Below are 144,179 nucleotides of genomic sequence, written 5' to 3'. Positions count from 1 at the left end.
CGGTGAACTGTCCGACATCTAACAGCATCAGGAGAGCAGGATCATTTATTTATATGCCGTATTAGCCAATATAAATGCCATTAAAAACGTTTTTTTAATGGATGAAATGTTAATAAATACACAGAAGTAAATATAGCTATGGAGAAATGTTGATTTTTTAAATATATCCATTTCCTACATTAAAATGTTTAGAGCTTTGTGTTTTTTTTACATAAATTTTGTTTAAGAAATCTGTGTTCAGCGATCATTCAATAAATTATTTTATACATACAAATACAGTCCAATATTTAAGGATTAAACAGCAAGGAGGCCAGTTCCTGCAGCATCCCACCATGGTCCTACATGGTAAACATTTTATAACAAATGTTGCTTTTTTTTTTTATACAAAACCTGCTAAATATGCTTAAGTTAGGAACTATATTATGTTGGCTTCAATAGTTGGCCTCCGCCTACTGCGAGTTTCTCTCATTCACCTGTCAAAAGTCATTGATTAACGCGTTGTTATGGTAACGTCTGTAACGTAATGATAAGACAGTAATTTAACTTGCCCAACTATTAGTGACTCTTACCTAAAGACTGTTGGGATAGGCACCAGCTCCCCGTGACCCTTTATCGAACTAAATCGTACGGAGAATAAATTAATGAACTATTATAATCGTTCATTCATTCATTAACAAATGCGTAAGTATTTCATGTATGAATACTCATGCCTTTGTTGACTGCTATGAGTAATGTTTTTCTGCTTTAGGACTGCAAGTACCCAGGGACTGGAGAAGGTGTGTCAGGGAAGCCCACTGCTGCAACATGGCCCTGGTTTGTCCTCATGGGCAAAGTTTTGGGACAGAAGCCTTCCACCAAGCCCCTTGTTGTAATTGCTTAAATTGATGATGACAGGCCAGGGTCAAGTTCAGCAGTGGACAGCCAGTTGGTGGAGGAGGAAAATCCCCAAGCAGAGACAGAGAGCAGCCCAAGGAAGAGGAAGGCCAGTGAGGAGCTGGTGGACCTCATTCAGGAGGACATGAGGCTGCAGAGAGAGGCAGAAGAGAGGAAAGCGGCAGAGAGACGATGGACAGCCTTTTCTCCCTCCTGGAGAAAATTGCAGCAAAAAAAAAAAAAAAATTCTGTTGAAAATGTTTATGAATGTTTTATTTACATAAATATAAAAAAAATCCAAACAGACAACTATTTACAATAACCCATCAGGGAGGTCCTGGCAGTGTTTGTGGATTGGGATGCCACAATTGAAATCCTGGCTTTGGGGTGCTATACCGCATCATCCACTGGTTGGGTTTGCAGGGTGGCAAAGTCAATGGCTGCCATGTCACTATTTTCATAAAGGGACATTATCATATGGGAACTGTCATTAGGCCTTTGCAACACCTGTTCTTTAATTTACCTCTATAAACACTGGTGGTCCAGGAGCACTTCCTCCAGGGCAGACACCTCAGCTAACAGTTGGTCCCGCCAGGCTGCACCACTGTCTACGTCCAACTCCATCTCCCCTGCATCCTCTGAATCCATAACAAATCCTTGTATAGTTTATTGGAAAAACAATCATCCGGTGTGCAATTAACTCACGTATGGTGCAAAGTGTGGTGTACTTCCAGCGCATGCAGAAAGATGGCACGGAACCTGCTCTTCATCCCAAAAGCACCCCCACTATTTGAGCGTGCTTTTGGGAATGGTGGTGATTGAAGCTCTGGGCTCCCACACCTCACAGTGGTCTTTTCTAGGGGGTGATGAGGGGGAGTGACTGCTAAAGGCAAGGGTACCCACTGCCAGCCAAGATTAAGTGCCCTGGAGAAGGGTACACTGATATTCCATACAGTGGGCTGCGCCCTGATGGTCACAGAGAGCTAGCAGAATAATGGATGGAAATAGCTTGCCGTTTCTATTACAGTAACCATCAGGGCCACTCTGTGCCTTTATAATGACATGGCAGCAGTCCATGGCACCTGCAGCTTTTGTAAAAGGTTGGTGTCTTGCCAGCCCTGCAAATCCTTGAAACACTGCTTCCAGATCTTCTTGGGATGTTGGGAAACAGATGACCTGATGACAAAGGGCCACCACCTCCTTAGTGACTCTGTGGATGCAGTAGACAGTGGAAAGAAGTATTCCAAAACCCTGGAGACCACCCTGTATGATGCCATAGAGGCCATCAAAAAAAAAAAAAAAAAAAGAAAAACCAGGGTTTCAATTGTGGCATCCTATCTGTGTCTTCTTTCTTGTTGGAGGAGACCAAGCAGTACTCCCAGGGCCTCCCTGCTGAGACGGAAATCCAGCCTGGTGTCCTCACCACTGAAATACCTGTCCAACACAGGCACTGAAAGGTTTATGTCACAGTATGGTGGCCAGTCCTGGGTTAGGAAGTAACAGAGGGAAAATTCTTATTTTATATATATATATATATATATATATATATATATATATATATATATATATATATATATATATATCAAGAATACCTCATTTATCCCTGAGGGGAAATTCAAAATTAAAGTTCAACCTGTCCAAGCTTTATCCAGTACCGCCTTTCAACAGATAAGAACAGAGGAACAATAGGAATCAGGGTAGAGGGCCAAAAACAGGTACCACCACACTGTGCCTCGTGGGGGTGCAGTCTGGAGGCTCCGAGACAGACAGGACAAAGTAGCAGGACAGAAATGGAGGGAGGGAGAGAAAGGAAATAGCGTCCACCTCCGCTGAGAGCAAGCATATTATATATATATATATATATATATGTATATATCATTTCATATATACATATATGACATTCCATATGCATCAAAACTTGGAACAACACTTTGTAGCCTACGCAGTCATCCCACTACAGAGTGTGCATACCCTGAATTGAGGCACATAGTTTGGACCATGACAACCTCAAACAAAATGGAAATTTGATGTTTTAAGGACTGCAAAATCAAACGGAATGGAACTGTATCGTTTAAAACATAGCAACAAAAATGGAACTGTGTCTTTGTCATGTTCTCTGCTCTGCTCTGCCTGGGCTAATCAGTGGATTCAGTTCACCTGTAATCATCTGATTGCCACTCTGTTTCTTGCCATGGTTTCCAGTCTGACAATCAGAAAACTCATTCCGCCTGGATTTCCCAAATTGCCACCTGGTCTCCACACAATATAACCTGACCTCATTATCAGCCAGGTTATCAGCACAGCTTCCTACCTAGTTGAAATCCTGCATTCTCTGACTGACTTCAAGATTGCCAACCAGTTTTGATTATCAGATTTCCCCTCTTGCCTTGCTCTAATTAGATTTTTTATGCCTGTACTGGACTTCTGGATGTTGACCAATGCCTTGCCTCTGGACCTCGAACCATGCCTGTCGCCTTGGTAAGTACTGTTTGCCTCTGGACACCAACAATTGCCTGATTCTCATGACATTGCCATTACTCATCCCCTGGCTCCAATAATGCTGTGTCTTTTCTACTATTATTCCTGTGTAGTTGAATTTCCAGGTCCTCAGTCACTTATTACAGTCTTTTGAACATTTCTTCCAGAAATGTGGCATTGATGATGCAAATCCAGTTGCAGCCCCTGCTGATGTCAAGTTACAAGAGTGATGGTGTCAGTAAGCCAGTCAACCCAAGTACCTATTAACCAGCCTGTTGTCATGATGAAGTACCCAGAAACGGAAAACCTTGGTTGTGGAAAAACTGGGATGCATAAAAGCAAAACAAAAAACAGATCTTTACTGATTCCAGGGTAACCATATATACTGGTGTCTTATTTTTGACAGGTTCAATATAAGTTCAACTGGAATGTAAAATTCTGCCGGAATGTTGCTCTACATCAGCCGCACCCAAATGTGTAGTAAAACAGTAACTGTTTACACTGCATACTGAAAATTAGTGAGCATTGATGGTCTCTAAACAGGTCAAAATAGATCAATGAATTGGAGACATGACGCAATTGAGACGACGAGCAATTCGAGCGACGAGAAACTAAAGATAGCCTACTTAATTTTTAATTTTATTGGATATATATGCAACACAGAAATAATAAAATGCAATACAGAGAAATAAACATATTTTAAGGGATTAGTGTACGTATCACAGTTGAGACAATGATTGGTAAAACTAAAATAAACTATAATTTTATTTTTAACTGTCTGTGTTTTATTTACTTCTCAGACTTTTTTAAACGATATCGCGCTAATAATCTGTAAGGACTTAAATTGGCTGACCCACCGTGATGTTACGTATGTCACTGCTCACTTCAGATGTAAGTTCCATCAAGGTGGTCCTGAGAAAAAGGGGGGGGAAAGAAGAAGGAAAAAGAAATATCACTTCGGTTGTGGCTTAATGTGTTGTGTTGTGGCTTTTGTTTTGCTGTGACACTCCAGGGCCACCATAAATATCACAGTGAATGGAACTGTATAATTTAGACCAGGGGTCCCCAACCATGGTCCTCAAGGACCGGTGTCCTGCAGGTTTTCCAAGTGTTCCTGCTGGAACACACCTGACTCAGACAAGCTCTGCTCATGTCTGCTAAATACACATTGATTTGAATCAGGTGTAGTGCAGCGGGACACTTGGAAAACCTGCAGGACACCGGTCCTTGAGGACCAGGATTGGGGATCCCAGATTTAGACCATAGCAAAATCTAATAGAATGGAACTTTTACGTTTTGGGAATGGAACAATCTTATTTGAACCAGATCAACATCAAAAGGAATGGAACAAATAGCTTAAAGCTATTTGTAAAAAAAAAACAAACAAAAAAAAAAACAAAACTTGGCAACACAAGTTCACGGCACACCAAATCAGTAGTGTGCTACTGCTGATTTTGCACTGGTCCATCTGTTGCTGATTATGCAAGGTTGATCATGACAGACGATTGAACTCAGATCAGATGAAACTCTCCCCCTGGAATTCTGAGATCAGCATAGACAATCCCTCTGGTTTAACTCAATATTCCAGTATAGTGTTATGATATAAGCCACAAAGGCAAATACCTGTAGACTTACGGAAGAACCCATGTCTTGATGTTCGGCTTATCCCCAGAACAATATATCAGGATCATTCAGCAAATAAGGAATTAAGGAAAATCATACTTAATGATTATGATTTTGCAGTATTAATCCTTTCATAAATATGCTTGTGTAAAGGAAAGTAATTGGGCACCATGAGCGTGGTCTCCAACAGATGTGCATTTCATTAGGTTTGATGCATTTGTATTTATGCTCATTGCATTTATTGTTCTTTCCAGATAAGTTTTTTTTTTCTATTCTCTCCTATCCTGAAAACACTCATACCATCCAGATGGTATGAGAGAAACCGCAATAATTCAAAAGAAGTTTTTTTAAAAAACAAAAAAATCAAACAACCTTAAAAATGTTTGTTTTTTCTGAAAGATGGATGAGTGTGTGAGGTACACACTTTTTGAAGGGAATCTGAGTGACTTCATCCCCGCTTTTGAGGGTGTAGATTTTAGAGAAATCAGTTAAACAGCTTTGACTAAATAAGAGAATTCCTAAAGTAAATAAAGCATAGTTTGCATTTTGGTACATTGATGGTGTTTCGTATTGGGAATTAATGCCATTTCTATTTCATATTGCAATCCCACATTTTTAAGGGAGTGTGAAAGCTGGAGTGGCAAAGGTTTGTGAGGATAATCTTGGACTAAATGGCATCCTGGGTTACATGGAAAGCTTTGTAGGCAATAGTGTGTGTCAGTGGTGGTGGTGGTGGTGTCGGGTTTACAGAGAAGCTTTGAGGGTACAAACAGCTGGGGATCCTTTATCCATGCGCAATAAGGCTAACTACCACTCAGACTCACTTCTACACAACCCAACTGGAATGAAGAGGGAGTATTCGCTTAACAAGTTACAGCTTTACCATGTAACTGACAATGCTGCACCTGATGTCATGCATGATATCCTTGAAGGGGTTGGGGGTTATGAAATTAAACTTGTGTTCAATTTGTTGATAGAGCAAAAACTTTTAACTCTGAAACACTTGAACTACAGGTTGACAAACTTTGATTTTGGCTTTTATGATGGCCACAACAAGCCATCTGTCATCAAAGTTCAGGATTTAAAAAATCCTGATGCTGCACTTGGGTAATCAGCAACTCAAATATGGTGCCTTCTAACGGTGTGTTCACACCAGACACGTTTTGAGCATCCAAAACGCTGAATGCTCGCCGCTGGTCACTAAACTGTCACTTTTGTGTCCAACACTCAAAACGCGGCGGAAAATAAACGGGGGGAGGGAAGCGGAGCTTTCCTTCAGGTCAGTTTGAATGATGGCGGATGCAGTAAAGAGAGTGACATGACTTTATTTAATAAATGGAGAACGTTGTCGTAGGATATCTCAGCCTCGTGTTTGGATTCACCAGATGAATTGTAGGCGAGTTTCACCATTTACTCCAGGCAACCATTTACTGTGTGCTGATGAGGTTCGCTTCCAGCATTGTTTCTGTCTCACCCTGGCCCAATTTTGACAACCTGTTGAGCCGAATTATATATCGCTCTGATTGGTTGATGCCCCGCCTCAAGCGACAAAAGTTCGGATTTTCCATCACTGGTGTTTGCGGCGCGCATCACCCTTATAAAACTTTTTAAAAATTTTCAGCGCGTTACGCCGCCACGGCAAACGCTGAAAATGTGCTGCGAGAAAGCTTGACGTCTCCTTGATGTGCTTCCACATAGACTTTACATGTAAACCTGACGCTCAAAACACGTCTGGTGTGAACACATCATCAGAATGCTCTCTACTCCATCCGCCATCTTTCAAACTGACTGGAAGGAAAGCTCTGCCTCCGCCCCCTCTCTTTTTTGTTTTTTTTCTCTTTTTTTTCTTGCTTGCTCCAGACAAGCGGCAAACGCAGCAGGAGCGTCAGGATTGTTTTGGGCGTTGGACACAAGTAACAGTTTAGTGACCAGCTTTGAGCGATCAGCGTCAAAAACGCTTAAAACACATTTGGTCTGAATACACCGTTGTCGGAAAGTTCACCAAGGGCGACTGAACAGTCTTAGACACATTGTACAATTTGACTTCTTCGCTGACGCTGCAGCCGTGCCTCTTTGCGTCTGTTTTACGTGTGCTTTATATTTTGAGACATTTTTTAAAAGGCCAGGGTCTTCTGAGAGCGTGCAATACTCAGGAGAGTCTTTCTTGTCACCTGTGAATGATTCTTTTAAAGGGGTTAGGAGTGGTTAAAAGAGAAACACATTTAGTGAACTGAATGCAATATTTACATAACTCAATACAGCAAAAGGTTTGCATTCTCTGCAGTGACTGACTGAACCCTTTCTTTCCTTCTACAAACCTTCACTTGTGCTGATCCTCATTTCTGCCTCAAATGCCCTATCATATTTTACTTTGGCAATTGCACAAAGCTCCTCAAGAGAGAAACATTTCTACCCTGAAAACAAGAAACCGAACATGCATCAGACCTTGAATACATCTCAGAAATCTAGTGTACAAATAAACAACACTCATCCATTCAATGATTAAATATGAAAGTATAAAGTCTGATCGCGAGGACCAGCCAAGTCTTATCTGACTCATCCCCTGGCACCAATAAAGCTGTCTTTTGAACAACAGCAACATTAAGTGGAATTGAACTGTATCGCTTGAACCAAAAAAATCATAAAACGGAATGAAACTGTAACGTTTGAAACATAGCAATATCACAGGGAATGGAGCTGTATCATTTGCACCATAGCAACATCTAATATAATGAAACTGTATCGTTTGAAACCTAGCAACATTAACTGGAATGGAACTGTCTCATTTTAACCAGATCAACATCAAAAGAAATGGAACTGTCGTTTTGGTAACAGCAACATCAAACAGAATGGAACTGTATAGTTTAAACCATGGTAACCTCAAACGGAGTGGAAGTTTGACGTTTTGGACACCTGGAAGAAGAAATCTACATGGAACAACCAGAGGGATATGTAAAACCAGGGAGGAACACCTAGTGTGCTACTAAAAAAAACAAAAAAACAATCGATCTATGGACTATATCAGCCTCCTTGCTGTTGGAGCAAAACACACAGACTTCATGAGGGAACTTGGATTTAAACAGAGCACATCAGTTTGTGAGATCGTTAGAGGAGCTAGAGTTACTAGCTGTTTATGCGGATTATCTGATCTTGATTACTTAATCAACTGAAGCAAGAACAAGTTAAAGCTGGCTCTCATAGAGCACTACAAGATGAAAGACATGAGTGAGCTACCCTAAATACCGGGCATCTCTTATCTCAGACAAAGCAAAGAACTGTATCTTTCTTCACCAGAAAAGTACATTGAAGCAATCCTCCAGAAATATGGCATTGATAATGCAAATCCTTTTTCAACCCCTGCTGATGCTAACGTCAAGTTACAAAAGAGTGATGGTGTCAGTAAGCCAGTCAACCCAAGTCCCTTACAGTCTGTAGTCTCTCCAAGTAACCTAATCAGTATTAACTTCCCTTTTCTTGCCTAATGTCTGATTTGTGTTTCCTTTTGTTTTCAGAATTTAATGATGGCACTTGCAGAAATCTTGGACACAAAGGCTGTGTCTCAGTCAGCGCACTAACACTACTTCGCGCACTATGTTTCAGTGTTTAGTGCGTTTACACTGACTTTTGTGCAAAAAACTCCGTGCACTGAAAGTACCCGGATGCTGCCCTAAACCCGCCCATAAATGCAGTGTGGAACGATGGACACTTCGCGCACTAAATCGATGCCATTTTGCTGACGTAGCGGAAGAGGATGGACTTTCCTTCAGTTTTCCAGAGGTGGGGGGGGAAAAAAAAAAATTGTACAGATGTATGGAAGTTATTATGACTTAATAAATCCATAATCATTTTAATGTGTACTGCAGCTTGCTGCCTATTTAATGTCACTGACGACAGCTATGAATGGGATCATTTCTGTGAGGCTGCGGTCACCAACTCAGTAAAGTTAGCACACGTATTCATTAGCGTGTAGTACACGTAGATGTACGTGTGATATATTATGACTGTCAATTGTTCTGGATGTTCATTCATCATTCATGAACATCCAGATTAAGCATTGCGGTGTATATGACATAAATGTGATACTTAATATGAAAAGTGTTTTCAATATGCCGCCAACTTGGAGGGAACCAACTCGTTTCCATGGTAACGCTGACGCCATATATCTGCATAACTTATATCGTTGAAAAAAAAATGGGAGAATAACGAGACCACATATATGTATTATTGTACTTGATATGCCTATACAAGAAGGCCTACACGATCGGGCCGATTTGAACCATCGACATTGATTGGGAAGGCAAAATCTGATATGTAGACCTGAATGTGCAAACACACTTGGTGTGTAATACTCCTCTAACTGGCTTCATTTATCTATCTATATATATATGTGTGTGTGTGTGTGTATATAAATATATATGTGTGTGTGTGTGTGTGTCTGTAATAAACACACATATAATGCATTAATGAACTTTTGTTTGTTATTGTTGCAGGAACAGATGAGGACACCAGGGCCATGATTATCTGGAGGGTGGCAAATCCGTCCTTGTTTACTGGCAAGAGGCATGCCTCTTTGGAGGTGTGCAAGTAAGTATAATTCTTTTCATAGTTGTCAACATCAGGTGCCGAATAATATAAAATGACTGTGAGCAGATCATAATTAATAAACCATAACAATAGGGTGAACACAACTGGAAAAAAAGTAATATACTGTTAACCACATTGTTTTCTTCCTTTACATGGGCAGATGTCATGTACTGTCAGAGAAGAGAATAGGACATTGTGAGCTGAGGTGAGCACAGACTAGCACAGCACAGCCTTTCAAGTAAAAATCTTAACAGTGATAAATGCAGACTTGTGATACAGAGGATACAGTGAGGTATTCTGTCATACCTCAGTCGTTGTTCTGTAATATGCTGTAATAAACTTTAAGCTAGGGCTAGCTTTAACAAACGTGGAGGTTTGGGGCAACTTGTCTCAATCATTTGGGGGTAAGTTGTCACATGTGACATCTTACCCCAAAATAACAAGTTTCAAAAAGGATTTACATGAATACAGACAATATGATTGTCGGCAGTTTTCAGAATTAAAATTTGACTTTATTTTTACAGAAAAAGAATTGCAGTTTCAAGGAAAAGGTGAGACAAAATGGTCAGGAATTACAAAAAAAAAAAAAAAAAAACAGAACATGGCAATACAGCACCTGACGTGATACTGAGGGCAGTCAGGCAGGTGACCCTGTTGAGTAGTCAATCAAGAGTACAGCAAAGGACTTTAATGTCAACTACCGTACCTTGGCTCGTTATTGCAAGACATTCACCCCAGCCAAAATACAGTCAGACAGCTGTCCCAACTACAGTTGTTGGGTACAGATCACCACGGCAGGTTTTTAGCACCGAGATGGAAGTGCAGCTTGAGAAATATGTGAAAAGGTCAGCTGATATCTATTTTGGTTTGTCTCCAACTGAGGTGAGAAAGCCTGCATACGACTTTGCTGTGGCACAGGACCTGCCATTCCCACAAGCTTGGTCTGACAAAGAAAAAGCCAGCGCTGACTGGTGTACAGGCTTCTTAAAGCAGCATTCTTCACTCTCTCTCAGAAAACCAGAGGCTACTAGCCTTGTCGGAGCTAGTGCATTTAACAAGGACAATGTGAAGTCTTTTTTCGACAGTCTGGAGAAGGTGTTAGTAAGACGTTCCCCAGGACCAGGAGATAAATGGAACATGGATGAAACCGGTGGGACTGCGGTACAGAAACCAGAGCGATTGGTGGCCAGGCGTGGGTTCAAGCAGGTGGGGTCACATCTGGTGAAAGGGGTTCCCTGGTTGCACTTGCTTGCGCAGTCTCAGCCACAGGGAACAGCATCCCTCCCTACTTCATATTTCCTCGGGTGCACATTTCCGTGATCACTTCCTCAACAATGGGCCACCTGGCAGCAAAGGAGGGGCAAATCCCTTAGGGCGGATGAAAGAACCACACTTTGTTGATTTCCTCCAGCATTCTGTGGAACAATGTGGAACAATGGAGAAGCCCTGTTTGCTTCTTCTGGATAACCACTGCTCACATCTTTCTATTGATGGGCTGAACTTTGCCAAAGCAAATGGCATCATTTTCTCATCCTTCCCACCACACTGCTCACACAGGCTGCAGCCTTTGGACAGAAGTGTTTATGGGCCACTTAAAAGGCATGTGAATTCTGTCTCTGATTCCTGGATGAGGAACAACCCAGGTAAAACACTAACCATCTATGACATCCCTGGGATTGTGGCAATTGCTTATCCTCTGGCTGCAACTCCACTAAATATTCTGGCTGTTGGGTGACAGGGGTTCACCCTTACTACAGGGATGTGTTTTTGGAGACAGAATTTGCACCATCCTATGTCTCAGATCGTCCCTATCAGAACCCAGAACTATCAAGCCCAAGCACCAACCCAGTCGTTCAAGGTCCCAGCATTGAACCAGCTACTCCAGGCCCAAGCAGGCAAGCCATCTTTTTATCATTTGGGAATGACGCCACCGCCAACAGCACATTAACTCCCGAGGATATTAGGCCTTACCCAAAAGCTGGTCCAAGAAAAAAGTAAACAGAGGAAAAGGGGAAAAACTGCTATTCTCACTGACACACCTATGAAGGAAGCGCTTGCAGTAGAAAAGCGGCTACAAGGGAAAATAAAAAGTCTATTTAAAAAGAAATGCAAGGCAATCAAATCCATAGTTTATGATAGGTAAAACAAGCATTTGAGGCAGTCTGGACTTTAATCCTGAGCCTCTTAGGTCTTATTTTGTGTTAAAGTTTGTTCAATGGCCATGTTAAATGACTTCCTCAGTTAATGACAGACACAATCTCTGCCTGATTTCAATGTTCAGTTTCACGTAAAATAAAAAGAATAAAAATAGTATCTTTGTTTTATTTGTTGCAGTTTTATCCAGTTTGACATCTTACCCCATATAATGAGACAACTTACCCCATGGTGGGGCAACATGTCACATGTTCACACTCTTCACTTGATTGCCTGTAACTCTGCACTGACAAAAGATATGAAAATAACATGAATACAAAATATATACCTGAGATGTTGTTCTTTCATCTGGTACACATCTTTATCTGATATGACGTATCGACTCCAAGAAATATGTGTGAGTGTAAAAAGTGTGACAACAAGCCCCGGTCTCCCGTATTATTTATGTATACATTTAGATTTCAACAATCAAGAATATTAGTTTCAACACACAAGTCATCCCTGCACAGAAAAAATGAAGAATAATGGGCGTAATGAGAGGAACCAAGCAAAAAGAAGACCTGCCTAATACAAAGGCTCACTACATGTGTTGGACAGTCTTCAGGTCAAAGTGGGGATGTGGAGGAGTGCGGCCATTCTCCCACTAAATATCGGGGCAACTGTTCAAGTCGCACATGTGAGGAGTGCCTTAGGAGTTGTCCTACAGTCCACAAACCACATACAGTTACAGGTAACAAGTCTGTCAAGACTCTCTCTGTCTCTCTCATGTCTTCCAGGTCTGTCTCTCACTGTCTCTCTACACCTCTCGCCTCCATATTTCCTGAAGCTTCGTGACAACGGTCTCCGAAAGTTGGAGTTGTTGTTTTATTCAATAACCCAAAACAACATTAAATGGAATCGCATCACTTGAACCACAGCAACATCAAACAGAACAGTAATGTAATGTTTTAAACAAAACATTGTTATTATCTGCTGCTTTTATGAGGTGTTCCTGTTATTAGCTCTTTCTGTTATTAGTTGTTCTTAGTATCGGCTGTTCCTCTTATCAACTGTTCTTGTTATCAGTTGTTCCTCGTATTAGCTTTTATAATTATTAGCTGTTTAAGGTATTAGTTGTTCCTCTTAGCTGTTCATGTTATTAGCTATTCCTTTTATCAGCTGATCCTTTTATCAACAGTTTATTAGCTGTCCCTTGTTTTCCTGTTATTAGCTGTTCCTGTTATTATTTCTTGCTGTTATTAGCTGCTCCTAATATTTGCTTTTCATATTATTAGCTGTTCCTCAAATCAGCTGTTCTTCTTATTAGCTTTTTCTTGTGATGAGCTGTTTTATGTTATTAGCTATTCTTGTTAGTAGCTGTTCTTTTATTTTTCTTGTTTCTCTTCCAGGTTTTGTATTTTGTGGATTTCTGTATTTTGTTTGTTTAAATGCATGTTTAATTGTTGCCTGTGGTCCAGGTCGCCATTGCAAATGAGAACTGGTTCTCAATGGATTTTTCTTGTATAATAACGTTTTTTTTTATTACTATTATTATAAGTAGAAAATCCAATATTTCCTATTAGCATCAGAGTAACTTTTCCCAACTTAGAAGTTATTTTAAATGTACATACGTGAACATTTCCACGTGTGCAGTAATCTGAACCTGAACTTACTCACCTCATCATACAAACTGTAGTCACATTTATTAAGTCTGAAAGATAAAAGAAAGTTAGTTCTCTTTGTTTACTTTCCTGTGTACCTACCTACTCCCAGTGACACAGGTACCCCCATTTCAATAAAACTGGACTAAGTGATAATGATTGACTGATCCAGAGTAAAAGTCATGTCAGAATCAGACAACAGAAAACAAACAATAAAAACATATTTAGAGCAAGCAATAACAAATGTAAACAACATACCTTACAGAAGACAGGTATAGCAGTGCCTCTGCAATTGAGACTGGTAGCGTGTAGCACTGAGACTTGTATCAGTCAGGTGAACTATGATGGAGTTACAACACTCATTGACAAAACAAATAAATGTATACATTAAATTACTTAAAACAGCCTGAAATGTTTTAAGCCCTTGTCTGTTGGCCGTCGGTCAACTGATTAATGTAAAAAGACAAGAGCCTGATTCATCATCCAAAAAATTAGTCCCACTCCTTATTTCCATGCAGACACTGACTGTTATCACATTTCCCAAAGTAACAGCCGACCTTTATACCCTCCTGCTGCCAAACCAGCCCATTGAGGTGGGGCTACAATAACAAACCCCACAAAATATGAGCTCATGTTTAAAAGCATCAAACACAACAAAGCATATTTACATATACAGATATATATATATATATATATATACACTACTCACAAAAAGTTAGGGATATTTGGCTTTCAGGTGAAATTTATGGAAAATGCAATATGTTCATGCTACAGTGATATAATATCATAAAAGTAAGACATTTAAGTAGAAGGATGCACTACTGATTTCCTCATCTCAAAAAATTCATTCGACACAAAAGGTAACAACAATGGTAGTTACACCACAACAAAAAATTTGAACGTCTCAATATCTCGTCATGTGACCTTGAGCATCAATTACAGCTTGACAACGACGTCTCATGCTGTTCACAAGGCAACTTATTGCCTGCTGAGGCATGGCATCCCACTCTTCTTGAAGGGCAGCCCTCAGGTCATTGAGGTTCTGGGGTGCAGGGTCTCGAGCCTCTACACGACGGCTCAGCTGATCCCACAGATTTTCAATGGGATTCAGGTCTGGAGAGAGTGCAGGCCGTTCCATTTGAGGTACACCAGTCTCCAACAGCCGTTCCCTGATGATGCGGCCTCGATGAGCAGGAGCTTTGTCGTCCATGAAGATGAAATTAGGCCTGTGCTGTTCATGTAGGGGCACAATCACTGGATTAATGATGTTATTCAGGTAGTATGGGCTTGTCACTGTACCATTCACAAAGTGTAGGGCAGTTCTGTACCAAGTGGACACCCCTGCCCACACTGTAACACCGCCACCACCAAAAGCTGGCCTGGTGACAACAGTGGCTGATGCATAGCGCTCTCCCTGACGTCTCCAACATCGTTGCCGGCCATCATTTCTGCTCAGTGTGAATCGACTTTCATCAGAGAACAGCACTGAGGCCCACTGGTTCCTCGTCCAGCGTAAATGCTCCCTGGCCCATGCAAGACGATGATGCCTGTGCCTGGTGGTGTGGTCAGGTACCCATGCAGGTCGTCTAGCACGCAGACCACGCTGATGGAAACGGTTTCGAATGGTCTGACGTGACACTTGGGTGCCTCTCACCTCTCTTAAACGTGCCTGGAGTTGAGTGGCATCATCATCCGGTTTCTCAGGGCAGTGTTCACAATGTAGCGGTCATCAGCACGGGATGTGGCCAAAGGACGTCCACTTCTAGGCCTTTCTGTGACTCTTCCAGTCTCTCCATATCTCTGTTGCAACCTGCTGATGACACTCTGTGACACTCCAAGCTCAGTGGCCACTTCTGTCTGAGAACGTCCTGTTTGAAGCATCGCAATGGCAAGGGACTGTTGTTCCATTGTTAGGTGTCGTCTTGGTCTCATGATGTCAAAATGTGAACAGCATGATGAGGACAACTGTTTAAACACCAGCTCTAATTGAACCAGGACATTTATTGGTCAATTCAAGGATCACACACCTGCCGTGATTTTTGCCGTTAAGCTCCTTGTTAGAGAACAGCAACTTGTGCAAAATTTATTGAAACATTTAACAGTTGGACATGTGCATTTAAAAGCTTAGAGAAGATCACATTAAGTTCACCTGTACAGGTTTGAATGCATTTTAGGCTTGTTGTGAAATTTCACCCAAAAAGCTGAATATCCCTAACTTTTTGTGAATAGTGTATATATATATATATATATATATATATATATATATATATATATATATATATATATGTATATATAAACATAATTCAATAACTATTTAGTCTCATTCTATGCATAAAACTAATTTATCTTTGCTTTACATCCTTCTCCTCGTTAGCATGGTATGTTTCTGTAGCTGTTAAGCAGATTGTTGGGCCTATACTTCCCTCTTTTAGCTCCTGTGCTCTGCCAAGAAGACCAGAGGTAAGTAACATTAGCCGTTGAGCATTTAAATTTACACACTTGAAACTATAACAAAGAACAAATGTAGAGGAAGTTTCCAATATACCAATGCTAATTAAAATTCTCTTCACAGAGGAAGGATAGCCAGTCCCCCTATCAACCACCTATCAACATTTGTCTTTGCACAATAAACAGTTAATCAGTGTTCTTACCTATAGTCATAATTTATTTAACTTCTGCACGAACTATAAGGCAATATATGGAAAGCAATACTTGGTGCTGTCACGAACAACTGACTTGCACGTTCCCATCTCTGTTTCTTCAGTAACAGTCTGAGACAGTCATTGTTCGCCACATTTAATATGTTGCGTGCTTGCTCTTTTGTAATTTGACAACAAATGTGCAGTGTATAAAGGTGTACAGTAAGCCTTGAGCAATGACTTTTTCACCTCATCTGTACTTGCACCAAACCTCTGGACAAGCATGTTAGCCTGTGCACTCATCAGGCGACACTGTCTGTAGGTGTCCACATCATCTCTCAGATGATCAGTAATAAAATGTCCAAGATATTTACATTTACTACACACAGACAGAGTATTTCCATGTAATGAAAACTGAGGAAATTTCAACCTTTTATAATCTTTGGTTTTGCAGATTATAATGACACTGGCATTACATTTTCTGTCATGTTCCATGCCATACTCAGAGCAGATGTTGAGACGTTCTTGGAGACCAGCCCTACTAGGACTGAATACAACAAGGTAATCTGCATACATTAAATGATTTACAGGAGTCAAACCAATAGTCCATCCAGTTTTACATGCACTTAGTCTCTGTGACAGTTCATTCATAGATTTAAGAGACCTGGGAATAAAATCACTCCCTTACTAACCCCAAATGGAGCTGACAGATTATTCCCACAGCTTACCTGCATAACCTGGTGAGTGTACCAATAAACTAGTATTCTCAGTATGTACTGGGGGACACCTCGTTGACTCATTTTAATAAACAGCTTCTTATGAGTGACACGATCAAACTCTTTAGACGGATCAGTAATACACATGAGCACAGTATAGTAAGTATAGAGCATAGTAGACTCCTATAGTTTCTCACAATTTCTTTCAAACCAAGTACACATAAATCTGTAACATGTTTAGTTTTAAATCCAAATTGGTTGTCTGATGTGTTAATTAGGGCCTTGGACTCAACTTAACAAAATCTTTTCCAATGCTTTGGAAAAAATACTAGCCACTCGACCAGCTTTGTCCTTAATAACTGGGGCCAGAATGATAGAAAGCAGGAAGTCAGGCGACACGCCATGTACCATACATCGTACCCAGCCACACACAATGCACACAAACACACACATGAATGACCAGGAGATGCAGAAACGGCGAGTACAGAGAACAGAAGTTTAAACTGAAATCAGACATGTGCTTTCCCTCAGCGATGACAGTCAAGGACGTCATGACAAATGTTCATTCATTCATTCATTACTATCCTAACCGCTTAGTCCGATGGAGCCCATCTTTGGGCGAAGGCGGGGTACACCCTGGACAGCTCGCCGGGCCATCAGAGGGACACATGTTCATAATGAGCTGAAACCAAACATTTCTTCGTGTTGGCTGGAAACAGAAGCATGTCAAGTTTTTGTTCTGAGAAGCAGATGGAGACACGACTTCCAACAGCTTGATTAGCGTTGATTATTTTTTCATTCCATAACTAGTCAGATCCAATATTCATTTTTATTATGAAGAAATGAACATGCCAATGGATTACAGTTTCATTTAGGTTGAATATATTTGAACATTTCATTTTAAGCATTAATTGAGTACTTATTTACCCTTAGAACACTGTAACTTGTGTGTAACACTGTTAGTTTGCGACTCTAATTAAACAATTTTTTAAAGTATTGTGTTCAGCCCTGTACAGCACTAACCACAGGTCAGTTCAGGCAGGCTAGCTTTTATTCCTATCCTGGTATTTATTGAAAAACAAACCAACCAACCAAAAATATTTAACAGATTTCTATCTGTAATCTGTTTCTATCATGTTATAAGACACAAACAACATGTTTCACATCTGAATAAACAAATATCATAGAGATCATATTTCTCCAGTTTAATCATCTCATCATCGGCTTCCTGTTAAATCCAGAATATAATACAAAGTTCTTGAGTGAGCAAGCTCCATATGATCTTAAAGGTCTCAAGAGTTCCAGATTTTCCCATCGGATCACTTCACTCTCAGACCGCAGGTTAACTGGTGGTTCCTGTAGGTTCTAAAAGCAGAACCTTCACTTATCAGACCCTTTTGGTCGAAGCAGTTCCCAGTTTGGTTTCAAGAAGCAGGCATCCTCTCTACCTTCATGCCATCTTCAAACTTTCCTTTCTGGTAAATCACATTGTTTGCGCCTTCTGTGCAACACCTAATGGATGGATGGATCCTCGCTACATTAACTCGAGGGACGCCTCCTGGACCAATTGAGTATTTTGCAAATGGCTCTTACATTGTTGTTGTCATAAATGTGTGTTTCTCGTCTTCTTTCTCAGCCGGTATCCCTGGTTTACAGCATCAGGGGACACACTCTCAGGTATCTAAAAGCCTGTTCCTCAGCTCTTTGTCCTGTAGTCCCTTAGCTGTGTAGACAATCCACAACCATCTCCAAGAGGGCTGGAACCAACAAAGCTCCAAACGACCTCCACCCTGTGGCCATCTCACAAGCAATGAAGGAAAAACAGTAATCAAATCATACACAATTAGAAAGACAGGCCTGCTGATGAACCTCTGCAGTTCCCATAGTGGACAGGCAGGGGTGGATGACGCCAAGGCATTTATCATAGACGCCATTCATCAAACCTGGCACTTCCTACACAGTCTGACTTCTGTTTGCTGACGTCTCATTAGCGTTAAACCCACTGCAGCCCCATATTCTGCCCCATCAACTCTCCAGACACTCACAATTTCCTCACTAGCCGGTTGCAGAAGGTTCCCTGGACTTCACACCTCAACCGGCTCCTTACAGGGTGGTGTCCATACACTGCTGCTCTTCACAGATGACTGTGGAGTCTCCCAGCCAAACTGCTGCCTGCTGAAGTTTCCAGATGACACAGTTGTCCTGCCTCTGCTCTCTGGACCAGCACAGCACCATGGCTTAGTGCTGCAGGACTTCTGTCTGGAGCTGAACGTGGACAAGACCAAGGTGATGGTCATTCTCCATCTAACGGCAGTATGTAGCAGCAGCAGTCACCAGCATCACCCATAGGAGGCCTGTGGAAATTATGGAGGACTACGGACCAGTTGCTGAGCTTTTCCTCCAACATTGAGGCCATCGTCAGGAGATGCCAGCATACACAAGCCCAGACTTTCAACCACGCCTATCTCAAGAGTGTCCTCAGCTTCTCTTTCATCTGCTGGTTTCACGTTGTTGGCTTCCAGAAAACGGTCCAGGCAAGTTACAAGATCATCGGCTCAGTACCCAGAGTCCTCTCCACCTTCTGAGCAGCACGCTATAAGCAGCTAGCAGGTTTATGTGAATTGAATTCACCCGACTTTCCTGCCCTCCCACCTCCACACTGGTCCAAAAAGATTTGTTGTTCTTCCTGGTTCTGGTTCTGATGGAGGTTTTCTTCTTCTCTTTCTCCTCATGCAGTTCAGGATGGAGGCAAGGCTGGATTATTCAATGGGCATCATGGGCACAGGCCCAGGGGCCCACGTCCACTTGAGACGCATGTGTGGCCCAAGTCGGGAAAACACCAGCAGTTTGGACATAAAATGAAATGTATACAAAAGCCAGATAGTTACACCACAGTGTGTAGTGTATTGCCATTAGTACCATTGGCTGAGAGATGTTAGAAATGTTGTTTCACAGTGTATCATTCACAATGTTCTGGTGGGGAAGGGGGGCCCCTGGAACACTCTGGGCCCAGGGACCTCTGCACTTTTAATCCGGTCCTGGACGGAGGAATAAATCAAAGGGAGCAACATAGCATATCAGATTCATTTTAATAAAAAATAAATCAGGCTGATTTGTATGAAATGAGAAATGGACAAATGTGTTTTTTCTTCATTTTTCTGAAAATCAAACAGCTGAAATAAAATGAGAGAGAAACATCCTCCCTATGTAATGAAATAAGAAATAAACTTTAAAGTGATTAGCTTTTTTTTTTGCAACATCCAGAGATAAGTGGTAAAATAATAAATCGAGAATATTGTCTGTCCTGTTCAGTTTTCATGTAAAACATGTTGGTTTAGGGTGACAGTCTCAACAGCATGGTGTTTTTGCTGTTTTCCCCCTCCATGGGTTTATGGGGTTTGACAGATTAAAGATGGAGTCCAGTGATGTGATTGACTTTTCTCTTCCTCTTCATGTTCAGTCACCCTTTCACTTCCTGCCACACTAAAGGTGAACAGTTTGAACTAAACAAAAGACATCGATTTTATTTGTAGGACTCTTTTGTTTATTTATTGTTATAATTAAGCGGAATGTGATTTCTTCACACAAGCGGCCACCTTTACCTTTGCAGGGAGGATTTTCCCCGCTGGAGCCATGTTCAGGGGGCGTTTTCACTGAATTTTTTCCCTTTGCAGCATCAGTAGCTCTGATCCAGCCTCCAACCAGACGACGCTGTTCCTGCCGCTGTTTTTATTTTTTATTTTTTTTATTTTTTCAAAGGTTAGGAGGCAAGATTAGCAAGGACAGCAAATACAGAGACTAAACTAAAGCCAGCGGACTTCACCGTGCAGGGGCATCTCGTGCTGCGTCGCGCGGACGAAGAAAACAGGTAAAAGAAAAGAAGGGGAAAAAAACGTGGATATTTTTTATTTCATTTTATTTATATTTTCTTTGGATTTTTTTTTTCACGTCTCGGCGCACATCCGGGTTGACGGTGAAGGTTTACTTTGTGTCTGATTATAAATCCAGGCGGAGGACTACATGGAAAAATGAAGAAAGGTGGAGGGCGGGGACTGGTCCAGAGAAATGGGTCATTCGGGTTCTGGTTCTGTTCAGGAATAACATACCGAAGTGTCGGGGGGGGGGGGACCGAGCACTCGGTCATTTTAAGTCGCAGCGGACATTTGGTCACATCTCCGCCTTTAATCCGTCGATAAATAAGCGGAGTTCTGCATGTGAGCTCGCTAAACCGCGTCAAGTTTTCCACTGTTTAAATAACCGGACAGTCCATGTTAACGTCTGCGTAGCGACGTCGTCGCGAGCTGCTGCTCGCCGAGCCGCGCGTGGAGTAACCGTTAGCTTTCAGAGCTACGGTTATATATTCCCGTCGTTTCCCCCCCCAGTCCATGTTAACGTCTGCGTAGCGACGTTGTCGCGAGCTGCTGCTCGCCGAGCCGTTTGGAGTAACGTTAGCTTTTACGGCTACGGTCATATATGTTCCCGTCGTCCAGCGCCCCACGGCCTCATTACATCCACGAACCGTGAATTCACGGTGTGTCAGACATGTGTGGTCATCCATGGCAATGACGTGTGAGCTCCAGAGGCGCTGCTGAAAGGCCGCAGCCCGGCACCGCGCTCGCGGCTTCAGCCTGCACTCACGGAAAGCTCCGGGGGGAGCGCTGGAAGCCTGTTCCATAACATCCCGGCTCAACGCGTGGATGAAAGGAAAAGAAAGACGAAAACATTTTGTTTATTTGTTTATTGTTTATTTCCAACAGTAAGTAGATTATAACTCAGACATTAATATAAAACGACCAAGCAAACAAGATTAAGAGGTCACACATGCAGGGCCGGATTAAAAGTGTACAGACCCCTGGGCCCAGAGTGTTCAAGGGACCCCGTTTCACAACATAACATTGTAAAAAAATTGTGAATGATAAAATGTGAAACATTTTCAACATCTCTCAGCCAGTGGTACCAATAGCAGTTCACTAAACACTGGTGTAACTATCTGGCTTTTATGTACATTTTGTTTCATGTTCAAACTGCTGATGGATGCCCGACATGGGCCCCTGGGCCCGTGCCCATAATGCCCATTGGGTAATCCGGCCTTGCACACATGAGACACCAAAAAAAAAAAAAAAAAAGTGTATATATATATATATATATATATATGTATATGTATAAAAACACACACACACACAAGGGAACAATCTGTTCGAAAAGGAGTAGGAAGAAGTGTAAAACTTAATAAATCCTACCCCTTTTTCTGATTATCAGTGTTGCACATCATGTAATCACACTAACTACACAGCATGAATACAGAATTACAGCTTCAGACCATCAGACAGTATAATCATAACAATCCTCTGTAAGTGGAGGTGGTGTATGTTTGCTTTCACATTTATATTTAGTCATCTATTTGTGGTTTTTGTTTTGGTTATTGATTGATTGATGGATATATCATATAGTTGATCAACAGGTTTCATGTGAAAACCTTTAAATAGGCTTCAAGTATGCCTTTAATTTCTAATTGTCTGCTGATGCTCACGAATGATTAAAAACTTGACAGTTTTACTTTGATGTGGTTGGTTGAAATAATCATTATCTTTTTCTTTCTGATAAATGAAATAAATTAAGCTGAAACTGTTTTGTGAGTATTTTGATATATTTTCTCATAATTTTTTTTACTAAATTTTTCAGTGGATGCTTTAGATTAATTGGAGTGATAAGGACACTTTTCTGGAAAATGGATGCTAGTTAAATAAATAATTGAAACTTGCTGACTTCTACATTTTATGAGTGGTTGGTACTGATGTTTATTCCCCTCTTCATTGTTTATTCTAATATGAACGTTAACACTTTTTGAGGTGTGTTAGTGGTATTTTTCTGTTCAGATGAACGGGTATCAGTTTTTGTGTCTAGAAACAGGAGGAAATATTGATCAGTTGGGGAACTGATCCATTCCTCTTTTCTGTGAGTGATTTGAATTTTATCTGTTTTCAGAACAAGATGTCAGCCAGAGGAGGAAAGAAGAAGGCCACTAAGCTGTCCCGATCATCCAGGGCAGGAGTGATCTTCCCCGTTGGGAGGATGATGAGGTACCTTCGCACCGGAACACACAAATACCGCATCGGCATGGGGGCGCCCGTCTACATGGCAGCTGTCATCGAGTACCTGGCAGGTAGGTCGGCATCACATGGAGCAGTTTATGACTGCTGTTTAACAATACCTTTGTGTAAAAGGAGGAGATGGACAGACATCCAGACAGGGCAGAGGGTGAAGCGTCCACTGTATCCGTGCATACGAGGCTGGTTAAACAGGCTGCAAGGCGTTGCTTTGACCTGAATCTCATAACTATTGATTATAGATCTATTGTAGCCAAGCAGTAAACACAGATGTCCCTTGAGGTCTGGAAACACGTCGGAATCTCCCGGAAGGAGCCGGAGAGTGTAGATAGGAAGACGTCTGGTTCTGCCTCCAAACCTTTTGCTCCAGTAAGGGGGAGAAAGTAGATGGATGGTATCATATAATAATGTGTTTTTGTTTGCGCCGCCCGGCCTGGAGCCTCAGGTCTGGGTTTTTCTTCTGTTCCACTCGGGGGTTTTCAGTGTCCAGGCGTCGTGAGGCGACTCACAGCTGAGAAGATACGTTTGTTTTTTTTCTGTATTTCTGTGGAACGTCATGTGGTCCTGGACAGACCTGTTCCCGTGGGAGTGGTGGGTTCGTGGAGAGATTTAGTCACTGTGTCGCCGTCAGAACCCGAGTGGAACTTTAACGTTGTGAAGACGGAGCTCTTATGAATGATATAGATCATGAAGTGCTGAGGATGTGAAAGCATCATGCAGCGTGTGGTTGGTGTGAAAGAAAATGTTTATCCTGTATTTATGTCACTGCTGCAAGAACAGAGGTTAATCTCATTTTTAAGGTTTGTTTTTGTCCATCCGGCGCTGATGGGATGTTTAAAGCGGGAAAAAACGCTCCTGAGTTGTGCTTGTTGTCCGCTTGTTGTTCCTCTCCTTTAGCCGAGATCTTGGAGCTGGCAGGAAACGCCGCAAGAGACAACAAGAAAGGCAGAATAACTCCCAGACACATCAAGCTGGCGGTGGCCAACGACGAGGAGCTCAACCAGGTAACGCGGCGCTCTGCAGAGGATTCTGGGAAAAGCTTCATCTCGGTCGGCTGGTTAGATGTCCAGCTGAACGGCTGCTTTGTACCGGAGCTGGAAAACATCCATGTAGTTATTGATTTCATCCTGTTGATGACTGTCTTATCATAATGAGAAACAGATAAACTGGTGGGAAACATCAGAAAAACGTAGCAAATATTTACTTTATTCTGCTTTTATTCGTTAAAAAATCATTAAAAAATAAAACTGTCAATTAAATCTCCGTTATTCGTCATTCTGTTGCTCAGATTGAACTTCAGCCAGTTGCTGTCACAGTGTCTACGTTAGTAAAGGTATCTAGCTGCTGGCGTGTGATTGGCCAGGTACATATGTGTGTTAAGCAGGTGGAGCCGATAGGGGCGTCCAATCACATCATCCCAGTTATTAGGTTTATCGGATCTCAGTCTTTTAGTCAATCAATCAATCAAAATGTTATTTATTTAACAATCTGAATACAGAAGAGCAGCACAAAGTTCTTTACACAACAACAACAAATAAATATCAACAAGACAAAAAGCCTTTACATATAACACGACCAAATTATTAACAAAAATACACATCCAGTCATCGTCTTTCACACACTCACACAGGTAAACCACACAACACCCCCACCTACCAACCAGCCACTCATCAGGGTTGATCAGACCCCCACCCATGACCACGTAGGTCACCACCACATCCACCTAAATAATGGCCGGCCAGGTCCCACACCACAACCATTAGGACGTAGCGCAGGACAACAAGGGCGATCACCGCAGGGAGTCTGCAGACTGAGCCGCCATCAGCCCACATGTGGAGGATCCCAGTAAGGTTGCGTTTTAAACCTCCAGTTTGGGTTAGACTAGCAATGCAGTTGTTTCTGGCATCGTGTGTTTCTGTGGGGGATAACCGCTCGTCTCTTCCTCTGTGCTGTCAGACTCAGTCTGACGTAGGGTTAGACCTTCCAAGAAGACCGTGATCATAAACACAAAACAGACGCACATCTTAGACTAGTCTGGAGCTGAATCCCACCAGGAACCTGAAATAAAAACCATCCCACATTGAAGGTCTCTGCAGAAGAGAATTGATCCAGAAATAAAAAAGTTTGTCCATCTGCAGGTGGACCAGGAGGTCTGGTTCCCCTTTAACCTCATCTTCTCTCCCAGAAGTAGCAGCATTTAGAGCAGGGGGACCAAAGTCAAGCTTTTTACATCCTCCATGGGAAGCAGGTGTGCAGCAGGGAGGGGTCACTGCGGGGGCCATGTCTGCTTCTCTGTGCCATAAACATGTTGTTACCTCCGCCAAGGAGGTTATGTTTTCCTGGCGTCTTTTTGCTCAAGATAACTTAAAAGGTTACGGACGGATGTTTATAAAAATTTCAAGAGTTGTTGGAAATGAAGAACTGATTAAATTCTGGTGGTGATCCGGATCACCGTTTGGATCCAGGAATGTTTTACAAGGATTCTTTAACATTGTGCTTGGCGGAGGTTTCCGCTCTCTTTGAGTGCTTTTCTAGTTTCATATTTAACGTGCACGCGGCAGGGCGGGTCGTGCACGCGGCTGGGTCCGAGTGTTTTAATGCCACATGTAAAAATGTTCGTACTTTCTCACCACCTCGATCAGCTGTTTTATCAAAACAATCCGTTTTACGAGCAACAGCGAAAACGCGGAAGCAGCAACTCTGCTTCATGCTTTCTCCGTGTTGACCACGCCCACCTCAAATATCCGACCAATCATATACTTCTCGGATCCCCGCAAGAAAAAAGTTCTGCCAGCCCGTAGGTCTGGGTGATTAATTGGATTTTAATGTCAACTACGATCTGGGTTTTCAACGATGATAAAAATAAAAGGGTGTGATTATTTTTCTCTCTGCAGTTTCCTCTCCTGCTGTCTTCAGCTGCTAATCGAGCGTCTCTGGCGTTGCAGCGCTGTGCTGTAAACTCCTCCCACAGGCGCTTTGCTTTCATTCAGACACTGTTGCCAACTTGGCGACTTTCTCGCTAAATCTGGAGACTTTTTTTGTTAAAAGTGACAAATCTAGCAGCTTTTACTGGAGTTATTAGAGACTTTTCTGGTGTTTTGGCGACTGACTTGAAGACACATATTGTTCTGCAGTTACTGTAAGGAAGGAGCAGCGGGAGCCTCTCCCGTCCTAAAGCACTCCCAGGCGGCCAGTCTCAGTCGGCTCCGGCTGCAGGTCAATGTAGAATAACTGCAGTAGGTTGTGGAAGTTCACCTAAACATAGTTTATACCATTGTCAGTGACAACTGGCTGCATTATTTTCCTATACATAGTTCGGCGAGTTAAACACTGTAATATCCCTCCGTTACGGGGCGTTACCATAGCAACGCGTTAACCAGCTGGTTCAGATCAGCCGTCTTTTAACAGGTGAATGAGAGAAACGCGCTGCAGCCTGACAGCGGTTGTTTGGCATAAAACGTACATCCAGGCCAACGTAAAATAGTTCCTATATAAGCCGTAAAAGCAGATTAAACAACTCGGAAGCGTACATTAGACGGTTATAATGCACGACACAGAGTCTAGAACACCACGACGCGGAGCGTTGTTTATAAATACTGGATAATTGTGTTAAATAATCAAAATCTCAATTTCAGTCAAAATAATCGAGATTATAATTTTTGTCATAATCAAGCAGCCCTACTACTAACAAAATACGTCATTTTCTTCTCAGAGCCTCGACAACAAGAAAAAAGTTCTCACTTCTCGTGGAGGATGTAAGGAGCTTCAGTCCTATCCTGCAGGTCGTTGTTTCCTGCAGCAGCGCTTGAATCAGATTAAGGGTCATCATGCTCGGGGGCAACTTTAACAAGCTGCAGGACTTCAACGATCAGATCTGGAGGATGTAGACCTGATTACAGCTGGTCAGTCTCAGAACCATCCACAGCTTTCAGAGCGAACATAAAGGCTTGTTGAACCAGGAAACGTGAGTGGAGGGAGAACCTGCACTAAGTCCGGTTCCATCTGCTCAACCTGGACCAGACCCGGCTGCTGTTAGGAGCAGGTAAAACCAGTCCGCTTCCTTTGGTTCTGACATGTTCTCTCTGCCAGCTTCTCAGAGGGGTGACCATTTCAAACGGAGGAGTTCTTCCACGGATCCATCCAGAACTTCTGTCCAAGAAGAGAGGAGGGCGGGTAAAAGTGGACAGCCAGGCGTCCATCCCCGACAAGCAGGAGGAGCGCTTGAAAAGCAAGAAGCCCGTCAAGTCCTTCAAAAAGGTCAAAGGCAAACGAGGCCGCAAGCCAAAGGTCAGTAGGTCGGCAGCAGACTTCAGGTCCACGTCGCGGTTTTCTGATCCTTGTTTTTAACCGGTCTCTCCTCCTCCTTCTGACACAGAGCACAGACAACGATAAAGAGTCCGCACCCAGTTCCTCTGTGGAGGACGGACCTGGAGATGGCTTCACCATCCTGTCGGCCAAGAGCCTGTTTCTCGGACAAAAGGTGACATGTTGCTGCGACCAGTAAACGTGTTCATACTGGAATTGTGACCAGTAAACATGTTAATATTGGAGCTTATGTTACTGGAAAGGTGACCAGTAAACATGTTAATATTGGAGCTTATGTTACTGGAAATGTGACCAGTAAACATGTTAATATTGGAGCTTATGTTACTGGAAATGTGACCAGTAAACATGTTAATATTGGAGCTTATGTTACTGGAAATGTGACCAGTAAACATGTTAATATTGGAGCTTATGTTACTGGAAATGTGACCAGTAAACATGTTAATATTGGAGCTTATGTTACTGGAAATGTCACCAGTAAACATGTTAATAATGGAGCTTATGTTACTGGAAATGTGACCAGTAAACATGTTAATATTGGAGCTTATGTTACTGGAAATGTGACCAGTAAACATGTTAATAATGGAGCTTATGTTACTGGAAATGTGACCAGTAAACATGTTAATATTGGAGCTTATGTTACTGGAAATGTGACCAGTAAACATGTTAATATTGGAGCTTATGTTACTGGAAATGTGACCAGTAAACATGTTAATATTGGAGCTTATGTTACTGGAAATGTGACCAGTAAACATGTTAATATTGGAGCTTATGTTACTGGAAATGTGACCAGTAAACATGTTAATATTGGAGCTTATGTTAATGGAAATGTGACCAGTAAACATGTTAATATTGGAGCTTATGTTACTGGAAATGTCACCAGTAAACATGTTAATATTGGAGCTTATGTTACTGGAAATGTGACCAGTAAACATGTTAATATTGGAGCTTATGTTACTGGAAATGTGACCAGTAAACATGTTAATATTGGAGCTTATGTTACTGGAAATGTGACCAGTAAACATGTTAATATTGGAGCTTATGTTACTGGAAATGTGACCAGTAAACATGTTAATATTGGAGCTTATGTTACTGGAAATGTGACCAGTAAACATGTTAATATTGGAGCTTATGTTACTGGAAATGTGACCAGTAAACGTGTTCATACTGGAACTCGTACTGGAAAGGTGACCAGTAAACGTGTTCGTACTGGAACTCGTACTGGAAAGGTGACCAGTAAACGTGTTCGTACTGGAACTCGTACTGGAAATGTGACCAGTAAACGTGTTCGTACTGGAACTCGTACTGGAAATGTGACCAGTAAACGTGTTCGTACTGGAACTCGTACTGGAAATGTGACCAGTAAACGTGTTCATACTGGAACTCGTACTGGAAAGGTGACCAGTAAACGTGTTCATACTGGAACTCGTACTGGAAATGTGACCAGTAAACGTGTTCGTACTGGAACTCGTACTGGAAATGTGACCAGTAAACGTGTTCGTACTGGAACTCGTACTGGAAATGTGACCAGTAAACGTGTTCGTACTGGAACTCGTACTGGAAATGTGACCAGTAAACGTGTTCGTACTGGAACTCGTACTGGAAATGTGACCAGTAAACGTGTTCGTACTGGAACTCGTACTGGAAATGTGACCAGTAAACGTGTTCGTACTGGAACTCGTACTGGAAATGTGACCAGTAAACGTGTTCGTACTGGAACTCGTACTGGAAATGTGACCAGTAAACGTGTTCGTACTGGAACTCGTACTGGAAAGGTGACCAGTAAACGTGTTCGTACTGGAACTCGTACTGGAAAGGTGACCAGTAAACGTGTTCGTACTGGAACTCGTACTGGAAAGGTGACCAGTAAACGTGTTCGTACTGGAACTCGTACTGGAAAGGTGACCAGTAAACGTGTTCGTACTGGAACTCGTACTGGAAAGGTGACCAGTAAACGTGTTCTTACTGGAACTCGTACTGGAAAGGTGACCAGTAAACGTGTTCGTACTGGAACTCATGCGACGATGTTTGTGAATCCACAGCTTTCACTAACAGAAAGTGAAGTCAGTAAGATCGGATCCATCAAGGTGGAGGGAATCATCAACCCGACAAATGCAGAGATGGACCTGAAAGACGGAGTGGGTAAGCAGGAGGTTTTCAGGATTTCTCCTCGTATCGGTAAGTCAGACGTCCGTCATGTCTCTGCCTCGCTGCTTTCAGGCAACGCGCTGGAGAAAGCCGGAGGAAGGGAATTCCTGGAGGGAGTCAAGGAGCTGCGGAAAGCTCAGGGGCCTCTGGATGTGGCATCAGGTACAGAAACCTGGATGAGCTTTGGACTACTGCCATGTTTCTATTGTTAAAATGAGCGGATTGGATGTCAGGTAACACGAGCCGGTGTTTTTCTGTGTCCTGCAGTGGCCGTGAGCCAGGCCAGCGGGATGCCGGCACGCTTCGTCATCCACTGTAACATCCCACAGTGGGGTTCCGACAAGTGTGAGGACCAGCTGGAGAAGACTGTGAAGAACTGTCTCACAGCAGCCGAGGACAAGAAGCTCAAGTCTGTGGCGTTCCCGTCACTACCAGCGGGCCGGTGAGCTGCCCTCCGACTCGGATGGGGTTGATGGTTAGACACTACTGGTTGGAGAACCAGCCGCTTCTCACAGCTGCAGGTTCCTCAGGGAACCTCAGTACTCCGTTAGTTTCTTATTTTACCATGAAGCAAAACGTCACGTTGCGTCCCGGGTGTAAATGTTGTGTCTGTATCTCAGCCTTGGGACGCTGCTGGTTAGCAGCAGCTGCAGAAACGCACATGATAGATGTCACTGTGTGATCAAACACGTCTGGGACGCAGAGTTTTAAGTTACGAAACGCGTCTTTTACATGCAGTAATAGGAGGTAAAATGATTGTATGAAAAATTCTTCTTCCACTTTTCTCTATTCTACTTGTGCTTCCTTTATGTCTCACTCTTCTTCTGCTTCTACCTATTCTACTTTTTTTTTTTTTACTTCTTTGACATGTTTTCGCTTCTACTTCCTTTGCTACCTTTATTTCCACCTGCTAGTACGGACTTGAGAAGTGAAAAATGGAAGTTCAAACTTCCGTGGATGGAAGTGCGTTTGGACTGGCAGTAGGACTGCAACTAATGATTATTTTAATAGTCGACTAATCTGTAAATAATTTTTTTGATTAGTCACGATTATTTCTGTCCCGCCCACCATCTGTGCTTCCAGTTGACGCAGCTCTTTTTACTGGTTCCAGTATGTTTTACCCCACTCTCTTCATCTGTATCATATGAATGTCAGCCTGATTCCCAGTCAGTCACAACATAATGTCCTTTAGTAAGTTAAAAGAACGACTCCTGAACCTGTTACATATTAAATTTAAGCTTAACAGCTTCCTACTAATTTCTTTTTAAACATTCAGACTTAGCTATAGTGTCTCATCCAAGCTGTACAGAAAAAATATTTTAACATCTTAATCTTTGTAGAATTGCATTAAAATGATTTACATCTTGAAAAGCCTGTTTTGTAGGTAAACAAGGGCCAGAATCCTTTAAAAAGTTCCTGAATCCAAACAGTGAACCGGATCACCACCAACATTAAATCACGTCTTCCTTTTCACATTTCTAACGACTCCTGGAAACTCCATGAAAATCTATCCATAACTTTCCGAGTTATCTTGAACACAAACAGATAAACGGCGGTAAAAACAGAAGCTCTTTGGCAGAGGTAACAACAGCACATCGCTACTCGCTAATGCTAACTTTGCCATCCAGAACGCTGGAAACCATGACTCAGGTGCTTTCCTTCCAGATGCTCCTGCATGACTGTCGTGTTGCCGTGGTTACGCCAACTCTGCGTGGCAGACGACACATTTCACCTGTTTGACACTTTGTTTAGCGTGAAATATCCCCAAACTTTGGAAAAAGGTTGCACCGCCGGCAGTTTCTTCTTCGTTGTTTAAACAAAGACGCTGCACAAAATAACAACACTGCCCCCAGCACTTCCTGTGGTGCTTTGCCTCATTTGTTTGGTGTTTAGAGTTCTTATACTGTCTGAAAAGCCGTGGTTGGTAAACGGCGTTAAGTTGCCTGGCGCAGCGTTTTATCAGCAAAGCCGTTACGGTCGTTTATAACGCGACACGTCAATGAATTTTCATTGTCAACAAATCGTTCCAGCCTTACCTGGCAGTGTATCGATGACGTCAAAAAAAAAAAAAAAAAAATTGTGCAAAAGACACAAAAGTAAACTGTCAAAAGGCAAGGCAGGTTTATTTGTACAGCACCTTTCATGTACAAGACAATTCAAAGTGCTTTACATGAAACATTAAAAGCATTACAAAAAAAAAATATATATATACAAAATCACAATAAAATCATAAATTATATAAAAATAATTAAAAGGAGAATTAGTTAAAAGTTACTGTGCAGATGTCATGCGCATGAGAAAAGAAATGTTTTTAACCTGGATTTAAAATTTTCTACATTTGGGTAAAATTAAAACAGAAGTAAAAGTTTGGTGCTTTTTCCGAAGCTAAAGAGAAACGGCCCTCCCACTCCCACTTGGCTTTAGATCCACCAGCTGCCTCTGGACCAGTGGGCCAGTGAAAAGTCCAGCGTCAGTACTTCAGGCCTTAAACTCCCACATCGCCACTCTGGTTAAATCCTGCGTCTTTCACTGGAGGCAGATGTGAGAAATCTGTCCCCGTGGTCCAGACCTGGAGAAGGTGATCCATCATGTCGTCCTGCCAGGCTTCCGTCTCGCGCCCAAAGCTGCTACTAAACAAAACGCAGCTGCAGGATCATTAACTGGTCCGCTCCAGTTTAGCATCCCTTCACACCTCCTTCCATCTGTGTTTAAGTCTCTGGTGTTTCTGCCTCCTTTTCATCTGCCTGAGCTGCTTCTGATGCCATCACGTCCTCAGAGGTGGGACATTTTATAAACCCAGCTGGAGAATAAGCTGCTGCTGCTGCTGCTGCAGGTCAGACTGGATCTTGCGCTAAATGTTTCCAAATCTCACGTTTGACACTTTTATTATAAACTTCTGTAGGGGTTACTATGTATCTGTTTTATTTCTCTTTTTAAAGTTTGCATATTAAACCCTGCTCTTTGGTTAAAGAACATGTTAATTATGTGGCGCTTTTCTCAGCTGGCGTGTCGTTTTTAAAGCCCTTCAGAATAAAAGACATAAGTAGGAAACATCTGGGAAAACATATTTTATTCTTTTTCTGATTTAATAATAAAACTAAAGTCTTTTTTTCTTCTTCTGGTGAAAACAACTCACTTTAGTTTGAAGATGAAACTAAGTAGATAAAAAAAATCCTGCTGATGTTCTGCAAACAGCCAGCAGGGGGCAGCAGATAGGATCCCACTTGGAGGGGGAACACAGAGGAAGTGGGACTGGTTCTTAGTCCTGTTAGAGGTGTTTAACCTTTTAAAACTATTAAAAACAGTACAAACTAAATTCTTTTTGATAATAATAATACTGTGTGTGATCATTTTGGTTAAATTGTCATAATTTGAGACAATAATGGAATAAAACATGTAGTTTTGGTAGTTCTTTCTCTGACAACTCTGTACGAAACGTAACGTCTTTCTGCGTTTCCCTCTCTGTCAGGAACGGCTTTCCGAAGCAGACGGCCGCTCAGCTCATCCTCAAGGCCATCTCCAACCACTTTGTGTCGTCCACCAGCTCGTCTCTGAAGAACATTTACTTCGTGCTGTTTGACAGTGAGAGCATTGGGATTTACCTTCAGGAAATGGCCAAGCTGGACAGCAAATGAGGATTCCTGCGTTGTGGGAGGTTGTTTTTTTAAGCGTTGCTGGCGTCGGTAGGCGATCCAGCTGTAGGGCTTACGTTGTGGAGTCTGTCTTTGATAAAGAGGGAAACTGTGTTTGTGAGTGGAGTGCTGTTCACATCTGTGTGTCGCTGTCCCTTCAACAAACTGCTTTCCTTTCGTTCCAGATTAGATAATTTAAGTTCTTCCAGTTTTGCTCTGATTGTTCTCATTTTAATGTTTTTACATTTCATGTATGGAAACAGTAGAATTTTTTTTTCTTGTTCTCTGTAGTTTGATAGTTTACTAAAAAATGTGGTTCTCATTCTGCTTTGAAATAAAACTCTGATGTTTTAGACTCGGCTGCTCTGATTTTTAACACATTAAATCCGTTCAGTAGTTCTTCTGCCATGAAAGTCCCACTGGTGGGCGCGCACCTAACTGGTGGGCGCGCACCTAACTGGTGGGCGCGCACCTAACTGGTGGGCGCGCACCTAACTGGTGGGCGCGCACCTAACTGGTGGGCGCGCACCTAACTGGTGGGCGCGCACCTAACTGGTGGGCGCGCACCTAACTGGTGGGCGCGCACCTAACTGGTGGGCGCGCACCTAACTGGTGGGCGCGCACCTAACTGGTGGGCGCGCACCTAACTGGTGGGCGCGCACCTAACTGGTGGGCGCGCACCTAACTGGTGGGCGCGCACCTAACTGGTAGGCGCGCACCTAACTGGTGGGCGCGCGTCTAACTGGTGGGCGCGCGTCTAACTGGTGGGCGCGCGTCTAACTGGTGGGCGCGCGTCTAACTGGTGGGCGCGCATCTAACTGGTAGGCGCGCACCTAACTGGTGGGCGCGCATCTAACTGGTAGGCGCGCACCTAACTGGTGGGCGCGCGTCTAACTGGTGGGCGCGCATCTAACTGGTAGGCGCGCACCTAACTGGTGGGCGCGCACCTAACTGGTGGGCGCGCACCTAACTGGTGGGCGCGCACCTAACTGGTGGGCGCGCATCTAACTGGTGGGCGCGCACCTAACTGGTGGGCGCGCATCTAACTGGTGGGCGCGCACCTAACTGGTGGGCGCGCATCTAACTGGTGGGCGCGCATCTAACTGGTGGGCGCGCACCTAACTGGTGGGCGCGCATCTAACTGGTGGCTGCAGCCGTCCAGCTCAGGGTCATCAGAACAACTTCCTGCTTCTTCGAGACCTTCACCTGAAAGTTTTCCTCTGCACTGAAGCGGCTGTTTCGCTCCAGACATCGAGGTTTGCACTACGAGGGAAACTCTGGCTTTTCCTTTACCGAGGAAGGTATGTTACCATGGTAACTGACTCTGCTGGCAGGTTTCCAATCAGAAACCAGGAATTTCTACTTGGATCCTCCACCTGAAGCCGCTGTCGGACAGGTTGTCATAACAACACAGTCACAGAGTTTTAGTAATGATTAAAAGATGATCAATAGTGGTTTTACAGTCACGTGACACACCGTTTACATGAGATGATGTCATCGACGGTTGATCGGTTGTTTCTTACTACATTTTAAATAAACGACGTTTTGGCCTCTGGATCCCAGCTGATGAAGACTCCTGGCCATCCTCCTCCTCGTCCTGCGATGAAGGTCCGTCTGCTTGAGGAAACTTGAACGCGGTGAAGAACGAGAACTAGAAAGTTATCGACCCAACGGAAACGGGACATGTGGTTCCAACCCAGCAGAGCAACAAAACCACTGGACCAGAACCAGAACCCACCTCCTAAACCACAGGACCTGGACAAGGACCAGAACCCACCTCCTAAACCACAGGACCTGGACTAGAACAAACCCCCAAAACCACAGGACCTGGACCAGACCTGACTGGCTGGACAAACTGTGACATCATCAGTGTGACTCTGGATGTTTTATATTTAGCAGTTTTATCCGTTTTCAGACGTGGCTTATAAAATGTTCTGGCTCCCAGAATGTTCCTTCCACATGGACAAAATGTCCAGGAGATAAAATCTAAAGCAGAGTCAGCTGGACTCGTTCAGTCCAAACCTCACAGACGTCGCCTTCTCCAGCTGGGAACCACTGGTCTGGAACAATCTTCTGGAAGACATTTGTATGTTTCTTCTCCACGTGTGTTTCCACCCAAATAAAACTCAGATTTTATTCCAGCTTTACTCAGGCTGAATATCCAGCCAGTAGATTCCACCAGTTTTCTCCCAAGATGCATCTCTCCTTCCCATCAGCAGCATTCCCTTTTCCCCAGAATTCCTCTTCATGCTCCTTGTAGTACAACTTCTTGCTCCTGTGAGTCAAATAACTAGCCGCTTTGTGTCAGCGGTTGCCATGGCGACTCCAGGTATCAGACCTCCTTTGATGGTGGGATTTTATTGGGGTTCCTACCTGGACAGATACTCAGTTCGCTGCTCCCACTCCATGAACGGGACCCTGCGGAGCTCTAAAAGTGGACGGTGACTTTACATAAATCACAAAATAAAAAACAAGTAAATAAATCCAACATCAGGATGAGCACTTTTCATATTTATTACATAGTAAAAAGTACATTACTTTTAATTTATATATTTATATATATAGATATGTACACACATTATTTTCATGTCATTTACTGTTCAAGCACAAGTGGGCTTTTAAATCTAAGAGTCCCGAACAACAAATAAACAGCCGGCTTACGTGTTGGTGGCTCCATAAGGCTGTAGTGTTACCTGACTGACATAAACACGGAGCTTCTACGTCGACTGAAGAGCAGCACGAACATCCGCCTCCTTTTCCCCGCTTCAATAAATAACATTAAATATGAGCAAAGCATCTCCAAGCAGAGCTGCTGCCTTCAGACAGGTTTGGCGGTAAAACGGTGAATTAGTCACATTTCATCTTCGTGTACACAAGGCACAGTCAGCATGCAACACGGTCCAGACACGCCTGGAACACAACTGGGATTAAAGACCACAATCTGAGCAGAGTTGCACTCTTCTGGTTGAACTCTGGGTGTTTTAGTCCCCGTCTGCGGCCGGATTTCCCGTCACGGCTCAGGCGGTGGGGTTATGTAGCGAGGATGAGTCACTTCGCACAGACGAGGCTGGGTCGGAGAAAAACAGCTAACATGGAGGAAGCTGAACATGCGCGGTCATAAAAACAAAGATTAGTGAAGGATTCTAATCACATGATAGTTCAGATCAGCACTAAAGCAGAACCAGGACTCTCTACGCGCTCAGAGTTACATCAGCGTTGATTGTTCTTCTGGACCACGTCCGCAGACGGCTGGAACGGTGGACGAGTCGTCTCCGGCCGCTAGCACCTTCTTCATGACGTAGAATCGGTCAAGTACCGCAGCTCAAAGACCTGAAAGTCCTCAGAACACGTGGATCAGAGGGTGTTTCTGCCGCAGGACACCCAGTTAGGACCGGTCCCGGTTAGGACCGTGTCATGGTCCCGGTTAGGACCGGTCCCGGTTCAGACCGTGTCATGGTCCCAGTTAGGACCGGTCCCGGTTCAGACCGTGTCATGGTCCCAGTTAGGACCGGTCCCGGTTAGGACCGTGTCATGGTCCCAGTTAGGACCGGTCCCGGTTAGGACCAAGTCATGGTCCCAGTTAGGACCGGTCCCGGTTAGGACCAAGTCATGGTCCCAGTTAGGACCGGTCCCGGTTAGGACCAAGTCATGGTCCCAGTTAGGACCGGTCCCGGTTAGGACCGTGTCATGGTCCCAGTTAGGACCGGTCCCGGTTAGGACCGTGTCATGGTCCCAGTTAGGACCGGTCCCGGTTAGGACCAAGTCATGGTCCCAGTTAGGACCGGTCCCGGTTAGGACCAAGTCATGGTCCCAGTTAGGACCGGTCCCGGTTAGGACCAAGTTATGGTCCCAGTTAGGACCGGTCCCGGTTAGGACCAAGTCATGGTCCCAGTTAGGATCGGTCCCGGTTCGGACCGTGTCATGGTCCCAGCAAACCACCGCCCTGAAGCTGGGAGGAAGAAGTCCCCAGTCTCTCCAGCTGGGAGCCGAGTTCACGGCGAGCGCTTGCGTTGACGACCGATTGGACCTTTTGGGCTCCAACTGGCCTGCAGAGTTTCTCAGTCCGGTCCAGTTCTCAGGCTGCTTGTCAGGATTCTGTTTGGATTAAAATCAGTCAGGAGACGGGTCTTTCTGTGACATGTCCACAGGGGGGGGGGAATTACAGCCACCTTCCCGTTTCCACGGCGACTGGCGGGAAGCGATCAATATATTCTAAAACGATACGAAACATGTTGGAGGTCTGAAGCGAACGGAGCGACGGCACGTCCACCTTACCGCCTCCCTTCCTCGGGGATCCCATCGGAACAAAGTAATGAGACGGGTTGTCCTGCTGTAGGCCGGGGGGGGGGCGTGGTGGTGGTGGTGGGGGGGGGCGTGGCATCGACGTGAAGATGGACACTTTGCACATTTCTTATTTGACCTCGTCAGAAGGACTGGCGGGTTTGGGTCCAGGTAGCAGTGGTACCGGGGAGGTGGCCTCGATGAGGGCGGGGTTCAGGATGATGGGGAGGGACATGGGCGGGACCCCCACCTGCAGGGGGGAGGCGAGGGGCTGCAGGATGAGCGGAGACGCAGCCGGAGCAGGAGATGTGGTTAACGGCGCTGGGACGGGAGGAACGCTGGGGGCGCCTGGAGACGGCTGGTCCAGTCCTGCAGAACCAAACACACACTTTAACCTCTGCAGGACATCACGCGCACAGCTTTATGATGTCACACACAGGAAACCATGGTTACCGTTGGCACTGGCTGCCAGAGGCTCCAGCGGTGAGTCGGGTCTGCTGCAGGTCTGGGTCTCTACTGGGACCGGTGAATGGGACTGGGTCGGAGGTGGAGACACCTGAGGGGACGGAGGCCGGCCTGCTGCAGGCTGTACTGGTTCTGCTGGAGAACTGGGAACTGGATCTGATAAAACAAGTTTGGACCATTACAAACAGCAACTGGGTCGAGCTCTGTGCTGCTTGGTAACTGTCACCGTGGTGACGGGTACCTGCAATGACCGTCTGTTTGAAGAGCTCCTCTCTCAGGTGAGGCAGGAAGCAGACGATGCGCTCCCAGGTTATCTCCCACAGGTCCGAGTAGCCGGTCCTGGAGTCGGCGCTGTGGAAGATCCCCGCCGTGTCCATCACCAGCAGCATGTTCTTCAGAGACTCTGGGATGGCCTCCAGCTGGAAACACAACCACGTTCAGGAGTCTCTCCAGCCACAACACCACACTTACCGAGAGCCACGAGACCGCCATCCTCACCAGCAGGTCACTGGAGCCGGCGTGCATGTACTTGTCCATGAAGTCCAGGATGGTGAGCCAGAGGGCAGCGAAGGTGGGCAGGGACAGCAGGGGGGACAGGTGCTGGAGGAAGACCTGGAGCAGCACAGACAAGAAGCTGAACTCTATTCAGAGAAAAAAACCAACCTTTTGGTGCACCGCGGGAAAAGTTCTGGTGGGAGACCATCCAGGCACCACCCTTCCCATTTATCACTGGGCTTATCAGACCACTGCATTACTGGCTACTTTAAGAGAAGTCTTGATCAGATAATCACTTTTTGTGCTGGGAAACATTTTCTTTTGAGCTGGATCAGAGATAAAGTTCCCTCAAAGCAAAGAGTAAAATGTTGCAGTGGAACGTATAAACTTACAAATTACACAGCAAAGATCATATTTTTCATAAAACAAACACGGGTTTGGACATTTCTACTGTTCTTGTAAGAGGGTTAACGTTGTTACTGAGATAAAGCGAGTTACAATGATGTGATGTTCATGGTTATGTACAGCTGTGCTCATATGTCTTCATCCCCTTTCATTAAAGAAAAGGCTGAATTTACAGCAGTCACTCAAATAACTGGAGACTTAAAAAAGGAACGATAAATGAAAATTTATAAATATATAATTTAGTAATTTAAGACACTGTTTTTTCATTTAATTGCATCAAAGAAAGAAAAACAAACAAACAAACAAATGTGTCCTGGACAAATGAGAGACTTTTCTGTTGAACAGTGGGACAAAATACCTGTCAACAGGTGCAGAAGTCTGACTGAGAGGAACAGAAAACACCTGACTGGAGCGGAAACATTAAAGGATTGTTCAACTAAATATTACTTTATGACTGATGGAATATGTAATAAATTATCTTATTTGTTTGCTTTTTAAAAATAATATTTCTATTGAACCAGAATTAGAAAATAATGTCATGATTTTCATAAAATTTTCATTTATTCTTACTTTAGTCAATTTCAGCTTATTTTATAGGCAGCTGTTTTTTTCCTTTTTTAATGAAAGGGGATGAATAAATATGAGCACAACTGTGTGTATACACACACACACACACATATATCTATATATATATATAGATATATGTGTGAATGCAAGCCCTTTTCTGTGTTTTTTTAATTATACTTTATTGTAATTTATGTTTTTGTTAATAAAGAAGTAAAAAGGGGAGAAAAGCAACCTTTGACAGCAGCGTGCAGGCTCTCATCCTGGTCTCCTCCATCCCACCCACATCGGCAGGGCTGATGTTGTCCAGCAGTTTGGTCAGAAGAGGGAAAAGTACCTGCAGACACACTTTATCTGTGAGCTCCACGCCAGCTTTATCAGGAAGACATTTCCCAGAGGCTGAATGGAGGATTCCACACCTTGTTGAAGCAGGACTCCCACTCGGTGGCGTCCAGCGTCTGCAGGTCGTGTACGAGCAGCGCTCGCTGGAGGTAGGTGAGGGCCTGCATGCGAACCTGTCGCCGAGCGTCGCAGCACAGCCAAGCGATGCCTGCAGAGGGAAGGCAACACCGTGTCAGCTGCCGGCAGCAGATACTCCACACAGATAAAAGCTTTTCTAGTTGTTTTCAGCTCATTTCAACAAAGGTTTTCTCTTCAATTATTTCTTTCTTTATGTTCACTGTGAATGATGATCAACATTAAAACATGAAAGCTTCACGTCTTCCTCCTTTATAAACATCTTACATCTTCATAAATTGTACAATTTCTACCTGGTGGCACACAATAAATAACTTCTACTAAAATAAGAAAGAGCTAAACAAAACAAATAAATAAATATTAACAAAATAAAAAAAAAAGTAATAAAATTAAACAAAAAAAAAAAATCAAACAATAAAAATATAAATAAATTAAAAAAAGAAAATGTAATTTATTTAAACTAAGCAAAGAATATTACAAATTAAAATAAATTTTAAAAAAATCAAATATAACTAAATGTAATTCTGATTAAATAAAAAAAATTGTAATAAAACAATAGAACAAAATTAAACTAAATGTAATTCTGATTAAATTAAACAAATTTTTAACAAAAATAGAACAAAAAAATAAAACTAAATGTAATTCTGATTAAATAAAAAAAACTGTAATAAAACAATAGAACAAAAATAAATAAAACCTAATGTAATTCTGATTAAACTAAACAAATTTTTAACAAAAACAATAGAACAAAAAAAAAACAAAAAAAAAACCAACTAAATGTAAGTAAACCAAAAATAATAATTAAATGAAATGAAATTAAATTAAATTAAATTAAATTAAACAAAATAAGATAAAATAAAACAACATGACATGGTCCAACCTTGCAGCAGAGGACACCAGCAGCTGGTCCACAGAGTCTGGGAGTCGGCCTCGATCTTCTTGCCTGAAGCCTCTAGGTGGCGCTGTTCCTCTGCCCAGGAGCTGTAGATGCTGGCTGCCCGGGTGTGCAGCGTGTGCATCAGGTCCAACAGCTGGAAACAGCAACATGTCAGCAGATACATGAATAAATCACTGCTCAGACTGTGGAAATCATTCAGCGTTTAGAATAAAATAATAAATCTGATTATTTTCATTTAATAATTAATTATCAGCGACGGACATGAAGCTTTCAAACTGATCTCAACATTAACTCTTCATGTGGACCTCGATACAAACTTTCATTTCGTCTAATAAATGCGAAGCGGAGAGAAAAAAGGATAAAACTCTGAAACACGCGAGTCTGAAATGAACCCAGGAAAACTGCAAAGTCGAGAAGCGAGTCCAGAGTCTGACGTCGGAACTAAACACGAAAACTCCGGTAAATAACGAAGATAAAAACCTCCCGGTGGCTCAGAGCCTGGAGGAGTCCAGAAAGTGGGAGGGAACCAGGAGGGGTGGAAGCTTGGCTTCTAACAGACGGAGTGACGGAGATGGGCTAACTTACACCCGTCCTGGAAGTCCCTCTGCTACTTAAAGCCTCATCTGCTCCCAAACGTCTTGGCGCCGCGGTGTTAGCGGGTGAGAAGTGGACATTAAGGAGCCGGCGGGACGGAAATCAACAGAAGGAAGGAGGGGAAAGTTGTACTTACGTCCTGACTAACCTGTAATGACACCGTGTGATAGCTGGCCGGGACGCCCTCATCTTCTTCGTCATCGCTATGGGAACGGGATGGCCGCTGGCTGGATGCCCGACCGCCTCCCCGCCTCGCGCTGACCCCGCCGTCCTTGTCCCTCCCGCCTGCCTTCTTCCTCAGTCTGGACTTGGAGGAGTCGTACTTGTGGCTCTTCTTCTTGTCGTGGTTCCTGTAGCCTGTAGAGGCAGACAACCAGGTGAATACGACCAGTATGTTACTGGTTTCAGATCCAGTCCAGACGCTCCGCGGGGTCTGGGACATGGGTCCTATAAAACGGCTCAGGATCAGACAGAACTGGAACATTTTTATCTAGAACAACTAGTTTCGCTTTTATTTAACGTTTCCAGATATTTAACTGAGGTCAGAAGTTTTCCAAACACACACACACACACATACACAATCACACAGACACACACACGCACGCACACACACACAATCACACACACGCACACACACGTCCTCACAATGCAAAAAGTCCTCACAATGCTGGTCAAATGTCAAGAGTTGGTCCACACAACGATGCCAAGACAAGTGCACGCACACGCACGCACGCACACACACACACACACACACACACACACACACACACACACACACACACACACCGTCTACGTCATCAGCTGCACCTGTTCCACTCCCTGTTAGCGCTGCTTTCTAACCAGCCAATCACGTGGCAGCATGGAGTCACGTCGACGTTCAAACTGAGCGTCAGAACGATGAAGAAAGGAGATTTACGTGACTTTGAACGCAGCACGGTTGTTGCTGTGAGTGTTTACTGGGATTTTCTGATTGTTTACTGGGATTTTGTCTGGACCAGAATGTCTTGTTGAGGTCAGAGGAGACTGGGCAGACTGGTTGGAGGTGATGGAAAGACGACAGGAAGTCAAACCAGCACTGGTTAGGTCTGTGCGGTCTACTGGTGAAAACAAACTAGGGATACATCGATCCACTTTCTGGGAGTTCTGATCCGATACGATATCTGAAACTTGAATATCTGCAGATACCAGATGTGTTTATGTGAACATTATTGTGACTATGGTTTTTATTGCTGTTATAACTGTGTAATAACAGGTTGTAATAAGTTTCTGAAGTTACCTCACCAATACAAATATAATAAAATTACAGATCGAACAATTTCAACAAGTTTTATTCTGATTCGGCACATTTTACCTAAATACAACTGTAGGAGCCTAAATACAATTTTTTGTTAATTAAGAATATAAGTTGTGAATATCAGCACTTTGTTTTCAATATATTTAAAATGTATGTCATTTAATTTTTATTGGAACCAAAGATAACTTGTTTAGACTAATTTAATGTAAGAATGGCCTGCAGCTTCAGAGAGGATGCTGTGGATCGACGTTGATTAGATTGGTTTGTCACGTAGACAGACAAGTGTGGAGGAGAGCCGCACACTTTTTTGACCTCTCATTCTCTCATTTTATTTCTTCTCGTTTCATTTTTTTTAAATTTTGTTTTTCATACTTTGGAGAACTGCTGAACAAAATTTTGTCTAAGTTTTAAGTAAAACTATTCAACTGAATCCCGTGGATACTGTGGAGTTTTTTACGCGGGACTAGAGCGTCAGACTAAGGCTTTCTGAAGAACTATAAATGTGTGATTTTGAAAAAAAGATCTCACTTTTATGTAACAAAAAATGTCACATTTTAACATTTAAGGCGTTTATTTCTTTTAAAACATGTCCGAAGCATGTCATCAAACACACCTGCGCTGGCTGGACTAGTGTGGTATCGGTATACTTTTATTAATACCAAGTACGAGTACACACACGTGGTATTCAGAATCGGCTCAATACCAAGCGTGTGCATCCCTACTGAAGATACGTGTTTCTTATTGTTATGATATTAATTATTCATATAAGCGGCTTAACGTGCGCAGTGAGAAACTGTTCCAGCGGCGACTGATTTCACTGCTGAACAGGAAACTGGTGTCAACCTGAAGTGAAGCTGACAACATAAACCTTCTGAACATCAATCAGAGTCTGTAAAAAGGTAAAAAGCTGACAGCAGTTAGGTGTGAGCACATCCATCTGCAGCTGCCAGGCTTCCAGCGCATCACCAGGAAATCACCGCGCACCGTGCAGACGTGCAGTCATCACCTGCCGCCTGCTTCCGTCCAAACACAGCCTGTCGCCAAATAATTACACCACAGATCAAGCCGTGCTCAAAGAAACGGGACGTTTCCAGAACTTTCCATTCATCCTCCAAGCTCCTTTCACAACAACACCTGAAGCTGAATGGAGTAAAAGCAGGTTGTGCTCTGCGGCTGGGCGGAGGCGCGCCGCTTTCATCGCCGTGCCCTTTTGTTCCGTCTCTGCTGTTGATCTGATGGCCTGAAGCGCCATCATAAAAGCCCCGCCTCCACTTCTCAGCGGTAATCCCGTCTTACTGCAGGGCACCAACGGCGCACAGAGGGCTGAATGGGAGGAGGGGGAACACCTCTGAGGGGAGGATGAGGATGAAAGGTAGAATAATGCGGGGCAGGACACCGAGGAGGAAGCAGGAACGGTTCAGACAAAAGCCGCTGAAAGCTTCAGGGACGGCGTGGTGTCTGCAGCGTTACAGAAAGCAGCCGGCGCTTTTCCACAAAACCGTCTAGACATCGCCATTTTTATTAAAGATGGCAGTGAGGAGCCCTGCGATGGACTGGCGAGCTGTCCAGTGTCCCCGCCTCGCGCCTGATGAGGGCTGGGTGAGGCGCCAGCTTCCCTGCAGCCCTGAACCGGACTGAAGCCGAGGAGGAGATGGAGGAAAGCCTGAACGAAAGGCGGGGAGAAGTTCAAGCCTTTCAGACGGGACATGTATGAAACGATGTCCGTTCACAACGTTTACATCCTCGCTTCCACACCAACACCGTCTCCGTGTTCTTCGCTTTGCACCGTTTCGTTCACATTGAAACGCTGTAGTTCTATTTCTAACGATCATGTTGGCTTTATTTCCAACTCGGTTCCAGTCCTGCGATGGACTGGCGAGCTGTCCAGGGTGTATCCTGCCTTTCGCCGATAGACGGCTGGGATAGGCTCCAGCTTCCCGCCATCGGACTGAGCGGTTCGGATGATGAATGAAGGAACTCGGTTACGTTCAGCTGAATACAAGTCGCTTGATTTCCGCCACATCCGTCGCCTTTACCTTGAAGGCGTCGTCATGTGCATGAAGCAGAAAATGACCCGTTAGCCAGAAGGAATCTGTACATTAGCCGCATCGCTGTTCAAGCTGCAGGAATCAATCCTGGTTTTCATACGCTGCTCAACAGGAAGCAGTACGGCTGTAACGCCCCATAAGCTAAAGGCTAAAGCTGCGTTTTCAGCACTAAAGGTTTCTGGCATTTTTTTACTGCTTCATATGATCCTCACAATGACCATTTATTTATGATATTTTAGGGCAGTTTCTGCTTTGTTATGAGTGGAGATGATGGCGGTTTACATTTGTGACAACAGTGTTGTGTGGTCCGTAGGGAGTTGCAGGTTTAGCGCCCCCAGTGGTCAAACGTTACATGGTATCCCTTTAAAACCAAGGTCTGCCTCCTGCCAGTACCACTGGCGTCATTTACAGACAGATGGATGTTGTTCATAAAAGTTTTCCTCTCTCTTAGTCTGAATTCAGACTAAAATCGCAGCATCTGTTTACTGATCTCCATGCTGAGCCTCCAGCAGCTCCTCTGGAGGAGATCCTCCGGAGGGTGGAAACTGGTGACCAGTACAGCTGACCAGATGTCTCACCTCCATTCAGACTGGCCTCCACAAACACTCGTATGGCTCGGACACACAGCTCAAAGTTGTCGGGGGTGACGTGGGCAGCGTCGCGCACGATGAAGGACAGCGTCTCCACGCACTTGATCAGAGACTTTGTGTCATGCTGACCCACGTCCTGACCCAGAGTCAGACTGTACTGGTTGACCAGCGGGTGATTGAGCTGAGCTTTGGAGTTTACTGGAGGCGTCTTACTGGTCTCCAGATCATCTTTCCCAACCTGGGAGAGAAGGAAGACAGAAAAAGGAAAGAAAAGAGAAAAATGAAAGAGTTTAAATCTCTTTAAGAGGAAATTAAAACACGCTGGTTTACTTTTCAGGATACTTTAATGACATCAGAACCCTGTACAGATGTGCAGCCGTAGGTCTGTTAACCCTTTAGATGTTTCTTATTGCATGTCTGTGTGTGTGTGTGTGTGTTTTTCTGCAAGAAAAAAACCCCCAGAAAACCACAGTCAACATGTGGAGGTATCCTGGTCCACGATTCCAGATGTTCCAGATGTTTTACAACAATGCCAATGACGTTGGGACGTACAACGATTTAAAAATCCTTTTTAATCTAAACTCATATTTACGACAAAGATATTTAGTGTTCAAATTTATTTATTCATTTAGCAAATATTCACTCAGTTTTTAATTTTCCAGCAACATGATGCAAAAAAGTTGGAAAATGGGGCAAAAAAAACCACTGGGAAAGCTGAGGAATGCTAAAAAAAAAAAAAGTAAATAAATAAATGCAAAAAGAATGATGTTTCGATCGCTGCACAGGAGGACAGCTTTAGGACAGAAAGGTCGAGTCGTTTCCAGGCAAGGATGTCGAGAGGTTCGCCACTTTGTGAACGACGGCATCAGCAGACGCTCCAACAGTTCAGCAGCAACTTTTCTCACCGTACAACTGCAGGCGATTTCATCACCTACAGTCCATTACATCTAAATCTGGCGACTCTACATGGAAGTGGCGAAGCCAAAAACCACAGATGGTGATGTCATCGTGTAAAGGTTATCGCCATGCAGGCTCGGGAACATTTTAGAAATCCATCGTCTGTTCACGCAGTTCGGCGTCACTTCTACAAGTTAAAACTCCAGATATCACCACCCAGAAACGCTGCTGGCTTCTCCAGATCTGTGGTGGACTGATGCAAAGTGGAACCCATTTCACTTTGCCTTGGTGAGTCGAGGAGGTTCTAGTCCGACAGACTATCTGGATTGTTATCAGTGCAAAGCCAAAAGCCGGTATCTGTGATGGTATGTGGATCTGTTGGAGCCCACGGCGGGGCTAACTGGCACATCTGTGAACGCATCATGAATACTGAAAGGTACATGCAAGTTTGGCAGCAACATATGCTGCATCCACACAGAGAGGCCAGAGGCCGTGAGACAGATAAACGCAGAAAAAGCACGCTAATATTAACTTCCTCTTATTTGCATGTGCTGAATAACTTTATATATAATTTTTATAAATTGAAGGGGAGGGGGGATTTGTTGTGTATTTACTGTAGATTGTAGAATTTTAGAATTTCTGCTGACATTTGGGACTTGAGGCCATCTTTCGTTCTTTTTATTTATATGCTGGAATGACGATAAACTTGAAATGAACTGAGAGACATCGCTGCTTAGTTCAGTGAAACAAACAGCTGCATTCTGCAGGCGTCCCAACAGCGCAGCTTCGTAGTAAAGGTGGAGGTAGCAGACTGACATTCAGGAGGAAAGGTGGTGTAACAGCAGTAAACATGACTCTGTAACGGCCTGTTGACATGCTGCGGGCATCAAATGAAAAAAAAAAAAACAAACAAACATCAAAAATAAACCCAGACAATCCAGGCATAAATATGCGGCGAACAGAGCTGTGAAACAGGAAGTTACCCCGCTCAACCCGCTACAGTAGCGTCAGGGTGTGAGGGGTTAAAGTCTGGTGTTGGACCACTCATTTGGTAAGAAAAGTTTAAATCTCAGAAGAAATGCGGTCGTCGTGTCCAGGAACAGAGTGTGTGTGTGTGTGTGCGGACTGACCACGAGCCATCCACTGCTTGCTACATCCACATCCGTTGTGGATCGAGGGATCCTGATCTTGCTGTGGTCTGTGTAGACCTCTGAGTCCGACGTGTAGCCGCGATCTGAAGTCACCTCGCTGGGATGATGAGACGGCACCTCGCTGTCTGACTGTGCGCCTGCAGACACCGAACCAACACACACACACTGTCAGCTGTGTGTGTACGTGAATCTCATTCCTGTTTCAGACTTTTCACTGGTTACAACGGTCTTTCTTCCAGTTTGGGAATGGAATAAACAGAAATATCAACACTGATGATGATGAAAACATGGTGAACCTGTGTCGATGTCAGGAGTGGTGGAGGCCACCTGGAAGGTGGCGGGGGGTCGGACTCCCGCTCCGATGCACTCCAGCAGGGAGAAAAGTGTGTACCAGTCATCTGTGCAGTGGATGTTGGCAGCGTTGGTCTTCAGCAGCTCATGAAGGCCAAAGGCGACCTCCCTGCTGACCCGAGACAGGACATGAGGCTTCATCATGAGCAGGAGACGCAGAGACAGGAGAACCTGGGGGTGGAGTACATCACAGTGATGAGGACACCACAACCGATACCACGGCAACAGTAGAAGATGTAGACCACACTGGTGTGTAGCTCATACAATCTCTTGAGTGATTGACAGTAAACAGACATGTTTTTGATTAACATTTTATTGTTTTAATTCCTTTTTTAAAAAAATATGTTTTTTAACACAGATACAGGAGCAGCTTATTAATAATGCTTTCATTTTACTTCATATAGTACAACAGATACCAGCATCTCCTTTAACCACTTTTTACAATGCTCTTTATCTGCCTGTTTCTTTCATACAAACATGTAGAAATCTGACCTTTTTAATCCCAGTTAACGTGCAGAAATCAGGGTTTTATGACAGCCTCGTTTGTCAGATTATCAGGATAAAATAATGGTTTAAAGCCTGGTTCAGAGGTTTAAGCCTGCATGGACAGACAGTAGGATGGACGGATGGATGGATGGATTGACGGAGAGTAGGATGGATGGACGGATGGATGAGTAGATTGAATGGATGGATAGATGGATGGAAGAAAGGAAAGATGGATGGATGGACGGACGGATTGGATGGATTGGTGGATGGATGAGTAGATTGAATGGATGGATGGAGGGATAGACGGATGGAAGGATGGATGGATGAATTGACGGACAGTAGGACGGATGGATGGATGGATTGACAGATGGATGGAAGGACAGACGGATGGATGGGTTGGTGGATGGATAGATGGATGATGGATGGAAGGATGGATTGGTGGATGGATGAGTAGATTGAATGGATGGATGGATGGATGGACGGACGGACGGATCGATGGTTTGGTGGAAGGAAGGATGGATGGATGGATGGATGGATGGGTTGGTGGATGGATGAGTAGACTGAATGGATGGATGGATAGACGGATGGAAGAAAGGAAAGATGGATGGATGGATGGTTTGGTGGATGGATGGATTGGTGGATGGATGAGTAGACTGAATGGATGGATGGATAGATGGATGGAAGAAAGGAAAGATGGATGGATGGATGGACGGATGGATGGTTTGGTGGATGGATGGATGGGTTGGTGGATGGATGGATGGGTTGGTGGATGGATGGATGGATGGATGGATAGACGGATGGAAGAAAGGAAAGATGGATGGATGGATGGACGGATGGATGGATGGGTTGGTGGATGGATGGATGGATGGATGGATGGATGGGTTGGTGGATGGATGGATGGATGGATGGATGGGTTGGTGGATGGATGGATGGATGGATGGATGGTTTGGTGGATGGATGGATGGGTTGGTGGATGGATGGATGGATGGATGGATGGATGGATGGATGGGTTGGTGGATGGATGGATGGATGGGTTGGTGGATGGATGGATGGATGGATGGATGGATGGATGGATGGATGGATGGATGGGTTGGTGGATGGATGGATGGATGGACGGACGGACGGACGGACGGACAGTTCATGTGTGTTGTTAACTGTTTGGTGTGTGTACCTGAGAACTGATGTCTTCTCGGCGCAGCAGGCGGATCGCGAGGCGAAGCAGCCCCACCACAGCCCTCTCCACCAGGAAGCAGCTCTCCGCAGCGTGAACACAGAGTTGGCAGAGATGGTCTCGCATCGTCTGCCAAACACACGACACCCGGTCCCTGCAGACACAGGCAGAACACGGAGGTAAAACCACAGCAGAGACCTCTACAGACCCCATGAAGAGATATTCTTACCGGTTCTCCAGAACGATGCGCAGCAGCATCTCCAAGCAGAAGGCAGCGTCCTCCTCATCATACGTCTCTTCATCAGGGGTGACCGAGATCAACGCCTGAAGAGGAGAAGACGGGGAAATCAGGTTCTGTTAGTTTACCAACAACCCGGCTGCTGTTTAATGGATGCATTCATCTTCTTCGCCTGACCTTCATCAGCTCCTGCAGAGACTCGAGCTGGAGGAATTTACTCTCCGTGATCAACTTCTCAGGGTCACATTGCTGCGAAAAGCAAACAGAAAAGCAAAGCTGATCAGAAATGGTGGAGGGAGAGGCAACAGGGCAGTTAAAAAAAAAAGAAAAGAGGAAAATCTCATTTCTCCAAACGTCCGATGACGATTTCTGTCTCAGTTAGTCACTCCGTTACAAAACATCCACTCCAGAAAAGTTGGGATGGGGTGAGAAATAAAAATAGTGTGAATCTCATCAAACTGTATTTTATTCCCAGTAAAACAAACATCAGAGGATGAAATCTGCTTTTCAGCCAGTTTGTCTCAGATGGGAGAAGTTCTGTCCATCTTTCCATCTGAGAGACTCTGAAATGCTCCTTTTATACCCGTCATGTTGTCAATTAACCAAAATATTTACCAAAAGCTCCTCCGGTTGTTTATGATTTCCTTTTGTTGCTCCGGTTCCAACTTTTTACAGATGTGTTGCTGCATCAGATTCACCATCAGCTCCTATTTGCTCTGAACTCAGTTTGCTGTTTGTGTTCTACTGGGAGTAAATTCTGCGGACAGACCCGACTGTTTTGGACCTGGAGTCGCATCCGCTGCAGACTGAGGCAGAAAACATTCATCCAGCAGATCGGTTCTGTCAGATCATCTGGTGAAATCTAGTCTGGCTGCAGTCTAATGGCCCTTTTCCATCAGTATCAGTTCGTCTCAACTTAACTCGACTCGGCTCGGTTTGTTGGGTTTTCCACTCTGCTTCTGTACCCGTTTCCCGGAACTTTTTCTGTAACTCCTCAGCCCAGGATCTAAGCGAGCTGAGTCGGGTTATGTGTGACATCGCCAGACTGCATGCTGCTATTGGTCAGAGGCACATCCAATCGGGCCAATCAGAGGTCAGGATCAGAGAGTGACATCACTGGAAAAGCGACTCCAACTCGCAAGTTGCTAACATTACGTGACAAGCAATGGCGCGACAAAAGTCTGTTCCGTGGTCCAACATTGAGGTGGAGACATTTCCTTGCTTGGTTGCTGAGGAAAGGATACAGAGGGAACTAGATGGAGCGACATGAAATGATAAAATCTATCAAGAGCTTTCTGACCCAATGGCTACGGGTACTAAAGGAGTTTTCAGTAGTGTCAAAAGTGACAATCGGTGGGTTAAGGACCACAATGGTCAGAGTGAATGAAACAGACGAGACTGGAAGTGGTTCCAACAAATGGATGCTATTTATGGTCAGCGACCGGCAACCAATGGGAAGACATTGGTGTTGATTCGGCCACTATCGTGTTGGAGAGTGTATTGGTGGATGGTGAGTGGATTTCCATTGTTTCCATTGGTTATTATTTGGTGTTGAGGAGATAATACATAAATTGAAGTAAAAATAACAATAATAACAGCTAGTTACTGATGGATGATGGCTTCATACTCTTTGCATTTTGTGTGACCGTCAATGTCGGCTTATATTAGTTAATATCAGTTAGCGCTAACCACTAGCATAGCTGAAAGCTATAATTGCCAAGCAAACACAAGCTTTTTTTATTTTGTTGCTGGAAACTAGCCACAGACCAAGTAGCAGATATATTGCCTCCAGGTCCTCCATCTTGTTTGTCACATCGTTTTTCTTTTTTTTCCCGTGCACAATACTGACGACACGGCGATTTCACACAAACTCCGCCCATTTTAGAGCTGGTACTAAACTGTAATGGAAAACAAACAAGACCAAGCTGAGACGAGTTGAGGCGAGTTAATTTGAGACAAGCTGATACTAATGGAAAAGAGGCATAACTGAGACAGTTAGAAGAGAGTCTAACAAAGACATTACCAGCTAAAAATGTGATTTCGGTTCATGTTCAGAAAGTCCCGTTTCACTTCCATGTGGGACTGATCAGGTAGAAGTTTTAAAGTGAAAACAGAAACAGTGAAAGACTCTAAATGCTTTTATTCTATGAAACATTAAACAATCCAAAGTTTCTCATAAACATCTGGAATCTGAGCATCTGCGGACATCATGGTGTGTATTTGGTACCTTTATGCAGAGGATGGCAGTCTGCTTGGCCTCCTGGTTTTCTGTGGACGGTCCTCTGAGTCCTGACTGCTCGGCTCCACTCAGCGTCAGCCAGTTAACGAAGCTTAGCACGGCCGACTCCCCGCTGAGAGATAACAGAGGAAAAAAATGTTCATTTCAGTCGGGATTCTTAAAACTTCCAGGCATTTTTCATGGTTTTGATCTGCTTGTTTTTTTTTCCCCAGTGTAAACATGCTGAACGGTTTTAATCCCAATCAACATGCAGAAGTGATGTTTTCAGCCAGATAATGTGGCTAAAATGATGCAAAATTAATTTATTCATAAAAAAAAAAAGCAGCTTTAAAGACAAACCAGAAGAAGGAAACAGTATTTATTACTAACAATAGTTTGTAAAAATAACACAGAGATCAACAACAAGTAAGATTTTTCCCATCTGCACATAATCTCTGCTTTCAGGAGAAAAATTACTGACATTAAAACAAACATAACAGAAACTATTTACATATTTACACTTTTTCCTCACTGACAGTTGTTTCCGCCGCCAAGGAACTTGTTTTTACCGCCGTTTGCCTGTTTGTGTTAAAGATAACTCAAAACGTTCTGGACGGGTTTTCAGGAAATTTCATAAAAGTTGTTGGAAACGTGAAAATAAAGAACTGATGACATTTTGGTGGTGATCCGGATCACCGTTTGGATCCAAGAACTTTTTAAATGATTCTTTTACATGGTGCTTGGCGGAGGTTTGCGTTCTCTGAGTGCTTTTCTAGTTTATGCTACTGCTGTCCTCACTACACCACCTCCAGCTCTGCTGCTTTCTGGCACCAAAAATACCTTCAGTTTGAGCTGGTTGGTGGGAAGTCTGACAGGAAGTTGCTTCATCATCATCCAGGTGGAAATAGAGGTCATTTTTTATGATGAAAATGTGATAAATAATGATGTTATCATGAATTATTGGGGCTTTACCATAAACAGTCTCTGAATAAACACTACATACAGTTGTGCTCATATAGAAGGAAGAAGGAAAAAAACAGCTGCCTGTAAAATAAGCTGAAATTGACTCAAGTAATAATAAATGAAAATTTTATTAAAATCATGACATTATTTTCTAATTCTGGTTCAATAGAAATATTTTTTTTAAAAAGCAAACAAATAAGATAATTTATTACATATTCCATCAGTCATAAAGTAATATTTAGTAGAACAATCCTTTAATGTTTCCGCTCCAGTCAGGTGTTTTCTGTTCCTCTCAGTCAGACTTCTGCACCTGCTGACAGGTATTTTGTTCCACTGTTCAACAGAAAAGTCTCTAATTTGTCCAGGACACATTTGTTTGTTTGTTTGTTTTTTCTTTCTTCAACTCAATTAAATAAAAAAACAGTGTCTTATATTACTAAATTATATTTTTGCAAATTTATATTTATTGTTCCTTTTTTATGTCTCCAGTTATTTGAGTGACTGTTGTAAATTCAGCCTTTTCTTTAATGAAAGGGGATGAAGACATATGAGCACAACTGTGTTGTGGCTGGATGTAAATTTCCTGGACGTGACATAAATGCCTGGAAAACTTCCGTACATCACCTAAAGCGTAAACTATCCATCATAATTTACCCGGCGGAGTTACAGATCCAGAGACACTGCTGGGGATGTGAGAGATGGTGCTTGGTGGGGTTTTAAGTTTAAATCATCAGGAACATGTCTGGGGTGACAGAAACACTGCATAGGGTGTTAGAAGATCATTTTAACTCGTCAGTGATGGTGGACGAGCTATTTTACCGATTGGAAGGTGTTTCCTCTCTCTGAAGAGAAAGTTTCCCATTTGGCTCCACAAAATCCTCCACCTGAGGAGACAAGAATGTGAGGAGTGAACAGCAGGGGGCAGCAGAGCCACAAACACAACAGGAGTCTCATGCAGGATGGAAAGAGTGTGACGAGTCCCGACCTCCACCATGGCTTTGGGCAGCAGCTCGGCTCTGAACAGCTGCAGCATGGACTCCATGATGTTCTTCCAGCCCTCCCGCAGGATGTTGCCATGCCGATGGGCCAGGTCAAACACGGTCTTCGCTGCCGTCTGAGCCTTATTGTTGCTGCCGAACACCGTCGGAAGGTTTTCCACAGACTGCCGGGAGAGAAGACGTCCTCACACTCACACACTTATCTGGACTTGCACCTATCTGTTCCTCCAGCAGCTGCTTGCCTCACTCTCCACGCTTCTATCAGTCACATTGTACTGAATGAGAAACAGCAGATTTCAGCATCAGTGGGAGGGGTTTCTCCTCTGACGGACTCACCTCGCTGCTCAGGGTTGTGAACTTGCAGAGGGAGATGATCAAGTTGTCAAAAACATCACTGAAGCCGTAGTGAGCTGCTATCATGGCACATTTTCTGTAAAGAAACAGACGGATGATCATTTAAAAGGCTGGAAGTTCAGCTGCTTGTCTAAATGTTTGGCTTGAAGAGGGTCCTGGGAAGACATCGGATTCTGTCGGCTGAAACTTGTCTCAGGGATGAAGATGAAATAAATCTGAACATGGTGGACTGCACGCGTGTGCTCTCTGATTCCCCATCAGGTCTGCTGCTGGTTAATGTCCCTGAAGGTTTGTCGTCCAGTCAGCAAACTGGTTTTCCCCCTCGCATGCTGGGCCACAGCATCCGCAGTGGATCTAACCCGAATTAGCTTTTAAATGAGCCGTCATGAAGCTCATGATCCTTTATCTGAAAACCTGTTTTAGACCAACGATCTGCTGACAGAGAATAATGATCCGTTTGAGGAATTTCCATCTCCTCACTGAATCTAGTTTCCTGTTGAACATGTATCGTAGGGATGTGTCGATATGCTTTTGTCCAGAGTCCATTAACTTCCAATTTTTTGGGTGCCAATTTGATTTAAATTGCGATTCTCAAATTCTTTGATATTGCTTATTTTTGTAGATTTAAAAAAACAAACAAAAAACGTATAAAACTCTTTTTGCTCGTCATTTTTCTTGATTTTAACGAGGAAAAAAACAACCCAGTAGCCAGACCATCATTCTGCTGCTATGATGCCCAAGAAGACGAGTAAAAAGATCAATAAAAATGACAAAACTTTTACAGTGGATTATTTTTATTTATTTGAAGTAAAAATCAATTTTTTAACCAAAAATTTTTAAAATTGAGAATAAAAAAAATCCCGATATTTGATATTTCAATTCGATTCCCCCCTAATAGATAAAATGTTGGACTACTGCTTTTGGTGTAAATCGTACGGTAATATGGCAGGAAATGACAAGATAAAAGAGTGAAAACAGACTCAGTTGACAAGATAATTATAATAAATAAATATTGCGTTATTTTGCACATGATGAAAGACCATTTAGGCCAAGAATATCCAGTTTTTATTGCCAATCTGCATCCACACCACTAGTAAATATATTAATGTTCTTTTATTTTATTATTGAAATGAAGAGTAATGTAACAAGGTTGCTACATTTTTAACTAATATTTAATTATTTATGACATCACTGCTATTTTAAACGCTAAAGGCATGTTTTATCATTAATGACACTAAGAGTGTATGTAAAATAATGCAGGACTGTAAAACAGGGTTGAAATGAGCTGCTTGCAAGTCTATTGTTTCTACCTGCTTTATTGATTTAACCGTTTTATTTGTTTAAATCTGTTTAATCCAGAAAGCATTTTGGGTGTCCCCTATGTGGTTTACAAATAAAGTTTAATAATTCAAGGTTTGAATGAAGTGATGGTAAATGGATGAGCTCTCTGTCAACTTGCCGTCACTCATGGATCCAGTAACGTCCATCAGATGTTCATGAATATTTTCCATCTTCCTTCTTTTAGAAAGTAAAACGTATAAATTAATCAGGAAGACAGGAGATTTTTATCAGCTGATCTGATTGGCCCATCAGAACCCAACATGACGTATAAGATACAAACAGTTTCCACATGGAAACAGTTCCATGTGGAACACAAAGTGGTTTTTGTCTTGATGGACACCAGAAAGCAGAAAATAAAACATTTAAAATGATGACATATCATGTGGTGAGAAAAGTTTTAACTTTACATTTCGTTAAAGGGACACATAAAGACTTCATATTGAAAAAACTCCACTTATCGTATGGGTTGGGCCCTAATGGGTTAACGTGATAAATCAGCTTCGTCTCGTATCAACGGATGGATCCTGAACCCGACACAAATCGCCGCAGGATCCTTCTCCTCCTGTCAGATGGTGAAGGTTGTGATTTGAAACTTGTGTTTACCTGAAGCCAGTGATGGCCTTCTGGATGATGCCGTCATCAAGGCTCTTGTCAAAGACGTAGGACAGAGCAGCAATGGTGGGACCCCAGGTCATGGTGAACAGGTCATGGTCGTAGCTGCCGGGCGGAACGTGGAGGAAGACCCCCTCAGGCGTGGCACCGCGGTGCAGCAACACACTCCACACATAATTCTCCTTCACTAGACCCGTCTGCTCATCCGGCATCACGATCTCCTCGTTCCTACACAGAAAAAACCAAACATCTTAACGCTGGTGGGCTTGGCTTGGTCATCCGTCAGGAATTTCCTGGTTTTCCACACCAGGAACGAGCTGCCTGACTTCATGGTCACATGACTTCCCATTACGATATCAACCATACTGATATTTTTGGAGTGAGTTGTGCCAAACCTGGAAAACCACACATGACATCTCCGATATGTCGTCATTCTGAGAGATGTAGCTGAAGAGTTTGATATACAATATGTGGATACTGCGTAAATGTGTTCATAAAATAGTAAAAACTGATACCGATAACTTCTGATATTACCTTTTAATGTCAATATTGGCCGATAATATCGGTATGCCAATGATATCAAACACCTCTACATGAAACATTTTGGTTTATAAGATCTAATTGCTCAACATAGAACAGTTTTGTCATTTTTAGTTTAGTTTATTTCAGTCATATATTACATGTACACATGAACAAAATGAACGAAGCTTATTATCGCCCGCCTATATGACATAGAACGTTTTAACATTACAAGTAATTAAACAGAGGAGTTTAACAAGTAAAAGAAAATGCTGTAACAACTTCCATTTACAATTAAAGTTTCATTTGTAGCCATATTTAATCACTCAAGGACTTATGCAATACTTCTAAAAAATAAAACATGAAAGAACTGCATGATTTAATTAATTTAATGAGTTAGACTTTTTCCAAACTTGGACTCCTGCAAATCAGATGCTTCTAGTTTGAATATTTTTCTTAGTTCTTGGTAAAGTAAATTTACTTTGGTCATGAAAATAATATTTGCTTTTAGGAATTGAAAGGAACTTTTAGATGCAATTATGAATGGCTCTTGTTTTACCTTTAAACTTAAATTGCAAAGTTTGATAATAGTATAAATAATGTAATTTCAAGTTATGAAATTTTACAAAAACTTTGTTTGTGTGTGCATAATAACCCGCATTAATTGTTCTTATTGCCCGTTTCTTATTGTTTCTATTGTAGTTTTATAAGTTGATCCCAATAATTCTATAAAATAGATAAAATATGTTAAATAGGGAAGTACAAGTGAACAATAGATTAAACGCAGACCATCATTGAGCTCTTCTTTTGCTCTATACAAGACTGAAATTTTACCTTTAACATATTCCACATGCTTTTTCCAATTTAACTGATAATCAGTCATTACCCTGAGAAATTTGGTTTCCTAGGCTTCTTCTATTTCAATGTCAGTAATTTTTAACTTTTTGTTGCTTTCTTTTCTATTTCCAAATATCATAAATCTAGTTTGACCATATTGAGGAATGGTTTGTTGATGTCAAACCAACATTTAAAAGCTTCTAATTCTTTTTCAATTTTGTGAAGTTTGTTTAAATTTTTTCCTGTACAGTAAAAATTGGTATAATCCGCAAAGATAATACATTTTAATACTTCAGAAACATTGCATATACAGTAAATATAGAGTATAAATAGTTTTGGACCAATGATTGAGCCTTGGCAGTCCACAAGTAACATGCCTAGGATCTGACAGACTGTGATTTTTTTCTACACAATACATCCATTTAGCTTTGTATCGTAACGGCAGCTTGCGTTCATCATCATACTGTATTGTCAGTTTTACATTGTGTAAGTTTCAGCAGTTTTTCATCAACATTTTGTATTCCTGCAGCACATCCTCACAGATCCTGACTGAGGTTGAAGACTGAACTCTCTCATGTCTCTGTTCCCAGAAGACTCACAGTTTGAGCTCCGTGAATCCTGACACCCACATCTTGGAACACGGCTTTCCCATCAGACAGGAAAATGTGTCTACAGATGAATAAATCTGCTTATTATAGACTCGAAATCATCCGCTTGATTACATCTAGGTGGTCATTGTTATTAATATTAGTGTTGAGAACTTAGTGGTTTTTCCAACAATATGCAACGGCTGGGTCACAACGCAACTTTAATGACTGCATGCGGCGCAGTGATTGCCAAATGGTCCATCTGACTTCGCTTTGAGGTTTGGCTCGGAGAGTTGGTGGGAGTGTTGCATTTAGAAAGGCTGAGATATGATATACAAGGTACCCCACAAAAGTTTGATAAAATATGGAAACCAATATTGCTGTATCTGAACCTGTAATGGACCCCTTTTTCTTTTCTCCTTTATTTTCCTTCTCTTGTGGTCCACTGAGGTTGATTTTTATATAAACTGGATAGCAAGTGCTCCATAGCTGTATTCGTAATTTTTAAAAACTTTTTTATGTGCCTTTAATGCTGAGCACTTTTGAGAGGAAATGTACATGTGAACAATATACATTGCAACAGATATTATTTCCACTTTGAAGACAAAATTATTATTATTTCTTTTTTTGTTTGTCCATGTTGTGGTTCTGTATATGGTGTTAAAACTGGAAAACTCAATAAAAAATAAGAAAAAAAAAAACAAACTTACTGGTATTAGATCTAAACTTTATTTGGACATATTTATTATTCTTATTCTTATTATTATTATTATTATATATATTTATATTTATATGTATGTATATTTATTTACACACACACATATATATATATATATATATATATATATATATATATATATATATATATATGTAAATATCATCCTCATTCATTCATAAATGAGGATGATATTTTTGTAAATAAACCACTATTATTTATATTGGACAGTTAACTGAACTTAGAGAAACTATAACATCCCAGTTTGACTGTTTACAGTCATCTTTTACACATTAACCCTTTCATGCACAGTGGTCCTATAATGGACACTTATTTACAAGCTTTTTTCTTGCATATTCATGAATGAGGATGGTGGTGAGTGGATGTTAGTGAGTCATCCAATATGTTTCCACTCACTGGAAAATTAAATAAATATATGATATAATTGAACAAAATGTAATTATGTAAGTTTGCCTTTGCAATAAATAGAAAAAGAAAAAGTTACATCAATATTTTATAGAAGCTTTACACCATATAATTAGGATTATGTATTATTTCATGAATACTACATTAAAATAAGTCATAAATCATGATAAATTCTCAATGTCCCTGATAAAAAAAAGTATAGTTGCATATATCTGTAGAGGGTAAAATAGTGTAGTTAAAAAGATGTTGCATTGTTTTTTATTCATTTATGCATGAACGGGTTGGAATGTTTGCTTACTTGATAGCATTGTAGATGTCCTCCAACATGTCCTGGTCAAAGTCTTTGTTTCCGTTCACGCCCTTCAGATTTTTCTTAAATTGCTGTGAAGAGAAACAAAAGCAAGAAAGTCATGCAAACATTGAATCTCACATAAAAAAAACCCGACTCATTTCCAACCATCAACACATCAGTCAATGCATCTCCAGCACAGCAGCTTAAAGCATTAAACACTCTGTGTTTTCTTAACTGAGCATCAAACCAATAATTAAAAGAGCGGTGGGTGAAAATACACTTGTTATGTGTCACTTAATACGCTTTAGATGCATGGTTAGGAACACAGGGGTTAGAGCCAAGAACCTCCTGTAAATAAACACCAGCATGCAGCGATGACTGACAGCCTCAAGGCTCATTTTTCTGCCTTGACTCGGAGGGTTTGTCCTGCTAGCAGGTATGAAGAGGGGAAATAGGAGCTTCTCTGCAGGGACGCAGAGAAATAAACACCCGCAGACGCAGAGGCTGAGAGAGCAGGAGGCTGCTGAGGATCTGGCCTTTTATTTGTAATGCTCATATGAGGGGCACGTCTTCTCAAACACATCATCACTTATTATTTCAGAAGCAGCTGCTGGCATCCACACGCCGTGTTTTATGGACAAAATTAACATCCCTCCGCTGACCTTCGCTTTACCTCGCTGGAAACGCGTCACGTCATCGTCGGGAGCGGGACCTGATTTATACGCAGCCATGCTGGGCAGAGCTGCAAAAATAACCCGCTACCAACAAATGCTGCGCATTGCAAGCTGCTAAGTAAGTGAAGTGCTAGGCGCCACTTTTACTGGCTCTCCAACATCTATTGTGTGGAAGCTTCTGGCTGTTGTCTGAGCCTGGAGGTCAACGAGCCTTCGGCGGGCGGACGGGGGGGGGGGGGGGGGGGGGGGGGGCATTAAAAATACAACACCAGCTGCATTGTGGCCCAACACAGATCAACCCGCAGAAGAAACAGAGAAAGAAAGAGAAAGCTGCTGCTTTGCCCACCCACAAACTGGTTACCAGTTTCCCCAGAGGCTCTGTTTAGTCTTCAGCCGCTGTCAATCAAACAGTGAGAAAACAGAGACAGCAGATAAAGCCAGAGACAGAGCGTAACCCCCCCCCCCAACAGCCCCCAATCAGGATGAGTTCACCTCTGAGATGGACCACCACTGGCTACAGCTGTTGGCTCCGGCTTTCTGAGCTGCCAAGCTGCACCAGTGCAAATGCTCTCACACTGGGAGGAATTTCACACCAGCAGACACAAATGGTGGAACGTCCCAGTGAAAGAAAAAATAGATCCAAACACAGAGGAGCTTTTCCCCCCCCTCAACATCCATCTGCAAACATGTTCAGATAAAGTGAGAAAATGTTTCATCTCTGCAGGGTTTCCGGAAAGTTTTAACAACTTTTACCAGTAAAAGGATGAAGGATGGCGTTCTGGGAAAGCTCCTGGACATAAACTCAGAAGAAATCAGGCTTCATCACATAAAAGCAAACTACATAAACATTAAATCTGATTAAGCACTGACAAGGTGTTTCACATACTGGTTACCAGCGATCACCACGCTTCTACCCATCCCTTCACCTGGACAGTGAACGCATTATCAGGGAACTGTGCTCTGCTTCTCCATATATTCAGTGGTGTACTGGTCCCTCGAGAAATGGATATACTCTAAACTAAAAAAACAACAACAAAAAACAAGTTGCCCAGAAAAACATTGGTTCATTAAAAACTATTTAGTTCACTCCAAAAATCCATCAGTTTATTTAAACTCTACTGTTTCAGCGAGGAAGAGCTATGAAATGACTAAACCCATACTGGAATATAGAGCTGGTTCATAGACATATGTACATATATCTTCATTATGTCTATGTTCAGACTAAAGTTAATGCAGCTGATGGCTAACTGCACCAGTGTAGCATACTGGTAACCTTAGCTGATCTGCTGGGTGATGGAGGTAGACGTGAAGGGACATTTTTAATGATAAAAGCAGCATCACTGGGAGCTCGAAGTTTCAAAGTGGGTATACTCTATGCTGACTGAAAAAGAAGTGGATTCTCTCTGTGAGTACATACATTCTCTCCGTCAGTGAATACATTCTCTCCGTGAGTACATACGTTCTCTACGCAAGTACATAAGTTCTCTCCGTGTGTACATACATTCAAACCGTGAGTACACATGCTCTCTCCGTCAGTATATACGTTCTCTCTGTCAGTACATACATTTTCTCCGTGAGTACATACATTCTCTCCATCAGTACATATGTTCTCTACGTGAGTACATACGCTCTCTACGTGAGTACATAAGTTCTCTCTGTGAGTACATACATTCAAACCGTGCGTACACATGTTCTCTCAGTCAGTATATACGTTCTCTGTCAGTATATACGTTTTCTCCGTGAGTATATATGTTCTCTCCATGAGTACTTACACGCTCTCCCTAAGTACATAAATTTTCTCCACGAGTACATAAATTTTCTCCGTGAGTACATACTTTTTCTCCATGAGTACATACGTTCTCTCCGTGAGTACATACATTTTCTCTGTGAGTACATACATTTTTCCGTGAGTACCTATTTTTTCTCTGTGAGTATATATGTTCTCTCTGTGAGTACATTCATTTTCTCCGGGAGTACATACATTCTCTCAGGGAGTATATATGTTCTTTCCATGAGTACATACATTCTCTCCATAAGTACATAAATTTTATCCGCGAGTACATACTTTTTATCTGTGAGTACATACGTTCTTTACGTGAGTACATAAGTTCCCTCTGTTAGTACATACATTCAAACCGTGAGTACACATGTTCTCTCCGTCAGTATATACTTTTTCTCTGTGAGTACATTCGTTCTCTCCGTGAGTACATACATTCTCTCCGGGAGTATATATGTTCCCTCCATGAGTACATACATTCTCTCCGTGAGTACATACATTTTCTCCGTGAGCACATACATTCTCTCCCTAAGTACATAAATTTTCTCCGCGAGTACATACATTTTCTCCGTGAGTACATGCATTTTCTCCATGAGTACCTATGTTTTCTCCGTGAGTACATACGTTCTCTTCAGGAGTATATACATTCTCCCTGTACATACATGCATGTTAGATTCTCTACATTGTCCTTGGTCTGAATGCTTGTTGGTCTCTCTGTGTCCCTGTGCAGCAAGCGGTGAAGAAAATGGATGGGTATAAATGTTGAAACTCAGTCAGGACATATTAAGGATCTGCCATGACACTTGTGCAGGCCGGAGCAGAGAGAACGTCTGGGTCATGTGACCTCTCCCAGATGGAAAAATAGTCACTTATTTTTCGTTTCTTACATTTTCATCACTGACCAGGATTCATGGTCTGATTTTTCACTTAGATCTGTGAATAAAAAGTGTTTTCTGAAAGTCCTCCAGGATTGGGGGGGGGGGGGGGGGTTGGTGTCACTGTAAAGACCCCCATCCCTCCATCCTCACAGTTTGGCTTCCTTTTATATTTGGCCTTTAACCCCTTCATGCACAGTGACCATATAGAGGACACCTATTTACAAGCTTTTTTCTTGCATATTCATGAGTGAAGACGGTATTTTTTGTGAATAAACCACTTCAGCGGATGTTGGTGATTCATCCGATGCGTTTCTACCCACTGGAGAATAAATAAATATATGATATAACTGAACATAATGTAATTACACCAGTTTGCCTTTGTGATAAATAGGAGAAGACAATGATACATCGATATTTTATAGAAGATTTACATAATTATGATTAGATATAATTATGATTATATGTTATTTATAGATATTTTATAGAATACATTAAAATAAATGATAAATCATGATAAATTCTAAAAATTAATAATGCACATGTCTGTAGAGGTAAAATACTGTATTTAAAAAAATGTTGCATTGTTTTTTTTTTTTAAATTAATTTGTGCATTAAAAGGGTTAATGTGCAGCTCATTCTCTGCTCGTTGCTTATAAATTAGGTTCAAATGTTTCTCAGGAGCAACGTCATGGTCATGTTGGACAACCTTTCCTTAAACATCGGGGTTAGTCTGATCACATCCAGCAGTCTGACAGCAGGTTTAATCTCCCTCCTTTATTACACATATCAGCATTAAACAGCTCCTCATTAGTTATTAAACACACTAAACCAGCAGCAGCAACGATAGTGATGATGTTCCTCCTGTTATCAGCCAGAGTGGCATTGGACCAGCAAACCTCTAGGCCACGTGCACATGAGCCAGCCGACTTACCTCCACAGTCATGGGGATGTTCTGCTTGCGGACGTTGTGGTTGTGTTGGTCGGTATTCAGCATGATGACGGCGTAGGCCAGGGCGAAACCGGCGTCGTTGGTCATGAACGGAGAGCCGTTTACTTTCTGCAAACACACATGTAAAACGTCATCCCATTGTCAGAGACATACACTAAACCAGTGGTGCTCTCAGACAAGTAAATCCTGAAGTAATGCAGAGCTTTTAGTTGCAAACGGAGGTCAACAGCGCTAACTTCGGTGGGGCTTTGGATGACATGGTGTGGTGACTTTCTTCCTGAAGTACTCGGGTGTTACCAGCATAGCAGGTGATGTTTCTGGTAAGATGCTGCTGTCATGCAGGTGTTCACTACTTTCGGCCCACAACGTCACGTGTTGACGGCGCTGCAGTTCCTTACAGTTCAGTTCAGATAAAACATTTTACCGTCTGCGTTTTCCTTCTTCTGTTGTGGATTTTCTGCATTTGTATGATTTCACTGTGAATTCACTGATTCAAGTTTTTCCTCTGACAGGTGGTCTTATCTGGGGGTTAGACCCCCCCCCCCCCCCCCCCCCCCCCCCCCCAACCCCTCCCCTCCTAGTGGAAAACTCATTTACAGAGTCACTGCCTAAAATTAATCACCTACTCTTTGAAAGACACTATCTGTTTGTGTGTGTGTGTGTGTGTGTGTGTGTGTGTTGTCGGCGAATGAAAAGGACATTACTACGAATAGTTTCCAGGTCACATGACTCATCTAGCTATTTTGAGAAGTGAAAGGTTTGCCTGCGTGGAGTCGTTTGACCCTCGGCGTGCGTATCTGTGAGTTTGTGTTAATGCTGTCACCGTCACCTGAAGATAATCAGGATCAGAGTGGGATCCATACCTGGTAACGGCCAGGACAGTCCGTGACCAGGTTGGCTTGACTGAGTGGAAATGGAAAGAGAGGAGGTGTGTGGAAAGAAACAGACTGTTTCAGCTGCTAATGGGCTGTTGGAGAACAAAGATGAGCCTGTTTTTTCTGCATGGTCCTGAAACATGTCTGATCTGCTGAGATGTGGTCTCTGCAGACATCTCAGATCACAGAAGCAAAGTTTTCAGTTGTATGTGTAAATGATCGGAAATGTTAGAAATTAGTAATTACTTCACATCTTACACTTGAAACCGGAAACTACGGGATTTCATGTGAACTTCAGTTTGTCAAGAAATTTGTGGCTTGATATACCACTCAGGCCTTGTCCACACAGAGCAGGTATCTCACAAAACAAAGATATTTTTCTCTGATTCGGCCTGTCATCCACACCAAAACACAGATTTACGCGACCAAAAATGGTTCTTTAACGGTTCTCCGACCAAAGTGACGACGTGTGAATACTCCGTCTGCATGTGGACATGTATAACCAGAGTTTTAGGTTTGTAACGTCACCACCTGCGACAGAAAACATCATGACGACACATGAGTGACCTTTGTCTTCAACAGCATGGACGTCCCTAAAACTGTTTTGGCGTTATCCGTTGTCCAGGCGCTTTGTGTGTGTTTTCACACTGCCATCAGTACCGCTCCACACAGACGACCAACGGAAAAGGACGAGATTAAGGACAGTTATAACATGGTCTGGGTGAATACTCGATTCCGATTGGCTGCAGGTTGTCGTTTAAAAAGTAATACTGGGCACCAGTTAAAAAAAGTTCCGTCAAATAGCCCAATAATTCTAAATCAGTGCGCTGGCTCAAACAGTAGTTGGTAACCGTGGCAAAAGAAATGTTAGCGACAAACGGGCAGAAAGAATATCTGGACTGACAACGTCATACATCACATAAACATGATAAACATCCTCCCGGATTTCCTTCATATTGTGAAGAAATATGCATTTCAGGTAGAAAATTATCATATTTTCACTGGAATCCATTAAAAGGAGGGGGGCGGCACTTCCGTTCCAACACTGTTATCTTTCAGACTCGATCACTTGACACACACACACACACACACACACACACACACACACACACACACACACACACACACACACACACACACACTGACGTTCATACACAGCGTGCAGACTGAGGCGCCTCAACTTGGGCACATCATCGGGTATTTGTTGCAATAGTATCTGCTGCCGAACACGTTGCAGGTGCTCTCAAAGCCGGTTACCTTGGAAACGCCACAACAAAAGACATTTAATAGTCCGCTCTGCCCTTTCTTGTGAAAAACATTATTTCAACACCAAAAACAGCATTAGTAATTGATCTTATATTATTTCCTTTGTGAGTAACCATGGTATGAGGGGGATAATGCCCGACGAAGTGTCCATTATCAGAAATTAATGGACTTAGCAGGGGCGTGAACTTCGCGTCGGACAGTTACCTCGTCGGGCATTACCCCTTACTTATTTTCCACCTCCTAACCAGATCATGTTGGAGGCATGTTTTGTGGAAGTGACGTCGTGAGACCGGTTATTCTGACTGAAAAGGATTTGGAGCGCTACCGCCACCTAAAGGTTTGATATGTTTATGAATGTGCTTAACAAAGCGGCTATGCAGATATGTGTGGATGGATTTGTTTTTGAAAAACAAGGTGGTTTGGACTTTTTTTTTTTTTCCCCTGGCCGGAGGGGTGGAAGATATTCGGTTTTACAAAAACCTGTCTACATATGTACAAGGTCTGAGATTCAAACCTTCACCTCTTTATCCCCCTGTCATCTACTTTATTAGCACCACCTGTTAACAAATATCTACTCAGCCAATCAAGCAAGTCTACACATGAACTCATGTCGACATGGTGAAGGCAACTTGCTGAAGTTATAACTGAGCATCAGAACGAGGAAGAAAGGGGATTTAAGTGACTGAAAGTGGCATGTTGGTATTTACTGGGACTTTCACACACAACCATCTCTAGTGCTTACGGAGAAGGTCTGGAGAAGCGAGCAGCAGCTGTCTGGACCAGAATGGTCAGACTGGTTGGCGATGGCTGATCTGATAAAGCGGTCTGTGAGTGTCGGCGTCACTGTTGACAAGCTGACAAAAGAAATCCTTTTGGTTTGAAATCCAAAACAGATAAGAGTGAAATCAGAAAGCTGCTGGACCCAAACCTACGGGAACATTTGCTTTTCAGGTTTTTATTCTCTAATTCCAGTCTGAACGTCTTCCACGCATCCGACGCCACCTGGTCGACTACGCATCACTTGCAAGGAAAGGTGTCTTACATGCCAGTTGTCAGTAAAGGTTTCTAGGAGTCTCTGAATGACAGGAGCCTCTCCAGGTAATCTAAAAGCCTCCAGGTAAAGCCGCAGCGCCTCGTCAATACGAAGTCCCTGGAAGGTGAATGTGCTGCCACAAAAACAAGGACGTTTGTTAAAAACGGCATTAAATGATCAACAATGTGTGACAATAAGCCGAGGAGGTCAATGCTACTTCACAAAGCTGTCCAGGAGCTCCATGTTCTTGCGGTCGCTGATGTACTCTCCGATCATCTTCTTGTCCAGACGAGGGTTTTCTCTGAGCCACTGGGCCACCTGGTTGTTGTCCAGCGGGTCACTGAGGAGCCCTTTCTCCTGCAGGAACTGGATCCCCTTCTTGGGCTTCTGGTTGAACTGCTCCGTGCCTGTGATCAGCAGCTGGTTGCAAACCAAGAACGTCAGGTTGAGCGAAAGCAGACTTTCCGACCGGACATGAACGCAACGCAACAGCGGATAAGCATCAACCTCACCTTCTTCTTTGTTCTGATTTCTATCAGCTCCTGCGACTCCGGCAAGTACGAGGAGAAACGCTGAGGCTTCTTTGGAGCTCTTCTCTCTGCTGCAGGACAACTTTATTAACAACTTCAGCCTGATGCTTCGTAGGGTTTCAGAGAAATAAATCCTCACCAGGATCAGTGTCTCCTTGATCCTGACGACCCAGTCTCATCTTCTCTGCCATGAGATGTCCGCTGGTAGGCGGGCAAACTGGTGCATTCTCAGCTTGTGGTGGACTCAGATTACTGGTGTTACTCAGTCTGGTAAGATCTGAAAATAATAACAAAAAGACTTTTACTCATGCAAAAGGAAAAGGAAAACACAAACTTCCTTATTCAAGTCAAACAGTTGATGAAAGGCAGGGATTTACACACCAGCTGGGGAGTCTGGTCCATTTCTGAGGGAACCTTCTCCCTCTGCCAGCAGTGTGTCTGACTGGTCCTGATGGGTACCGCTGTTTGGTACCTTGGCCTGGCAATGGCCTTCGATGCTGTCGATAACAGTCAGCAGAGCCTCCAGCGAGAGGAGGTGGGTGGTGTAGAGCTGCCCTGACACTGGGAACGCATTCTTCAAGAAAGGCAAAGCACACTTTTAGGTTGGATATTTTATGTCAAATCCATTTCTACATTTTTATATCCATTTATTTTATTTTTATTTTAACCTAGGCCTGTCTGTTCAACTATTTATTTTCAATATGCACTCATGAAAGGTGGAAGAGTGAGTGGTTTTATTGAGTCACCAGACAATTTGAATTTCCCTTTTAGGGATTAATAAAGTCTTATCTATCTATCTATCTATCTACTTACCTACCTATTTACTTACTTACCTACCTACCTACCTACCTACCTATCTGATGAAAACGGAGACAAAAATAAGAATTGAACTACATCTGCAGTTCTGTGTAAAATGTAAAACAGAATTTTACCGACCCATGTTTTATTCCCAGTAGGAGATAAACAACAAACTGGGGCATTTCACCATTATGTGGGAAATATGAGCTGATGAATCTGATGCAGCAACAGGTCTGTAAAATGTTGGAACGGGAGCAACAAAGGGTGGAAAAGCAACTGGTCCAAACTGGAGGAGGATCTGACAACTAATCAGGTTAACTGGCAACAGGTCCGTAACATGAAGGAGCATTTCAGAGAGGAAGAGTCTCTCAGACAGAGCTTCACCAATCTGAGTCAAACTGGGTCTATCTAAAACAATAAAAAAATGTTCCTCAATATAAAATTGTGAAGACTTTGAAGATCCCACCATCTTCAGTTCATAATACCATAAAAAAAACCAATCAAGATGCTGTGGCTGTGTCCTGCAGACCGAAGATCCAGCATCCCGTTTGTTATCAGCGGCAAATCGAGCTAACTTTACTTGTAAGCACTGAAAAATATCAAGTTGAGCCCAAAGTGCTGAAAAACTGTTGAATGTAAAAGTGTCGGTTTCTCAGCCTCGGGACGCGTCTAGAAATGCACCTGACAGATGTCACTGTGTCATCAAACAAGTCCGTGACGCGGAGATTTAAGGTCAAAAAGTTACTGAAACATCTTTAACGTTATTCAGTTCACATTTTCCATGAAATGGTTGCAATATCTGATATGTTGTTTATGGTCTACTTCTAACAAAATGTGTTGATGAGATGTGGAAAGCATTTTATTCTGTTTTTATTTTATTTTACACAAAAACCCCCTTTTTAGTTGGGTCACCATCAAGTGGGGAGTTAATCACTTCCAATCAGTTTTTATTTGTATAAACCCAGGATGAAGTGGACAGTTTGGGGTACCTTGGACAGCAGCTTGGTGAGGTCCTCAAACAGATTGGAGCAGTAGAAGTCAGAGTCGTAGTTGATGTAGAGCTCTGTGACGAAGCTGGGAATCCTCCACAGCTGGACCAGCGCCTCTAGGGCCATCTCCTTCATCTCATAGGGCATCTTAATGTTCTCCGAAGTGATGATGTCCATCAGCTTCTTCAGGTACATCTGAAGAGGACGCGTTTAAAGAGGATGACGTGCCAAAAAGAGGCCCAGACCTCAGAGTGATGGGGTGGGAACACCCAGTGTTTCCTTACCAGAACCAGGCGCCAGTACAAAAACAATTTATTCATTTACAGCATTTATAGTGTTAGGGATGCACCGATGCTGATACTGGTATCGGCTCAATACCAAGCGAGTGTACTCGTATTTGGTATTAATAAAAATGTACCGATACCACGCTAGTCAAGCTAGCGCAGATGTGTGTGATGACATGCTTCAGACATGTTTTTTTTTTTTTTTTTTTTTTTTTAAATGCTTTAAATGTTAAAATGTGACATTTTTTGTTCCACTAAAAGGTAGATCTTTGTGTCAAAACGACAAATTCATAGTTGTATTTAGGTAAAATGTGCCAAATCAGAATAAAACTTGTTGAAATAGTTAGATCTGTAATGTTATTTTATTTATATTGGTGAGGTAACTTCAGAAAGGATGGGTCATTTATTACAACCTGATGAAATCTTACACAGTTATAACAGCAATAATAACCATAGTCACAATAATGTTCACAAAAACAGATCTGGTATCGGCAGATATTCAAATTTCAAATGTCAGTATCGTATCAGAACTCCCAGAAAGTGGATCAGTGCATCCCTACACAGTGTTGTGAAAAAGTAGTCACCCACTTCCTGATTTCTTACTATTTTGCAGATTTGTCCCTTAAACGTGTCAGCTCATCACACAAATGTTAACATGAAGTGAACATAACCTGAAGTAAATACAAAACACAGTTTGTTAATGGCGATTTTAATTATTAAGGCAACAACACTTTTGTGGCTACATGACCTTATGTGAAAAAGTACTAGCAGCCCCAAACCAATGGTCCCAGTTTAAGCTCAGTGTTCATGATTCTACACTAAGAAGAAAGTTGGAAAAAATTGGCATCAATGGGAGAGTTTCAATGTGAATACTTCTGATCAAAAACAACACAAAGGCTCATCTCACATTTACTTAAGATAAGTTACAAAACACCCCTACTGGGCTCACAAACACAAAGATACAAAGCACAAATCCGTACTACACCACGAAACTACTTTCCAGGCTGACAACCAAGGCAGAGGGAGGCAAACTGAAGAATCAACACAGCTGCCCTGAATAATTGCCAGCCTGCTCCTTAAATAGTTCTGATGAGCAGGCCCAGCTGAAGATGGTGATGAGGCAGTGAGGTGCAGCCAGTAGTAGGGTGGAAACCATAGACTGTATATAAAGAGATGGAAAGAGCCTCCGTGACGTCACCCATAGGTTTCTGAAGAGCTAAACTGAAGCTCGGTGGGCGGTTCCTACCATCACCATCTTGGCAGGGGCATGCGTGTCGTCTCGCCCGGAAAATACAAATATGGGCAAAGAGGTGGAGTTGAGAGGGGGCTGTGAGCGTCATGGTGGATGATTGACATCGAGCGACATCCAAGCTGCCTGTAGCTAAAAGCTAACCCGGAGATAACAGGAGCTAACCAGTTAACGGAGGTAAGCAGCCGAAGCTAAGTCACATTGTTAACCAGCTAAAAACCGCGGTTGTTCTACGTACCTCTTACTTGAAGCGGGAGATTGGGTACCTGTCAATCAAAAGGACACGCCCCTAAATATGCAGAACTTTGAGATTAATTGACTTTTAAACGGGCGACTTAAAAAAAAATTCAAGATAAACCTGACCTATTAAACCTAAAATGGATTTTTGAACCAGGCTGTAAACATGTTTATTTCTGCTGTGAAGTTGGTCTTTTTAACATGGGAGTCTATGGGGATTTGCTTTGTTTTGCAGCCCCTAGTGGATGAAGGGGAACTGCAGTTTTATGCACTTCCATGTAGGCTTCACTTTTAACTGCCGCAGGTTGCCACTTGGTGGAAACAAGGTTACTGATACAAAGACAGGATGTGCACGTACCGGGTGTCGCCATGTTCGATAGAGGCTTTGGGGAAACCGAAGCAACGTTGGCGCTGCGCTTAAGATGCAAATGTGTGGCGCAATGCGCCAGTGACATCACGGGACTTCAGGAAACGCCACCCTACAGCAAATTATTGAGTATATTTTCATTATATATTGATTATCACTGTGATGTGGAAATTGTTTCAATGTGTGTTCTGTAGGGCTGTGATGATATGCTATATTTAATATATACACATATATATATATATACACACATATATATATATATATACACACACATATATATATATATATACACACACACATATATATATATATATACACACACACATATATATATATATATATATATATATATATATATATATATATATATATATATATATATATATATATATATATATATATATATATATATGTATATATATATATATATTAGGGCTGTGACTATATGCTTTCATCCCGATTCGATTCAATTCCAATCTTTTGGGTACCGATTTAATTTAAATTGCGATTCTCACAATTCTTCTATATTGTTGATTTTTGTAGATTCAAAAACAAAAAAACGTAAAAACCTATTTATCACTTGTCATTTTTCTTCATTTTAAATGAGGAAAAAATAACTCAGCCAGACCATCATCAAAATCAATTTTAGAATTGTGAAGCAAAAGAATCCCGATTTTCGATTTTTCGATTCGCATTTCCCGCCCCCAGTTTTCTGTGTGGAATATTTATTCCTCAATGATTGTTATGTAGACACATGAATGGTTAAGAAATTCATGTTTATTGAAGGTTATTGGCAAACTTCCTGTAGCAGGAAGGAGCTACAGGTTTAGAAGCAGCTCATTCTGAGCTTTTGTGGAGAGGAGGTTGGATGTATCGGAGCAAACTGGCACTAAAAGCACTGAGAGTGAACACCATTGTAAATATTGTAAATAGTGTACATATTTCGAGGGATTTACTGTTTATATTGCTGCACTTGGGGGAAAAAAACCACCTCAACAGTACCGATGTCACTATCATCTTATTTAACAACCAAGAACCCCGTAACACACAGCAACAGCCAGACATGGTGGTGGTAGTGTGATGGTCTGGGGCTGCGAAGCTGCTTCAGGACCTGGACGACTGGCTTTGATTGACGGAACCATGAATTCTACTTCTACCAGAAAACCTTGAAGGACAACGTTCCACTATCAATTCATCACTTCAAGCTCTACAACAGGACTTCGACACAGAACACGCAGTAAGTCCACCTCTGAATGGATTCAACAGGACAAAATGAAGGTTTTGGACTGGTCGAGTCAAAGTCCAGACTGGTGGGACCTGAAACAGGGAGTTCATGCAGGAGAAACCACCAATGCAGCGGAGTTAAAAACACCTGGGTGGAGAAGAGTGGGCCAAACTTCCTCCACAGCAGCGACTCACTGCCAGCTCACTAATACTTGCTGCTGCAGGCGGAACAACCAGTTATTGGTTTCAGGGAGCAAAGACTTCTTCACATAAGGTCACGAAGACTTGGAGAGCTTTGTTCCTTAATAAAACCACATTTTAAAATTTATTTTGTCTAATAATAAATCTTAAGTGAGACAAATTTTCAATACAGTAAGACATTAGGAAGGAGGTGGATATTTTTTCACAGATATGTACACTTTTACATGTGTGTGATATAATGTTTTTTTACGTTAAAAAATGAGCCTGAAGTAATCACACATCAGCTGGTTTATAAAACTGCTCCTAAGTAAGAAGTTACTGCCTCAATATGTCACGTTTTTCATGTTGTTTTCTGTTGCATCGCGGGGGGTCGAATGTGACCGCATCGGCTAGTTCCAGACAGTTAGGAAGATGTTTACCTCCAGCTGAAACTTCAGGTGCATCCTCATGCTCTCGAAAAGCAGGAAGCAAACTCGTATAGAGGAAGCATACAGGTTCATCCGGTCGACGCTCAGCAGCTGCAATGCAAGAGAATAAGAAAAAAAATCATTGGAAAACTAATTAAAGAGAAACAGACATCACACACATGGACGTTTTTATTCAGATTTACCTGAAACAGGTGTCTGCAGAGCTCCTCTTTGACCAGGACGAGTAAAGACTGATAGTTAGAGATATGTGCCGACTCGAGGGCCACGGTCAGGAGCTGCAGGCCCATGTGCATCATGGCATCTGTGTTGTGGCGGTCATGAGGGTTGGTCAGAGAGATGAGGAAGCGAAAAAGCTCCCGTAGACATGGCAACCCGTAGGGGATGAGGGACACTCCTTCAGATCAGAGACAAGACGAGGACATGCGTTACAAGCTGCAGACTTGCAGGTTTTTGTTGTTTTTATTGCAGCAGAAAGATGAGACAGACGTCAAACGGCTGCCGGCTCTTTAATAGGCTGGGCGATTAATCGGATTTTAATCTCACTACGATCTGGGTTTTCAACGATCATAATAATAAAAGGGTGTGATTATTTTTCTCTCTGCAGTTTCCTCTCCATCTGTCTTCAGCTGCTAATCGAGTGTCTCTGGCGTTGCAGCGCTGTGCTGTAAACTCCTCCCACAGCCGCTTTGCTTTCATTCAGACACTGTTGCCAACTTGGCGACTTTCTCGCTAAATCTGGAGACTTTTATTGTTAAAAGCAACAAATCTAGCAGCTTTTACTGGAGTTATTAGAGACTTTTCTGGTGTTTTGGTGACTGACTTGAAGGCACATATTGTTCTGCAGTTACTGTAAGGAAGGAGCAGCGGGAGCCTCTCCCGTCCTAAAGCACTCCCAGGCGGCCAGTCTCAGTCGGCTCCGGCTGCAGGTCAATGTAGAATAACTGCAGTAGGTTGTGGAAGTTCACCTAAACATAGTTTATACCATTGTCAGTGACAACTGGCTGCATTATTTTCCTATACATAGTTCGGCGAGTTAAACACTGTTAATATCCCTCTGTTACGGGACGTTACCATAGCAACGCGTTAACCAGCTGGTTCAGATCAGCCGTCTTTTAACAGGTGGATGAGAGAAACGTGCTGCAGCCTGACAGCGGTTGTTTGGTATAAAACATACATCCAGGCCAACGTAAAATAGTTCCTATATAAGCAGTAAAAGCAGATTAAACAACTCGGAAGCGTACATTAGACGGTTATAATGCACGACACGGAGTCTAGAACACCACGACGCACAGCGTTGTTTATAAATACTGGAAAATTGTGTTAAATAATCGAGATCTCAATTTCAGTCTAAAAATCAAGATTATAATTTTTGTCATAATCGAGCAGCCCTACTCTTTACCGTCTCTTTGTGTGGACTGCGTGAAGCGAACTCCTCGAGGGTTGACGTAGTCCATGTCATGAACAGAGGTGGTGTCTGACTGCTCGGTGACAGAGTCTTTGTCCTCCAGAACTTCAGGAATGGACTCCACTGAGGCTGACTGAGCTGGTCCCACCGGTCTGCCCTCACACTTCACACAGTGGAGACACAGCGTGGTGGGTTAATGGAGGTCCACAGCATCACCGACAACACAGAGAAACACACGTCTACCTGCGAATCCGGGGAGCCAAGCTCCATCCCGGGAGGTGAGGCAGCAGTTTGTTCCAGATCAGAGAGGTCTTCCCTGGAGGTGGCCTTGGAGCAGGTGTCCAGGCCGCTGTCGGTGGCCGTCGGGCTGGAAATGGAGGATCCAGCACTGTCTGATGTTGGGAGACCAGAGCTGGACAAGCCTTGCTCAATGAAGGGGACGCCGCCTGGTGCAACAAGATCCCATGCAGAAGAAAACGACGTCAAATGTCTGCTACATGTCCACCACAGACCCCATTACATCCTGCATTCATGATGTCCACAAGCCTTCTCTTACCTGACAGGTTGTTGCTGAGGGTGCTGGACTGGCTTGGATCCATCTGACCAGAAGGACTTCGGGCCATGTGGCGAGGCGGTCTCGGAGAGCGCTTCTGCTTCTTCCATTTAGACGATTCACTCATTCCACCGGCACGCATCTTCAGCTGAAGGAAGCAGTTCACCAAAGTTAGTCCTCCCCAAACACCATCCAGGACCCCCAACTAGACAGACCTCTCTTACTAACACACCCTCTTATCTTTCTCAGACAACAGAAACGGGTCCGAGCTTTCTGAAAAACAGGCTGCGAGCTTAGAACATGCTTTCAGGGTTGATGAAATCACTTCAATGCAACTTAACTTTATTTAATATGATGGAAAATAGGGATTTTTAACTTTTAGCTCTCAAACCTGTGAACATGACAAAAAAAAAAAAAAGTCTTTACTGAAGTGATTTTAACTTTCCATCCGGAGTCTGACATGATCGCTGAAATGAAAAACTTATAAAACACACGGAACAGTCAGACTCACTTCAAATGAACTTGTTTAAGATACGATGGAAACTCTAGAGTTAATTACAGTCAGCTTATAAAGAAGAAATGTAAATGCTGCTTTACAGACACTAAATTCATTAACAGAAACATAAGTTTATGATGTATGGAGCCGATCATTAAGAGGAGGTTATCAGAATAAGATCATGGTTTAAATTCATTGTTTTCTTTTGATGCACTGATAAATCTGCTTAAAGAAGCTCCTCGGACATGCTCCGTCATGCAACAGCTGAGCAAGCACGCGGGTGGTGTGACACACGGCAGCTGACTGAGGCGTGTACATGAGACTTTAAACCCACAAGAAACCAAATAATAATGAAATGCAAATGTAGTTAAATATGTAGAAACAAAGAGGCGTCAGGGAGCTGGTTTTCTGGACAACTTGCTTTGTTTAGTTTACAAACCAGCTGGAGGTTTTCAAGATGGGAAATGTTGAAAATGGCCATTATTTTTTGGAGGTAAAAGTGTTTTACATTAGTTGAAACATGCTAAGAGAACCGGCTGCATTTCTTCTGTTTCATATTGGACATAGATTCGTGTTCATTGGAGGTCTTTTTGGAGGGGGGGTGTTAATTATCCTGCATTCTTCCAAAGCCGGGGTTAGCGGCATCTTAACAAGTACTGGGAAAAGGGTACAATCAGAGACTGCAGCCTACATACTGTACTGAAAGTCATCTTACCTGCACGCGTTTGTTTTTCCACAAGATATTGTAAGCCTCAGAAGAGAAGGGGAGGAGGCAGGTGTCCATGATTAGTGATGGAAAACAGTGGGACCAACAAATTTTACATGCAAGCATAAAGCCTCCGTGCATGAGGGGGAGAGGTGTGAGACTCGAAGTGGGCACAGACGCTTCCACTACAGGCTCGAAGTACTACAGGATGAGCAGCTAGCTAAAGAGCAGGGGGGTAAGTGGGTTCAAGTGGGTTCACAGACCATGCAAACAAGCAATGAACTGCTGAAAAGTCTGCTTCACAGAGCATCAAGCAGAAGTTTGGACTTCTCGTGCACAGGTTTGCCTTTATTTATACAGTTTTCTACAAAGTGCGAGACTAAACACGTCCAGATTGTGAACAAGGCAAGCAGTTCTCCGTGTGGAAATGTCTCTCAATGCTGCCATTCGTTTGAATTTCTCTTCTTTCTCAGCAGGAATCCCTTTGAGTTACTGCCCACCCTGGCTCTGTTGTGTCCAACTGGACCCCAACTGGTCCAGGAAGATGGGCTCTGTTGTGTCCAACTGGACCCATCTTCCTGAACCCCAACTGGTCCAGGAAGATGGCTGTCTCTTCTGGTTCTGGTGGAGTTTTCCGCCTCCACGGTCTATTCGTGCTCAGGATGGAGGATTGAAGCAAAGAGAAGATTTGACCGAATCCGTTGGTTTCCTTAGCTGGTCATTATTTCTATGAAGTAGTGAACATGATCGCAGTTATTATAAATGGGATTAATATGGATTATATGATGGATTAGTTTTAATGGGATTATAATTGGATTACAATCATTGGGTTGAGTTGAACTATATCTGTAGATATGATTTGAAATGAATCTTGTTGTGATTTAATGCTGTATTAAGATTAAAATAATTAAACTAAATAATTTAAGATTGTTTGTTTAAATTCAAATAAAGGAAAACCTTGCATGAGTAGACAGACTGGTACTGTGTGTAACAGCGATGTGACAGCCTTCCAAGCAAAATAATCCTAATAATAAAAAAAAAAAAATCTGATTTAATCCACTGACTGCAGACTTCCACTGAAACGATTAAAAAAAAAAAACCTATTCAATGTCTCTGTTTATGAGATGGAGATGTTAACTGAACCAACCAGACAGCAATTGTCCAATAAAGCCTCCATGAAAACCAAAACAAATATTCATTATTTTCTTTAAAAAAAATTAATCTAACTGAAAAAATTAATTAAATTAATTAAATCAATTCAAATTAATCAAATACTGAAAAAGGTAATGTGCAGAATAAATCTAGCATCTAACAGATGGGTGAAGATGTATATCACAAAAGAATCTGGTATTTGTGGTATTTTTTCATGTAGAAGTGAATTTTCATTACTTTTATTGTCATAAGCTTTAGTGTGAAATAAAATGTGATTAGATAAGATCAAATTGAATTAAATCAATCTAAATGTAACCGATTAAATTACATAAAATTAAATAAAATAAAAACTGCAAAAACAAACAATAAAAAAGAAGCAAAATAATAATAATAATACTAAAAAAATAATAATAATCTATGATGTAATTATCTCAAATTAATCTCAAAAGTAGCTGCTTCTTTGCTGATGACAGATTTCATTCAGGTGGGAGAGGCTCGCTATTAAGATCCTGAAAGTCAACCGATTCAGCGTCCCCTCATGCACTTCCACACAGAAGCCATGCTAACCCTGCACCACCACTGATCCGGCTGTGGGCCAGTTAAGTACCATCTCTAGACCCATCTGACTTTTCTTTCTACTCTGCTCTGCACACAGAGACTCCTGAAAGTCCACTATATAGAATGGGCTCTGTGGGATGAAAACAGGCAGAGTTCAGAGTGGGCTCAGGCGAAAGTGGAGGGAGCAGTTCATCTGGAAGCAGGGTGTCAGAGTTTATCCAGACCATGACTCTGTAATTAGACTGTTTCATCCACTGAAGTTATTTTATCACGGCGAGGATCCAAAAGTACTTCTGATAACATGCAGGACAGTTTTACGTAGATAACCTGTTGTGTACAGCGAGTTTAATGATGACCATTAAATGAAATTTAGACACAAAGAGACTAAAACTAAAAACAGCCCCATGACAATGGAAACAGGGAGAATGAAGCAAAGAATGGGCAGGCAGATCAATACAGAGTCAACACCTCAGTCCTGTTACCTTCTTCATGTTGGCACCCACGTAGCTCTTGGCCTCCTCTTTGAACTGGGGTAGTCTGGAAAAACAATTTTACATAAGACAGAGCTTTAGGGAGGTATGTTTCTTCATATAGCTTTGTATTGCTTTATACAGCTTCTTACTGCTTCATACAGGTTCTTACTACTTCATACAGGTTCTTACTGCTTCATACAGGTTCTTACTGCTTCATACAGGTTCTTACTGCTTCATACAGATTCTTACTGCTTCATACAGGTTCTTACTGCTTCATACAGGTTCTTACTGCTTCATACAGATTCTTACTGCTTCAAACAGATTCTTACTGCTTCATACAGATTCTTCCTGCTTCATACCGATTCTTACTGCTTCATACAGGTTCTTACTGCTTCATACCGATTCTTACTGCTTCATACCGATTCTTACTGCTTCATACAGATTCTTACTGCTTCAAACAGATTCTTACTGCTTCATACAGGTTCTTACTGCTTCATACTGATTCTTACTGCTTCAAACAGATTCTTACTGCTTCATACCGATTCTTACTGCTTCATACAGATTCTTACTGCTTCATACAGGTTCTTACTGCTTCATACAGGTTCTTACTGCTTCATACCGATTCTTACTGCTTCAAACAGATTCTTACTGCTTCATACAGATTCTTCCTGCTTCATACCGATTCTTACTGCTTCATACAGATTCTTACTGCTTCATACAGGTTCTTACTGCTTCATACAGGTTCTTACTGCTTCATACAGATTCTTACTGCTTCAAACAGATTCTTACTGCTTCATACAGATTCTTCCTGCTTCATACCGATTCTTACTGCTTCATACCGATTCTTACTGCTTCAAACAGATTCTTACTGCTTCATACCGATTCTTACTGCTTCATACCGATTCTTACTGCTTCATACAGATTCTTACTGCTTCAAACAGATTCTTACTGCTTCATACAGGTTCTTACTGCTTCATACTGATTCTTACTGCTTCAAACAGATTCTTACTGCTTCATACCGATTCTTACTGCTTCATACAGATTCTTACTGCTTCATACAGGTTCTTACTGCTTCATACAGGTTCTTACTGCTTCATACAGATTCTTACTGCTTCAAACAGATTCTTACTGCTTCATACAGATTCTTCCTGCTTCATACCGATTCTTACTGCTTCATACAGGTTCTTACTGCTTCATACCGATTCTTACTGCTTCATACCGATTCTTACTACTTCATACAGATTCTTACTGCTTCATACAGATTCTTACTGCTTCATACAGCTTCAAATAGCTTCATACTGCTTCATAGAGCTTCATACAGCGTCACACATCTTCCTACAGCCTCTTACAGCTTCGTATAACTTCATACTGCTTCATACAGCTTCATACTGCTCTGTATTGGTTCACATTTGTTCATAACAGTGTTGTGTAACAAAAAAAAAAAAAGAAAAAGAAAAAGAAGATACTCAGGTCTCTGACACTAATCAATACTAAAATTTAGTATCTAGTTAGATATTCATAAAAAGGGTTATCAATACTTAAATTTCACTCCTGCATCCGGGACAAGCCACTTCTATGTGTTTTAAACGGGCACTGCATTGGACAGCCCTTCCACCTAAAGCAGCTACCTGGTGGATCCATTGTTTACACTGGAGAAGCACTTTTCAATATGAAACTAGCAAAAAGCAGCTCATGCTCGAGTTCTTCAAGACCAGTTCTGGTAGGAAATCTGAAAGGTACGGTCAGCATTTGGGCTTTGCGCTTGACACAACTCTTAACAGAAATGTGTTATCCATGGAAGTGGACCAGGAGTTTAAACCATACCCAACCATCACTCTGAATCATATGCCAGGTATCAAAAGGTGAGTTTCTACTGTCCAGCTTGACCATCAACATACTATATACTGACTATATGACAGGCTGTGTATTTGATCCTCTCGCTGTACTGTACCATTGTCTAAAGAATGTGCATGTGTCCACTTTATTTAGGTTTTGGCTCAAAAACAATCTTCAAATTCATAAAAGAAATCGGCAGGCACGCCTAGCATCCATAATTACAGCGATATAGCCATGCTGTTCCCATCCACAGGTACAGTGATATAGCCATGCTACTAGCATCTGTAGTTACAATAATATAGCCATCCTACTACCGTCTGTAGGTACAGTGATATAGCCATGCTACTAGCATCTGTAGTTACAGCGATATAGCCATGCTACTGGCATCTGTAGTTACAGCGATATAGCCATGCTACTGGCATCTGTAGTTACAGTGATATAACCATGCTACTGGCATCTGTAGTTACAGCGGTATAGCCATGCAAGCAGCGTCTGTAGTTACAGTGATATAACCATGCTACTAGCATCTGAGGTTACAGTGATATAGCCATGCTACTGGCATCTGCAGTTACAGCAACTTAGCCATGCTACTAGCATCTGAAGTTACAGTGATAAAGCCATGCTCCTAGCATCTGTAGTTACAGCGGTATAGCCATGCTACTGGCATGTATAGTAACAGTGTTATAGCCATTAGTGTCCACAGGTACAGTGACATATCCATGCTGCTAGTATGAGTAGTTACAGGCCATGCTGACCTGTCCTGTACAGAGTCAGTTCTGTTGGTGGTAACGGGACAACTTTTTCCATGACCAGAACTCGTTTCCACAACAAAGCCTGTCAGTGATTTCCTGACATAAACCACCACTTACTCTCTGAACATATGCTTTTGTGTTTTTATTTGAGTGATTCTGTTGTTTGCTTAAAAAAAAAAAAAAAGAAAAAAAAAAAAAGAAAGAATCAAATTTAACATTAAAACATTAAAAAGGGAAGATGCCTCATATATTAATTTTTTTTTCATTATTTTTTTTTAAACAAAATTTAAATAATCATTTTTTCGATTTGTTTTTTTATACACACACCTCTGAAATGATAATGCAATGTTCAGTACATACATTGACCTAGCAACTAAAAATCAGAAGTAATTTCATGTTCCAATTTCACATATTTATAACCCTACAAATATGTAAAGTTTAAAATATGCCCGTGGTGTGCAGACTGTGTCACTTCTGACAATAATATTTACATGTGAAACTGACGCCGAATACTAACAGCTACAAAAAATAAATAAATTTGCTTAATTTTACATTTAAATTTGCTAAATTTCCACAGGAAGATCAATGCTGGGCAATATTCTGAAGTCATCACAGAAAATGTGTGTGTGCCACTAGGTTTCTGTGGACTCTAAGGCTTAGCTGGAAAATGAGATGTCAGAATCAGACACACACACACACACACACACACACACACACACACACACACACACACACACACACACACACACACACACACACACACATATATATATAAATGAGAAGAAGAAGGCTGGAACTCCCTCCTGACATTAACCCAGTGTTAATAGAGAGCTGTTTTGCAAGCACGATTATTGGATGATCTGTGGGCCCAACAGATTAACATGCCTAATACTTTCAGCAGGCAATCTAAGGCTCCTCATGAAGAGGTGATGCTCATTATTGTCCTTCAAAGGGGGGGTTAGTGGGAGTGGGTAGGGGGGGCACCCACATCTTTATTATCTAGCATCTGTGAGCAAGTGGAGGGATGGGGGTGGCACATGAGCAGAATGAGATTTGTGATGTGTGAGAGAGGGAATGGTATCCGGATGATGTATAAAGCTGCCGTGCTATATTTATATCTCATGTCCACGTGCAGGGAGGCCTCTGTTTACGAGCGGGGCTGCCACGCTTTATGCTTCCACAGTAAAATCTTGTAAGACATGATAACAAGGTGCCAGAAGAGTTCTGATAGTAAAAAAAAAAACAGGCCAAGAATTGCTGGAGGAGAGTCAGTACATGGCGACAAGCTTGGCAGAAACCAACGCAGGAATTCACTGGGTAGACTGGACCCAGAACTTTCTGATCTTCCAGTGTGGCTGTCTGATTCTGGCAGCAGAAACACCTTCATCTATATGCAGATCATACGCAGCTCAGTCCCTTTGTCTGTGAATGTGACTGGCAGGCTGATGAACTGGATGCTCCATAGGCGTATGAGGGGGGCAGGGGATGCTGAGGGAGAAATCATCATATGTCATCAGTGGCCTACTGACCCTGCACATGAGGCAAGATGAAAAGGGGAATTTAGAGGAAGACGTGAGAAACTCTCCTGTCTAGATTACAGAGGTGGTGGTGGTGGTTCACTTCTTCCTTTCAATAAGCATGAAACAGACAGAAAACCATGCTCTCCCAACACCTTTACCTGGAAAACAGTAGCTGCACCATGTCGACCAGTGTGTGTTCAGCAGACTTCCTGAGGAGCTCTGCAAACAAAGAAAACAAACAACAAAGTAACAAACCAAGTTCAATAATTAAAGTAGACAAATCAAACTTTTTCTTCTGGTCTAGTGTAATAACTTCCAATTCTAAAAGAAAATCTAAATGTTGAAAACAAATGAAAAACTCCAAGAACAACTGAATCACACAGAAAGCGCACGCCTCCGCCATGCCAGTGTCATTTCATTATGCCAGCGATCATGAGCATCAGTTTCTGAGGTAACAAGTTTCTTGGGGATTCGCCCCGTGATCCGGATTACCCCGAAATTCAATTAACTTGTTCCTTATTCCATTTATGAAATACCTATCTAATAGTCAATTTATGAAATCTGATATCTCAGAAATGGAATAAGGCACCACCTCCCACTATGGAAGGAGAACCGTCTCCAAAGTGGCTCCAAGGAAGAAATATCTAAACATGAGGAAACAAACAGTGTATATTGTTTCTGCCCATTTCTTTTTGCACGTTTCCTTTTCGGTTTTCTTCTCTGAAGCGTTGACATCTGCTACAGTCCACCTGCATGTTTCCCTCAACTTTCCCATTTGGTTTGAACTTCCACCAGCTGACTGGAAACAACCAACATCTTTGATCAAAACAAGCACTTTCTGAAAGGACTTAATAATCGTCTTCATGGTTTGAATGTCGTGTTGGGCTCATGTTTCCTGTTAACCAACCAGATGCAACTAAATCTTTTCTAACCACAGACAGTTGTGGCAATTTTTTTCCTCCACTTGATCTGAGAAAAAAGGGCTTTACAGAACCACAGTAGGATGTACTGGGCCCTGTGATGGACTGGTGACCTGCCCAGGGTGTACCTGCCTCTCAGCTAATGGGAGGGAGAGATGAAGGGAAGGATGGAAGAAAAAAGGGATAAGTGGATGGATGGATGGATGGATGGATGGAAGACGGGATGGATGGATGGATTGATGGATGGATGAATGGGTGGGTGGATGGTTGGAAGATTGAATGAATGAATGAATGAATGGAAGGAAAGACGTATGGATGGATGGATGATGGATGGATGGATGGATGGATGGATGGATGGATTGATGGGTGGGTGGAGGGTTGGATGGATGGATGGATGGATGGATGAATGAATGAATGAATGAATGAATGGAAGGAAAGACGTATGGATGGATGGATGATGGATGGATGGATGGATGGATTGATGGGTGGGTGGAGGGTTGGATGGATGGATGGATGGATGGATGAATGAATGAATGAATGAATGAATGAAGGAAGGATGGATGGATGGATGATGGATGGACAGATGTATGGATGGATGGATGATTGGATGGATGGATGATTGATTGGATGGGTGTGTGTGTGGGTGGATGGATAGATGGAAGGAATGAAGGATGGACGGATAGATGGATGGACGGATAGATGGATGGATGGAAGGAAGGAAGGATGGATGGATGGGAGGATGGAAGGAAGGATTGAAGGAAGGACGGATGGAAGGAAGGAAGGAAGGAAAGATGGATGGATGGATGGATGGAAGGAAGGATTGAAGGAAGGACGGATGGAAGGAAGGAAGGAAGGAAAGATGGATGGATGGATGGATGGATGGATGGATGGATGGATGGATGATGGATTTCCAGCATGCACAGAACTGCCCACCAAACCCTGAAGCGAGCAGGATTCGGCAGAATCCAACCACACCGTCGCGTCCAGAGAAGTTCCTCATCACAGCTGAAGTGTTTGATGAAACTCACCGCTCAGGCGCATCTCAAAGCAGATTCGGAAGCAGGACTGCATGATTTCACAGACAGACTCGTTGGTCAGATGAGCTCCGACTGGCGTCAGCAGCAGCGTTCTCAGCACCTGAAGCAGCGTAACGCAACACAAGTTTCTAAGATAATGACTACTGGAAACAACTGGAAATCACCGGAAAGATGTGCCTCTACTGCACAAAGTCCAGCAGATACACGTCTATATAAAACGTGTATGTTAGGTTCACAACCTGTCCTCACATTTACAGTTTCAGTGATTTTCTGTTGTCTGTATCGGCTGGCGTACCTGCAGGATTTTCATCAGGACGACTTCATCGCTGGCAGGATCGGTTCCCACAAATCTGGCATGCGTGACTGCGTCCGCCATGTTCTCGATGGCCTCTGCTGCCGCATCATGGTTGGCATCTGTAAACAAACACACAACTTTGATCTCACAGGAGCTCATGAAGCTCGAACTGGAACACAGACAGGATTACTGTGAAGAGACAAGAAATGACACCAAGGTGAGGATTGCAGCTAGCGGTGTTGCGTTGCTTCTGTGCTTTTTATTTGATCTACTGAATTACGGCAGAGTGTTTTCAGGACATTCGGACATTTTTATTGATCTATTTTCAGACCATTAACAAAATGACACAATTGGCAAGAGCTAACTACTTCTGTTGTTTCTAAATGTTCTGACTTTCTTAAATTCTGGAAAAGATAAAAAAAACAAAACAAACAAAAAAAAACACCACAAACCAGATTTCCATGTAAAAACTCCAACTCATTTTATTCTCACTAGAACATAAACAACATGTCAGCTGCTGAAACTGGGACATCGAGGCATCTCAACTCATGTTTGTTTATGTTGTATTTGTAAGAAAACACAAGTGTTTTGGGATTTTACTTACACTTTTCACAGAATAACAACTTTTACTCAGTAACTGTGCTGTACTTCGTATCTTACACATTGAGCTGATTTGAAATAGGAATCTTTCTTAGATGAAACTAAACCTTCAACACACTGCCGGCTCATTCATGCGCCCGATGTTTGCAAGCGCTCGACAGCTGCCGGCGCATTAATGCGTCGAAATACAGTAACACAGTACACTGTTGGTGAACTTGCAGGGCCACAGTTAGAAGACAATGATCTGTCTGAAGGGGAAGTGTTTGAGCTGTTCTTCAACGAAGAGATCATTGCTCTGTTCAGGACTACGTCACGGTATGCAGACCAAGTAAAAGATGCAAAGGAAGACAAAGCAGGGCAATCGAGTCGTATTGCTTTGCAAACAGGTAGGTATGATTTTCTTTCCGTTTGTGAAAAAAAAATGCAGTTTTATAAAGAAAAAATGTCTTTTGTTTGCAGTGTGATGAAGGTTAAACTGAAACGCTCTGTCAGTAGTATTTGAGTTACCAGGAAAATATTCCCAACAGCTCAACACATAAATAAAAAAAGGAACGGTCTGTTGCGGCCCATCCACATTGTCCTTCAAGCCCTGGGATCTAATGACCAGATGTGGCTCTTTGTTGGAAGCAGGCTGGGACAAATTGGCTGTCAGAGCAACAGGAGCCGGTGTTTTTGAAACCTGAGTGGCTGGCCAGCTATCTGCCTGGAGCCAGCCTGTTTTCCTTTCCCACCGCCCCCCCCAGAGCAGCAATTCATTAACTAATAAGCACAAGGGAGGGGGGTGTGGAGGGAAGAAGAGAAAGGGAGGTAAAGATCAGGATTTTCCAAGTTAAGTAACATCTGACATAAGGAAAAGATTGGCAGCTAAAGGTTTCTGTTTAACCCTTAAAATGCTGCTAAAACCTCCAAGTGCTCTCACTTCTATCATCAGCAGCATCTCAGGAACAGCAGCATGTAACTTTGTGGTGTAAGATAGTTTACTCTGTAGATGATCTGCAGACGTTTTCCAGGCATGTATGACCCATTCAGGAGGTTTACAACCCAACCACAACAACGTCGCCTTTATTCTGAGACTATCCGGTAAATCCACAATGCGTGACCCATGATAACATCATTATTCATCACATTTTCATTGTGAAAAAAGATCACTACCACTACTATGTTACTAATAGACCTCTATTTTGACGTGGAAATGATGACGTCCTGTCAAACTTTCCACCAATCAGAGCTTAAACTGACGATAATAATAAATCAAGAGCATCCAAAGATCAACATGTGAGCAGAAAGTTCTGTGTGTGTCTGAAAAGAAGAACAATAATGATCCTCTTTGGCTGGAATAAGGCAAGAAGACATTTTTAATGCATGGTGGTGCCATAAACCACCAGGTAAATAGAAGCATAAATAAGTGTAAATGAGGAGAAAGTGTAAATATGTACATAGTTTCTGTTGTGTATTATTCTGATATGTAATATTTTTTGTTCTCAAAGCCGAGATTTGAGAGAATAATGCGCCGATGAGAAAAGTCTTGCTGTTATTTCTATCAAGTACTGTAAATAAACAACTGTGTTTTCCTGTTCTGGTTGGCCTTTGTGTTGCTATTTCTATTTATTCAATCATTTTACACATTTTAGCCTTGTTGTCTGACAACTGAGGCTGAAAAGATCATGTTGACTGGGATTAAATGACTCTTTACATTAAAAAACAACAGGCTTGGAGTTTTAAGGGTTTAGAAAATCACTCGCTTACCACATGTTTAGAACATTTTAGTAATTGTCAGCCAGTGTGAGGGGCTGTTTCAGTGCCACTGAGGCAGAAAAGTACCAACATCCATCCAGAGGAAAAGGCTGAAAACATCCAAAATCCAGACTAAGACACTGGAGCCACTGGGGGATCCAGCAGAATGTCAGAAGTGATATAAAACACTAATCCTTCTCTTGGCACACAGTCTATACAAATGCTGTCCAAAGGAGGGGTGAATGTGTGCTGGGGGTGGGGGTGGGGTGGGACATTGTTAAAATAACACAGAGGAAAGGAGAGGCTGACTATGTGCGCTAGCCTGAGGGTATGTGGGCAAAGGCAACAGGAGGTTGAACCAACTGCCACATAAAGCAGTTTAAACTCTGGTCCCTGAAATCAAAGACATGCCGTGATGAAGGGAGCGGAGAGGGCAGGGAGGCTGCTTTCACATCACAAACACACCCTGGCATCTTTACAAACCAAACAATCACTTTGCTCACCTGCTCATCCTCTGAACAGCACAACAGCCGGCTGATCAGCAGAGAAAATAATCAGTGTTACTTGTGGTTAACAATAATTTGCTCAGGTTGCACTTTAAGTTCAGCTCTTCTATCAGGGGCTGCAGGTTGAGCTCCATCTGAGCCCCGCTCTGAGCCTGAAGGGGTCTGATGGCCATGCGGCTCAAGGCAACACAGTTTGCTGACTGTGCTGGGCAGGATGGACGAAGAGGAAACAAAGGACTGACAGAGGAGGAGGAGGAGGAGGAGGGACGAGCTGTGGGAAAAGAAAAGATAGAGTGGAATTCTAAATAACTGTGAGAAATGAGGCTTAGTTTGCTGCTCCCTTCAAGCCAGCACACCTCAGGCCAGAGGAACTGACTCAATCTAAAATAAACGGGGACATAATTTCCCTTCCTCTTTGATTCTTCACAAATACTAAAACACAAACGGAGACCCGGCAGCATGAAGAAAAAACAACAACAACTGCCTGCAACAAGCTATTCTATTCTGCATAAAAAAAATAAGATGATCTTACCCCAGGTAGATGATACTAAAAGCTTTAATCACATTTAACTCCATATGAAAATCTGAAACTACAAGAGAAAAGAGAAGTGTTCAGTCCTGAATGAGCTGCTTTCAGCCAGCAGATGGCAGTACCTGACAGGACCAGTGCTGGTTTTATCCACTTGCATCTGATCAGGATTCCTGCAGGCATCAGTCCTTTTCTGGCCTTATAGTGGACATTTGCACTCACTATCTCTGTGTCTGATTTTATAAACACCGGGTTTATATTAAGGTCGTAGATCAGGGCTAACAAACTCCACGAGGGTTTCAGTCCTGAAGGTTTTAGACCTTTCCCTGGAAGTGGGGTTAGGCTTCATGTATGAACTTGTTATCTTGGAGATGGTTTGAGTCACTTTTAGCCCTTTACTAACCTTGTATCTACTTTCCAAATAATACAAACATTGACTTGTTTTTATCTGCCTCTTGTCTGAAATGACCACCAAAATAAATGAAGTACATCTTCATAACTACAAGGCTGCATGACTAACCCTGCTCAGAAAGCTGAGGTGTGTGAGATTACCACAGAAGTGTCATAATAAAAGTATGTACTACTCTGAGTAACTTTCCTCCTAAAGGAAACCTGCTTCACTTAAAGTGAAAACCAGAATGAAACCACGAATGAGTAAAGCAGTCCTATAACTGAGAAAAGTTGACCTGGGAATGAGTAAAATAGTCCTAGCAATGAGTAAAGTAGTCTAAGCAGTGAGTAAAGTCCTTGGAATAAGTATAGTAATCTTAAAAATAGGTAAAGTAGGTCTAATGATAAGTAAAGTAGTCCTAGCAATGAGTAAAATAATCCAAAGAATGGGAAAGTAGTCCTAGAAATGAGCAACAAAATTATAGGAATGAGTAAAGTAATCCAAGGAAGGAATAAAGCAGCCAAAAGAAGAAGTGAAATAACCCCAGTACTAAGTAGTTGTATGGATGAGTAAAATAAATCAGTAAAGTAACCCATAAATCAGTAAAGTAACCCTAGTACTAAGTAAAGTGGTTGTAGGAATTACTAAAATAGTCCAATAATTCAGTAAAGTAACCTGAGTACTAAGGAAAGCAACTCTAGAAATCATAGGAATAAGTAAAGTAATCCTAGGAAGGAATAAAGCAGCCAAATGAAAATGTAAAGTAACCCTAGGACTAAGTAAAGTAGTTGTAGGGATGACTAAAATAGTCCAATAAATCAGTAAAGTAACCCTAGTACTAAGTAAAGTGGTTGTAGGAATGAGTAAAATAGTCAAATAATTCAGTAAAGTAACCCGAGTACTAAGTAAAGCAACCCTAGAAATCATAGGAATAAGTAAAGTAATCCTAGGGAGGAATAAAGCAGCCAAATGAAGATGTAAAGTAACCCTAGGACTAAGTAAAGTAGTTGTAGGAATGACTAAAATAGTCCAATAAATCAGTAAAGTAACCCTAGGACTAAGTAAAGTAGTCATGCGAATGAGTAAAATAGTCCAATAAATCAGTAAAGTAACCCTAGTACTAAGTAGTTGTAGGAATGACTAAAATAGTCCAATAAATCAGTGTAATAACACAAGTACTAAGTAAAGCAGCCCTAGAAATCACTGGAATAAGTAAAATAATCCTAGGAAGGCATAAAGCAGTCAAAGGAAGAAGTAAAGTAACTCTAGTAGTAAGTAAATTAGTCATAGGAATGAGTAAAGTAGTCCAATAAATCAGTAAAGTTACCCTAGTACTAAGTAAAGTAGGCGTAGGAATGACTAAAATAGTCCCATAAATTCGTAAAGTTACCCTAGTCCTAAGTAAAGTAGTCATAGGAATCATAGGAATAAGTAAAGTAGTCATAGGAATCACAGGAATAAGGAAAGTAGTCATAGGAATCATAGGAATAAGTAAAATAATCATAGGAATAAGTAAAGGAATCATAGGAATCATAGGAATAAGTAAAGTAGTCATAGGAATCATAGGAATAAGGAAAGTAGTCATAGGAATCATAGGAATAAGTAAAATAATCATAGGAATAAGTAAAGGAATCATAGGAATAAGTAAAGTAGTCATAGGAATCATAGGAATAAGTAAAGTAGTCATAGGAATCATAGGAATAAGTAAAGTAGTCATAGGAATCATAGGAATAAGTAAAGTAGTTATAGGAATCATAGGAATAAGTAAAGTAGTCATAGGAATCATAGGAATAAGTAAAGTAGTCATAGGAATCATAGGAATAAGTAGTCATAGGAAGGAATAAGTAGTCATAGGAAGGAATAAAATAGTCAAAGCAAGAAGTAAAACAACCCTAGTACAAAGTAAAGTAGCCATAGGAATGAGTAAACTCATGTCTGATGAGGAACTGTAGAAGGTAAAAATGGAACCAGTGCAGTTTTCCAGGTGTTTTAATAAATGTGTTACTCAGGTAAATATCCCAGGAAGTCATCAACCCATGTTGGAGACGGACACCTCCATCAGCTGTCAGGAGAATCCAGGGATAGACCCCACATTCCCCTTAAAAACACCACGAGGATCCCGAAAGAAGTGAGGCCCAAGATAGTATACTTCACAATAAAACTTCATCACCACCCAGGTGAAACCCAACACGCAGGACGCAACAAACACAAGCTACAGCGCCAGTGTCGCACACTATGCACTCTCATTGGTGGTCTCCAAGTAAGTTATGATATTGGAGGGAATTTTGGCATTTTCACTGCAGTAGCTGACAGATAAAGCATGAAGAATGACGAATCGGGAGATTTAGCTTAAACTGACAGAAATCCTGCTGTTAACTCCACCCTACAGAAGAAAAAACAACAACCCTGGTTTCGTCCTATTTTAAAAACAAGGAAACATCCTGGTGAATATCATCTTGTGATATCAGATCTCGAGGCCGATTCAGAAAAGAAGAGTATAAAACTCTCCGTGATTGGTTGTTTTGCCATGCAACAGCAAAAAAAAGTTGAACATTTATCAACTTTCTTGTCGTGTAGCAGGACCCCATGTGCACGTCTACATTAACGAAGGCGAAATTTCACCTGCACGAATGTCGCCTGTCGCTTGGCTCGAGGAGGGCAGCCATTTTTGCCTTATTGCCTCAACTCCCACAGGAAATGAATGGAGAATAAGCGACATCACCCCCCCTGTGTGGAGCCCATAAGAAGAGTTAACGTGCAGCTAAGTTGCAGGTCGCATTGATTTGAAAAGAAATGATGAGAAATGGTGATGCCATGGCAACAAAGGGGGGCGGTGGGGTTCAAGGATTAACGGAGCTGGTGTCAGGTCTGAAGTGACAGACAGAGGCTGTGGGAAGAAGCTGATTTGTGAAGTGATACTGATACCTGAAAATGAAGAAACTTCAGACACTCCTGAATGTTTTAGGTTTCTCTTCAATCCAACAACAACAGGACGACAGGGCTTTTTCACATGTACAATATTTCTTATATAAACGAGAAAAATAAGAGTATTCAGCGTTCTAAATGAGGCCGATTTCCGAAAAGGTTGTTAACACCGCTCACACTGTTCAGCCTTGGCTGCAGCTGTTTTGACAGCGTTGTAACATTGACTCAACCCCCGCTATCTAAGCTAACATCTGGTGATGCATGCTCGTTTCACACTTAACAAAACAACTGGCAGACACCGGCCATATTTTCATGATGAGGCTAATGAGGACAGGCAGTCCTGACTGTACGCCAGCACAAGTTGGCTTCTGAATCAATTATGACAGTAAAGCATTGCTGGCATTCCTGGACTGACCCGACAATGGCCAACAGCGCTGCCTAAAACGAGCTGCCAAACCAAAAAAAGAAGAGGAAAACTGCTTCATGGAGTTTTAAGATGACACAGTGAAGTAGCAAACTAGCTGACTTCTGCTTTATACTGTTCACATTTGTATGATTATGACCTGAATGCAGATAAATCTGTTCAATATGCACTGTAAAATCTAACTAGTTGGCTGTGGTGGCCATTTTATGTGTTTTTGTTTTCTTTTGTAAGAAATGGTTGTTATGTAAGTGAATTTGGTCTGTATATTATTTTTAAGTACGGGTTGTTCGTAACAGTTTATGTGTAACAGAGGGGTTATCTTATTAACTTTTAGATGAGTGGATTTGATGACTTTGATTTGTTTGGATTTGGAAATCAGGGTCAGATGGTGTTACGGAGAGTGCAATGTTGGCTTTTGTTAAATTAAATTAATTTATAGTATAGTATTTTTTAGTTTGTAAACATTTGTAAACAGTTTAATTTATTTTGCTTGAAGAAAAATTAATCATTTATCATTTTTTAAAATCCTTTTCCTTTTAATTTTTTGGGAGTGCGTACAAAACTGTTATAGTCCATGCTGCCACAGCCTTTTAGTTTAAAGTTTAAAGGCTCTGGCAGCGTGGACTATAACAAATGAGTTTGTGTTTAATATTTAAGTAAAGCTAATGTACTTACCTTTTCCACGTTACTTTAAAGTTTAGAGTAATGTGGAAAAGGTAAGTATGTTAGCTTTACTGAAATATTTAACGCAAACTCGATACCTAAAAAAAAAATTAGTTTTTGTTATTTTAAATGATCAAATGCAATTACATGAAACAGCTTTAGTTCATCAAACCTTAGAAACTTAAGGAGCATGTCGCAGGGTTAGAGCCGCCCTTAAATCAGTATGTAGAAAAATATTCAAGTTGAATAAAAACACACTTATAAATACACTATTTCGTCTCTTTTAGTAGTTTCTGTTAGAACTTTACTATTGCATTTAAAACTGCATGACAGGAAGTGACGTAGGAAAATGGAGACGGTGTTGTGCCGAAAAAAGCATCATCATCATCAAGAATAAATATCCGCCATCTACAGGCGAGACACTGTTACTGCGCTTCTTGCAATTGGGTGCGTTTAGCAGCAGGGGTGCTTTTTTTTTTATAGGTTTTATTAATGTTTGTCTTCAGATATATTGTGCATTTTATTCCTACATTACAGTGGTTGCTGTAGTTTTTAAATAAAGTTGGCTTGTTGAAAGGAAAATAGTCCGAGTAAACACTTTACTTTTTTTTTTTTTTATTCTTTTACAGAAAGAAAAGCAGTTAATGGCTTTATTTTGTTTTTATTCATTACTTTATTTTTTATTTATTTCATTATTTGTATTTATTTAATTCGTTTTTATATTTATTCGTTGTCTCCGCCACCAGACTGGATGAAGCGGTTTTACATGGTCCAGATGCAGCGCTGACTCTCTCTGCCAGTCTAAACGGGCTAGTAAACACATCCTCTCTCCATAACTCATTTACAGTACAGCACATTGTACTGTTCAAACTCTTTCATGAATTTTTTTCTAAAAACATCTATCCAGCTTCGGGAAATTTTTTCTTGAAAAAACAAATCCTCAGCATCAGGTTTTCCAGTTACCGTCCTGCCTTAATAAGAAGTGATTTATGGCTGAGGATGCTTGGAGGAGGGTCTACTCATCTCAACCTGATATTAAAATGTGACCTTTGACTCGACAAGTAAGCTGTGATAAGGAGTGTGTGATCACTCCTCATTGCACAATACACCCATGGCATTAAGGAGGGTTCCTCATCGAGATTCAGTCTTCGTCTCTCAGTATGCAAATTAGGTTAAGCTGGTGGACATCCCCGGTCTTGTCATAGGAGGTAACGTGAGCTTGATCATTTATTTCTTTCAGGCAGAGGAAGGGCTAACCTCCAGGGTCTTGATGGGACTTCAGATGACAAGGGAAGAATATTATGTCAGAGTGTAAAGAGGTTATTGACACATGGCAGAGATCTTTTCTGCTTGTGTGCTCATTTGGAAAATCTGACGGGCTTGTTTGACACAGTTTGGTTTCATAATTCATTAAATCTGAAACGTCTGAAAACTTCACAGTTACCTTAGTAATGTTGCAGTTTTAGATATAATGATGGCATAGATTATAGTGCTGTCAAAGTCAACATGCTAATGACGTGTCACGATATTTCCATGTTCATCTAACTGGGCTTTCAGATTCTCCACCATCAACCTTTTTCCTTTCCTTTAGCATCTCTGCAGCTATGAATGGATTTAAACCCTTTTGTTTTTTGTCTCCTCAGCTTGTTGATTTAATTACATTTAAATAAAATATAAACCTTTCTAACATTTTATTGTTTGGTAGAATTTCTACAAAAACTTTGGGTTAAAAAAAAAAAAAAAAAAAAAAAAAAAGATTTTAATTTACCTTTTTTTCCACCTTATTCATCCAGTTACCACAACATGAGTCTTCTAAAGGCCAGAAAGGTCAAATGGGACTTTGTGTTCTTGGACTTTCAGTGTTTTTATTCTTGTTTCAACTATGAAGTGGTACATATCAGCTTGTGACCACGGCTCTTTGCGAACAAACACAAATAAGACTACTGAAAAGGTAAAATGTAAGTTAATGTTATGCTGCTGTGGACATTTCTTACCAATAAGGCCGTAGGATAGGAACTTGTTGACAGAGGTAAGAGCAAGGCCTGTGATTGGTCCAGTGGTGTCCTCAGATCGGACAACTTCCAGGAAGGGTCGCAGGAAAAGGTTGGGTTCAATATCTGACAGCTCTAAAGAAGAAGAAGAAGACACACACAGTTAGCCAAATAAATGCAGCAAAATTCCAGGAACTTCCAATTTTAACCACCAATTTACCCCTTTAAGGTCCTGGTCTACCATTTGGCCGATGTAAATTTGCAGTGAATTTGATTAATTTTTTAAAGAAATTGGGGAAATAAACTACCTGTTAAAACATTATCAACTTCTTCTTTTTTAACGTCTCAATTATTTTGTAAAAAACATTTATTATGTTTATTTTTGTCCAAAACAAACAGAAAAAAGCAGAGAAGCATTTTTCTTTTGGCCTGTTTTTGTTAGTGGGAAATTTAAAGAGGCAAACACCCACAAGTTATTCAGAAGTAGACATTAGATCCATTTGGAACACATCAGTTCACTGCTCTGCATCAGACCACGCTGCTTTTTCTACCCGTTCCCTGCTTCTCATCATTTATGTTTGTCTAAGTTCACCAACATACACAAGTCAGAGCAGCAACTTAACACATTTAGCCATGTTAGCATGCTCTCAGCGACTTGCTGGAGTTCAAACTGAGCATCAGAACGAGGTAGAAAGAAGACTTAAGAGACTTTTGGTGGCAGGAATCCTCTTTCTGATGAGTAGCATCAGAAACAGGTGGAAACAACATGAAACCATGGAAAAATAGCATGTGGCCAAGGCCTAGAACTGATCAGGAAGGTTAGCTAAACACAGCTAAAAACTAGCGACTATACTCGACATTTTACTCCACTATCGCATCCACCCTGACTTTAACAGTCTCTCGCTTTCACAAGAGAAAGGAGGTCCAGAGGGGGAGGCAAAAATATGAAACAGGTAAAACAACAGCAGGGAAAATTAGTGGAGTCACGCATGCTGCTGTGATATGTAGTCCCAGAGGACTGCTTGCCACAGCAATACTGGGAGGATTATGGCTTTCTTAAGAGCAGCTCCACTCCAGACATGGAAAAATAACTTGAACATCAAAAGCATAGAGGATAGTGTCCAACCAATTTCCAAAAGCACACATGTGACTGCTGTGCATTAGTGCGTGATATCCTATACCCCTGCGGCTTGTTTAGAAATCAAATATGAAATCATTTGGAAATTCTCACAGTCCCTTTATCAGCCGCCAGGCCACTTTCAGGCCTTTCTTTCAAAAGCAGATCTCTTACTTTTTCAGCCTTACTGAATATTTTTTCATCTGGTCTTTTAGTTTTTGTAAAATTTGCAATCTCCAAGCTGTTTTGTTTTAACAGGGGTAGGGTGACACAGCGTGTAAATTTAGCCAGGACTGCACAGAGAAAACAAACAGGTCCCCCACCAAGTCATACCATGAAAAACATAAACTTGGGAATTAAATGAAATCAAAACTGGTGTTAACTTGAGAGAGCGAAAGAGCTCTGCTGGTTTGATTTGTCCATCAGTGGTCAGAAAACTTTTAAAAGAGGGTTTTAGTGTCCAATTACTTTACAGGGTGAAAAAAGGCATGTTGTAAGGGTGGAAGGAGGGTGCTCAAATGAATCTGTCAATAGATCCTGATGAAGACTTCATCAGAGGCGATCACTCTGTAAGTGGCACGGCTGCGTTTCCAAAGACCACAGATTGGAAAACTCAATTGTGTAGTATTGATCTGGCTGGCCATCGGTGAACGGGGGGCTGACTGGAGCGGTCCGTCTGTGGCCATCACCAATTTTCTTAAATAAAGTCTAAATACAGGCTCTGCTCTTCGGCTCAATCTCCAGGGCTTGTGGAGTGGAGTGAAATAAATAACAGAGGCTGCAGTTGTGGTAAGGCAATCACTCTATAACCAGGTTGACCTCTGGCTGACATTGACCAAAACAAGAAAAAGAAAGAAAGAAAGAAAAAAAGCAGGATTAGTATCTAAAGGCTGTGTGTGCAGGCTACAACCTTGATGTAAGAATGCATACAAGTCGAACTCAAGATGGGCTTAATTGGTGAAAAAGTTTGTGAAATGAGCCCATTACGATTCACCGTGAGTCTAATCCCATCTACCTTCGCCGTGGTGGAGCCCCATCTTTCTGCCAGGGGGTGTGTAGTGTGAGAGTCCAGCCATGTGTGGATTACCTCTCCAAATGACCTCAGCAAAGATGGAGAGGGGAGGCAGGGGTGAACCCTTGTCCCCGGGGGAGTATATCAGGATGAGGCCGGCTTACCGCAAAACAGAAGCCATCTTTAACACATGCACATCTATTGGCAGTGGAGCAGAAAAGGCTTAAAATACAGGCAACAACAGCAGGAGCTAAATCTGAGGTGTACATACACCTTATTGTTCAGAAACAGGAATAGTAAGGATGAATTCATGAAACACAAATGGAAAAAATAATTTGGCGGTGGAGTCACTTCAAAGCAGCAGAGTTGTATAAACATGCCCATCTTCCACACGACCACGGTGCTAAGGAGCCCTGCATTACAGGCAAATATCAAGTTCTTTTCATCGCAGATACATCAAAGCAGAGCCGGATTACTCCGATGGCATCCGCACTGCAACGCTGCAAGTGTGTGTTATAGGTCCGCTAACTGACGCCAACATAGCTGAGAGGAGACAGCAATGGTCCACCAATCAGATGGTCAGAAGTTGAATCACTAGCTAGACCCGTCATGTTTGTCAAGTGTCCTTGGACAAGACTCTGACCCCACATACAGTCGTCCTCAAATGTATTCGTCCCATTTTGTTCAAGACAAGGCTGAATTTACAACAGATATGCAAATAATTGGAGACTAAAAAAAAAAGGAATAGTTACTGAAATTTTGTTAAATTACAATTTAGTAATATAAGAAATCTTTTTTTTTCCCTTTTTTTTCGTTTAATTGAGTTGAACAGTGGGACAAAATACCTGTCAACAGGTGCAGAAGTCTGACTGAGAGGAAGAGAAAACACCTGACTGTAGCCGAAACATTAAAGGGTTGTTAAACTAAATATTAGTTTCTGACTGATGTAACAGATATTATTTTATCATATTTGTTTGCTTTATAAAAAATATATTTTATTGAACCAGAATTAGAAAATAATGTAATGTTTGTTTAAAAAAAAAAAAAAAAAAATTAAAAAAAAAAAATTATTTATGGTTATTTTTTTCTATTTCAGCTTATTTCAGCTTTTTTTTCTTCCCTTCAATGGGAGGGTATGAATATATATGAGCACAACTATATGTGTTCACCAGCAAAGCTTTAATCAGAACAAAAAAAAAACTTTGTTAAATGAGAATCATCTTGTAAATTATTAAATATTTAAAAACAAAACTACAACATCGCAAGTACTTTAATAATCCAACACAGGTAAATTCCACTGTTATAGCAACATTATATGAACAGAAGAAAAAACATTAATAATATGCAAAACATATTAATTAAACCAATACAAATACAAATGAGCCTGGACTAGAATATGATGCAAAGATTCAATTATCTAAATAAAAAAAATAAAAACAGAATAATATAAATATACAAATAAAAAATAAATTAAAAACAGAAAAATATTTTGAAAATGAATTAAAAGATAGAATTAGCAGATTAAAAAAAGAGAATTTTGAAGAATATGAAAAGAATATTATAGAAATATACCTTCAAATATCCAGCCATAGAAAAAAAAACTGCAGAAAAATTTAACAGATTTTTATAATGAAAACTATCAAATAAAAATGTAAAAATGAGGAAAATATGGGATTTAAGGGCTAAAGTGCACGTAAAGGAAGAAATACTGACGCACAAATGTTGGCATATTTGCATGTCGTTTACCATTTTGTTAAGATCCCAGTGAAACTAAATTAATTGATATAATTTCCTAATTGGAAATCTGAATTTTGTTCTCAAACTAAAGAGAAATGGAGCTATTATCAATGTTGACTTCTTATCTCTTAGACAGTGTGGTAACCTAATCCAGAGACAGATTACTGAAGGTTATCCTGTTCACTTTTTAAGATTTGGAACAAGCTTTAATCCATCAATGCTGCTTTCTGTGCTTGTTACAGAGGAAACTAAAGTTGGTATATACACACACACCATTTACATGACGGGCACCGCGGTAGAAAGAGTGATTGATCAAAATAATCGGGATGATTATTTTCTCATAATTGTGCAGCCCAAGCTGATCACTGGGGTCTCTGCTTCCTGTAAGATAGGAGGTACTGCAGCCTGAACAGCAAAACTGCTGCTTCAGGAACAGTTTCTCTCCCACCCCCACTCCCACACTTTAAACAAAAACACTGTAAATATGATACACACACACACACACACACACACACACACACACACACACACACACACACACACACACACACACACACACACACACACACACTCTCTCTCTACTGCTCTCTATAAGTTCAATAACTTCTCATCTGTGCAACTGCTTATTAATTATTTTACACTTATTTTCTCATTCACTGCACGACTGCGCCAGTATTATGTTATAATTATTGTATCTTAGGAGTTTAAATGATGTGTTTTTATTGTTGTTCTGCAGTGGATCTCTGTAGTAAGGGTGCATCACATCAGGATAGTCCGCTAGACTCGGTCCGATTGGGGACTTGGCCCAGTTTGTAGGGAGGTGTATCCATTCAAACAGAGATCGTGTTCACGCTGCACTTTGGTCAAACGCCATTAGAATAATATATCCCCATTTTCACCAAAGGTGGCGCTGCACTGGTGTTTAGCAAAAGAGAGAACAAGACCCACATGTAGAAGAAAACTTTGTTGCGAGTTTAACATTGAGACAAAACTATCGCTGTTTTGGGTTTTTTGTTTTTTTTATTGTGCCTTCTGCAAGTATACTGCAGAAATACACTGCAACAACGAACGCAGTATGAACACCAGACGAGGCAGAGGACTCTAAACGCCATCGCTATGTATTTACCCACAATGCAATGCTACGTCTAATCCAAAAAGTAACTTTTTTGTGACGTTGTAGCCCACTTTCTGTATGTTCTCCGCTTGAAACGGACTGAGACCTGCATTTGTAGGCGGACTGGATCCACTTCTTTGATCCAAATCAGAATTTGTTTGACGCATTCACATTTCTCCAAAGAAAGCAGATTTTCCGAGCAAACGGACTCGGATTCGAATCAAAAAGGCTGATGTGAACGTGCTCTAATTTGCATAAATGACAATAAAAGTGACCTGATCTCTGATGTGTTTTGGGCCACAGACTGTGAGTCACATGGAGAGGATATTCATGGCATGACGGAGGGCATTGCAGCTTATCAGAGACCTTCATCTCCAGGACGGCGAGGTGCTTCTCCCTTAATAACCATGGACCCCCAATAACCTGGAAAAGCTGTGCAACAGGAAATCCTTCAGGGTGGGAGGCAGACTTAGTGAACTGAGTTGAGAAATAGTTAAAAAAGAAAGTCTAAAAGCAAGCTTGAGCAGAGCAAAGTGAGGGACGTGTGGTCAGGAATGAGAAAGATCAGGGGTTTTAAAAAAAACTATTTTTTATTTCAAATAAATAAGAATAATCCATTATAAGAAATTTTGTCATTTTTATTAGTTTGATTTTTTTTTACTTGTCTTCTTGGGCATTATAGCAGCAGAATGATGGTCTGCCTACTGTGTTGTTTTTTCCTCATTGAAATCAAGAAAAATGATGTGCAAAAAAAAAAAGTTTTATTCCTTTTTTTGTTTTTAATCGACAAAAATCAGCAATATCAAAGAATTGTGAGAATCGCAATTTAAATCGAATTGGCACCAAAAAAATTCAGAATCAAATGGGGACAAAAGCATATCGTCACAGCCTTAGTATCGCCACATATATGTGGGATTCTGCAACACTTCTTCAGCCTGAAGCGGCTGCATCCTCTACGAGAAGAGAGAACTTCTTCCTTGTTCTCGAGGCTCCGAAAAGAAAATGACGTAATTTTTTTCTCACGGACTTGGCTGAAGACAGATGTTGACACATCGGGGTGGCAGAACTTTCTTTTTGTGTGGCTCCAGGAAGTATCGTGTGATTGGTCGGACATTTGAGATGGGCGTGGTTAACTCAGAAACGCATGAAATAAAAAAAACAGACTGTTTTGGTTAAACAGCTGACCGAGGTGGTGCGAAAGTACGCAAATTTAAACACACGGACGCAGCTGTGTGCATGACCCCTGCCGTGTCGCAGACGAATTTTCTCATTAAATATGAAATAACAGGGTTCTTTAAATCATAAAAGCACAGACATAGTGTCATCTTCGCTTTCTGGTGTCCATTAATGGGCAGAAGAAAAAACTCTGTGTTCTACTGGATTTTGAGCAAAGTTTGTAAAATAAAATGATGCCAAATGTCTCTCTATGTATCGTATGTCACGCTGGGTTCCTATGGGTTAATAGTTATGGACTGGTAAGGGTACGTCCTCGGATTGTTAACCCGGGTTCAGCGAGCAGGCTCTGCCGCTCCACACTCATATCAAAACTAAGGCGACAACTAATCATAACTACTTTCATGTCCATGTTAAATCTTTATTATTCTCACTGCTGTGGGTTGTCTAAGAGTTTTTAACTCTGTTTCCTTGTATTGCTGTCGTCATTGTGAATAATTGATAAAGTAAACATAGAAGGAGTAAATGAAATTTAATTCCTTGGTGCGATCTGTTTGAAAACACATTAATTATGTCTGGGGGAAGCTGCCTCTCTGGGAAAAGCTGGAAAACAAACTAAATTAGAAGGCACTCTAAAGTATTTGAGATAAGATTTGTGTAAATGACCCTGTGATTGTTTTTCAGTTAAATGTATGCTATGATTTATTGTTATATTGTTTTATTATCTGTTTCTGATGTAAAATTGTCTCTGTAAAAATGACGAAAACGTCAGTAACTAACCAGGTAAAATAAAGGTTTAAATAAAGTTACTGTGCAGCGGTACAAGCAGAAGTAAGATACAAAGAGTAAATAAACGGCAGAAAATAGCTATTAGATTGATAGAGATCACACAAATGAACTCTTCCTTTTAAAGAAAATTTCCTGATTTGAAGCCATTTAAACAACACAAATAAGAGCAAGAAATAATTTACTTCTGGATGAAAAGAAGAATTAGTTTTCATAAAGTGAGGGGGGGGGGGGGGGGGGGGGGGGATTGGTTTAAAGAGGGAAACTGAATGTCTCAGTGAAGGTGTCGGGATGAGAAATAAAAACAAAAATTATATAAATTGACTATATATAATATAAATTAAAACAAAGTAAACATGGGTTTAAAAGAAGCTACAATATAGTAATAAATAAATATATTCCTTAAAGAGAAGCAGTTTGATCCTGGACAGTGATGATGGTGATTTGTTTTGGTTTGTTTTAGGGGGATTGTAACTTTTCTACTGATTGTGACATTTATGGAGAAAGGGGCATAAAACAGTAAGCAGGTTGGTGGATTATAATGGGTTCCTTGTCAGATGTGAGGAGAGGCAAATGAATGAATGAAATGAAAAATACTTTTTTAATCCCCAAATGGAAATTCAATATTGTAGTAGATAATAATTAACTGGAGGAGGTCTTGTTCCAGAGGCTGCTGGCAGGAATGATCTTCTGTATCTTTCAGTCTTACATCGGACCTGAAGGAAAGGAAGCCATCATCTGTGTCTGCCGCCTTTGTGTTCTGTAGTTTGATCATGTCAGTGTTACATCTCTGAGACATCGCCTCTGTCAACAGCAAACATCCAGACGCCACAGTTCGCAAGCTTTCGGTGACAGTGGGAAAACCAGAATGACACTTTGTGTGGAAAGCAGCAGGAAAAGGAGAAGTGAACCCCCCCCCCCCCAATCTGACCGACGCAGCGGCCCACAACCAAACACTGATGGTTATTGATCTGGACCTGACATTAGGAGTCAGGGTCCTTGGTTGCGCTGCCGAGGCTCCTCGTGCTGAGCAGAAAGACAACACTTTAACAAGAGCAGCACAGCTAAATGAAATCCAGAGAGACTTCTAGAATAACAGTATTTTTATCCATCTGTCGGGAGGAGCCTGATAAATGTCAGCTCTCCGCAGTCCCCTTTTCCCACCTTCGTTTCATTCATTCTTCTCCTCCGCTCCTGGTCCCAGTATTCTTCTGAATGGAACTGACACTTGTAGAGGGGGGCAATTAGGATGGAACAATGCTGTGGAGCTCTATACAGTCAATTCAAGGGGCCACACTGGTATTTCATATACGGCTTGAACAATGCCTCCACGCAAGCTAAACAGGCAATTTGAAAGGCCCCGGAGAAATTAAAACTTTTCCAAATGCTTGGGAGGACCGCTGTAATGACCACAGCAGGAGCGTTTTACCTCACGGGCTTCGTCGAATATAGTTTGCATTTGTTTTTACACAAGGTCTCTTACTGGGTTGGAGAAGAAAGAAGACATAGCGCCAAGCAGACAACCAACAGACTTACAGGAACACCTAATCAATCAACAAGTACATTGACCTAAAGGTGCCATTAAATAAAGAAGTTGTCACTTCTTCTAAAATACAAAGCCATGAACCAGCTTACCAATAAAACAAGTTCTCACCATGAGGGAGTTCTTAATCAAATCAAGGATTTTTTGCTTCACAATTTCAAAATCGATTTTTTTTTTGTTAAAAAAAACAATATATACTTTTTCAAATAAATAAAAATAATCTATTATAAAATTTTTGTCCTTTTAATTGTTTTCATTGATCATTTTGCTTGTCTTCTTGGGCATTATAGCAGCACAGTGATGGTCTGGCGACTGTATTGTTTTTTCCTCATTGAAATGAAGTAAAATGCAAGCAAAAAAAGTTTGACATTTTTTTTTTGGGGTTGTTTTTAGTCTAAAAAAAATCAGCAATATCGAAAAATTGTGTGAACCGCAATTTAAATCAAATCGGCAACCAAAAAATTATATAGATATCGAATCAGGACAAAAGCATATCGTCACAGCCCTTTTAACTAAATTATGACTCTACATCACTACTGTGTTAATACAATGATCCAGTCTACAAACACATGGTCATAGTTTAACTTTATAAGTAGGAGAAACAGAGTAACGTAGACGACATTTATTACTATTGCACACAAATACAATTAACTCCAGGTACATCTCCAAATTGTGGTTTTAAAAGAACATTTTTGATGTAAATTGTTGTCTAGATTCTTGTGATCCTGTCATTGGATTCCCAGTCTCATGACTGGTGTAATCATAGTCATAAATTAATACATTTACATAGAATCCACAACTCATCCACTCCTCGTGCATACTTGTTGACGATAAGCTACATGTGTAGCTAAAGGTGCCCTGCTGCACATGGCGATGAAATATTCATACACCAGCGATGCCGATACTGGAGGTAAGACGGGTGAAGTGTTATCCCCAATGACCAATTGACTGGGGAACCAGGATTCCAACTGGGAGTCTTAAGGTCCATTGGACGGTCTGCTCTACCTCCAGATCCACGGCAGCCCAAGACAGACTGATGGAAAGAATCATGACTATGTACTAACAACAACGGAACAACTCTATGTGTAAATATACAGAGGATTGTTTTGATTTTTTATGCTACAAAGTTTTTCTAAAATGTCAGCAACCCTACCTGTCCGAGTTCTCTAGTGCGCCCCCTAGTGGAATTTTCTGGTAACAGGCTGAGTACACAAGTATGAACCAGAACAGTTTATGCTCATGATGGAGCTGGCTGGTTACACAAATGACAGGTTAAAACATAATGTAGGCCATTTTTGGTCATGCGAACAGGAGGTGGAAGCCTCCCCCCTGCCTGCCTATGTAATGGGAGAAAACGTCTGTAGCTGACCTGCAAATCTGAGGTCTCTGCCGCTCTGCAACACAAGAATGATTTACCCAAAATGTTGTTTTATGTTTTAATGGCAGTTCTTTTTTAGCAGAATTGTGTTTCATAACAGAAAGCAGGTGCATTAAAAAAAAGAAACATGACTTCATTCCCAAACTTTGTCTGGGTCAGAGTGTGTCAGCCACTGGTTTGCACCTGTTATCCTGAACATAAAATTTATTTTCTATGCCGCATACTTTGCACAGAGACCACATTATTCCAGCGGGGAGCTGGCCGAGGCCCAATGTCCACTTAATGTGTTTCACAGCCTGCCGTCCACTCACACTTCACGTTCAGTGGACTTATAAATAATGGATTTTGTATTTTGTAGCTTTAAACCTGATGGCATGGGAACTGCATCCAGTGAACTGTGTAGTGAAACTGCAAAAAAGAAATCTGGATTATCGTGATTTCGCTTCATAATTGAATAGATTTTATTTAACTGAAAGACTATGATTCCCTTCCCTTGGAATAAACGGTGCCATCTGATCCAAATCAAACCATTTTACTTCACTGCACAAATGCTTGTTTGTACTGTTACAGTGAGGTGCCCTTCACATGCAGCAGGCGCACATTATCACCTCTATTTCCAGAAAAACAAACACAGGGAAGCAAGAAAAACAATCTCCATCCCATCTTTTAACCTCACACCCTTCACAATCTCAGTTTGTTTCTTGATTAGGATGTAGGGTGGGGAATGAAGAGAACAAAATGAGACTGCACGCCGCTGGGGGAATGAGGTTAAGGCTCCATGTGACTGATATTCTGCTGCAGCTGAGGCCGACTCCACAGGCCTGTCAATGAGTCCTGTCTTAACAAAAACGCAGGAAATAAATGGAAAACATAAAAACCAAAGCTATCTGGAGAGGCAGCAACAGGAAGCTGGGGTGAAAACACTTTCATGGGTTAACTGGGAGCTTCCAGGACACTACATACCTGACAGGATCAACCAGTTGATGTACAATTCACATAATTCTGTTTCATTTAGACTCAATAGCACTAAATAATCTATAATACTGCTTGTGAATATTACATCAAAGAATAATACTTCTTACTCAAAGTACTGATAGTGTGAATTTTAAATGCAGGACTGGCCAGTGAATACTTCAAAAAGAAGGAAGTCATTTTCACAAAAAAAAGGCCCAACAAGGCCAAAAACACTGAGGCAAGGCAGGCGAAGCTGTGGTTAAAGTATGTGTGTGTGTGTGTGTCTTATCATCCTTATTTGTTTCACCTGCTGCACTCCTTCAGCTCTCCACTAATGGCATTCCCGTGGGGGGGGGAGGGATTCCAGAAACCATGGACTGTACAGAGTGACTCCACTTTGTTCACACAAGACACAATATGCCAGTGGAGCAGCGGTTCACACTGCAACACAGTGTTTAGAAAACTGTTGCTGAATGGAAAGAGACCGCTCTGAAGATCAAAACTGACACCATACCAAAGTTTGTCCTCAATCAAACAAACAAACAAAGGCTTTAAGGGAAAATGATCATTTTTATATTGAAGGAAATTGGTTTTAACAACCAGTTTTACTGACCAAACAATCCTGAATGGTGTGAACAATACATGTATTATTGTAAGGTTAGAAAAAAGAGTGATATGAGTTTTTAATGCTGTACTGAATATTGTACCAAGGACAGAGTCAACACCAAACAAATGAGGCAAAGCACCACAGGAAGTGCTGGGGACAGTATTGTCATTTTGTGCAGCGTCTTTGGTTAAACAAACAAACTGGCGGCGGTGCAACCTTTTTCCAAAGTTTGGGGATATTTCACGCTAAACAAAGTGTCAAACAGGTGAAATGTGTCGTCTGCCACGCAGAGTTGGCGTAACCACGGCAACACGACAGTCATGCAGGAGCATCTGGAAGGAAAGCACCCCCCTGAGTCATGGTTTCCAGTGTTCTGGATGGCAAAGTTAGCGTTAGCGAGTAGCGATGTGCTGTTGTTACCTCTGCCAAAGAGCTTCTGTTTTTACTGGAGTTTATCTGCTTGTGTTCAAGATAACTCAAAAAGTTATGAATAGATTTTCATGAAATGTTCAGGAGTTGTTAGACATGTGAAAAGGAAGAAGTGATTTAATTTTGGTGGTGATCCGGATCACCGTTTGGATTCAGGAACTTTTTAAAGGATTCTGGACCTTGTTTACCTACAAAACAGGCTTTTCAAGACGTAAATAATCATTTCAGTGCAATTCTACAAAAATTAAGATGTTAAAATATTTTATTTTTTATTTTGTTTTCCTTTTGAGGAAAATTCTGTACAGCTTGGATATGACACTATAGCTAAGTTTGAATGTTTCATAATAAATTAGTAGTAAGCTGTTAAGCTTAAATTTAATATTTAACTGGTTCAGGAGTCGATCTTTTAACTTACTGAAGGACATTATGTTGTGACTGACTGGGAATCAGGCTGACATTCATATGATGCAAATGGAGCGGGTAGAGCATACTGGAGCCTGTAAACTGGAAGCACAGATGGTGGGCGGGACAAAAATAACCATGACTAATCGAAAAAATTATTTAGATTAGTCAACTAATAAAATTATCGTTAGTGCAGCCCTACACAAAAGGTTCCATGTGCTAGTTAGACGCTATATATCTCCTTTTCGACCGAGCTGGTTCCAGTGCTTGTTCGGAGACAGAGACAGACTAAGCACTGGCTTCTTGCTCTCAAAACTGGTCCTATTCAAGCACCAACCCTTTGGTGAACCAGAGTAGAGAACCGCTTCATGCTGCTTACGTCAGCAGCTGGGGACGGGGCTACCTGGCAAGCCATTGCCAGATGACTTGTCCATCAGTGAAATTTGGAAGGCCAAGAGCAGAACATCCAGGAGAACCACGCACTTCTCCTTTGTTTACAATTTCTGCCAGAGAGCTGCTTCTTCCTTACTATTTGGGAAGACATATCCAGGTGCGTAAATACGTTTTAGATGACTAAATGATGCCCTGTCTGGGCTCTTTCAGTCGAAGCCAGAACAGGTTCTTCAGAAGCACCGGAGTTGAACCAGCTAAGCACTGACTCTAGCACCAGCACAGAACCAGCACCCGTTCTTCTGTGCTGGTAAGGAGCTACATGAGAATTATGGTATTTTAGACTTAAAAATGTATGAGGAAAATAAAGTCATGTTTGCACAGGTTTAGTTGGATATGCTAGCTGACATTTTTTAGTTTTCAGTATACATGCTTGTGAGGCATGGGGAGGATTTTTGTCCAAACGGAGGAAAGCCGGATTCACTGGAGATCCTGGTCTTACCATTTCATCCTTGCCTCGGTCTGCGAGGCCCTCATTTAAATGTAGCCATTCAGAGCGAAGCTCATCAGTATTAATAGGCTGATACCACTTTATTTAGACGTGATGCTTGCTTTATACCCACCCAGCATTGACAGCAAATCCTCTGTGTGTGTTTAATAAACCACAGCAGTTAGGTGGGATGGCTTAGTTTCAAGTCACCTAATGACTATATTATGAGCCACTGCATTAAGAGGGATTAATACTAATCTTGGCTGTTTCAGTTTACCCAGGGCTGAAGGGGTGGGTGGTTTGGGAAAACAACAGAGCAGTGTGTGATCCCCTGGCCAGCAGTTAGCCACTTCACCAACCACTGCAAAAGCACATAACTAAGTTGATTTTGCATGCAGATCACTGTCATAGTAGAAGCTTAGCTGATGATGAACTGCACACCGTTTAGCTCTTTAGCTAGTCAGGAGCACAAGCGTAAACATAACTCCACCCCTGAGCTCCTTAAAGAAAGATAAATACTGTTGAACCCTGAAACATGTCTAAATAAGTTTGTCGAAGCTAGTAAAAAAAAAAAAAAAACAGCAACACGTGGCTCAGATCACATTAACTAAATATATACATGTGTGTTTTATATATATATACATATATACATATATATATACATACATATATATATATATATACATACATATACATACATACATATATACATACATATATATATATACATACATATATACATATATATATATACATACATATATATACATATATATATATACATATATATATATACATATATATATATACATATATATATATACATATATATATATATATATATATATATATATATATAGAGAGAGAGAGAGAGAGAGAGAGAGAGAGAGAGATATCTATATATATATATATATATATATATATATATATATATATATACACGCGCATACATACATACATTTTGCAACCGAAACATGTTAATTGTGATTATGTAATGGTCAGTGATAAACCTACTGTCAACCGGCTGTATATATGCACATGTGGTTCGGAGCTTTAGATTACTGTAATATTTCTCCATTACGAGCATCACCATAGCAGCACGTTACTCAACTGATTCAGATCAGCTTGCGTTTGACAGGTGAATGAGAGAAATACATTGACAACGGTTATTTAGTATAGAAACTTCTTCGAGGTCAATGTAAACTTTAGCATACTTAGCAAGTTTTGTAAAAAAAAAAAAAATAGATGAACATTTGTTATAAAATGTTTACTGTGTGGGACCATGGTAAAAGCTGCACGCAGTTTTAGACGCCACATCATGCATTATAACTGTGTAATGCACGGTACTTGTTGTTTAATCCTTATTTACTTGATTACTTAAAAATTTTATTGCAAAACGTTTGTTCGTGTACAATTTCCTGGTACACCAATTATATCAATAAACACGGTACTAACTTTGCAACTTTGGCACTATATTTAGTCATTTTCAGACCCATCTATAAGTGTATTTAAAGAAAAAGCATTTTTCAAAAGGTCTTGCAACTTTTCCTGGTGATATTAGAGACTTCTGGGGATTAATGTGAAAGAACATGTAGTTTATCCTATTCTGTGAGCAGCAGCAGCAGCAGCATCAGGCTTTCAGCTGCAGACAGAGCAGAAGCTGATCTCCTCTGCTTCGTGACCAGACTGTCGTTGACACTGACTGATCCTGCCTTGGTTTAATGTCAGATATTAATCTCTATTAATGAGGAGTGTGGATGGAAACATTTAAAAAGAGAAAACTACTGTAATATGTTGTATATTTTTAATTAAAGAACAGCTGGAGGTGTTAAAGTATTTTAAATGAAACTTTAACTTTGTCAGATATGCTTTCCATTTATTTTTTACTGTTTCAAAATTAAAAGAATTTTTCTAGACAACAATAGAGCCTGAGTTTATAACATATATTTAAATTAAAAAACAGTGTTGGGAAAAATATTCTTATGTGATTAAAATTAATATATATATGCTCCCAAGAATAAGTTGGACAAACAGTGACATCATGTGATTAAATGAGCATTTAAAGGGTTTAAATAATTGTAGAATTACATTTTTGTTAATTTTAATCAGACTGAAGTTGATTGAGCCATATAAGGAAATGACTCAACAGGGTCTTACACAGAAGTTACTCAGAAGGGTAAAACATCTTCTACCAATGCACAATGCACAATTACTTCCTCAAGTTTATGAGTTATCAAATTTTATTTAGAAGTATTTTTCCATTCATTGATTCATGTCAAACTCTGTCAAAAAAAAAAAAAATCACAAATAATGACCCAATTTAGCCAGAAAAAAAAAGTTATACCAAGGTCAGCTGCATTCACATACAAGCTGTCCATACGCAGCAGGTTGCCCTCTCCATGGCAACACATGGTGACTTTAGAACAACAGAGGCTTACAAGGGACATTTCTAGCCGTTGATGCCACACAGGCTCCATGGCGGGGAAACATTAAAACCTATCGGGTTTATCCCCACGGGTCCACTGAAATGCTCTGCTCAGAATGGCTGGAGATGTCCCGAGCTGGCTTTGCAAACCAAGGCGACAACTGTCATAAATTACTCCCCAGTGGGCATGCATGTCAGCCAAACTAGGGACAAGGAGCGACAGAGCTGGATCTGATAGAACATTGGACCTCGAGGGCAGCGGAGAGAAGAGTCAAGTTGTTGCAGTAACTCTCTCTTATAAATGAAGACTGTTTAAGCTAAGTGCTAACTAGTTCCATTTCCCTTTTTATGTCAAAATGAACAACATCTTCGATAAGAAAACTAACATAGGAAAAATGGTCAAGCTCTTTCCCAAAGTTGTGAACCTTTTCAGCTTAAATGAAATCTAAGTTAACTTGTTTTTCTTAGCGTGCCAGCTCGAAGAGGAGCTGAGTGGCCGACGAGGAGGAAGAAAAATGAGCCACTTGACTGCTGTTCAAATGGTAGTTTACTTCCACTGATGTATAAAGTGCACTTCCCTGGGGCTCGCTGTTTGTCATAAAGCATCTTTCAGCACATAATTTAGCCAAACTTGAGAGGCAGAATGAGAAAAAAAAGAAATACAAACATAATTTACTAAAGTTTGTTGGAGTGCAACCACAAGACTGTTCAGCAGGAGGGAAGTAATTCTACACCAGGCTGCAGCAGGGCCTCCTCAGAAGATGTTGTGAGGTAATTGTCAGACAGCTGAGCAAATGGGGTGGGATCCAGGGAGTGCATTATCTTTACAAAATGTGTGACTAAATTTTGCTCTGAAAGTGACTAAATTCAGTCTGAGAAGAGTCAAACCCATACAGAACAATAGGCTTGAACACACTTTAGTGTCTGTTTTAACACAAAGTGAAAACACACCATCAGTCACTGTAATATATGTATACATATATATATGGGCGGGTCTATGTGTGTGAATAAATGAGACCAATGTGTATTGACAGCTCTAAATGTTGATTTCTTTGTGTGTGTGTGTGTGTGTGTGTGCTGCTCTGTCGATTTATTCTTCCCCATAAAGTCGGTTTCTGCAGTGCAATGTGTCTCCCTCACACCAGTCCTGTTCTGCACACGCAAGGCTGCCCCTATCCAATCCGACTGGCATCACGGCCATGGAATGCTGAAGTCCACATTTTTCCCATTCAGCAAGGAAAAACGGCCTTTCAAAGCCAATCAGCTAGAAATGTTGCTTTGTTTTTATTTTCGACTGAACTTCCTGGAACCTATTATGGAGCTGTCAGGGATGTATATTTAGCTATGGCAACACAGGGCCTCCTCGCCCCCTTGCGCCACTGGTCATGTCACCTCTGATAAACAGAAAAACAATTGGTTATCCCTTTTGTCACCTTAAAAGAAAATGGTGTGTGTGTGTGTCTGGGTGTAAGTGACATATGTGATGGCCGGGGGTTTATGAAGCATCTCTGCTAGCAGGAGCAGAGGGCTGTGGAGGAAATGCATGGCATAAACATGATATATCTACTTTCCCATCCATCAATAGGCAGCAAAAATCCTGCTAACACCTGAGATCCTTTCAATCACTCTAGATCAATTCCATTTTGCAAAGGTCACATGAAAATACTTTGATGAAGTGGATGAAGCACTGGATTAGCATCTATATAGCTGTGCACCATCAGCTGACAGTAAGTGGAGTGTATCAGGTCTAATCAGGGGTGAAAATAAACCGGTATGGTCTGGTACGGCGTACTACTAAACAATTCAGTGGCGGTGCCAGGAAGATGGCACACCAGTAACCTGTAATAAAGCCCTCATTCAGAACCAACCGCAACCACACTCTGGGTGAAAAATAGATGCGTTAACATTGTGCAGTTGTTTATAACTCTTTCCGAGTTGTCTCTGAACTGTCAGTGGTGTTTCAGTCCATGCTGGACGAAGCCTCGGCCGAGCATCTCCTTTTCCTCAAGGAGGAAACAAGGAGCTGGACAGAGCCTGGTGGTCTCCTCTGCACCCAGAGTCTGGAAAGTGCACCACGTGATTAACTGTCTTTACGCTGATTGCATAATGTCCTAACGAAAATCCGAAGTAGAGTAACCATTTGTGTTTCATGTTATTAAACACACAACAGCTCAGAATAGAAAGTGTTCATCATCATTCAATCAAACTATATTTTACCACTTCTGAAACACAGAGGTTGCTGTGGGGATTGGTGCGTTTGATTTCATGCACTGGGACATTTTCACAGACGTCAAGAGATGAGACACAGTTGCACTGTGAGTTTTTGCTACTGGCCGCCTTATGGATGTTCATCAGTGTTTCGATTAAAATATATACTTCAGATATTGTCCGATGTTTATAAGTCCTGCCTACTCCACAGGCCTACAGGTAGCCTACAGTAAAATTGTTATGTGTGTTTTGTGTGAGGTCTTTAGTTCTTCTTTCCTGTTTTATTTTGTGACTGTGTTTTCTGTCTAGCATCGTTCATTAGTTCACCTGGGTTCACTTAGTTTAATTACACCTGCGTCTTGCTGTTTTCTCTGTATTTATACCGCTTGGTTTCTGTTCTCAGTTCCTGGTTAATTGTCTTTAGTTGCCTCTGTTAGTCCATTCGAGTTCAACTTGAAACGTCTTGATTTCGTATCCTGCCCTTCAAGCCTGGATTTGGGTCCACATCTGTGCGCATTGTGACAAAAATACTGAAATGCTTTCATTTGAGTTTTGACTTTGCCCTTTTAAAATGCATGAAGTGAGAGAGAGGTCAAGGTTTTGGCAATAGTACTGGCAAGAAATTAAGGGTGCATTCACATCAGGATAGTCCGCTAGACTTGGTCGGACGGCCCGAACAAGAATTCACAAAAACTGAGAACCAACCAAGAACTGAAAAACAGGCAACCTGTTTAACAAGATTTGGTAAGAACCTTGTATTGTGAGATCTTTCTTATTACTTGGAGCTTGTGCTAATTCTCAAATCAATAGTGTTTATCAATCTGGTTCTTCGGAGCTGTAAGCTTATGTAGGCATTTGCTCCGCTACTTCTGCAGCCATTTAGATGTTATTGATAAGAGACACAGATTATATATTTAACTAGCTTGAATGGAGGAATGACTGCAACTTAACAAGGTCACTGAAATCATGGGAGTCCCATCGAGATATACAGTACTGGGATATGACTGTACAGTAGTATGTTCTCTTTGTTTTGCTGGACCACTTTAAGGTTAGGGGTCACTGTGCTGTGAGATTCAGCCATTTCTAAAAAAAAAAAAAAAAAGTGTGTCGCGCATGACAGCCAAAAACACGAAACCAAAGCTGCTCTAAGCTGTCGGGGTGATTTTAAGACAGTTACGCGATTCAACTCATGCAGTGAGCTGCATAGATGAACACTTACCAGAAACAGGATTGTAGTAGTTCGGCAAATCCAGACTGCCTTTGTTTCCCATCATGCACTTGGTGAACTGAATAGTTTCACTCAGTTAAGTTTGTTTTTAAAATCTAAACTACTGCTCAAAACTCCATGTTAGAGGTTCATTTCTGTAAAAATCTAGATTTTTATCGATGTTCATATTTTGTGTGTGATTATAAGACGGGTGGCTTGCCAAATCTTTAGAACTATCTGACGTTGTTCATTTGGGTTTTTCTTTTTTTTTTTTCTTTTTTTTTTAGCAAGATCCCTGGATTACAGTTATCCTGCTTGTTGACCCTTCTGTCCAGTCCTCTTCACCTCCAACCGCTCCAGGAAGATGGCCGTCCTCCTTGGTTCTGGTTCTGATGGAGGTTTTCCTCCTTGGTTCTGGTTCTGATGGAGGTTTTCCTCCTTAGTTCTGGTTCTGATGGAGGTTTTACTCCTTGGTTCTGGTTCTGATGGAGGTTTTACTCCTTGGTTCTGGTTCTGATGGAGGTTTTCCTCCTTGGTTCTGGTTCTGATGGAGGTTTTACTCCTTGGTTCTGGCTCTGATGGAGGTTTTCCTCCTTGGTTCTGGTTCTGATGGAGGTTTTCCTCCTTGGTTCTGGTTCTGATGGAGGTTTTCCTCCTTGGTTCTGGTTCTGATGGAGGTTTTCCTCCTTGGTTCTGGTTCTGATGGAGGTTTTCCTCCTTAGTTCTGGCTCTGATGGAGGTTTTACTCCTTGGTTCTGGTTTTGATGGAGGTTTTCCTCCTTGGTTCTGGTTCTGATGGAGGCTTTCTTGCTTGGTTCTGGTTCTGATGGGGGCTTTCCGTCCTGGTCTTGGTTTTGAAGGAGGTTTTTCCTCTCCACCATTTGCTCAAGCAGCTCAGAATGGAGGTTCATATCAAAGAGAATATTTGATCCAATCCAGTGATTTCTCAAGCGATCTCACTGTTTTTATTAAATCGGCTTAGATGAACACAGTTAATACAAATTGTTTGATTGATTGATTTTCATTGGATTATAACTGCACTACATTTAAATGGACTAAATTGGACTCTGCATGCCAAAATGGCCCAAGATCACTTTGTCCTGAAATGGTGCTTTATAAATAAAGATGGATTAAATTGAATACTCAGTGATATTTGTAGAAGAAGCAGCAGTGAGGATATACTGAAAAGTAGCTTATTTATGGACACATCTGGCTACATGATGATATTTAGCAACAGACCATCTGTAGGATTTTCTTGTCTGAGGCTTATCTAAGAGTCATGTTGGGAAATAGTCCTATATGGACAATAAAATCTTCAAAATCTGACTAAATATGCCCCCACTCACAGAGCGATGACAAAACCTTAGAATGGAGCAGATAGGTGAGTGTCCCGGTTTCATGACACATGTTCCTGTATTGTAAGAGCATCACAAACCCTGATGTTCTCACTTCTTCAACGTAAACATCATCTTTTGCATTGTGTGTGGCAGAATACACCAGCTGTTGGGGTGGGGGCAGGGCGCAGAAGTGCATCACAATGATGGCTTGCCACAGGAATGCGTGTCAGCCATTGTCCAACCTCCCTTTCATGTACTTTTGTTACCATGAGTTGATTTGAGTGTCACTATAAGCAAAAATGATCCATCATCCCTGCAAACTGTCCACCTGCGAATCATTTAACTGCGAACATATCAGTACTAATGAAATTTTGTTTAGTTAAGCAAAAAGAGGTGGTGTTTGCCCAAAATGCAGCAGCATCTGCCAGAAGTAATGAGTTCTGTTGCTGTTGTTGTTAAGTCAGAGGCATAATATTTAAATCCCCAACTGATGTGTCGGTGCTGTTGAGTGCAGAGGAATTTGGTCCTTAAACTCTGGATTAGTTTGACCAATACTTGACATTAATAGTAGCATTAAGGAACGTTAGTTCACAAGTTCATTCCTCCTTGACCTTTGAGTCTGACCCTCCACCCCACCAAAGACAGATCCTACCTCAAGTCTACTAACCTAAACAACCCAGCCCACCCCCATCTCCACACACACACACACACACACACACACACACACACACACACACACACACACACACACACACACACACACACACACACACACACACACACACACACACACACACACACACACACACACACAATGATCCCTTTCCAGGTCGTAAATTTAGTAGCATTTCACCACTCATGACATGCTCAACTCCTACCGGTTTAGCAGGAATTTTTACAATTTAAAACCAACATACACATATCTGCATAGCTGGGATGGCTTTTAGCTGCCTTGACCATGCAGGCGCTGGTCAGACTGGGAGGCCGAGCACAGACTGTTGTACCTGTCACACAGGGATTATGTACCACAATGGACAAACCTGGGAACATACATCTCCAACAGTTAATCACTGTGTTATCACCACCTGGGGAAAGACCGAACACGATCAGATGCAATTCTTCCTCAAGTCTCACACATAAACTTTTACATTAAAATCTCATTTATTTTCATCGTATATGTCAAATACCAGATATTTTTTAACTAATAATATTGGTATGATGTCTCAGTCTCAACATCTGATATGCTTATTTTCTCCTGGGAATAAAACATAGCTTGATAAGGTATAAAATAAATGATCAATTCTGTTTATTTACATTTTACTCAAAATCTTGACTTTTCTGGGATTTAATTTTAAATTTAAATTAAATTAATTTAGGTTAATTTTAATTCATTTAAATTAAAACCAAAAGCAAAATCTAAAAAGTAGAACATATTTTAATTAAACTGTTTAGCAGCAGAAAATATAATTTTAATGATAATGTATCATCACTGCTTCTCCAAATGATTAAGGATCTGGTAGGTGAAGAGGTAAAAGGTAATTTTTTAAATTTATTTTAAGATTAAATAACAATGAATGTAATACTGCTTTGCACACATCCCAGAAAGTTTAAAGTAAAATTAAAAGTAAAATACAGCAGCATCACTCTGCCTGGATGCAAATGTAAGTAATTAAACAGATAAATAAAAAAAGCTTTTGAACATTTGTTGGGTTTTTCTCATCAGATTTTTTTAAGACCCATAGTGCCTTGGTAGGAATTTAATTACTATGATAAGCTAATGCTCAATAACTTCATGGTTGTCGTTGACAAAACTGCACAAACTGAAATCATTTCACTGTCTATCAGGAAACTTTGAAACACACCAGCTTAGAGGCTTTCCAGCAGAGTGCTGGGTAGCTGAACTGGGTTCAGGTCTACACGTTTTTTCCAACAATCAGAAAAAAGTTTTTGAAATCCATAAAATCTTTTAAGTAAATGTGAAATGATGCTCTTCAAACGTTCAGATGGAAACCCGCTTACATCCGCCCTGCGATGGCCTTGATACCTGCTGATGCTGCATCCCTGCGCAATGAAAAGATCCCTAAACAAGCCTTTAGTGCACAGGGGTCAAACTCCAGTCCTCCAGGACCAGTATCCTCCATGCTCCAACACACCTGACTGAAATGAATGAATAGGTTGACAAGAAGCTGTTGGATCCCTTTGATTTAAATCAAGTGTGTTGGTGGAGGGAAACAACAAAAAGGACTGGACAGTCAACTTTGACACTAAGTACATTTATGAGAAATGGAAGATTTTCCCCTTTACAAATGAAGTTGAGTCAATCAGACCAGTATAATTATAATAAATAGCTTGTCATAAAGATTTCTTACAGCTTATATGTAAAAAGCAAACTAGGTTTTTTTTTTTTTTTTTTTTTTTTTATTTTAATGACCAAACCCCATCGTTGAGCCTGTTAAAGTGATATCAAGCAGTTTGTCTGTGCAGTCCAGTGCTGTGAAGCAAACAGAGGTATGGAGCAGTGAGTGAACATGCATATCGGCAGGTCTATTTTGCTTTCAGAGCAATCAACACCTTCTTGTTGCCACAGGTTGTTAGCATGTCTCATCGTCAGCTGTGGCGGGCCACAGCGGCCTGCTCGGCTGCCTCCCCTGTCAGCACGCTGGCTTTTGTCAAAATTTGTTATCAGCAGTGCTGATCCTACTCTATTTAAGAAGGGGTGCGTCAACAGGTTTAAAGCACTCCTGCAGCATGTGTCGCCTCCTTTTGATTCAATATTTCTGCTTTGAAATGTGGCCAGTTGTTTAATCGTGTTCACCACCCACCCACCCACCAATACATGAAGCGAGTCCGTCCACCTCTACCCTGCAGTCACCCTCCTGCCATCCCTCAACGAGAAATTTTTGACCCATGTCACCTTTACAGCAAGCACACGGTCCTTTCAAACCCCCAGCTGCAGCCCAGAAATAGGACGACTATTTTTAATTGTGGTTGCCCCCTCCGGGGCGACTGTCTTGTGTCCAAGTACTGTTTCAAGCTCAAACGGGATGGAGATGACAACCATATGGATGATGGGCATAATTTTGTCAAGTGCCTGAATAAAATAGGAGTACTACCCTTTCCACAACCAGCAGGCAACCAAGGTTACTGGCACTTTTTATATAATAACACAAACTCAACTACAAAAGTTGATTCTATGTCTAAAATGTAAATATAAACAGAATGCAATGATTCCCAAATCTCATCTTATTCCCAGTAGAACATAAAGAACATACCAGATATCAGAAACGCTACCATTTCATGTAATTAATTAAAAAAATAATTCATTTTGAATTAATAATGCATCACCGACACAACTTTTACATTTCTATGGAGACACCTTTGTTTGAATTTCTTATTTCCTTTGACAGCTTGTTTTTTTTCCCCTGCTGGCCTTTTAGCCATCGTTGATCTTCTGGGAGAAACCGGAGTCTCATCGGTTAAGGCGTCAACACACAAACGTTGGGCTGCAGAGATCCAAATACGTCAGACTTCTTTCCCTGTTCCTTATGCTCAGGCACTGTGAAAAACTCTCAGACTGGGACAGGTTACAGATCACATTCATGTTTGAGCTAATTCCATTTGAATCGCATGTTCTTTCCAGTTTTATTCCAATTCCAAGCTACCAGTCTAAATGAGTACCCTGATACTAGAACCCAAGTCCAAGACGTTTTATCATTTCATAGAAAACATGAGCAGATTGTGGATCTGATGCAGCGAGACGTCTGTAAAAAGTCGTTCCAGGATGATGTTTAGCATCGTTAGCATCTCCTCTTCTTCTAACATCTGGAAACATCTGGGAAGTGAGGAGAGCAGCTGCTGGAGTTTCAGGAGAGGAATGTCGTCCTGTTCTGGTCTGATGCAGGATTCCAGCTGCTTCCATGATGCTCCAGATGTTTTGTACTGGTGGAACTGGACTGCAGCAGACCAGTTCTCCTGTTCCACCATGCTGCTGGGATGATGCAGGATGTGGTCCAGCATGGTGGAACCTGCAAGGTCTTCCCTGAAAGAGACGTTGTCTGGATGGGAGCACATGTTGCTCTGAAACATCCATACACTGCTGATGGTGGGATTGTTGAACTTCTGAGGAACATTTCTCTGAATTTGTTCCACAGTTATTAGATGCAGTTTATCTCAGATTGGTGGACCCTTTATCTGAGAGATTCTGCCTCTCTGAAATGCTCCATTTTTTAACCAGTCATGTTACTTTTCTAGCCTTTTTACAGATGTGTTGCTCTCATCAGACTAATAATCAGATAATATTTTACATGAAACGGTAAAATGTCACAAGTTTCAACATCTGATATGTTGTTTATCTTCTATTTGGAATAAAATATGGCCTGATGGGATTTGTACAACAACAGTATTATTGACTTTTCAGACAGGCACCCAAGTCATTTGGCATCATGGTTGTTCTAATAATGGTTTATCCATCACAAATGCAACAAAAAAAGCACACTGACTTTTTAACAATCACATCAAACCTTTTGCAGGATGAAGTGTATCAGAGTTGGAGTCTGTATGTACGGGACCCAACTGTCCAGGTTATGCTCTTTGCTCTTATAGTTATGGGTAGTCTAGCCATCCATTACTTATGTAGCAATGGGGATGTTACCTGATGCACTGAGAAGTACCTCGCTCTATTTCTCTAATGTATTAATGTATAAATATATGCCAGTATTGCCGTCTCTAACATATTTCTCCTTTTTTCTGCAGGTCTTCCTGACTAAGTGCAGTTGTACATGTTGATCTGTCTTTCCTGTCCTCTCCACCCCAACCAGTCGAGGCAGATGGTTGCCCTCCCAGAGCCGGGTTCTGCCGGAGGTTTTCTTCCTGTTAAAGGGGAGTTTTTTCCTTCCCACTGTCGCCGTGTGCAGCTCAGGATGGAGGATTGGATCCAAGTCATGACTCGATGCAATCAGTTGGTTTCTATTATAGGATATGTATGAATTGGCTTGAAATTATGTGTATGTAAAGTACTCTGTGACAACATTGTTGTGAAGTGGCGCTATACAAATAAAGCTAGACTGAATTGAATTGAATCTATGAAATGACCAGACACACTTGTAATTGAGCAAAACCATACAAAAGTCTGAAAATTACAGATTATTTCATTAAATGTTTCCGCCTTAAACCAAAACTTGTAGGCAGTGATCCGAATCGTACAACAAAATAAACAATGTGCAGTGCATGTTTAGTATCTGTGAGAATCCAAGCTTGAGACCAACAGCGGTGCAATGCTTTACTAATTGGATATGTGTATTACATTGTCTGTGGTCACAGCACCCTTATGGGGCATGAAATAACAAGCAGCTGTGTGTGTCAAGAGACTTCATGTGTGTGTGTTCAGTTTGTCTCCGTGTGTGTGGGAGGGATAGCTGCTGAGAGGTTTATTAACCCAGTCCATCAAGGCAGAGTGGGATTCACACGGAGACACCAAAGGCTTAAGGATGTGAGCGCCACACAAGCAAGACAGCAAGACAGTTCCTCACCAAAATACTAATACAGGCCCTTATTTTCAACCACAACAACTCCAACACCCCCTCCCTCCAAAGCAGACCTCCACTCCAGCGCTGCCTCCTTCCACAGCGAGCGAGCTGTGTGCTTTGATTTGACTGGCTTTGCTGGCCAGCTGAGGAGATTATCAACAACAGCCTCCATCCTTTACTGCTGACTTTCCATTGTGATTCTCACTGCAGAGCGTTGTATGTTTATGATAATGACCAAGAGGGCAGCAAGAAGCCTGGTTTACAGCCTGGCCTACACTACCCTATATAACTGTCAATATGGAATTACAGGACCAACCAAGCAGCAGTGGATTTAAAGATCCTATTTTAGTCCAGCCTTCAAACACGTTTTACATTTGCCAGCATGGCCACGTGGTCCTGAGACCATCAACTATCTATGACTTATGAATGTTTTGAAAAGAAATGGCACACTGTGTCATAAATGTGCTCATTATGATGTTTTGGTTCAGAAAAGTTTAACTTGACCACCTCTGCACAGGAATTTTTTAAAGCAGTCTGCTGCTGAAATTCCCAATTAAAAACAGTAAAAACTTGTTGGGTATTTATTGGGGTTTTTTTTTTTGTTTTGTTCTACCAAAACTGGCACACAGATCTGCAATATATAAACAAACATGGAGGAAGACGGTAGCAGACGTGTTTCAGAGCAGGATAATTCACTAAAAGATGACCAGCTAACCCAACTGATGAGCTTTGTTAATAGAAGAAGGAAATTTCTGTTGCATGGATGCAGTTTGGATATAAAAAGACCGACGTGGAACCGACAACAGACTAGCTTACAGTCCCAACAAACCGACTCCGACACAACCAACTCATTTTATCACCTGCGCAGGAATCAGGAAAGAGAATACAGAATAAAGAATAGAGTCAACGATGAAAAGCCGCAAAAGCAGCAAAAGCAGCAAAAGCAGCTTCAAGTGGAGGGGAAACCGCTTATAATAAACTCCAGACCAAAAGCTGCAACAGGTATTTACCTGTGCAACGACATACGGCCATAGATGGAAGGAGATCACTGCTGCCGTTGCCAAGCAACATCTGACACATAACTGATGACTGACACAACATTACACAAACAATTTTATATTGTTATGTATATCGTTATGGGGATATAAAATTAGCTAAATCTGGATATGAGACTTTGGTCATATCGCCCAGCTCCCATGGGGAGAAATTGGCTGTTGCATAACATGAAGTATGATCCTCAGTCTTTCTATTCTGTATCCTCCAACCTCAGACAAAAACTGAAAATCTACTTTCTTCCTCATCCTCTGAACACTGTTCTTCTAAATCCAGAATTACAGATAAGTAGATAAAAACCATTCAGCAGAAATGTTGCTGGTATACAAAAAAACATTAGCTAGCCACCACACACACACACACACAGACACAGACACAAACACACACAACCACAGTTAAGCTAATCATCAAAATTTCATTTAAGAAGATTGATATCTAAATTTCAATAAACACCTATGTAAATTCATGCTGCCGTAAAAAGCCAAGGATAGCCATGCCTTATTGCATAATTATCTACAGATTATAAAGGGCTTTGTTTGGGCGTCTTTGGTAAAACAGGTTGATTTTTTTTTTGTTTTTATTTCTGTAAATATTTGATTTTTACAAAGATCAGAAAAGCTTCTTAATAATTCTTTGATAGTTCATCAATATATCCTGTTAAAAAGCATGATAGTCTTCAACATGCACGCATGAGCTTTGCTTACTGATGTTTACGGTGTGTATAAAATGATTTTTCATGGTACAACATTCACAGAAAAGAGCCAAAAATACACATGTACTTCAGGTCATGTCAACAAAATTCAAATGCCACTAACTCTGCCTCGCCTGTGTGCTAAACTTAGAGATACACTCATTTACGCATTGAAAACCTACACCTGACACCTTTAGAAATTGTCAATACCAGCTTGTATAGTCAATCTTGAAAATGCTTTTCAGCCAATCAACATGTCACCGCGTGCCAACCATGAGCCTGTTTTTAGAGCTGACCTCCACTGAAGAGTTGGTGCTGGATTCAGAGGTGTTGAAACATCCCAAACCCACATAATGCCCACTGTTTTATTAATGATCCAACCTCAGCAAGAGGTAATTAAAGCCACACTCAACTCAAGGTCCGATAGCCAACCAATAGGTTGGGGTTTGGGTTAGGGTATCTTTCCTGTGGTGAACCCTAATTACCACCTCATAAGAATATGCTTAACAGAATGTTAAAACACAATCCTGGTTGCACTAAATCCTCACATCCAGTCAGAGCTGACAGCACATGGAGGGTCTAGACCTTAACTGATCCGCTCTAGACTGCGTGGGCCAAGGCTGAAAAAGCTGAACAGACACCAGATTATTGGAGGAAAACTCCACAGAAACTACAGTGCAGTGCTTTCTAATGCCGTACTTCTTATTTTATCGCAGAACTTTAGCAGAAAGGCTTTAAAACATTTCTCCCAGCTACATTAACGTGTAACTCTGTGGAGTAAATCGTAATGGATAGTTTACCCTTTAGGTCATCTACAGATGTTTCCCAGCATTTATATTCAATCCAGGAGGTTTACAGTCCAGCCATGAAATATAATGTTTATTCAGAGACTCTAAATGGTAAATCCACTATCAGTGATCCTTGACAATATCCTTATTTTTCATATTATCATCATAAACAAAAAATCAGTGTCACTACAATATTGCTATTAGACCTCTATTTTGACCTGGAAATGATGATGAAGCCACTTCCTGGTTAGACTTCCCACCAATCAGAGAGCTTTAGTTGATCGTAATGTCCAATCAGGAGCAGCCAAAGATTAACACGTGAGCACAAAGTTCGATGTGTATCTAAAAGAAGAAAATTATTGATCCTCTATGGCTGGAATAAAGCAGAGAAGAGGATTTTATCCACAGTGGCACCGAGAAGCAGCAGAGTTGGAGATGGTTTTGTAAGGATGGTAGGTAAATAGTAGAATTAGTGTAAATAAGGAAAAAGTGTAGATATGTAAATAGTTTGTTTGTTTCAATGCCAATATTTTTTCTCCTGAAGGACAAGACTTGAGAGAATGATGTGCAGATGAGAAAAGGTTTGATCACTCTTGATCTTTGTGTTATTTCTACAAACTGCTGTTTGTGATAAATACTGTTTTCTTGTTTTGGCTGACCTTTATGCTGCTATTATCTATTAATATGTTCATTTTACATCATTTTAGCCTCATAATCTGACTACTGAGGCTGAAAACATCATGTCTGCATGTTAACTGGGGTAAATAGTAGCATAGCACCATAAATGCCAACCATCTGCATATCATTCTTCCAACTCCATGTTTGCAGGAGAGAAAACACTGGCATGCAAAGCAGCACACAACAAACTATTTACACATTTACACGTTTTGTTACTATTTACCTGCTAACATCACTAAATCAACTCTGCTCCTTCTCGCTATTTACAGTTATTTGTGCAACTATTTCATCAAAATATTCATTCAAAACTAAACTCCAATGCATTTAAAGCAAAACAGAGAGAAATGTAGAAATAAACTGCCTGAACATCAGCAGCCAATCACAGTGAACGATACGACATTAAAAACTGAAATCCGAGTCAGTCGTCTCATGCTGAAAGTGTTGGTGTGAATGAGGAGCACGTTTTGTCCAGCCTGTCCTCCACCTCTTCTTCCTCTTGATCGGGGCTCGGGGGGGGGGGCCCTAGTTTGTTTTGCTACGTCTTGCCCGATCTTCCTGTCAGCACATTCAGCTCCTCCGCAGCACCTCCGACCCTCTCTTCCATCTAACCCCTCAGCTCCCTTGTTGCTTTGCCCCCCACCACCAAGCAGGCACCCCAGCCAGGATGATTAATAGCCCTCTGCTGGGACTCTCCATCCACTCAGCACATTGTTGAGAACCTATGAAACAGGACAACAGTTGCATCCCCTCTTCACACTGGGCCTAAGCCCAGCCTGTCAGTCCCCGGTTAGGGCACTGTTAACTGGCCAGATTTACGGCTACTAACCAGCACTAGGTGGCAGCCTGTCTGGGAGAGGGACCACTCCAATTAATCACAGTCATTTTAATGGGGACCTCTGCAACTGACAGGCCAAGTGCTTGTCATTGTACAACACCTGCATAATCCATGGCATCTCTCCAACAACAATCAATCAAAACAACACACTAATGCGGCCTCTGTTCTGTGGCACCAAAACATTTAGTGGGAAAATGAAGAGGAGCTGAATTATGTTCCCAGAAGTCATCAATAAAACTAGCTGTAAACGGCGTCAGATTTACCGTAATACGTGGATTATATATCGGTTTCTATAGGAGATGATCTGGATTAGTGGAAAATGTTCATCCATCACTGCTTCTATGATAAAAACTCAAAAATCAAAAAGCTTTTTTAAAATCAATGGACACAGGCTCAACCATTCAAAGCCAAATAAATAAATACTGTAGGGCAGTGGTTCCCAAACTGGGGGTTGGGACCCTCATTGTGGGTCTTTGATAATGTTAGGAAGGTGTTAAAGATGATTGTACATTTTTATAGCCTAAATTTATCAATTAAATGTACACATTAATGCATAACCAACAACATTAGGACTCATTCCATATTAAAAATCAGAATTTAGCTGAGAAATGTCTAAAAACAGTGTGATGATCATTTAGAAAGCTTGTAGAGAACACCACATTACTACAACTCCAAGAACCGACCGGCAATTTATCCTCTCATTATGTTGCCACTTACTTTTAATCATCAAAGTCTGCAAAAGGATCAAACTATAGTTGAAATGAGATGGTAAGATCAATCTACGGCATGAAAAGGTCAGAACTGGATGGAGAAAAGTATCAAATATACTGTGCTGTTTCTGTTGTGTATTATTCATACACAGCTACTGACTTTATGAGTCAGTTCCAACTATTTCCTTAACGTTAGCAGGACTGGAAGTAACTTTCTGTTCCCAGTCGTGCGCGCTTCCCAAAACTTGTCTGACTCAACCCCTCTTCAGACGATACAAGCAACATGATGGTGAATTTTACAGGTGAACAGATAGACGGCAAAAAGATAGCAGATAAAAAAAATATCGTATGAAGCTGAATCTGGGGGAAAAAAATGTCAGATATCACAACTTTTCTTCCAAATGAGCTTCAGATGCAGCTACAAAGACAGACATTTAAAAATAAGGCTCTACAGGAAGTCAGTGAAGGTGGACAAGTTTTAATCTTATTCCATATAAAGAAAAATAATCAAATCAAACTTATGTTGTTGCTGTTATTTATCATATGGAAAAGATTTTTTGGGTTTGTTTCTAAAAAGTAACTAGTTTTAGTTTATTTCAACCTTATTATTTCCTCCTGACGTATCTGAAGAGGAGGGACCACTCCATCATACCATTTAGTTCAGGCAGTTTATTTTTCTTTCTCCCACAATGTGACAACAGCAGGTTTAAAAAAAATGATCCATTATTATTATTATGATCCATAATAAAAAAAATTTTACTTTAGTATTAGTTTATTAATGCCAGAACAGAATGGTAAAGTAGCTTTAATTTTATTTATCCTGTTTAGGACATTAGTCTATATTTTACCGAGCTCTGGTAGATACTGGAGAGCAGTGGGCCGCCATGTTTCAGCTCCGAGGGAGCATTCGGTGGGTTAAGGGACGTGCTCAGTGACCCACAATGGTTCACCTCCGGACCCAACCCACCTCTGTAAACACAAGGTTACCACTCCCCCTTTACTATAATTTCATATTTATTATATATTAATTCAACTGTTTGAATTTGGCAGAAAATCCCTTAATTTTGGTCACTTTGAGCTTTAAATCAGTGTTTCTCCGTCATTAAGTACCGCTGCTCTGCATGTTTTACAGGTAACTCTGCTTTAACACATCTGAATTAAATGAGTGTCTCGTTAGTGGGCTTGCAAAGAACACCGGCTGTCTCCGAATGTCCACACTATTCCCTTCATAGTTCCGTATATGGTGCCTAAACCATTTTTTTTTTATGGGGTGTCTGACTGTCCATAGAGAAAAAAAATAGTATACTCAAACTTACCCACAATGCATCTTGAAAAGTAGTGAACATTGATGGTCACTAGACGGGTCTATGTAGACCACAATGCATTGCAGGCAGGAGCTCAAAGTGGTGCAAGTGACAAACCTCAAAGCAAGTTAAAAAAAAAGAAACTATCGATCATTTTATATCCTTATTTATTGAATAAATATGCAACAAAGAAAGAATAGAAGACACTTTAAGATAATAAATTTTGTATGTACGGTCATTTAATTGCATTTTTTAAAAAGCAAAAGAGAAAAACTGGATACAAAAAATTTTTTTAATTTGCCCAAAAAAAAAAAAGTTAAAGCAGTCAAAATTGTCACCAAAAAAACAAAGGTAAGATCATTAAAAAAAAAACAAAAGTGAAAAGATGAGTTTGATCCTATTCCAAAAGTAATAACATGAAATATAAAGTTAAAAAAAAAAAACTTAAAGCTGATGAGGGACAATAGAAACGGCTTCCCTCCATCTTTATCCGTCCACCTTTAATCGCACACATAAAAGCTTCATTTCCAGGTCTGTGCCTACTTAAACCATCCCGATGAGACGTTAATGTAAGTGATGACTCCACCCGCTCACTTTATTGTCTTTTGACCGTGTCATAAAAATAACACTGACAGCAGGAATGAGAATCTAACCCGTGATCTCATGCTCAAAGCCAGGAGACACGGAGGCCGCAGAGCAGACATGCTAAGCATTGCCATGAGGCAGACTCTCCTTGCACACAACACCCGCGGGAGTAAACATTTTTGCATAAGTGGCTAAGCAACATGAATTATGGTTCAGCCTTCTCAGCATTTGCCAGCTGCCTTCTGCTGCTTCAATTGGGAGTGATATATGTGTAAAGATCAGGTGGCAAGGAAGAGGACTGAAGGGGGGGGGCACGACCAGATTCCAAGTACTTAGGCTGTGACCCCCGAAGGCCTCTCTGTGCTGGTCTGACCACAGCTGGGGGCTGATACAACAGATAGACAAACACTTGACCTTGACATGAGACAAAGAAGAACAGCACGTCCACATTGTCTCTTTATGACTGATTTAATCTGTGATGCCATCACTGATTCATGTGGAGAAAGACAGAAGTATCACCGTCTTGAAATAAACTATCAAAATACAATATAAAACATTAATATAGCTATTTTTAATCAAATTAGCATGTTTTCTGCTCTGCTTTGGGGAAAGCAGAATAATTATTAAAAAGGTCAGTTGGAGTGTAATCACATCATCCTCTACCATCTACTAGCATGCCCCCTGATATCCGCCTCCAGAGCGGTGCTGGTGATTCCAGTCAATTAGAGGTGTGCTTGTGAATTTCGTTAGTGTCTGGATGAAAAAGGAGAAAGCTGTCAGTCAAAAGGCCACTCTGGGTATGTATCCAGGGAGCTGCGAGGGGCTCTAAACCTGTATTTGTATGAATAAAAATGAAGGGATTTAAGAGCAGACTGTTTCTTCTGCAGACTTGTCAAAAATCTGACCTTCGCTGCAGCAAAAGGGGGGGAGGCTTGACGATGAGAAGGATGAAAGAGAAGAATTGAAGACTTGAGATGCTGAGGCTCAGTGGCTTCTGCATAAACAGGTGAAACTGACCCAAGTGAGGGGGGAAAAAAACAGTAAGAAAGATAGAAAATAAGATGTATTTCAGGTATGAAAGGCTGCTCGACACACTCGTTTACTCTCTGAGGTATAGCCCATAGATTTATTCAACGAGAGACAAAGACAGATTTTTCTTTGTGATGACAGTCTTAGAGGACAGAGACCCGAGTAAGATGTCAAGTGAAGCGCAGAGACTTCATCTTGAGTTTAAAAGAATGCTTCACATCCTCTTTTTCTGTTGTGAGAGCTCAGCTGCTGTGGAGCAACAAAACAAGATGGCTTTAGCCAAGTTTGACACATCATCCCACGTAGGTTTTCATATTCTAGTTTTCCAAATGTCCACCAACTAGCACTGATAAGCCACCCTTAAACATGCCGCCTGGTGGCAGCAAATCGTAGAAACTCAGATCACGACGTTCATTTTTCTAGCAAGTTGACTTTTTTTTTTTTTTTTAAGACAAACAACCAATAAGCTAGCCTTAAAGCTGAACAGATTTTATGATTCTGGTTTGGAGACTGTGACACCAAAGTGGTTTCTGCTTGTCCCGCTGGACTCTTTCAAGCCCTGTTATTAAGAGTGTCCATGGAAAACTGGTTGTTGTTGTAAACTGACTGATCTTTCCTAAACCAAACTTAGTGAAGGAGGTCAAGAGCAACTAAGTGGCAACCTTCGGCAGTTAAAAGGGAAGCCGATGCAGAAGAGCCAAAAACTGCAATTCCCTCCTCATCCACTAGGGTCTTCAACACAGAGCGAATCCTCATAGACTCCCAAGTTCAAATGACCAATTTCACAGCAGAAATAAAACGTGTTTACAGCCTGGTTCAAAAATCCATTTTAGGTTTATAGGTCAGGTTAACCTTTAAGTTAACTGTGGTAGGTGTGAATTTTTTTCTAACTCCACCATTTAAAAGGGATTTCATCTCGAATTTCGGCATATATAGGAGCGTCTTCTTGATTGACAGGTACCCGATCTCCCGCTTCAAGTCAGAAGAACGTAGAACAACCCCAGTTTTAGCCACTTAACAGCATGACTTAGCTTTAGCCTGCTTACCTCCATTAGCTGGTTAGTTCATGTTATCTCCAGGTTAGCTCGGTTAGCACTTAGCAGAAGGTAGCTCAGAGTTCGCTAGATGTCAATCATCCACAATACGCTACCAGCCCCCTCTCAGCTCTACCTCTTTCTCCATTTTTCGGGAGAGACAACACGCATGACGCTGCAAAGATGGCGACGGTAGGAACCACCCACCGAGCGTCAATTCAGCTCTTCAGAAACCTATGGGGGACATTATGGAGGCTCTGTCCATCTTTTATACACAGTCTATGGGAGCAACGCATAAACATAAGAGGAGGAAATTCTAACAATTTCTTCCAACCATTGGGAATCATAAGCACCTCTGACTCATCCATTTTGTTAGCTACCAATCTCACAAGGACACAAAGGAATACAGAGAATGCTGGAACACACAAGCTGACAGCAGCTCTAGGTGATTTGCTTTTACGTTATGCTGCTGTAAAATGTCACATGATGTGATCATGGCAGTGTTGTCAAAGATCTGTGTAATCTGTACATAGACAGAAACACTTTTTTTTCCACTTACCTGCTGTAATTAATTTTATTTATCTATTTGTTTATTTGGCAGGGACAATACTGCAGCTAAAATCTAACAATCAGATGTCTCAGGGTCCCTTCAATTGAGATCTTTGGTAAAAGTTCCTCCAATCAGTAATTTAATGATCAGCCTTAACTTGATTTTTAAGTTACAAGGTATTCATCAAACAAATTAGTGTTGTCCTTCAGAGGTTTATAACCATGCCAGCATGATAGATCATGTGACATTTAACTCCAAATTACTTTGTAATTATTTCTAATTGGAAGAAAAACTCAAACTAAATATTTAGTTAATAATATTTGTATTCTTCTACCTGTTCACTGCCCAACATTTCAGCCACAACCCACCTTAAAACATAAATAAAATGTATGAAGCCATGCATTCTACAAGTTTGAAAAATACCAAAAACAGCATAATTTTTCAACAAACCAAATGTAAGGACAGATGCTGGCCTCAGAGCTGTGGAAAGCACTCAATTATATGGGTCTAATGAGGTTAGGGATGGAGCATTACATATCAGGCCCAATCCAAAGCATGCCATTTAAATCAGAGAGTAGGCTTCCACTTCCTGAGCCTGATTTGCTTGGCTGACTGAGCAAGGTGGAGCTGAGGTTTCACAACACATGGTCTATGGCTGCCTCTTTGTCCACTGTGCTGCCATTGTTCGAGAGAAAGGACCTTACATTTTCCAAGAGTTGAAGGAAACGTTTTTTTCTGCTTTGAGAAAAGAGAGACAACACTTCCTTTCCCAGAACAATTTATCTCTCTGCTTGACAAGACTCCCTGCTATATTTACCCAACTAAAATTGCAGATGATATACCTCCAGCTGCAGCCCTCTCCACCTCCATGGCACATGGTCCTGTCAATCACATAGCTTCAACAGAGTGCCAGAGCACTGAAACCCTCAAACAAATGCAGCAAGCTACAGACAAAGATGGAAAGGGGAAAAAAAAGAACAGAAAAACTGCAGAACTGAGAAATTGTGTGGGGACTAACTCATATTTCCTTAGCTGGTTGGCTTTTGTTGTTACAGCGAGCAGTTAGAAAGGCAGAATGAAGGGAATTACTGAGCTTTCATTAAGCAGACAGCTGGGCTACTACAAAGCCCTGAAGCAGCAGCAAAACCCAGCCCACCCGCAAGATTTTTCACCAAAATATTCTTCCGTGTCTGTGTGAAATACCATGCCAGGGAGCTCTATTAGCCTTTTATGGTACTGACAAACAAAGCTTAATTGATTAGCTTAGAGTCTACTTCTGCTGTGGTTACTCTTTTCTCCATTTTGTCTCCTATCTAAGGAACCTCCAAGGGACTGGATGCACTGTAGATTTTAGCTTAAACACAAAACAAAGCTTTCAAAAATCTTGATCTGAAGTTGTCATTTCTTGCAAATTAACTTCCATGCTAGTAAAATACAGATATAGAGTAAGGGATGTAAGAAAAACAAAACAAAAGTGGTTTGATGGCAGAAGAGAGGGGCTAACAGAGAGAGGAAAAGGAAAGAGGAGGGTTAACCAGCGCAGTGGATTCTTCCTCAGCCAGCAGCGCCTGTCCATCTCACAGCAGCAGAGGAATTCCCTGGAGGAGAGCTGCAGCAGTGGGGGCTTACAACTCTGCAGCTCCAAGTGCTGCATCTTTCTCATTGCTCACATCTTCTACAAGTGGAGCTGTTGGGCTCTGGGAGCTGCCAGGACTCTCATCGCAAAGGCATGCAGGACTGTCCTGAGAACCAGCGAGACTCTGTCAAACACCACCACTGAGCAGACACTTGAACTCCAAGTGATCAGTTAGCATTTTAAGTAGTTGTGTGATTAGACTGGAGAAAACGTGACCTCTTCAATTTTCATGCTTTCATAATATTTACAAGTATTATCTTTATTTCATTCGTTAAACTAGGTAAGCAATGTGATGATAAGACAAAATGAAGATAAGATAAAGGTAAGGATAAAGATCAAGATAGGATACGATAAAATAAAGATAAGAAAGGATAATATAAAATAAAGATGAGATTTAAAAAAAGGTTACAAAAAGATAAGATGAGATACAATAAAGATAAGATTAAAAAAAGGTTAAATAAAGATAAGATGAGATAAAATAAAGATAAGATGAGATAAAATAAAGATAAGATTAAAAAAGGTTAAATAAAGACAAGATGAGATAAAATAAAGATAAGATTTAAAAAAAAAAGGTTAAATAAAGATAAGATGAGATAAAATAAAGATAAGATTTAAAAAAAGGTTAAATAAAGATAAGATGAGATAAAATAAAGATAAGATTTAAAAAAAGGTTAAATAAAGATAAGATGAGATAAAATAAAGATAAGATTTAAAAAAAAGGTTAAATAAAGATAAGATGAGATAAAATAAAGATAAGATTTTAAAAAAAGGTTAAATAAAGATAAGATGAGATAAAATACAGATAAGATTTAAAAAAAAAGGTTAAATAAAGATAAGATGAGATAAAATAAAGATAAGATTTAAAAAAAAAGGTTAAATAAAGATAAGATGAGATAAAATAAAGATAAGATTAAAAAAAAGGTTAAATAAAGATAAGATGAGATAAAATAAAGATGAGATGAGATGAGATGAGATGAGATGAGATAAGATAAGACATATGTACAATGATCATTTATGATGTCTTTTAGGGTGTTTTTGGTCTGCTGGGAGGATTGCTTGTTATAGAACTTGAGAATAGGAAAGACAGAGTGCATGGTGGCATAGTGGTTAGCACTGCGGCCTCACAGCAAGAACATCACTGGTTTGAGAATCAGCGGGAGATGGGGGAGTAGTGTTGAACAGTTGCGTTTCTGTGTGGAGTTTGCATGTACAGTATGTATGTATGTATCTGGGAACTCCAGCATGTTTGGTTAACTGATCACTTCTCACATCCAAGTCGCTATGGATAAAAGCTTCTGCCAGATAACAATAGAACGGAATAGAGTTTGTAATAACAGATATTCCGGCTAAGCGGCAGAAAATAGAAGGATAGGTGGATGAATAACAAGATGCTGCGATCGGTCTCCTTTCAAGAATCCCATGGCCATTCATGAAAAAGGGAAGAAATCACTGAAAACAGAAGCTTCCAGAGAAATATCAGCAACAAACACTAATGTCACCTCTCTCCTAAACATGATTCGCTTTGCCCTTTTTCAGGCTGAAACTGGAAAAAGTAAGGAAATGTTATAACAGCATAAAAATAACATGCATCCATTATGTGATTACACAACTGAAAAGGGATATCACAACAGCCCCTGCAAGGTTTTAGATTACATCATACCACAGTTAGGATGATCCAAGCATCCAAAAAAAAGTGATGGCATGGTATCAAAACCCTTCTACAAATGTCCCTTTGAAAACATTCGGTTCTATGCTGATGACACCCTGCTAGTTATGTCTAACATCATAATTCTACAATTATTAAAAACAAGTCCATTAAAAATAGAATATCTTTAAAAGGAAAAAATGGTCTGATTGACCCATAATTTCCTGCAAAACTCAGACAATAGTCCAGATACTCTGAAAATTCAGAAACACGTCATTTAGGATTGTATTACTTTGCCTTAATGCCACATTAATGCCAATGGCATTAAATTTTTTTACCAGCTTATGCCATTTATCACTTTGTTTTTCCACTGACATGAATTAGTATGGATTAGACTGCCTGTCACTTCTGCTTTTATGCTGTTGAATAGCTGTGAGAAAAGATTTTAAACAATTTCCAGTCTTTTCAGAGGGACGTCAGCATTACAGATGCAGATGTCCATGCAAACCAACAGCAGAAACTCCTGCTGTAAATATTGCTATTAGGGTTGTGCCATGTCATGATACAAATAAATAAAGATTCAGAGCGCTTTTATCTAATAATTGTTCATTCATTCATTCATTCATTCATTGTCCTAACCGCTTAATCCAATTCAGGGTCGCGGGGAAGCTGGACCCTATCCCAGCAGTCTTTGGGCGAAGGGCAGGGTACACCCTGGACAGCTCGCCAGTCCATCGCAGAATTTAATAATTAATTTGACTAATTTTCTTTTCACACTCTGTGGCTACTTCATACAGAGGACCAACAATAGATGTCCTGTTGGTTTGACATACGTTGTCAGAAAACCATACACTTGGTTATTGAGCATGCATAGCATATGCCATTAATTCAGCACTGAATACTCAAAAAATGCATTGCGATATATTGCACACCACTTGTATGACTACAGCTTGAGGGGAAATACACTAAAAAACCCAGATAAAGCGCATAAAACTGTACTTTTAATACAGTTGTTTCTGTTAGTCTTTTAGCAAGTGAGGTTGTAATGTTATTTCAACATGTACTGTAGCATTGACTTATTAGTATCCAGCACTTTCTCCCAACCTGAATGAGATAGATCATGTAATGTTTTACTCTGAAATATCTGTTATTAAGTATCATTGTAACTTACCAATGAAAAAGGCACAAATAGCTACGTTTTTGATGAAGTAGTTCAGACTGACAGATGTTATGCTATTCTGACGTGGTTTGCCAACCAGACAGAAAACCTGTAAGCTTTTTTTTTTTCCTCCTCTATCCTGGACTAGGAATTCATGAGGTGCTGTCGCATGTTGTATGTTTTACTGTTATATTTTATTTAGACTTTAAACAACATACATATGCAGTCAGCCTTGTCCAGGCCTTGTCTGTTCTTATGTCCAAAAAAACTAAACTGTTTCCAAATGCTAGCCTTTAATCCAATGAGTAAATCTCACGCTCCGTAACAGTGGCTGCAAAGCTAGCTGGCGCCTGCTTGGTATATCTGTTGTTAGCAACCCCAACCCTTTAGGGGAAGGGGCTGGTCCGTCCCCCTAAAGTGTTCCTTTTATGTTCCTACCACACTTTCCAGCTGTGTTACTGTCATTCAGTTATTCTGAAAAATAATTGTTTTGGAACATTTACAAATGATACAAAACCAGTATGTGTCGCATCGCAATGACTTGATTAAATGGTGAATTGGCCCACCCCTAATTGCTATTCAAACATTAAAAAACTAGGACAATAAAGAGAAAGAAACAAACAAACCAGGAGTCCATTGACAAACCTACAGCAACTGCAAAAATCCAAAATAAATGTAAAGTCACTATTCTTCTCCTTTAAGCTGCTCATGTAAATATATCATTTCATTGCAGGTTATGTGGGCAGATTTATCATAAAGCTACCGGATGTGACATTTACTGATAATAATTTAATGATCCTGGTCTGCAGTATTTTACTCGTCTCAACAACTGACATCAAACAGCAGGACTCCCTCCCCCAAACGCACCTTTGATGTTGTTGAGTATATCCTTGAGTTGGCCAAAACTGTTCAGCAATGGGTCCTGGTCTTCATCCTGGTCAGAGAAAAAAAATAAAAGGATATGAAGGGTACAACATGAACAGTTCTAGTCATGAGTCATTTTCCTCCAACGTTAACCAAGTTAAAAATCAGTGGAAGAAACGTACCAGCGAAGTATGGGTATTCCATCTGGAGTTCCTCTTTATAGCTCCAACAACAGTGGTAATTTCACCTTGGACTATGTAAATACTTTTGTCCACCATGCTGCTCTTCTGAGAAGAAAAGAAAAAGTGAATAAGAAGTTATTTTCCTTCCAATGTTGACCACCCCAAAAAAAAAAAAACCCAAACATGCCAGAAAACAGCCTGTGTCTGTTAGGTCAGTCAGGTCTGAGGACATCGCCATTCATTCAGAGATCCACAGAATTTATGATGTTTTATTTGACTAAACTATTTTACTGGTGCTGTGAAGATATGCTTTTATTCAGATTCAATTACAATGTTTTGGGTGCGGATCAGAGGTAAATTGCAATTATCATGATTCTGTGATGCGATTTTCTGTGATGATATGCTTTCATCCCAATTTGATTACAATGTTTTGGGTGCCGATTAGATTTAAATCGTGATTCTCACAATTCTTAAATATTGCTGATTTTAGTAAACTAAATTAAAAATGCTAAAAACTTTTTTTTGCTCGTAATTTTTCTTAATTTCAATTAGGAAAAAACAACACAGTAGCCAGACCATCATTCTGCTGCTATAATGCACAAGAAGACAAGTAAAAACATCAATAAAACAGTAAAAATGACAAAAAAAATTATAATGGATTATTTTTATTTATTTGTAAAAGGAAAAAAATTGATTTTTTAACAAAAAATTGGAATTTTAAAATTGTGAAGCAAAAAATCCCGATATTCAATTCAATTTTCCACCCCTATATTTGACTATAAGATCCAAACTACCAGAAGTTGCTACGTTTTGTTTTTCTAAAAAAGGTATTTACTTGTATTTTAAGGCTTCTAAAATTTGTTTGTATTTTCTGACTTGTAAAGTTTACATGTATAATCTGACTTGCAAAATGAATCTATACTTGTAGATTTGATTTTTATCGGTAGTGATGATTACATTAACTAATATACAAGTTACTAAACTTATGATGCTTCCTAGTTCCATGAAAACCAAACAGAGAATCTGAAGTTGTAAAAAAGTAAAAGAAAATTAAGACATCAAGCTTTAAGTCAAAGTCTTGGAATTCTTACCCCTGTAACGCATATTTCCATGTCTCCCTGGACAATGCCTTAAACAAATATGGATAACCAAACAGAATCAAACTGACATGGTGTTCATGTTTGACAAGCAGAACAGCTCAAAATGGCTGGATTAACCTTTTTCCTTGTGTCATCAAAGTCATATCAGATAAGAGTCTTATTCTGCAATAAGATTTATGAGTGAAAGGTCCGGGGAGAACGGAAGCGTTGAATTTCACAGTGGACAGTCCAACCACAACAATACCTGGTTAATGGTATGAAAGGAGGACGCTGAGACACTGACATAGAATTAAACCAGACCATACGCCTTCATGTTGAATCCGATATGAGATGTTTAAATAACACAATCGATGCATCGTTATCAACAGGTGTCAATGTAAAAACACACAAGTTTAGTCTAAAGACAGAAAACAGCATCCTGACAGAAAAAAGGTGTCCAACTCAAACAGTAACGGTCAAAAATGAAAGATAACACCAGAAACTTTGGCTAAGAAAACCTCAGTGATTCAATAAATTAACCAAAAATTATGCAATTTATGATATCATGAAAAAAAAACAGATGAAAATGAACAAATTGAGCTGAATCCAAATATACTCATAAACAGGAAAGTTATGATACTTTGATATCATAAATAAACAATCCAAACTGAACATTACATTAATACTGGACCAATCAATCATCTATCAGACATTTTTCATGAAGAATTGTTTCTATTTTGTTTCTTCTAACAATTAAAATGACTGATTATAATCTTAGGCAGAAAATGGGGATATTAACAGGGTGATAAAGTCTTACCCACAATGCAATGCTACGCCAAAAATATTTGGTCACCTAAAACGGACCAAGACCTGTTTGTAAGCGGACCGGGTCCACTTCTTTGATTCGAATGAGATTTGGTTTGGGGCATTCACATTTCCCCAAATGAAGAGGACTTTCCGATCAATTAGACTCGGATTCGGATCAAAAAGGCTGATGTGAATGTACCCTTAGTTAAACTCTGTTAAAAGGCAAAAATCACAATAAGATGCAGTTCCTAATGATACAGACAGGATTCTTTTGTTCCAAATAAACATTAAATCATACTTTTTAATCTAATTAATGTGACATTTAAGCAAGTTCTTTTTGTGTCTCAATAAAAAATAAATTATAAATAAAACAAAACCAATGGACAATTCATAAAAAGCTCTTTTCTTTTAACACAGACTGCCAAATTTTCCAGGTGCTGACCAGAACTGCACAAGACTAGGAAAACAAAATACCACTGTTGAATATTGCACAACATGACTTTACTTCATCATGTTGTGCCAATTTCAGATCAGATCTGAACAATAAATGGCCTTTAAACCAAAACCGCAATTTAAAATACTGCAATTACTAAATCACAAAGGAGCACAATTACAATAATATACATGTTACACTTTGTCTGATTCAGATTTAAAAGCCGCAGCGTCCACGGATCTACAGATAACAGTCCAACTTCTGAAACATCCTGATGAAATGAATAAATGTTTAACTGAGTGGTGTCACTCTAAACCTCCGAAAGTTCAGATTTTAGACCAAGTGTTGAGATTAATAAAACCTACAAACAATATTGGATCCATTTTAAGCCGCAATACAACTCAGGAATCCTCAGCTTGTCTCCATGATGGACTTGAAGTTCTCGCTATTATACAAGTGTGTGTTAAGATAACATCAGACCGTTTAGTTACTGAAAGGACAAATTATGATCCTGTTTAAGAAGAAATTTAGTGCTTTGGTCACAGTTTTTGTTTCGTTCGGTAAGTAAAACCGTTCATATCTCAATTTAGACCCTTGTATTGGAGTATAGGGCAGGGGTGGTCAACTCAGGTCCTCGGAGGCCAAAGCCCTAGAGGTATTAGGAGTTTCCCTGCTGCAACACAACTGACATTCTTAGATTTATTTAGCAGATTTGTGTAGAGCTTTACATCAAACTCTGCACAAGTCTGCTAATTAAGTCTAAGTATGTCAGGTGTGTTGCAGCAGGGAAACTCCTAACACTTGCAGGACTGCAGCCCTCAAGCACCAGAGTTGCCCAACCATGACCAACTCACATTTTGGGGTCACCTCATGAAGTAATCATTAATCTGGTATAAAAAAAATATATATTTCCACATGAACACTGAGAAGCAGCTGGAATTTAAAAGATTATTTTTTAAATTCTGAGCTTAACAATAATAATTAAATATCTTCCCCACATCATTCTGGTCGATTTCAGATGCACTAATGAATACTAAACACCACTTCTGCACCTGTGCAAGCTAATAATTTGAAGAAAAAAAAATCTGAACTTTATGTAACTGTCTGAATACACCCCTTATCTATTTATCCATCCATCTATCCATCTCTCTATCATTTACTTTGGCCAGTCAGTGAATATGACTTGGACTGCAATTATGATTATACCAAACAAATTTCTGGTAATTTCCATTTGGTTGCATCGGCTAATTGAAGTGCTGTTAATTTTATATATGTGTATAACAACATTTCCTTGCAGTTTCCTCCATTTTTCTTTTACTGTATTTGTGTTTGTCAATGCGATAGCAAATAGAGACAAGTGTCTGAGTTCAAACCTCAGGATAAGATGTGGCTGATTAGTTCATTATTCACTAAATTAACCATCTATTAAGCCACAGCATGGTGTCTAGCATAGTATAATATTACAGGCTGTAACTGTCAGAAATGTCAGCCAGATAACTAAAGTCACCAGCTTCAGTCTTTCATGGCAATTCCTGCTAAAACCACTAACAGTCACCATATTTCAGGGGACTCATCACATTTGTTTCTACTCAATCTCTTCCAGTTTATACCAGTTCCCACAAGGGACCTCCATAACTGGAAACAATGTGCAAACAAGTAAGAATGGAAAGAAATAAAGAACTACTCTGGAAAGTAAAAATTCTGCCTGTGTTTACGGCCTATTACGTTAGTGCAGACATGCACACTTTCTTTTGATGTCAGAGATTGGTCTACTGTATGTTAACGACTTGCTAATAATCATAATACCATGTAATATTTGAAAAACTTGCCAAATGAACCAAAAAATTTCCGCTGAAAACCATCTCATCATCAATTTGTCAGTAGATTAGATTATTATCATATCAGTAACTCATCATACAACTGCAACATGACACATCCATCTAGACCAGGTGGGGTTCAATTAAGGTCGGAATGTGGGATTTTAGGAGGAAAGAAATGGTGTAAATCTCAATGTAAATTCAGCTTATAAATGTAAACTTACATTTATTGAAATATACTAGACATTTACATAATATTATATTTATATTATTTTATAAAAAGATGTTTTAAAGAAAACACAAGAGATGTTTCCAAATAATTCCAAGTACCCCCTGAAATGCCTTGAAGAAGTATCCTCATTTGAGAAACAGTGATCTAGACCATTGTTTTTCAACCACTGTGCCATGGCATACTAGTACACCGCAAGAGATTATCAAGTGTGCCCTGAGAAATCACTCAATTTTACCTAACTGGTCTGAAAAGCAGCTCTGTGTTCATCCAAACAGACCCAGTGAAAGATAATAAAATTCCTTCCTCTTCTGTTTGTCTGATTTCTTTTCAAGAGGCTTTGATGAGATGGGCTTTATATTAATAACATGGACTTTTTCTTTTTGGTTTGTGGTGTGCCTTGTGATTTTTCAGTAAAAAAAAAAAAAAAAAAAGTGTGCCTTGGTTAAAAAAAAAGGTTGAAAAACACTGATCTGGACCACCCTGTGCCATAACACTGACTCTTCAAGTTGTTTGGTTAAATAAGAACACATGTGATCAGATTAACATGGAAGTGTTTGCAACATGTCAACGCTACATCATTATCTCGTCGAGAACATACATACACATCATACCGTTGAGTCGGAAACGCCACGACGCGCAGCATGGTTTAAAAATTCTTGATAATTGTGTTAAATAATTGAGACCTCAATTTCCGTCAAAATATTCATGATTATAATTTTTTACATAATCAAGCAGCCTTAGATTTTAGGAGGAAAGAAGTGGTGTAAATCTAAATGTAAATTCAGTTTATAAATGTAAACTTACAGTTATTTAAATATACTAAATATTTCTATAATATTATATTTATTTTATTTAATTTAAGGATGTTTTAAACAAAACATAAAAAAACATAAAAGATGTTTCCAAATATTTCCAAGTACCCCTGGAATGCCTCCACATACCTCCATTTGAGAAAGTGATCTATACCTGTGTTTTTCAAGCTTTTTTTTTTTAGCCAAGGCACTTTTTTTTTTTCCACTGAACAAACACAAGGCACACCATCAACCAAAATGTTTATGTTTATATATATATATATATATATATATATATATAAAAATAAAATAAAAAAATCACTGCTATCTTCTTCTCCGGTATGGTCCGGCAGTAGAAACTCTGTGTTACAATTATTCATACCAGTAATGCTCCCCTTGGCAAAGTAAATTTGCTCAGCAGAACACAGCATCCAGACCATCATTCTGCTTGCTTAAATACTGAACAAGACACGAATAAAAATAAATAAATAAAATAAAATAAAAATCCATATTATTAGTATAAAGTCCATCTTGTCAAAGCCTCTTAAATAGAAATCAGATAAACACATGAAAGAATTTTATTATCTTTCACTGGGGCCTGTTTGGATCAACACAGAGTTGCTTTTTAGACCACAAAGGTGAAATTGAGTAATCTCTCAGGACACAGTGGTTGAAAAGCACTGATCTGGACCACCCTGTGCCATAACACTAACTCTTTAAATTGTTTAGTTAAATAAAACACAGATAATCAGATTAACACAGAAGCGTTTGCATCTTGTCACAGCTACATCATTATCTTCACCCCAACTTGTGAAGTTAAGACTGTTGACAATCTGGGTTGCAAATAAATAAACACCAAAACATGCCTCATGAATACTATTTAAGACTTATCGACCAGTTTAACTGACTACTAGTTTATTAGTGACACAATTATCTGATTAAAGTCCAGACAGCTAACCATTAGCTTGACTAGCTAACAAGTAGCATCTTCACCATTTCTTCTTGCATACGTTTAATTACTTTTATTATCAAAGCAACCCGGTTACTGATAGATATATAAACACTATTTAACTAGTGAATAAATGATAAATTACCTTGATGCGGCTTCTGTCTCAAAGACGGAGTCTTGGTGGAGCTAATGCTAGCTTTGCACGGCAAGCTAGCAGGCTAGCCGGCTAACAGTGAATGGAGAAGACCAAAGTTCAGTTCACTGCAACAAATAGACACGCTAAGATCTTCGGACATTCCACTGTGTGATAAAAAAAAAAAAAATAGTATATCCAAATACTGCTTATTGATTCAATCAACAAAAATGCCCCATAGATGAATAAATTGAACAACTTCCTGTAGCTGTCAATCTGGTAAACACACTGACGTGGAAATGCTGTGCAGCCTCAACCTAGCGTGACTGAGGAGTTTTGATTGACGTGTTGCTAAACTGGTCACTTTAAGAGCAAAATCTGTCTGAAATGAACAAGTATAGTAAGGAATACACTATATTAGCATTTCTGAATAATATGATAATTAAATTAAAATGAAAGAAATTTGAAAAATGAAGAAATGCAAGTGTTACAACGAAGATGAGGGCGGGACAAAGTTGGAAGCGGTGGCACAGTTAGGTTGTACTGGCCTGATGACGGAAGCACGGCCCTCATCTTCACAGAGGCTGATTTTTTCATTAAAGACAAAGCTTAATTTACAACAGTCATTCAAATAACTGGAGGCTTAAAAAAGGAACAAGAACTAAAAATCTGTAAAAAAAAATATAATTTGGCAATATATGACACTGTTTTTTCATGTAATTGAGTTGAAGAAATAAAAAAATAAAAAAAACCGAATTGGTCCTGGAGAAATTAGAGCACTTTTCTGTTGAACACTGGGACAAAATACCTGTCAACAGGTGCAGAAGTCTGACTGAGAGGAACAGAAAACACCTGACTGGAGCGGAAACATTAAAGGGTTGTTCAACAAAATATTAGTTTATGAGTGATGTAATATGCAATAAACTTGTCTTATTTGTTTGCTTTTTAAAAAAAATATTATTATTGAACCATAATTAGAAAATAATGTAATGATTTTCATAAAATTTTCATTTATTGATACTTTAGTCAATTTCAGCTTATTTTACAGGCAGCTGTTTTTTTCCCCTTCTTTAATAAAAAGGGTACGAATAAATATGAGCACAATTGAAATCCAGCTGTGAAGTCTTCCTGTAATCACATTAATGTCACAAATTTATAAGCTAAGGTATAAAACTAAAAGCAGTATGACTGTTATCAACAATGTGTGATCTGTTTTGGGGGGGGGTTTTCACTCTGATACAGTTAACTGTATGTGTTTATTGATGCACTACTATTTATGCATGACTTTGAGTGTATAATGCACATTTTTAAAAAAACAACAAAAAAAAAACTACTCCTATGGATAAAGAAAACCAACTGTGAGCTCAGTTTTGAAATTAAAACTGGAGGGCCACATACAGACCAAAAGTATAAATAAATTAAATATGTGGTCCTTGGCTGATGGATATGTAGATGGATTAAGGTGGTCACACCACCTTAAGTCAATGCTCTTGATGAAGACTTAGTGCAGGTCATAAAATAAAAAGAAAGGACGTAGTCAAAATTTGGGTTAAACAAAGCGACAACCTCCGGTGGATAAAAGTAAAGCCTGTGTGGAATTGCCAAAAACTGCAGTTCCCTCGTTATCCACTAGGGGCTCAAAAACAAAGCCAATCCCCATAAACTCCTTTGTTAAAAAGACCAACTTCACAGCAGAAACAAACATGTTTACAGCATATTTAAGTCAGGTTTATTTTCACGACAACTCTGGGGAAAGTGATTTTTTTGCAACTTCTCCATTTATTTATTTATTTATTTATTTTTGTCTTGTCCAGCATTTAAGCAAGCAGACTGATGTTCTGGATGCTGTGTTCTGCTGAGCAAATTTATTTTGCCAAGGGGAACTTTTGTAGATGTAATGATCCCCTTGTATTTCTTGATTCTTATTTTATTTTTCAATTTGTTTTGGATAATAGCTTGTATTACAGAGTTTATGCTGCTGGACCGGACCGGAAAGGACAGGAAAGGGGCAGAAAGAGAACAGAAAAGAGAACATAAAAAAACAAAAAAACAAAACAAAAGAAAGAGATCAATGCATACATGTATATGCACATACATACCCACCTACATATATATACATTATATATATACATATATACATACATACATACATATACACATACATACACATGCATACACACACATGTACACATACATGCATACATAAAGATAGATATACATACATACATATACACATACATACACACACATATATATATATATATACATATATACACATATACATACTCACATACATACACATACATATACACATACACATACACACACATACACATACATATACATACATACACATACACTCACACATATGCATACATATATACATATCCATACACATACATACATACACATACACATAAGTACACACACATACCCACCCACACACATAAATATATACACCTACACACATAAATATATACACCCACACAAGCCAACTCTAGATTCGTGGAGAACAAAACCGTTGACAATCATGAGGACCAGAAACTAGCAAGTTAAGTCAAAAAGACAGAAAGAGAGCTACCTGCTGTTAGTGAATAAACTTCTCCATTTAGAAGTAAGTTCATTTCCAAATTTGGCGTACTTAGGGGCGTGTCCTTTTGATTGACAGGTATCCAATATCCCGCTGCAAGAAGGAGTGTAGTTTTTAGCTGGTTAATAACATGACTTAGTTTTAGCCCGCCGTATCTCCGTTGGCTGGTTAGCTCCTGTTAGCTCTGGGTTAACTTGGATAACTCTTAGCAACAGGCTGGTTGGATTTTGCTAAATGTCAGTCATCGATCCCCACACTCATAGTCCCAATCTCAGCTCCACTTCTTTGCCTATTTTTGTATTTTCTAGGAGAGACGACATGGATGATGCTGCCAAGATGGCGATGGTAGGAACCGCCCAATG

General features: G+C 40.9%; 2 protein-coding genes across 6 annotated transcripts; one reads left to right on the top strand and one right to left on the bottom strand.

The window, feature by feature from the left end:
- The first annotated feature begins 20,471 nt into the window (after positions 1–20,471).
- On the top strand, positions 20,472–33,272 carry macroh2a2 (macroH2A.2 histone). Of its 3 annotated transcripts, XM_079249162.1 has the most exons (9): positions 20,472–20,575; positions 22,693–22,870; positions 23,712–23,818; positions 26,904–27,101; positions 27,190–27,294; positions 29,180–29,279; positions 29,358–29,447; positions 29,553–29,727; positions 32,755–33,272. In XM_079249162.1, the coding sequence occupies exons 2-9, from the start codon at positions 22,699–22,701 to the stop codon at positions 32,918–32,920; spliced, it is 1,113 nt and encodes a 370-aa protein (XP_079105288.1). In that variant the 5' UTR covers positions 20,472–20,575; positions 22,693–22,698; the 3' UTR covers positions 32,921–33,272. The 3 variants fall into 3 exon arrangements, with proteins under 3 accessions (XP_079105288.1, XP_079105286.1, XP_079105287.1); XM_079249160.1 differs by having other exon boundaries at positions 29,180–29,447; XM_079249161.1 differs by lacking the exon at positions 20,472–20,575 and adding an exon at positions 20,829–21,463 and having other exon boundaries at positions 29,180–29,447.
- A 3,555-nt stretch (positions 33,273–36,827) lies between these two features.
- Positions 36,828–141,480, bottom strand: gbf1 (golgi brefeldin A resistant guanine nucleotide exchange factor 1). Of its 3 annotated transcripts, none has more exons than XM_079248923.1 (40): positions 141,240–141,480; positions 134,987–135,091; positions 134,808–134,874; positions 94,413–94,544; positions 84,647–84,765; positions 84,343–84,451; positions 82,553–82,613; positions 78,296–78,350; positions 74,905–75,049; positions 74,592–74,794; positions 74,343–74,511; positions 73,126–73,337; positions 72,935–73,033; positions 68,954–69,148; positions 67,548–67,740; positions 67,306–67,443; positions 67,149–67,237; positions 66,854–67,056; positions 66,646–66,769; positions 63,445–63,570; positions 59,191–59,273; positions 55,800–56,036; positions 53,838–53,931; positions 53,489–53,665; positions 53,323–53,387; positions 51,550–51,673; positions 49,500–49,571; positions 49,314–49,408; positions 49,085–49,238; positions 47,373–47,598; positions 47,056–47,213; positions 45,017–45,266; positions 41,233–41,453; positions 40,485–40,635; positions 39,547–39,677; positions 39,363–39,464; positions 38,162–38,275; positions 37,905–38,082; positions 37,652–37,819; positions 36,828–37,567 (listed from the first exon to the last, which is right to left on the bottom strand). In XM_079248923.1, exons 2-40 carry the CDS (start codon positions 135,080–135,082, stop codon positions 37,329–37,331), a joined length of 5,574 nt encoding a protein of 1,857 aa, XP_079105049.1. In that variant the 5' UTR covers positions 135,083–135,091; positions 141,240–141,480; the 3' UTR covers positions 36,828–37,328. The 3 variants fall into 3 exon arrangements, with proteins under 3 accessions (XP_079105049.1, XP_079105051.1, XP_079105050.1); XM_079248925.1 differs by having other exon boundaries at positions 41,245–41,453; XM_079248924.1 differs by having other exon boundaries at positions 67,149–67,234.
- Positions 141,481–144,179: the final 2,699 nt, after the last annotated feature.

This window comes from Telmatherina bonti (assembly GCF_933228915.1).
Source record: "Telmatherina bonti genome assembly, chromosome: 11".
Taxonomy (NCBI): Eukaryota; Metazoa; Chordata; class Actinopteri; order Atheriniformes; family Telmatherinidae; genus Telmatherina; species Telmatherina bonti.
Note: the sequence above shows the minus strand (reverse complement) of the source record. Positions and strands in the feature narration are given on the sequence as shown.

Coding starts and splice junctions, on each gene's coding strand:
- macroh2a2 (XM_079249160.1), top strand. CDS start 22,699: ATGTCAGCCAGAGGAGGAAAGAAGAAGGCCACTAAGCTGTCCCGATCA. Junction 29,448..29,552: donor GCCTCTGGATGTGGCATCAG/GTACAGAAACCT, acceptor TGTGTCCTGCAG/TGGCCGTGAGCCAGGCCAGC. Junction 29,728..32,754: donor CCGTCACTACCAGCGGGCCG/GTGAGCTGCCCT, acceptor CCTCTCTGTCAG/GAACGGCTTTCCGAAGCAGA.
- gbf1 (XM_079248923.1), bottom strand. CDS start 135,082: ATGGTGGACAAAAGTATTTACATAGTCCAAGGTGAAATTACCACTGTT. Junction 67,741..68,953: donor TCACCAAGCTGCTGTCCAAG/GTACCCCAAACT, acceptor CCTTTCTTGAAG/AATGCGTTCCCAGTGTCAGG. Junction 37,568..37,651: donor TCTGGCAGCCAGTGCCAACG/GTAACCATGGTT, acceptor TTGGTTCTGCAG/GACTGGACCAGCCGTCTCCA.